We start from the raw sequence: 144,179 nt of genomic DNA, 5'->3' as shown, positions 1-144,179 counted from the left end.
GTATAAAATTGAAAAGATTAATAGACATTTGCTGCAAACCATGCAGTTCAAGGCACAAGTCAGACTAAGTAGTAGTTAAAAGGCATGAGGATTAAGGACTTACAACAGCGGCTTTGACTGGTATAGTCATGCCCTTCTTCTTGCTGGTGTGACAGTCCTTGAAGATTTCCGCAACATTTGGTTCAGGTACTTTTTGGTCCTTGTGGGATTTCCTCTGCATTTCGAACAAGTCAATATAGATCTGATAATATGGTACAGCGAAAAGAGTGAAACAACAGCTAATTACAAGAGCCTCGCAGTGTGCAATATAGCTACGAGATCCTGTCGTCTGTTGGAATTTCACTTTCGTACGGTTGGCCTTGTTATTTGAACAGTTCACCTACAAGAAGATAGATTTGTGTGGCACATGCATAAATAGGACTTCAACATGTGATCTGATCACATATATATATAATGTACCTGATACTTCGGATGAGACCAGTGTTTAACAAGGCCCCTCCAGTCTTCTTCCGATATATTTTCTACTGGAGATGTTTGGGGAAGTTCACTGTTAGCCTTGCCTTCAAAGTGAGTTTTCCTCAAGTTATACCGATACTGTCACAGAGCAAACTTAAAAACATGGGTGCAAGCTTGTCTGGTTGCATCATCTTGGCTATCCAACTTGAACCTCATCTATTGAAAATTATGGGAGTCTCATTATCAGCAACCTAAAAAGTATGGGACAGAGCAAGATGATACTAGTTTCCATACATAACCATACTTATAGATAAATGGTCGAGAAAGGTGTTGAACTGGGTTTCGTCTTTGTCATTCCTATACTGAATCCATGTTGGGAGGATACGTACATGACACCTAACGGCAACCGCTGCCTCTGATACTAACTTGGCTGACTCTGTAGCATCACATGGCCTTTTTAAACCTGCCTCAAAACGGATCTCAATTCTTCCTCCTCTAGATTTAGTTAATCTATCGAGCATTATCCCTGATGTTTGTTTCCTCTTGCGCCTAGGTGCTAGTCCAACAACGAACATAGGAAGTGTTAGTGTACATCAAACTGTGAGACTACATATAAAGAAGCATGCAACTGTAACTTGACTCCAGCAACTACCTTCTTGCTATTGAAGCTCACAAGGTTCATCTGATATTGCCAACTCGTCTTGTGTCAAGAGTGCTTGGGAAGTAGTGTCAGGTGGCAAGGGAGCCTGGGAACGTGCTGCTAGCTCAGTAGACGCACGAGTAAGTCGTGTAGCTGGTAGTACTGTGGTAGGTGTTGCAAGAACTAGGGCTGTCTCTGCTTGTTTGGTGGCAGCTATTTGTTTTTGTTTGGCTTTTTTGCAACTCGTGTAGCATGGGATGCCGTGTTTGTAGAATTTTCCACTGGACTTTGACCTTCTATTGCACCATCAGTACCAGCAGAATCTGCAGGATTCATCCGCTTCTCATTCCCTGCCATTCTGTGTTTCTTCCTCTTTCTCTGTGCCATGTTAAGTCAAGCCGACAAGAAAAACGAATAACAATTTAGTTCTTCAGAACAAATTGATGTGTGATGTAGACGAGCTGAACTTTGATGTTAGACAACCACATGATAGGAGGATGTAATATGTATGAAAAACAAGACAGAAGAGATAACCAGAACTATGATGTGTAAACTAAGAAGAAGACATTTCACCAAATTAGAAGCAATGCAATGGAAGGTAGACACCATATGAAATATGCTACAAATATCGCTCTGCCAAGTTAACCGTGTCTCATCATAAATGGCGTTTAAACAAATGTGAAGCAGTACAAGAAATAAATCATATGCAAGATGCAAACAACATCACACTACCATGTTAGAGGTCTCTCGTCATTAGTGCCATTGCATGTTCACAGCATTGCATATTCATAGCTTATGATGTGTAAACTAAGGAGAAGGCATTTCAACAAATTAGAAGCAATGAAAGCTAGACACCATATGAAAGATTCAACGAATATCACTCTACCAAGTTAAAACTGTCTCGTCATAAGTGCCATTTCAACAAATTAATAGTACAAGCTAGAAAAGAATGTGAGATGTACCCTATATCACACTCCGAAGTCAAACATGTCTTATGATAAGTGATTGTTGCAGGTTACACAATAGTAGTAATTTGATGTAAGAACATGGTGTGATAGATAGATATTGTATGTTCTAGAAACAGGAACATGTTTCTTATTCAAGTATAATGTGTAAAGTAAGCATATGGAATTCAACAAAATTAGAAGCAATACAAGCTAGACATCACACATAATATGCAACCACATATAATAGTGCCAAGTTAGAGGGAGCACCGGTGATGTTGCACTAGGGGAGACGTGCTCATCACAAACACAGCTTTGTTGAGTGTCTATGCATGTGTTGTCTTGGAAATCTTCTTGGGGGTGTAGAGGAGTGGAAACTGTAGAGGCCCTCCGTTCGGAAGGAGCACCTTTATCCGATGCCTTGCTAACTTCCTTCCGCTTTATTGATTTTGAATTGCCAAGTAAAACCGACAAGAAAAAGCAATAAAATTCTCTCTTCAGAACTCATTCATGCGTGATACTGACAATCACTACTTTGATGTAAGGCAAACACATGATACCAGGATGGAATATGTACGAAAAACAGGATGGCATGGCATGTTCACAACTGTTTGTGTAAACTAAGCAGAAACCATTCCAGCAAATAAGAAGCAATGCAAGCTAGACACCACATGAAAGATGCAATCAATATGACTCTGCCAAGTTAAAAGTGTCCCATCATAAATGGAATTTCAACAAATTAGAAGCAGCGCATGCTATAAATCATATGAAAGATGCAACTAATATCGCACTACATATACTAAAGGTGTCTCGTCATATTGATTGATGTGGGATACAAAAAAACAATAGTTTTATATAAGGACATGCTTAATAGACAGATGTACTATGTACTAAATACAGGAAGGCACGTCACATTAACAGGTATCATGTATAAGCTAAGCAGACTAGCACATGCAGTTTAACCAGATTGGAAGAATTACAATCTAGACACCATATGCAACATGCAACCACATATCACGTTGCCAAGTTAGAGCAAGCACCTACGATGCTAGTGCAGGGGAAATGATGTAATCAGCTATAGAGCTACGTTCACTATCTTCATCTAGCATTTCTGTTTCTTGAGAATCATGTCGGGAGGTTGGCGCTGCATTCTTTAAATGAGGAGTAGTCCCCTTGCCTGCCTGCCTCGTCATAAGTGATTGATGAGGGATACACAAGAACATTAGTTTGATGTAAGAACATGGTTAATACACAGATGTACTAGTATGTACCAAAAACAGAAAGGCATGTCATATTCAAAGGTATAATGTGTAAGCTAAGCAGATGCAATTTAACCAAATTGGAAGCAATACAAGCCAGACATCCGACTAGAGTGGTGAGCATGATCATCTAGGACCAGAGAGCCTGGTGGGAGGTGGGCTGCTTTGCCACCATCGCAGCTTTTTAGCTGGCTTCCAGGTGATGCCTATCTTTGCTGGGCTTGTCACTGGCTCGGCCAGTGCCCTGACTAGCTATTTGTCTTCTGGTGCTCACGGGATGGTGGTTCATGTAAAAAAATATCTTTCCTTATCTTACTGACTTCGGTCTTTCGGATACAAGCTAGACACCATATGGAACATGTGCAACCACATATGACACCGCGAAGTTAAAGCAAGCACCTGGGATGGTGGTTCATTGCGAGCGAGGTCATCAACTCCAGAGCTACGTTTACCGTCTCCATCTGCTGACACTGCACCCTTTATAGCATTGTAACGTGTCTTGCCTACCCGCATACGAAGCTGGAGCGACTTCTCTCTTTTCTTTTCTGCTTCTCTCAAGGCAGAGTCTGAAATACCCTTGCATAAAAACACAATAGTGATAGTATGGGTGAAGTGTGTGCAGAACTAGTGCACTGTAAAAGTAGCAGATAGCATGTGGCTGAAAAATAAATGTCAGGAGACATATGATAGCTCTACAACATTGCATGGTAAACAAAATTAGATTCTACTCCATATGATTTTGTAATATATGAGCACAGGAAATGCAGGTACTCCTCCAGCACACCACCACATGTGGTCATATCTAAGATAACAGTCGACTGCAAATAAATAGGTCAGTCGATTTTTTTAATGAACCGTTCGATCTATAAGGAACAGGCAGATGGCCTTCGTCTACCTCCCGCTAGTCACTGTTGACGATCTTTCTCGAACCGCCAGCGACCACCGGCCCAGACCCCTGCCACCGCCGCCCCGCCCTCCCATCGACCTCACACCACTGCCGTGCTTGGCAGCGCCCCCAGGCCATCCCTTTAATCCCGGCCGACCTCCAGATCGGGCGCCAGTAGCTCTAGGCTGCACACGCCCCTAGGATAAACACGAAGGCGCTGCTTCCCCGGCGTAATAAGCGTACTAGCGCCTGTTACGCCGGGGAATGCTTCCGTTAATTGGGAATCAACTGGCCAGAAATTGAAATTCAGGGGGGCGGCGGACCTCTAGCTAAGGTGAAATAGTATATGAGGAGAAACCTTGTGCATTGCGAGTTACTAGGAACATCTACTATCAAGAAGAAGCGGTCAACTAGTGTCTTCTGTGGGATGAATACCGTGCAAGCAGAGACGTAAGATTTGCATGAATAAGGGAAGAGGAGTACCTTTTTCTGTTGCCGGTGTGGTCACCTCCACATGTCGCGCCGATCTTCTTCTTTTTATCGGGGAAACCAATGTTCTGGAGGGTGCAGGCTTGGACGAACCCATGGCCAAATTGTTGACTGTGTTGCCGTGGCCGTATGTCGGCGGAGGGGAAGGAGATCCGAGGCGGCAAAGTACGGCATAGCAGGAACATCTCCGGTGCGGTGGAGGGTGGCGAAGTTGGAGTGGCAGCGGTGAGGCGCAGGACGGCGTTGTTGAACTGGCTTGGGTACGGACGGCTCGGCCTCGGCTTCAACTACTAGCCGTGGAGGGCGTTGCGGTTGAGGTTGCGGTGGACGACGACGTCGGGGTATCATCTCCGACGTGATGGAGGAGGGCGGCGGTTGATGGGTGGGATGGGATGGCGGACGGAGGACGCCGGGGTTTCACGGCTGGTGGAGAGGTAGTTTTGGCACCCATGGAGTACGAATGGGGAATCGGACGGGTGGGGGGAACCATGTTTCGGTCTGGGACACGCTTGTTTTTGGCTTTTTTGAACAGAAGATGGGACGCACTTGTTTGAAATTTGGGGAAAGTACAAACTTTACCCCCCTCTTAAATTTCAGACCTACTACGGGTCGGGGGTAGGATGGTAATCCCAGGTGTCCCAAATAGTGGGCGGGAGCGATTTCGGCCGCGCGCATGTGTGCTTAGGCGGCCATTGTGTATGAATGTTTTTCGGAGGCGGTTGCGTGGCGTCTAGATGAAGCTACAAACCTACCCCGGTTTAGACCTCTGGACGTCGGGCCACGGGTCGGAGTTATTAGAAAAGTAATTTCCTTGTACTACCAAACATTGGTCTCACGCGGTTTCGGGTGAGTAGAGGCTCTTTTGGCGCTTCGTTCGAAATTTTGAAACACAAGCATTCACGTTTAGAGTACTATTGAACTATGAGGATTGACCTAAATAGACAACGTTATATTTGATCTTGTATGTTTGAAAACCTCATTAAATAATCCGCTTCTTTTTGAAATTTTGACACTTGAAAATCCTATAACTACGATTATTTTGGAATGGAGCTAAATTTGAATCTATTTTGTACACGACTACATATGCTATTATGTACAAAATCAGAGCAAAGATTGGTGCCCCCATAATTTAGGTATGGTTTACAAATGCCATGATATCAAATTCTCAAATAATTGAATGGACTTCATGTTGAATTCGATTTTTTAAACCACCTTAAGTTGAATTCAAATGTATGCTAGTTTATAGGTAGCTATTTATAATGTCCATTGTGTAACTTTCGTATGTATAATGTGCTTTACACACACAACATGAATTATACTCACGTTTATATTTGATTGCTAAAGCGATGCATTGTCTGGAGTTCAAAATACTAACTATGTGGATCAATTGTGTCGAATAATAACATAGACATGCTCAAATTCGATAGAATCTAGATGTCTGATGGATCAATGACCGCTCCTTATGCGAATTGCAAATATCATGATCCCATCCTAATATTTGGATACAATTTATATCTTTAATCAATGTGTAGAGCAGTCTTTTACGTGTAGTTTCACTCTCCATTGGTGGTCTCTCACACATGCTCACACTCTCTCTCCCGAGGTGTCTTTCTCGCACACATGCTCTAGATATAACCCTCCCTCCCTCTCGTAACCATTTACAACTGTTTTCACTAACCTTTATCACAAGCACTCGTCCTCTCACAAAAATACACACACACAATCCTCATCGACCCTTTCTATATACATGGACCTGCCTACGTGTCTCATGTACGCACATTATCTTTACACCTGTCTCTCACACATTGTCTCACACCTCTCTTCCTAATCGACGAGTATGATTCTAGCAGAGCATTCTGTAGGATGCCCCTTAAAGTTAGGTTGGATGAATAGTAATATAAGAGATAAAGGGGTTACCTTAGTCCGAGAACCTAGGGTTACAAATCCTAGCCGGCTTTGTCAGTGGACACAGAGTCCTTCACAATTCTACAATCTTTGTCTTGTACGACTAGTCATCCATGGGTCGTCCTAAATGCGTCACGGGCCGACCAATGTGGTGCAGGACGGAACCGAACGAAGGGCCTCACCTCGACCCACTGGACCTCACGAGGTGACACACCCTCTGCCCCCACGTCTCATTATCTTCTCACACCCACACATACCAACACAAACACCACACACATAGAAAATTTCTCCTGGTGCCTCTATTCCCTCCCCCTTGCATATACACACTCAAGGGAATGGAATCTCTTGTCGTGACGTCATATTCGTCTCTCTCTCTCTCTAGATCACTCTCATTTCTCGTGCTATCTCTCCCACCCCCCCACCCCCCCGTCGGCCCATGTATCCATGCCTCTCTCGAATACGTAATACACACACATACCTCTCTAGGCCCCGCCAAATGCATCAACTACACATTCACACATGTTACATCACGTTCCCCATTGATCTAAAAAGCCCTCTCTTCACGTTTATTTCGCATACAACAATCCTTATGAATAAAGTGTGGCCAAAAAATTATTTTAGAGTTTCTACATATATACAACATTACAAAGTTATATGGAGGAGTACGAACGCTAGTTTGCATGGCATGGTGCCCACAATGATATTTATTCCGCACTGTGAATTTGTATATTTTTATACCATATATACAAAGTTAGTCATAATAAAGAGAAAAAAAGAGCATCTCTCTCTCCATCGCATACCCCCCCTGTACGCCCCTTTCACGTATGCACACAAAACTATCTCCAGGTCCTCTAAAAGTAAGCCCCCAGAAAATTCACGCATGTTTCATCTTTCTCTCGCAATATATGCAATGACGATCATTATATTTGAAGCGAAAGCACGATACGTACATTGGACTTCAAAATCCATTCATTACGGTCACCATTTATGTTTAGTGGTTATTATACAGTCACGGGCTCACTGTACAACTCTGTATTTGCTCATGACATGACTAGTTGACCAGTTAAACGCTCCACGTGGCACCTCTAGTGTTGCATCACATTATCTCACTACCATCGTGCCCACCTGTCGACTTGTATCTACTCTACATCTACACTCTTATAAAATACATGAAATACACTCTTATAAAAAGCAGAGTTGGTGATGATGGTGTGCCTGCCATCCTGCAATATAGGTCGTCCGATTTATATCTGACGGATAGGAAAGAAACTATGGCGATTTTGCAAAAAGGTACCCACACACCTCTCCACATTTGCAAATAAGGCCTTCCCTCGTTCATCCTTTTCTCTCATAAGATAAACAAGTCATACAAATCCATCTTGATGTTACGTGCAACGCACGGGCATCTTGCTAGTAAGAATGGAAACAAACGACAAAAAAAACATTTGGACGGTGGTTCGAAGTCATGACCGCGGGCACACCGGACAAGGTGGCCATGTATTGGTATGTTGAGTCGTCTGTTTTAACACACAGGAGCTGGTGTGGTGCTTATACACACACGCACACATGCACACGAACTGCATCCACGCAACACTCACACAAACGCATGCACACATGCACGCACGCAACACTCACATGTATACACGCAGCCACGCACGCACACAACACTCACACGCACACACGCACGCATGCATGCACACACCAGTACACCACACGACCAACACACACTCTCACGCTCAAGTGCTCAACCTACACGTGCATGCGCACACATCAGGCCCTGACAGACACATACACAACCAGGTGATTCCCGCACACGGGTTGGAGCCTTGTCGCGCCTGCGTAAATTTGTGTTTATCTGACCTTTTCCCTATGCAAACTGACAAGTGGGACCCACAAGGAACATGGTCAATTTAACTAGTCAACATGGCGCCACGCAGACTATTTGGCGATCAACAGAGTGCAATCTGATGCTGAACTGTGAGCAAGTGACCGTATAATAACCGCAAAATGTATATAGTGATCGTAATCAGCTTATTCTGAAGTTCGGTGACCGTATTATGCTTTTCTCTCTGTAGGCCCTCCAAAACTACATCTCTACACGTTCTCGCATGTTACATCTAACAACTATGCAATACAACACTACTACTACACTCTAACACAATAAATCATATGTGTTTTTAGTTTTACTAGATATCATATTGTTACTTATAATTATTCAGTTTGCATACATTAAAATTGCCTTTGAAATGTATGGCCAGTATCATCTACTGCGCGGGAAAAATCCCGCCCTTTCCTGTTTAATCGGGTTTGTATCGATGGATCGTGCGAAACAGCAAAACTATAGTACTATACAGTACAAGTGACAGTTCACTGGGCCGTCGTGCCGTCTACTCCTCCGTCGTAAGAGTGGAGCGCTCGCTTTCATAAATCTTCTAGTCCCTTCCGCCGACATGTGGGACATCAAGATACTGGGTCCACGTGCCATACCGGAATACAGTGTAGAGCAGCCGGGGTGAAGCACCCCAGTCATGGCGCCGACGTAGTAATGAGCAATGAGGCGTCAAATCACAAAGCTGCACCTTTCCCGCAGTTAAGTTGGAGGGACAAAGTAATAATGCTAAAAAAAGAAGTTGGAGGGACGAAGCAACCATCATTTCACTCGTTGCTGAATCCGCTTCTCCCTCATCTTCTTCAACTTAACCACGTGTTGCTTCTGCCGTTGTTCTGCCTCATGTGGGACGCGGATCGGCTTGGTAAAGCACTGGCACGTGGGACCGCATGTTAGCAAACCGCCAGGACAACGTCCTCTGAAAATAAGAAGCCTAATCCTAGACTTACAAAGGGCTACGTAGCTGCTACATATACTTTCCATCTAATCTATATATGCCCCCCTGATTTTCAGGTGGGGTGGGCCTAATCCTCTCCTTTAATCTAATCAAATAGTCGCACATCACATCAGTTCGTAACTTTACGTAAACCATTACGTGAATGTAGCATTGCTCAAATAAGAAACCTCCCCGCCATCCGTGCGGCAAAACCACCTCCTTTTTACTAATCTTGATTCTATAATTTTTTAGATCAATATAATTGAGATTTGTATAGATAGCACACAGGAGCAAAACCAAGTGGTACGGTTAAGGGCATCCACAATGTGTAGCCAAATGTGAAAATAGCTTTTGGCATCATGGGAACCATTGTGGACGGTGTTGCCAAAGCCAAAAAGATGGAATCGAAGCTCCCTGATTGATTGATTAAAGGAATAGAAAAATGCAATGTCTCTCCTCTTTCTCCCATGCTTGGACGCATGTAGTACAGTATAGAGCACAGATTCTACTCCCATGCCCCTTCTATCACAAATCACAAAGCAGTGAGGCATCAAATCACAAAAGCACGGACGAAGCAACCATCATTTCACTCTTCGCTGACTCCGCTTCTCCATCGTCTTCTTCGAGAAACCATCTCACCCCACTAGTACACCTAGTAGTACTAGTAAAGGACTTCCTGGATGCAAATAAGGCGGTTGTCTCGGCTTGCAGGCGGCACTTGCGAACGACTTACCGTGGTCTCCCTCAATGGTGTTCTCCGTCGAACGCACTTCGCCAAACCACAGGAAAAAAAGATATCGTCGACGTCACCGCAATGGGAAAGGAAGTCAAATATAGTTACTACCTCCATTTTTTTTGTACACAAGGCTAGTATATCAAAATTACAATTTGCAAAGGGCCACTAACACTAATCGAGGAAAAATTGATGGGGTTAGCAACCAAGGACATTAATATCCCCTACATGCATGCGGAAGTGAGAAGGTTGGTTTGCATGGCGCTGCATTAATCAAGCGATGAGGAGTGAGATGGTTAGCTCTTTGGTCTTTGGAGAAAAAAATACGCATTAATTGACACGTGAAACGAGGATTTGTATCGATTAAATCCCGCGAAGGAAAACCCCGCCTTTCTTTTTTAACACTAGTACTCTTAGTACATACGTACTTATCCTGTTTGGGTCTAGGCCTTGCATTGCCAAACTTCGCCACACATTTTTGCCAAGCTTGCCTAAAGTTTTCAAAATGAGAAGGAGGTACACTAGTGCATGGCTTTCGCGGTTGCACCGCACCCTCACACGGTCGCTCCTGCACGCCACAGTCGCACCGCACCCTCACACAGTCGCTCCTGCACCGCAAACCCAACCAAGGGAACGAACCCTCACTGACACGTGCTGTCGCATGTGAACAAACCAAACTCAACCATCCAATCGCTGACACATAATTTTCATTCATAGAGTATGTTTAACCAATTGCATGTTGGGGAGTATCCGTACGGCCCGTGCGATGGTCTGTTGGGGAAGAAGAAGAGGTGAGGAAGAAGGAAAGAAGGGTTAGGAGACGTAGGATATTCATCCAACCGCCTGAAATGGTAGACTGACCCAAGTCAGGCGACTTGCATAACAAATATATGTTTTTACATAGCAAAAGATCCATAAAAACAATAACATAAAGAAAAACTATCACTGCTCGCGGAAAGAGACAGCCTCGTTGCCTTTGGCTGCCGGCGCGAACCAGCCGTCGCTGCCGACGTGTGTCTCTGCACCGTGGTTGTCCTCGGCCTCCAGCTACTCGTTCAGGCGAAGCGTGCGGGCGCTCTGCACGGACGAGAGCACAACCCGGTTCAAGTCGAGGGCGTCCGGTTCCGCCTATAGGAGGGCCTCGATGGCAGCGGCATCCGCGCGCTCCGCGTCAAGTCGAGCCTTCGCCGCCTGGTTCAAGTCCAGGATGTCCGGTTCCGCCTGCAGGAGGGCGTCGATGAGAGCGACATTCGCGCGCTCTGCGTCGAGTCGAGCCTCTGCCACCCGGTTCATGTCCAGCACGTCCGGTTCCGCCTGTAGGAGGGCCTCGATGGCAGCGGCATCCACGCGCTCCGCCTTAAGTTGAGCCTCCGCCGCCCGGTTCACATCCACGACATCTGGTTCCGCCTGCAGGAGAGCCTCGATGGCAGAGGCATGCGGGCGCTCCACTTCGAGTTGAGCCTCTGCCTCCCGGTCCTCCTTTAGTATCGCCATGTTGAACCGCTGGTCCGCCTGCACCATGGGGGACTCGGACGCCGGCACGAAGTCGACGTCCATCCTCACATACCCATCAGGGGACTTCTGCGCCGCGACCTCGCCATGAACATTGGATTGGCTTCCTCCTCCTCGTAGCTTGGCTCTAGAGAACTCGGGGATTGGCCCGCCGCAAAGCGAGCTTGGGAACGGAGGTATGTGGCGCCGACCGCCGCCACGATTTCTGTGCGGCGCTCCGGCGTCAGCATCTTGTAGTAAGTGATCTTGCGGCGCACCATGGCTTTCCGGTGAACTAGGGGATGCTTGATGCGGGCTAGGGGATCGAAAGGTGGGGGAATGGGCTAGAGATTTGGTGTGGTTTTAGGGCAGTGGCTGGCGTAGGCTGAGCAGCGAAGGTTCTGGTGTGAATAGTGGTTCCGGTGACGACCGGTCAATCGGTTTTGGCTGTACATCGCTCTTGTCGCGTTCGCGTTGCAGCCCGGCATGCTAGACCCTCCACGTCGCTCACCGAATGGAACGCACTTCGTCTTGCATTTTCTCTCGCTTGTGGGACCACAGTTGAGAGCAAACTGACGTCCCTCCCCCTCCCCCGCCTGCGTCATTTATTATACCACCACTCCCTCTGTTTTATGCATAGTAAATAAAAACAGAGGGAGTATAATACGGATGAGGATCCCCTGACGTGGCCGAACCCATTGAGTAACTGACATGCGGGGCCTAGCAAGCATGGGGTCCGCCAGTAAGTGACCGAAAGGGAGGGTAAGGCAGGGATACCTACGTCAGAGGATCCACTTCCAGTATTGTCGTGGATTTGTCACGGCAGATGTCCTTAGTGTCAGGACTTAGTCGCGAGGCCAACGCATCTATGTGGTAGCTTGAGAGGGGTTGAGTGGGACGAGAGAGGCAGGGCGGATCAACACGCAAGACAAGGATTTAGACAGCTTCGGGCCCCGGGAAACATCATCCGGTAATAACCCTACATGCTGTTTGAGGCTAGGTCTCATTATCATCACGAGGGAGTCGCCGTAAACCGGCTCTCCTCTTTGTGTCTAGCCCTAAGACTGTTTCTTCTTTTTTCTCCCCTCTTTGGGGAGCCCTGCCCCTCCTTATATATGTTGAAGGGGCGGTTTACATGTGGAGTCCTATTAGGATTAGGACTAGTCTATCTCTAATACGAACCGGATACAAGTCCTGGTCTTAACTCCTTGTAAGGTAAATATTCATCATGCCTTTCTCCTTAAACCGGCCCACCATAGTATGAACCGGCCTTCATGACCCGCCCGTTGGGCCACCAGGTCTTGTCGCTCCTCGCACCCACCTACCGGGTTACCAATGAGTCGTGAACCGCCAGCTCCAAACGGGTCGCCCGGTGAATCGCCAAGTGCCAGCGGGGTCTTCAGATAAACCGCCAAATCCGGCCGGGTTAAACCTCCGGCCGGTTTACGCCACGGGGTATATCCCCGACATTAGCCCCCAAGTTTAGCTTGGATTTTATCCATGGTAAACTTATGCTGATCGTCCTTAAGTCCTTGTCATTTCCTCCTTCTAGAAAATCCGGGTTAATAACCAGCTTCATACTCAAATTGCTGATGTTGTTTTCTTATAGAAAAAATATTGTGAAGAATAATCCACTTGAGTCGGCTTCCAAAGCGCCGGTTTAAGAAATATTGGTCTTTTAAATACTCATCTGATATTCAACCGGTTTGAAGATGTAAAAACTTGCCGGTTTAACATTACCAAAATGGCCGGGTTATAAAACTGATGATTCCGGATTATGACCGTTTATAGACGTCGGGTTATGATTGTTGATGATGTCGGGTTGCAGCCACAGGGTCGTAATGATTAATTGGTGACACCGGGTCAATCTGGTTTGCTCAAAACTGAGAATTTGAAAATATTTCTCCTTATATGCATATTACCTGTAGCCCCCAAGTCTTGAGCAGAACAAAGTGATGGTTTAAGACTTGCTTCAATATGAATACTGCCTCGGATGAAGAAATCCATGTTGTTCATCCCAGTCACGAATAAAAACTGAACACTCCATATTATGTAGCCCCCAAGTGTCGGGTTGTCATGCTTGCAGCAACCTGGGACTTGTAATTGCCTGATGCTCAAAAAACTTCAACCAGTGTAGCCCCCAAGGGTCGGGTCATTATGCAATAATGAGCAGGGACTTTTGAAAATATGATCATATAGAATGTAACAGCAACGTGTAACCCTCAAGGGCCGGCTCAATAAGATAATATTGAGCTGGGACTTTATATATACTTCAATGAAAATAACATCTTATAATGTAGCTTCCATCGTAGGGCTTGAACCCACGTCCACAAGGTTAAGAGCTTTGTGTTTTACCAACCAAGCAATGAACCCTTTAATATAATGGATTAAGTCTTGTATACCTTGAATGTTTGACAGGAGCAATTGGTAGCCCCCAAGGGCCGGCTCATTATGATATGATGAGTCGGGTCTTCAATAAAATGAGCAAAAAATGACTTTGCATTAGCCCCCAAGTGCCGGGTCGTAAGCCTGCAGCGACTCGGGACTATTCCTTCAATTGTAGAATAAACCATATCCTTTGATAAAATAATATCCAGTGCGCTAAAGCGACTTTGAAAACCTCAATAATATCGGTTATTAATAAAAATCCAGCCATGTTGGCTATTCAAGATAATATAATCCGGTATGAAAACCATATTCATTCAATATCATAATGAAAATTCAGCCAAGTTTGGCTATTTGAATAATATAACCCAATGATTTATAAGTGCATGATTCCAATGTCGCAATCCAAATATACACTGGTGACTTATATTCAAAAGCCAGGCCGGTTTAATAAACGCCGACGATTTATAATCATGCTTTATTCAACCTGTTTCTGCATACAACAAGTTTAAAGTGTCCTGGCGGTTTACCGCCGGACGGGTCATAATGCCCAACATATAACCTGGGTTTATAACCAAGGCTGCACTTAAGAACAATCAAATATGAAATATATCATACCTGTGACATTGAATCACCTCGCTGGTTTACCAACTTTCTGTAGTAAGGGTGATAATCCCAATCTTGAGTACTGATAACTCCTTCCATATTGTGTCGGTTTATGATAAAACCACATCGGGTTATGATAGACACCGGATTATCCATATATAATACTGGCGACATGTAGTCGAACCAGACCGGATTAATAATCGCCGGATTATAATTGGTCATGTACTGACAATTTGTAATTGAAAGTCAAGCCGGGTTAATGAACGCTGGTTTACCCTATAATAGGATGATAATAGAAAATCAAACCGGGCAGATGGCCCCCGGATTAGGACTTGACCGTGTTCCGTCAATTTGTAATTGATATTTGAACCGGATTAAAACGTTGTCGGTTTAAAAAACGCAACAAAAATCAAATAACAGTTATGAAAAAAATATGGAAGCAAAGGCAATGATAAAAACCGTTTGCAAAAATATGCTATACTGAGCTGATCAGATGGTATTACCATGGTTGGACAGGACCAAGCCCCCAATAGGAGTGACAATGATTCAAGTCAGCCAGGTCCCCAAATGATTCGTGGCATATATGCCAGATCAAGAGGCGTGGCAATGGTTCGGGTTCGACCAAGCCCCCAAGTGATTTTGTGGCCTTAGGCCGACCAAGAGGCGTGACTGGTTCAGACTTGACCATGTCCCCAAGTGATCTGGTGGCTGTCGCCTATCAAAAGGTGTCGCGTTGGTTCGGACACGACCAAGGCCCCCAGTGATGTATAAAAAGAAAATGTCAAGGGGTAAACCGGAGTCCGCTTTAAAAACAGAGCCACTCCATGTAACCACGCATGATAAGAAAGACAGAGACCCCGCTTTATGAAGCAGAAGCCCCCATGTGATCAATAATATGTTAGGCCAATAAGGCAGGATACCCATGTTTGAATCGCGCATCATGGCAGCAGGTCCTCTTCGGTAATTTTTAACTTTTTTGCAAGAGATAAATTCTTCTTGAACCGGGATCTTGAACCGGATAGTGAGAGCTTCAAAGCTTTGTGGGAGAACAGACGTCCCTTAAATAGGATTGCAAACCGGAATCTTCATTTTTAGCCGGAAATTTTCTGACGGCCTTTCAACTCGAACTTGCGAGAAATTAATTCCTTTTTGAACCGGACATTGTTAAACCGGAGCTGAGAGCTTCAAAGATTCGTGCGAGACAAATTTCCCTTGAACCGGATTGTAAACCTGATATTTAAGAGCTTCAGTGAGACTGACTTCCCTTGAACCGGATTGTAAACCGGAATCCTTTCTGATGATCCGGAACTTCTTCATTGAGCCGGGATTTTGTAACTGTCATATACTTTCTAAGCCGGAAATTTTCTGACGGCCTTCAAATAATAGTAGCCTCCGGGACCGGGTTATCTTTCCCTCCATCGTCCCGGGGTTCTTAAATTTGCTGAAACCGGCAAGATATGCTGAGTCATGTCATTGTAGCCCCCGAGTCTCAAAGGTGACTCGAGGAGTTGGCTTGAGACTCTCCATATGTGACCGTGATGTAAACCGGCATAAGTTGTATATCATTGGTGTTGATAGCACGATGTGAATCCACAGAGGGTTGAGGTGACTGCGGCGGGTTGTAAATGATCCCGTATGAGCCGTGTCAGCAACTCGGCCAATGGTTCCTTCCAACTAGTGATTTGAAGTTAACCAAACTGTAGTGGCGGCGACTTGTGCACCTGCCCATCAAACCACCCAGTGCAGACGGCGGTTGATAGTATATGATAATTTGCCTCCATTTTGTTGAAAGAAAATTGGGCTACCCAAGCTGTGACTTGCGCATACCCAATAAACAGCTCATGCAAACAGGTGCGGCCCGGTATGTCAATGTAGACCAGGCCATGAGAGACGGACAGCAAGGACGACCGCATCATCAGTGGCGGCTTCGACAGATGAGTCGGCCGCGGCATTGTAAACCGGCATGGACGGGGAAATCGGTACTGGTGTTATAAACCGGCACGGATGGGCAAGTTAACCGCGTCGTTTTGATGTAGTGAACAATTGTCCTGCATCAACAATATTGCAGACCAAGACAAAGATAAACTGCTCTTTGATAATAATATGTGCCAATAAAAGATAATTTAGATGGATATCACCTGATGTGCGAGGCCGGAAATAATCCGCCATGAAGTTGATGATCGCTAGGTGAAGTTGAAGTCACTCACGGGTGAAACGGCCACATCATGGTAAACTGATGCGGACGGGTGAGTCGGCCACGGCGTTGTAAGCTGACGTGGACACGTGAACCAGCCGCGAGGATTGACGGGCGAGTCGTCCATGGCGTTGTAAGGCAGCACGGGCGCATAAGTCGATCGCAAGTGTTGTAAGCCGGCATGGACGAGCGAATCAGCCGTAGGTGCGGACGGACGTAAACCGAATAGCAGGGGCAGCGATTTGCACGCGTATCCGTCAAGCAACCTGATACCTTTGTAACGAATAATGGTCCTGCAAACAAATATCACATACCAGAGTAATTGTTCTCAAACAATTTAATATGCACTGATAAAATACATAAAAGGATAGCACCTGATTTATTTGAGCAGACGTGACACGTCTGCCAGAATTTGTCCAGGATGTCTTTGCTGGCCGTACTGTGATTTGAACCTTTGAACAGAGTAAAGTACTAATACTACTGCTTGGCCTTGTGTAACAGTACATGGTCTCCACGTAATTAGGCTCTTGTTCATCCAAAGCCTAGAAATCATCCAAAACCTAGAAATCATGGCCTCTGCAACTGGGAACTGGCAGCAACATCCATAAACTCAAATCGCCTTGGCTCCTGCTTGTAGATCGACTCGGTCTTGAACTATTGCTCAAAGGAGAGGTGACATGGCGGCTCTAAGGCACAAGCGCGACGGTGACGGTGACTCGGCGCGGCCGAAGCATCAGTCAGGGCGGCTCGCAGTGGAGACAAGCGGCGGCAGCCTGCCATTGCAGCGAGGCCATGCAGTGAGGGCGGTTCAGGTCGGATGTGAGGCAGAGACAGCCGGCGGCTCGGGGCGATGTGTAGCAGTGACATGGGTGGCTGCCCTTTTGTTGTAGCGGTTTGTAGAAGATGGTGACCCACGAGCAGCAGCAAAGGCGGGCAGCCGGTTTGACGCAGCCTGGCGGGGCCGGCGCGAGGCGAATCAGAGGCGGGTGCGCGGACGGAACTGGCATGGAGGAGCAGCAAAGCGACGCGAGGTCTGCACGGGGCAGCTCAGAGACCGAGTCTGGCTTCTTTCTTCTCTGATTCCGATGGAATTGTACCCTTTTCCTTTTAGAACCAGGACTCGATCAACACGGACAGCAGATTGTTGATCGCTCTGGACACCGCAGAGAAAATAAAAAACACTCTTTATCCATGATCTAGTAGGTGCCTTTGCGGCTGTAGATGTAGTAGTATAATGTAGCACTCAATTAGTACTAGTCTCGGTCACGTACTAGTGCAAGTACTAGTTGATTCCTTGGATTTTTGCAGCTAGATTAAACAATCATTACCAGCCTTCATCCGTACTGATGTGGACGCAAAGCGGGGCAGCAATCTGACACGGATACTGTAGTACGTGTACTTGTAGTAGAAAAAACTCATGTCAAACCCGGGATTTGCGGCCACTTCTTAAAACCAATGCGTCCATCTGATTACTTGGTGACATCGAATCAGATTTTTGTCCGGTCTCATCTGTAGTGAACAAAGCGATATGTGCTCGGATTCAACTGGTCGCCGTGCAATGCGTGAGGCGCCGCACACAAACCCTAACAACTCTATGGATCTTGTATCTGCTGGCTCCAAAAGTTTAACCATAATTCTGATCTCCCAACAATAAATTTGCGGACTCTGTCCATGGTCGTCCGGATTAATCATGAACCTCTCGATCCCTGAGAAAGATCCCTCCAAGAACTCAACACCACCGTGCGCGAGCCCCACGATGGGCGCCAACTGTCGTGGATTTGTCACGGCAGATGTCCTTAGTGTCAGGACTTAGTCGCGAGGCCAACGCATCTATGTGGAAGCTTGAGAGGGGTTGAGTGGGACGAGAGACGCAGGGCGGATCAACACGCAAGACAAGGATTTAGACAGCTTCGGGCCCCGGGAAACATCATCCGGTAATAGCCCTACATGCTGTTTGAGGCTAGGTGTCATTATCATCACGAGGGAGTCGTCGTAAACCGGCTCTCCTCTTTGTGTCTAGCCCTAAGATTGTTTCTTCTTTTTTCTCCCCTCTTTGGGGAGCCCTGCCCCTCCTTATATATGTTGAAGGGGCGGTTTACATGTGGAGTCCTATTAGGATTAGGACTAGTCTATCTCTAATACGAACCGGATACAAGTCCTGATCTTAACTCCTTGTAAGGTAAATATTCGTCATGCCTTTCTTCTTAAACCGTCCACCATAGTATGAACCGGCCTTCATGACCCGCCCGTTGGGCCACCAGGTCTTGTCGCTCCTCGCACCCACCTGCCGGGTTACAAATGAGTCGTGAACCGCCAGGTCCAAACGGGTCGCCCGGTGAATCGCCAAGTGCCAGCGGGGTCTTCAGATAAACCGCCAAATCCGGCCGGGTTAAACCTCCGGCCGGTTTACGCCGCGGGGTATATCCCCGACAACTATACTACTTTGACCATATGTTAGAGTAATAATATATGACATGCAACTTACACAAATGTTAGAGTAATAATATATGACGTGCAACTTACACAAAGCATACAGGGTCTAATGCATTTTTCGAGGCTAACTTTGACCAAATGTTAGAGTAATAATATATGACATGCAACTTACACAAAGCATACGGTCAAATTCGTATGTGAAAGGAGTTTCCAATGATATAATTTATACATTATACATCTCATGTACTATTAATCTTGTCAATAGTCAAATTGGAAACCATCTCGAGTACAAATCTAGGAGTACGTATGAATCTAACAATATTGATTGGGCGTTGTTGAATGTTGATACATTTTTTTATCAAAGTAGAGATACTTTGACTACACATAAAACTTATATGTAAACTAGAAAGGATAGGAGGGAGTATATTGTACGTTCAAAAACGAAACGGATAATGCATACCCTTTATATATGATTTGCGGATGTTATGATCACCGGTTCAAAATTTTGAATCCGCCTTAGGTATCACGTGCCCCCACTCGTTCCCTCTCGATTTCATCTCGGGGTCCGGAGATCTATTGAAAGAGGACTAGGGTGGGTACATGCGAATGATACTCGGCGGAATGTTCAAATGAGGCATGCGAGAGGATGGACTCGACTGGAGGGCGACATGATCGATGGAGAAGAGGGTTGGAGAGGAATGAGAAATAAGCAAACGCCACATGATTATACTTGAATGGCTCAAATAAACAATAAGTTGTCTCGCTTGGCCTACATAGTGAAAGGCCTAATGCGCAACACAGAGCACTAACGCTCGAATATGGCCGGGAAAACAGGGAAACCGACATGTGGGGCACACCCGTCGAGACAACATAGCGCAGACTAGTCCAATGGAGGAGCTGGCCCATGACCTCCTCGCCACCGACAACCGTTCATGTGGGTCGTTGGGGCCAACAATGGGGTGCAGCTCCAGCACCACCTCTGGACACGACGACCATGGTGAGCGAGATGCTCATATCGTCGCTAGACACGGTCGGTTTCAGTGTGCCGAGGGTGGCGTTAGTGCTGTGGCACGACCAACGGTATGTTTGGTTTGTGCCCAAGGTTGCCCCATCAAAGCATTGGGTAGCCAAAATTTTGGTTGAGGTATTGGTTGCCCATGATTTGGCCGACATTGGCAAGAAAAATGAACTAGAGTTGGCTAGACTTCATTGGCATGCCAAAGAAATGGCAACCATCCAAACAAAGACCAATCTTTGGGTCATGACCAAAGTTTTTGTTGAGGTATTGGTTGCCCATGATTTGGCCGACATTAGCAAGAAAAATGAACTAGAGTTGGCTAGAGTTCATTGGCATGCCAAAAAAATGGCAACCATCCAAACAAAGACCAATCTTTGGGTCATGACCAAAATTTTGGTAAGGTGCACTTTGGCCACAATCCAAACACACCCCAACACCCGGCTCGTTGAGGATGCACGGGGCGCCGCGACGCGTCCATGGAGTGGTGTAGCGCGGCCAACTGCATCCTCTGGACCTGAGACCATGTCGGGTTGTCTTGCTTTTTCAATGAGATGCAGGGATCGCATGTGAGCAAAGGGCATCTCCAACGTTGCCACGACCGCAGCTGACTACCCTGGCACACGAAAACCCTCGTCCCTCGCGCCGTCCCGTGGTGCGTTCCTAGCCGGCGCCAACTGCCCGCATTCATGTCGTCCGTTCGTATGTCGTCATTAAGACGCTCGGTGCCCGAGAAACCAACTTCGGCGACTTAATGACGCACCCGGACGCTTGGCCTCACCGGAATGCGCTACTTAAAGCGGCAACGCCCAGCTAACCTCCACACCATAGCGCATCGTCCTCCTACTTGGCACCACATCCGCCATGACCGCAAGTGTGAACGCTCAGCGGGAGAGCTTGTCTTCGAGGATGAAGCTCGAGGTCGCCGCCCTCGCTCAAGCCACCTCTCGCGACGCAATAGTGGTGTAGCCAGACGAGGACGCGACCGCACAAGCGGTGGCCACGCTAGCGACCGATGATGGGAGCACCGTCAGCCACGCGTCCTACTTGCCGTCGTCCAACATCCGGCACCGCCGAGGTCGGGGACTCCTCCGAGGATGAGTAGGGCATGGGAGCCGGCAGGGCATGGTGTGTGTAACATCCCAAATTTTCAATTTGGAATGTTATACATAGATCATCATTGCATATCATAATTTTGTTGCATTGTTGGCTCGATCCTAGAAATTTCATGCAACTCAAGGACCCACGGAGAGAGTTGGGGATTTCGTTATTTTCTTGTTTGAGTTTTCTCAAATTTTGAAAATAGGATCATTTGATTTTATTTATTTTATCTTCAATTATTTCTACTACCAAAAATTCAGAGAGGGAATAAAATGACTTTCCCAAAATAAAGAAATAATGAAGATTTAATAAAAAAATCAAATAAGATTTATTTTGGAGTTTTTCGCCTTTTATTTGAATTTAGGAAAAATGCGCGTTTTTAAAAAATTCATTTAGGCCCCAAATAAATGTTCATCTTGTCCGGCTTGATTTTAGAAGCCGGGGAAATTTTATTTCGGGATTTTTGGAGTCCGTTTAGTATTTCTTTTTATTTTTCTTCTGCGCGGAATTATTAAAAAAACGTGAACCGCCTCTCGGCCGTGCCCGAGCCGGACTCCGCTCAGGGGGCACTATATAAAGCGCCACCCCGGCGCCCCCAGGCCCAAGTTGCCGCCGCCAGCCCAAATCGCCACCGCGCCCAAACCCTAACCCTAAACGCCGCCGCTGCCAGATCCGCCGCCGCCGGACTCTGCCGCCGCCGCCGGAGCGTCGCCGGACTTCGCCGCCGCAGCCGCCGAGGTTTTACGCCGCCTCGATTCGCGTGTCTCCAGGTTTTTTTATAAAAACCGAACGGTTTTTCTTTGGTTCTTTTGGTTTTTTGTTAGATCGGTTTTTATTTTTTCGGTTTAGTTAATTAACGAGCGTTCGCTCGTTCATTTGTTTTAACGAATGTATTCGTCAGATTAGTTTAGTTAATGAACCTTCGTTCGTTAACCCATTCGTCGTTTTTCTTTTTCTCGGATTTAATCCGCGATTTTTCTGATCGCGATTCCTGATCCGATTTTCGTTTTAGTTTAACTTTTCGCTCGTTTATCGGAATCAGGTGACTCAAGCGCCTGGGGTTTCGTATCGAAACCCTCTTTCCGAATAATCAACTTAAACAAGTTTTTGCTTCTGTAAAATTTCACTTAGATCCAGATTAGTAGAACGAAGCTGTTTTCTTTCGCCGTTTGACTTTCGTTGCTTTGTTCGATTTGAATCTTTTTGCAAACTGGAGTTCTTAAGTTGAACATTCTGGTTAGATCGTTTATTCAAGTTTTACCTGTGCATTAGATGAGTACTTATTGTATGCTTGTTGTTTGTCTGCGATAGAATACCCGGAGTGCGCCGCCTGTTACTTCGAGTCTCTAGGTTTCGCGGATCATCAGCAAGGCAAGTAACACTTTGATCATACCTTTTCTACCACCCAGTTTTTATGCATTAGATCTATCCTCAAACATTGCATGATTAGGATTTAATTAAATTGTGGGATGGGAAGTAGTTGAGGTAGTACCTATTACCTGTTTTATTATCAAACCTTTGGGAGTTACTTCTACGTTTGCTTATTATGCCATGCTATGCTAGTAGACGTGGATTGGGTGAGTGTATCCATGAAAGATGTGAGATTGTTAATCAATGGTTTATTTAAGGTGGCAACTTAAACACACATCTGGGTGGATTGAGGCACCTGGTTTCTATCAGGACTTGCCTATATTTCTTCGGACCACCACCCAGGCTCAAAGGGATCATGAGATTTATTCAAACTAGAAACTTACTTGTGCAGTCACAAGCCATTATGGGCTCTGGCATAGTTGACTAAGGTGTGCGAACTCTTACGAGTAGACTAGCAGATGTAGGGGAAAGTAGGTGTACCGGTCTACCCACATGTAAGGTGCTAGTGCTTCCGAAAGACTATGTCTCGGTCATCCGTTTCTCAAACACCATGAAGTGCGAGGAATCAAACGGAGGTGGTCGAGTCTTGTGGGGAAAAGTGCGCAAACCTCTGCAGAGTGTATAAACTAATCATGATTAGCCGTGTCCGCGGTTATGGACTCTTGAGTATCTAGAACTTGGATATCATGTGAATCTCATCATGTTACTCTAATTTAATGTTGTTGGGTTTTAATGAGTACTTTTAATTGGGATTGAGAATGCTGTCAACCATTCTCAATGTTTAACAACCACCATGATAGTTAAATAAATTTATTCCTTTGCAGTAGGGAAAAATTGGCATTATGCAAAACTGTAACCATAGAGCTTTTCCACCAGCCAAGTATGCATATAGTATAGCTTAATCCATTGTTATCCTCTATGTGTTACATTGCCAGCATATTCCATGTGCTGACCCGTTTTCGGGCTGCAACGTTTCATGTTGCAGACTTTTCAGACGACGAGTAAAGATGCTTTTAGGTCGTGGTTCTATACTCAGTGATGCCGTTGGAGTTGATGGACTCGCTTATCTTCCAAGACTTCCGCTGTTATCGTTTTTAGATGGCCTTAAGCCATATTAATTTCAATAAGTTCTCTCTTGAGACATTCGATGTAATAAGTGTGTGATTGCTACTCTGTTATCAATCCTCCAAGTACTGTGTGGTGTCAGCATTACTGATCCAGGGATGACACTGAGCACAGAGATCAGACTGTTTGAGGTCTGGTCGCTACAAGGTAGTATCAGAGCACACGCTGACTGTAGGACACGGCCACTAAGCTTAAACCCTAGATCACTACTCTTTCTTCTCATTTCTGACTCCTCATCTTTTCTATTCTTTAGGATGGCGGATGCAAGGATCAAGTTCACACAACCAGATGAGAACTCACCTTTTGGATATCACTTGAAGGAAGCCACTAGATACCTGAACATAGGTGTGCCAAGTTTCACCGGGACTTTCAATGCCACTTTACCCGAAGAGGAGCGCTGGAGGATTCAAGTCTACATTCCAGGAAGGACATTTGCACCAGCCACTGAGTCAATAGAGTTTACCTTTGATGTACCAACATGGAGCCTAGGAAAGAGCATGGCAGCTCACATCGCCATGGGACGGATTGGAGAAGTTTACAAAGAAGACCTCAAGGATACTATCTACCAGATTTGTGGGCGCCGAGATGAGCATTGGGAGATGATCACCACCAGGAAGGACAGATCAATCGCAGCTTATATTCAGGAGTTAAACCAACACATTCGACGCCAGGAAAATCAGATGTGCGCAGATATGGAGGATCTGCAGAAGGCTATGACCAAGATCAAGGAGCTAGAAGAAGAACTCAAGGCTACACGTAAAGACTATATGGAAGAAATCGTCGCTCTAGTAAGACAGAACGGTGGCCTTAAGGAGAATATTGGAGTATTCATGGGAGGATCAGCACCCAGAGGAGAAGAGGATGAACCTACTTGTCCAGATAACTATATCATCATCACGACACCGACTCGGACCCCGGCGACAGCGATGATGACTATGTTGATAAAGCTGGAGCAGATATCATGGAGTCTTCATCGGAGCAGTTTTTCTAGTTGACCACCATAACAGTAGTAGAATTTTCCACCATTTAATTAGTTTTAGTCCAAGCACTTTTGTAACGATAGTTAGACCATTGTATGCCCTTGTTTGATTGATTGGAATGATATTGTGTGTTTTTGTTTCATGTGCATATGGGTAGTGTTTTCTCACTAGACCTCATTCTATTCTAAACTCTCATCTCCCCTTTAAACCCTCAGATGCCTCCGAGACGTGACCCCGAGTTTGTTTTCCCGCCAGAGATCACTCAGTTGATTCAGCAGCAGAACACCTTGATTCAAACATTGGTACAAAACCAGGGCAACAACAACAACAACCCACCACCACCACCACCTGTTGACCATCTGGCACGTTTCTTAAGGTTGAATCCGCCGGTGTTTTCCAGTAGCACCAAGCCGATAGTAGCATATGATTGGCTCCATAAGATAGGGAGGGAGTTGACTACAGTAGGATGCACAGATGGAGAAAAGGTGAAGTTTGCCTCACATCAGCTTGACGGACCCGCAGCAGCATGGTGGGAGAATTTCATAGCCACCTACCCTGTAGACACTGTCACATGGAATCAGTTTCAGCAAGCTTTTCGTACTGCCCATGTTTCAGCATGAGCTATGGCCATGAAGAAGCGTGAGTTTCGCAACTTACGCCAAGGAGGACGGATAGTTGGCCAGTATGTGGATGATTTCAGTAAGCTAGCACGTTATGCCCCAGATGACGTTGCTACGGATGCAGCCAAGCAGGAGAAGTTTCTAGAAGGACTGGATGATGAGATGAGCATACAGTTGATGGTAGCCACTTTCAATAACTACCAGGAGTTAGTAGATTGTGCTCTTATGATTGAGGGGAAGCAGTAGCAGATTGATAATCATAAGAGGAAGTATGGACAGGGGAAGTACAATTCTGGAGCTCAGCAGAAACCACGCTTTACCCCAAAGTCAGGAGGACATTTTCAGCATACTCATGGAGGAGGCAGCTCGCACAATCATAATGGCACAAAGAATGGAAACGGGAATGTAGGAAGCAATGGACAAAGATGCACCAATCCGTCAACACCATCCAAGGCAAACCTGAGCCATATCACTTGTTATAAGTGTCGTAAGACTGGGCATTATGCAAATGATTGCCCAGAAGCCCAAAATGGAAATGGCAATGGAAGCTCAGGAAAGAAGCCGAACCCTTTCAACAGGGGGCAAGTGAACCACGTTACCGTGGAGGAGGTTGAAGCTCAGCCAGATGCAGTAATAGGTATGTTTTTGGTTAAGGCATTTACTGCAGTTGTTCTTTTCGATACTGGTGCATCGCATTCATACATATCAAGGGGATTTGTGGATAAGTTTAGCCTGCCCACTAAGACGCTTAAGACACCTATGCTAGTGAGTTCACCGGGAGCTGAGTTTATGGTCAGTCAAGGATGCTTTCAGGTGCCATTAAGTATAGGAAGGCATGTTTTCCCAACGGATTTAATTATATTGGAATCCCAAGGTTTGGATGTAATTCTTGGCATGGATTGGCTGTCGATGTATGGAGGAAACATTGATTGCGCCAGCGGGACAATTTTGCTTACAACACCAGAAGGAATAAGAATCAAGTATGTATCACAGCATGAGCCGAGGAGAGCACATGTAAATTCCTTATCAGGAGTTGTGCAGGAGGAAGTACCGGTGGTAAAGGATTTCCCCGATGTATTTCCAGAAGAGTTGCCAGGCATGCCACTGGATAGAGACATTGAGTTCTTAATTGAACTACTTCCAGGCACGAGGCCGATATCCAAGAGACCGTACAGTATGCCAACCCAAGAATTGGAGGAAATTAAGAAGCAAATTAAGGAGCTGTTGGACAAAGGTTTTATTCGCCCAAGTTCTTTGCCTTGGGGATCGCCAGTACTTCTGGTGGAGAAGAAGGATGGATCATTAAGAATGGTTGTTGATTATCGCGGATTGAATGAAGTAACAATCAAGAACAAGTAGCCACTACCAATGATCAATGATCTGTTTGATCGGTTGCAACGAGCTAAGGTGTTTTCCAAGATCGATTTGCGATCAGGATACCATCAGTTGAAGATTCGGGAGCAGGATATACCGAAGACGGCTTTGACCACCAGGTACGGGCTGTATGAGTATACCGTTATGTCATTTGGTCTGACTAACGCCCCAGCCTATTTTATGAACATGATGAACAAGGTGTTTATGGAGTTTTTGGATAATTCGTCGTGGTGTTCATTGATGATATTTTTGTGTACTCGAAGAATGAAGAGGAACATAAGGAACACTTGTGTATGGTACTCGAGAAGCTCAGAGAACATCAGCTATACGCCAAGTTCAGCAAGTGTGAGTTTTGGCTGGAGGAAGTTGGATTTCTCGGACATGTTATATCCGGAGAAGGTATCGCAGTAGACCCCACTAAAGTTGTCACTGTGACAAATTGGGAAGCACCAAGAACAATTGGAGAAATCCGGAGTTTCCTTGGACTCCCAGGATACTACCGGAGATTCATTGAAAATTTCTCGAAGATTGTGAAGCCTATGACAGAGTTGTTGAAGAAGGATACTAAGTTAATTTGGATTGAGGAGTGTGAGGCTAGCTTCCAGGAATTGAAGAAATGTTTGGTTAGCTCACCAGTATTAATTCTGCCAGATCAGACTAAGGATTATGAAGTGTATTGCGACACTTCACGTCGAGGACTTGGAGCAGTGCTTATGCAGGAGGGAAGAGTTGTTTTGTATGCTTCACGATAGCTTAAGCCTCATGAGTTGAATTATGCTACTCATGATTTGGAGTTAGCAGCCGTAGTGCACGCACTGAAAACATGGAGACATTTTCTCATAGGAAATCATTATGAGGTGTACACGGATCACAAGAGTTTGAAGTACATCTTCACGTAGAAGGAGTTAAATCTCAGGCAGAGGAGATGGTTGGAGCTTATTAAGGATTATGATATGAGATTGCATTATCACCCCGGGAAGGCTAATGTTGTAGCAGACGCGTTGAGCCGTAAGAGCCACGTCAATACACTAATGACGGGAGAAATACCCAAGGAGTTAGCCGAGGATCTTCATGAACTATGTTTGGAGATAGTGCCGAGGGGCTATGTAGCAGCAATGGAGATTCAGTCTACGTTGATGGATAAAATCAGAGAAGCTCAAAAGACAGGTAAGGAAATGTCACGCAGAGATGGCTGATATACCACTGAGAGATACAGTGCCTCTGGAAGCGATTCAGTTGAAAGATGATTTGACTTATGAAGAGAAACCAGTTAAGATTCTGGAATATGCCAGCCGAGTTACCCGCAGTAAGGTTATCAAGTTTTGCAAGGTTCAGTGGAGCCACCACACCGAGGAGGAAGCCACCTGGGAGCGAGAGGAAGATCTGCTCAAGGACCACCCTCACCTATTTGCTAGCCAACCTGAATCTCGAGGGCGAGATTCATCTTAAGGGGGGTAGGTTTGTAACATCCCAAATTTTCAATTTGGAATGTTATACATAGATCATCATTGCATATCATAATTTTGTTGCATTGTTGGCTCGATCCTAGAAATTCCACGCAACTCAAGGACCCACGGAGAGAGTTGGGGATTTCGTTATTTTCTTGTTTGAGTTTTCTCAAATTTTGAAAATAGGATCATTTGATTTTATTTATTTTATCTTCAATTATTTCTACTACCAAAAATTCAGAGAGGGAATAAAATGACTTTCCCAAAATAAATAAATAATGAAGATTTAATAAAAAAATCAAATAAGATTTATTTTGGAGTTTTTCGCCTTTTATTTGAATTTAGGAAAAATGCGCGTTTTTCAAAAATGCATTTAGGCCCCAAATAAATGTTCATCTTGTTCGGCTTGATTTTAGAAGCCGGGGAAAATTTATTTCGGGATTTTTGGAGTCGTTTAGTATTTCTTTTTATTTTTCTTCTGTGTGGAATTATTAAAAAAAACGCGAACCGCCTCTGGGCCATGCCCGAGCGGGACTCCGCTCGGGGGGCACTATATAAAGTGCCACCCCGGCGCCCCCAGGCCCAAGTCGCCGCCGCCGCCAGCCCAAGTCGCCACCGCGCCCAAACCCTAACCCTAAATGCCGCCGCCGCCAGATCCGCCGCCGCCACCGCCGCCGCCGACGGACTCCGTCGCCGCCGAGGTTCGCCGCCGCCTCGATTCGCGTGTCGTCGGTTTTTTTATAAAAACCGAGCGGTTTTTCTGCGGTTTTTATAAAAATCGAGCGGTTTTTTATAAAAACCGAGCGGTTTTTTTTATTATTCATGCTAGAATTGTATTAACCGGAAACATAATACATGTGTGAATACATAGACAAACATAGTGTCACTAGTATGCCTCTACTTGACTAGCTCGTTTATCAAAGATGGTTATGTTTCCTAGCCATGGACAAAAGAGTTGTCATTTGATTAACGGGGTCACATCATTGGGAAAATGATGTGATTGACTTGACCCATTCCGTTAGCTTAGCACTTGATCGTTTAGTATGTTGCTATTGCTTTCTTCATGACTTATACATGTTCCTGTAACTATGAGATTATGCAACTCCTGTTTACCGGAGGAACACTTTGGGTGCTACCAAACGTTACAACGTAACTGGGTGATTATAAAGGAGTACTACAGGTGTCTCCAAAGGTACATGTTGGGTTGGCGTATTTCGAGATTAGGTTTTGTCACTCCGATTGTCGGAGAGGTGTCTCTGGGCCCTCTCGGTAATGCACATCACTATAAGCCTTGCAAGCAATGTGACCAATGAGTTGGTTACGGGATGATGCATTACGTAACGAGTAAAGAGACTTGCCGGTAACGAGATTGAACTAGGTATTGGATACCGACTATCAAATCTCGGGCAAGTAACATACCGATGACAAAGGGAACAACGTATGTTGTTATGCGGTTTGACCGATAAAGATCTTCGTAGAATATGTGGGAGCCAATATGGGCATCCAAGTCCCGCTATTGGTTATTGACCGGAAACAAGTTCTAGGTCATGTCTACATAGTTCTCGAACCCGTAGGGTCCGCACGCTTAACGTTTCATTGACGATATAGTATTATATGAGTTATGTATGTTGGTAACCGAATGTTGTTCGGAGTCACGGATAAGATCATGGACATGACGAGGAACTCCGGAATGGTCCGGAGATAAAGTTTTATATATGGGATAATAGTGTTTGATCTCCGGAAGAGTTCCGGAATTCACCGGAAGGGGTTCCGGATGTTTCCCGAAATGTTTGGGAACGAGAACACGTTATTTGGGCCAAAGGGGAAAGCCCACAAGGTTTTTGGAAAGCGCAAAAGGAAGTTTTGCGGAGTCCAGGGGCCAGACGCCAGGGTCCCTGGCGTCTGGGTCCAGACGCTGGGAACCCTGGCGTCTGGCCCTGGAGTCCGAGAAGGACTCTTGCCTTTCGGTTGAAACCGACTTTGTGGAGGCTTTTACTCCAAGTTTTGACCCCAAGGCTCAACATATAAATAGAGGGGCAGGGCTAGCACCAAAGACACATCAAGAAACACCAAGCCGTGTGCCGGCAACCCCGTCCCCTCTAGTTTATCCTCCGTCATAGTTTCCGTAGTGCTTAGGCGAAGCCCTGCGGAGATTGTTCTTCACCAACACCGTCACCACGCCGTCGTGCTGCCGGAACTCATCTACTACTTCGCCCATCTTGCTGGATCGAGAAGGCGAGGACGTCATCGAGCTGAACTTGTGCAGAACTCGGAGGTGCCGTGCGTTCGGTACTTGGATCGGTCGGATCGTGAAGACGTACGACTACATCAACCGCGTTGATTAACGCTTCCGCTTAGCGATCTTCAAGGGTATGAAGATACACTCCCCCTCTCGTTGCTATGCATCACCATGATCTTGTGTATGCGTAGAATTTTTTTTTTTTGAAATTACTACGTTCCCCAACAGTGGCATCCGAGCCAGGTTTTATGCGTAGATGTCATATGCACGAGTAGAACACAAGTGAGTTGTGGGTGATACAAGTCATACTGCTTACCAGCATGTCATACTTTGGTTCGGCGGTATTGTGAGATGAAGCGGCCTGGACCGACATTACGCGTACGCTTACGCGAGACTGGTTTCACCGTTACGAGCACTCGTGCTTAAAGGTGGCTGGCGGGTGTCTGTCTCTCTCACTTTAGCTAAATCGAGTGTGGCTACGCCCGGTCCTTGTGAATGTTAAAACAGCACTAACTTGACGAACTATCATTGTGGTTTTAATGCGTAGGTAAAAACGGTTCTTGCTAAGCCCGTAGCAGCCACGTAAAATTTGCAACAACAAAGTAGAGGACGTCTAACTTGTTTTTGCGGGGCATGTTGTGATGTGATATGGTCAAGACGTGATGCTATATTTTATTGTATGAGATGATCATGTTTTGTAACCGAAGTTATCGGCAACTGGCAGGAGTCATATGGTTGCCGCTTTATTGTATGAAATGCAAACACTCTGTAATTGCTTTACTTTATCACTAAGCGGTAGCGATAGTCGTAGAAGCAATAGATGGCGTAACGATAATGATGCTACGATGGAGATCAAGGTGTCATGCCGGTGATGATGGTGATCACGACGGTGCTTCGGAGATGGAGATCACAAGCACAAGATGATGATGGCCATATCATATCACTTATATTGATTGCATGTGATGTTTATCCTTTATGCATCTTATCTTGCTTTGATTGACGGTAGCATTTTAAGATGATCTCTCACTAATAATTATCAAGAAGTGTTCTCCCTGAGTATGCACCGTTGCGAAAGTTTTTCGTGCTGAGACACCACGTGATGATCGGGTGTGATAGGCTCTACGTTCAAATACAACGGGTGCAAAACAGTTGCACACGCGGAATACTCAGGTTAAACTTGACGAGCCTAGCATATACAGATATGGCCTCGGAACACGGAGACGGAAAGGTCGAACGTGAATCATATAGTAGATATGATCAACATAGTGATGTTCACCATTGAAACTACTCCATCTCACGTGATGATCGGACATGGTTTAGTTGATTTGGATCACGTAATCACTTAGATGACTAGAAAGATGTCTATCTAAGTGGGAGTTCTTTAGTAATATGATTAATTGAACTTTAAATTATCATGAACTTAGTCTTGGTAGTATTTTGCAAATTATGTTGCAGATCAATAGCTTGTGTTGTTGCTTTCATATGTTTATTTTGATATGTTCCTAGAGAAAATTGTGTTGAAAGATGTTAGTAGCAATGATGCGAATTGGATCCGTGATCTGAGGTTTATCCTCATTGCTGCACAGAAGAATTATGTCCTTGATGCACCGCTAGGTGACAGACCTATTGCAGGAGCAAATGCAGACGTTATGAACATTTGGCTAGCTCAATATGATGACTACTTGATAGTTTTGTGCACCATGCTTTATGCCTTAGAATCAGGACTTCAAACACGTTTTGAACGTCATGGACCATATGAGATGTTCCAGGAGTTGAAGTTAATATTTCAAGCAAATACCCGAGTTGAGAGATATGAAGTCTCCAACAAGTTCTATGGCTAAAAGATGGAGGAGAATCGCTCAACTAGTGAGCATGTGCTCAGATTGTCTGGGTACTACAATCGCTTGAATCAAGTGGGAGTTAATCTTCCAGATAAAATAGTGATTGACAGAATTCTCTAGTCACCATCACCAAGTTAGTAGAACTTCGTGATGAACTATAATATGCAAGGGATGACGAAAGTGACTCCCAAGCTCTTCGTGATGTTGAAATCGACGAAGGTAGAAATCAAGAAAAAGCATCAAGTCTTGATGATTGACAAGACCGCTAGTTTCAAGAGAAGGGCAAAGGGAAAGAAAGGGAACTTTAAGTGGAAAGACAAGCAAGTTGTCACTCCTGCGAAGAAGCCCAAAGCTGGACCATAGCCTAAAACTGAGTGCTTACACTGCAAAGGAAATAGTCACTGGAAGCGGAAATGCCCTAAATATTTGGTGGATAAGAAGGATGGCAGTTAACAAGGGTATATTTGATATACAGGTTATTGATATGTGCCTTACTAGTGTTTATAGTAACCCCTGAGTATTTGATACTTGTTTCGTTGCTAAGATTAGTAACTCGAAACAGGAGTTATGTAATAAACAGAGACTAGTTGAGGGGAAGTGACGATGAGTGTTGGAAATAGTTCCAAGATTGATATGATCATCATCACACACTCCCTATATTTTCAAGATTAGTGTTAAACCTAAATAAATGTTATTTAGCATTTGCGTTGAGCATGAATATGATTTGATCATGTTTATTGCGATACAGTTATTCATTTGAAGTTAAAGAATAATTGTTATTTTGTTTACAAGAATAAGACCTTCGATGGTTATACACCCAATGAAAATAGTTTGTTGGATCTCGATCGTAGTGATACACATATTCATAATATTGATGCCAAAAGATGCAAAGTTAATAATGATAGTGCAACTTATTTGTGGCACTGCCGTTTGGGTCATATCGGTGTAAAGCGCGTGAAGAAACTCCATAAAGATGGATTTTCGGAATCACTTGGTTATGAATCATTTGATGCTTGCGAACCGTGCCTTTTGGGCAAGATGACTAAAAACTCCGTTCTCCGGAACAATGGAACGAGCTACTGACTTATTGGAAATAATACATACCGATGTATGCGATCCAATGAGTGTTGATGCTCGTGGCAAGTATCGTTATTTTCTGACCTTCACAGATGATTTGAGCAGATATGGGTATATCTACTTGATGAAACATAAGTCTGAAATAGTTGAAAGGTTCAAAGAATTTCAGAGTGAAGTGGAAAAATCATCGTAACAAGAAAATAAAGTTTCTGCGATCTGATCGCGGAGACGAATATTTGAGTTACGAGTTTGGTCTTCAATTAAAACAATGTGGAATAGTTTCACAGCTCACGCCACCTGGAACACCACAACGTTATGGTGTGTCCGAACATTGTAACCGCACTTTATTGGATATGGTGCGATCTATGATGTCTCTTACTGATTTACCACTATTGTTTTGGGGTTATGTATTAGAGACAGCTGCATTCACGTTAAAAGGGCACCATCTAAATCCGTTGAGACAACACCATATGAACTATGGTTTAGCAGTAAACCTAAGCTTTCGTTTCTTAAAGTTTGGAGTTGCAATGCTTATATGAAAAAGGTTTTCAACCTGATAAGCTGGAACCCAAATCGGAGAAGTGTGTCTTCATAGAATACCCAAAGGAAACTGTTGGGTACTCCTTCTATCACAGATCCGAAGGCAAAACATTCGTTGCTAAGAATGGATCCTTTCTAGAGAAGGAGTTTCTCTCGAAAGAAGTGAGTGGGAGGAAAGTAGAACTTGATGAGGTAACTGTACCTGCTCCCTTATTGGAAAGTAGTTCATCACAGAAATCTGTTCCTGTGACTACTACACCAATTAGTGAGGAAGTTAATGATGATGATCATAAAACTTCAGATTAAGTTACTACAGAACCTCGTAGGTCTTCCAGAGTAAGATCCGCACCAGAGTGGTACGGTAATCCTATTCTGGAAGTTATGTTACTAGACCATGACGAACCTACGAACTATGAAGAAGCGATGGTGAGCCCAGATTCCGCAAAATGGCTAGAGGCCATGAAATCTGAGATGGGATCCATGTATGAGAACAAAGTATGGACTTTGGTTGACTTGCCCGATGATCGGCAAGCCATTGAGAATAAATGGATCTTTAAGAAGAAGACTGACGCTGATGGTAATGTAACTGTCTATAAAGCTCGACTTGTTGCAAAAGGTTTTCGACAAGTTCAAGGGGTTGACTACGATGAGACTTTCTCACCCATAGCGATGCTTAAGTCTGTCCGAATCATGTTAGCAATTGCCGCATTTTATGATTATGAAATTTGGCAAATGGATGTCAAAACTGCATTCTTGAATGGATTTCTGGAAGAAGAGTTGTATATGATGCAACCAGAAGGTTTTGTTGATCCAAAAGGTGCTAACAAAGTATGCAAGCTCCAGCGATCCATCTATGGACTGGTGCAAGCATCTCAGAGTTGGAATAAATGCTTTGATAGTGTGATCAAAGCATATGGTTTTATACAGACTTTTGGAGAAGCCTGTATTTACAAGAAAGTGATTGGGAGCTCTGTAGCATTTCTAATATTATATGTGGATGACATATTGTTGATTGGAAATGATATAGAAATTCTGGATAGCATGAAAGGATACTTGAATAAGAGTTTTTCAAAGCAAGACCTCGGTGAAGCTGCTTACACATTGAGCATCAATATCTATATAGATAGATCAAGACGCTTGATAAGATTTTTTTCAATGAGTACATACCTTGATAAATTTTTGAAATAGTTCAAAATGGAACAGTCAAAGAAGGAGTTCTTGCCTATGTTGCAAGGTGTGAAGTTGAGTAAGACTCAAGACCCGACCATGGCAGAAAATAGAAAGAGAATGAAAAGTCATTCCCTATGCCTCAGTCATAGGTTCTATAAAGTATGCTATGCTGTGTACCATACCTATTGTATACCTTGCTCTGTATTTGACAAGGGAGTACAATAGTGATCTAAGAGTAGATCACTGGACATTGGTCAAGAATATCCTTAGTGAGGACTAAAGAAATATTTCTCGATTATGGAGGTGATAAAAGAGCCCGTCGTAAAGAGTTACATCAGTGAAAGCTTTTACACCGATCCAGATGACTCTAAGTCTCAATCTGGATACATATTGAAAGTGGGAGCAATTAGCTAGAGTAGCTCCGTGCGGAGCATTGTAGACATAGAATATTTTGCAAAATACATACGGCTCTTAATATGACAGACCCGTTGACTAAGCTTCTCTCACGAGCAAAACATGATCATACCTTAGTACTCTTTTGGGTGTTAATCACATAGCGATGTGAACTAGATTATTGACTCTAGTAAACCCTTTGGGTGTTGATCACATGATGATGTGAACTATGGGTATTAATCACATGCAGATGTGAATATTGGTGTTAAATCACATAGCGATGTGAACTAGATTATTGACTCTAGTGCAAGTGGGAGACTGAAGGAAATATGCCCTAGAGGCAATAATAAAGTTATTATGTATTTCCTTATTTCATGATAAATGTTTATTATTCATGCTAGAATTGTATTAACCGGAAACATAATACATGTGTGAATACATAGACAAACATAGTGTCACTAGTATGCCTCTACTTGACTAGCTCGTTTATCAAAGATGGTTATTTTCCTAGCCATGGACACAAGAGTTGTCATTTGATTAACGGGGTCACATCATTGGGAGAATGATGTGATTGACTTGACCCATTCCGTTAGCTTAGCACTTGATCGTTTAGTATGTTGCTATTGCTTTCTTCATGACTTATACATGTTCCTGTAACTATGAGATTATGCAACTCCCATTTACCGGAGGAACACTTTGGGTGCTACCAAACGTCACAACGTAACTGGGTGATTATAAAGGAGTACTACAGGTGTCTCCAAAGGTACATGTTGGGTTGGCGTATTTCGAGATTAGGTTTTGTCACTCCGATTGTCGGAGAGGTGTCTCTGGGCCCTCTCGGTAATGCACATCACTATAAGCCTTGCAAGCAATGTGACCAATGAGTTGGTTACGGGATGATGCATTACGTAATGAGTAAAGAGACTTGCCGGTAACGAGATTGAACTAGGTATTGGATACCGACGATCAAATCTCGGTCAAGTAACATACTGATGACAAAGGGAACAACGTATGTTGTTATGCGGTTTGACCAATAAAGATCTTCGTAGAATATGTGGGAGCCAATATGGGCATCCAGGTCCCGCTATTGGTTATTGACCGGAAACAAGTTCTAGGTCATGTCTACATAGTTCTCGAACCCGTAGGGTCCGCACGCTTAATGTTTCGTTGACGATATAGTATTATATGAGTTATGTATGTTGGTAACCGAATGTTGTTCGGAGTCACGGATAAGATCATGGACATGACGAGGAACTCCAGAATGGTCCGAAGATAAAGTTTGATATATGGGATAATAGTGTTTGATCTCCGGAAGAGTTCCGGAATTCACCGGAAGGGGTTCCGGATGTTCCCGAAATGTTTGGGAATGAGAACACGTTATTTGGGCCAAAGGGGAAAGCCCACAAGGTTTTTGGAAAGCGCAAAAGGAAGTTTTGCGGAGTCCACGGGCCAGACGCCAGGGTCCCTGGCGTCTGGGTCCAGACGCCGGGAACCCTGGCGTCTGGCCCTGGAGTCCGAGAAGGACTCTTGCCTTTTGGGTGAAACCGACTTTGTGGAGGCTTTTACTCCAAGTTTCGACCCCAAGGCTCAACATATAAATAGAGGGGCAGGGCTAGCACCAAAGACACATCAAGAAACACCAAGCCGTGTGCCGGCAACCCCGTCCCCTCTAGTTTATCCTCCGTCATAGTTTCCGTAGTGCTTAGGCGAAGCCCTGCGGAGATTGTTCTTCACCAACACCGTCACCACGCCGTCGTGCTGCCAGAACTCATCTACTACTTCGCCCGTCTTGCTGGATCGAGAAGGCGAGGACGTCATCGAGCTGAACGTGTGCAGAACTCGGAGGTGCCGTGCGTTCGGTACTTGGATCGGTCGGATCGTGAAGACGTATGACTACATCAACCGCGTTGATTAACGCTTCCGCTTAGTGATCTTCAAGGTATGAAGATACACTCCCCCTCTCGTTGCTATGCATCACCATGATCTTGTGTGTGCGTAGGATTTTTTTTTTTGAAATTACTACGTTCCCCAACAACAGCGTCATCGTCGTGTTCATGGGGAGGCAACGGAATGCATCATGTTCAAGGGGAGGCAACGAAATGTGTCGTATTCATCGGGAGGAAACAGAACGCGTGGGAGCCAACCGGTTGGGTCGGAAAGGAATGCGTGGTCGTGTTCATCGGGAGGGCTTGGACAGAACAGGCGATGGAAACGAGGCCTGGCATACCACACAACAGAGGAAACGGACCTCCTACGTTCGGAACGGGGTCCTGTTGATCGGGAGGGGTCTGGCGTACCTCAAAATGGAGGAAACGGACCTCCTACAGTCAAAACGGGGGTCCTGTTGATCGGGAGGGGTGTGGTATACCGCAAAACGGAGGAAACGGAGATCCTACGATCGAAACGGGGGTCCTATTGATCGGGAGGGGTGTGGCGTACCGCAAAACGGACGAAACGGACTTGTGTTGGAGCGCTACGGTCGAAATGGGGGTCCTATTCATCGGGAGGGTTGTGGCGTACCGCAAAACGGGACTCCACGGGATACTGTTCATCTCCACTGTCGACCTCCTCCAGCCTCCACGGCTACTGTTCATCTCCACCGTCGACCTCCTCCAACCTCCACCTGTGATTGTTCATCCACGGGCTCCTGTTCATCCAGCCTCCACCGTGCGCTACTCCACCGGCTACTGTTCAACCACCCCTCTCCACGGGCTCCTGTTCAACCACCCCTCCACGGGCTACTGTTCATCCACCCCTCCACCGTCTACTGTTCATCCAGCCCTCTACTGTTCATCCAGCCCTCCACGGGGTCGTCCTGTTCATCCAGCCCTCCACGGGGTCCTGTATCCAGCCCCAACCGGCTCAATCGATCGGGGTCCTGTTCATCCAGAGGCAACGCCACGGGTCCTATTCATCCACTCCCACCACTCACTGTTCATCCAACCCCCCCCCCGCAACGCTCACTGTTCATCCAGAGAGGCAGCATCGATCGGTTTCAGTTAGCAGCAATAGCGAAGGAATCGCTCGATCGGGTTCAGTTAACAGTCATCGATCGATCGCTTGGGTTCAGTAACGCGTAGCGTGTAGTGCAATCGCTCGGGTTCAGTTAGAGCCCAACGCCTCGCTCGGGTTCAGTTAGAGCCAATGCCTCGCACACACGCGCGTACCTTACGAGAGAAACGCGCATCACTCGGCTCCCGACCTCCCATCGTAACCGGGAACACCCCGAAATTTTCCTCCCCCTCGCTTCTACCATGGTTTTTTCCATCATGGACGGCCCAAAGAATGTCATGCAGCTGCGTCTCCGGCCCGCCCAGTACGAAAAGCCCATTTTCTGTCATGATTTTTTTCATAGAAGTAGGATCCCACCACATCTATGATGATACCGGGTTTTGTCACAATTATCGTCATAGAAGTGTCATATGTATGACAGAAAAAAAAATGTTCGGCCCAAAATGTCACGGATCTCTATTTTTTTTTGTAGTGATGATTGATCCCCTGTACTTGTGGGTCATCAGTAAGTCTGTGGTAAACTACTCATGCATGATCGTAAGGGCGGCAAGGTTGATGTAGAGCCCCTCCGTGTTGAATTCCCCCTCCAGCTGAGGCCTCCAGATGGGATCTCACGAGAACAAAAACTTGCCGGGTGGGGAGCGGTCGACGAGTGGATAGTGGCGGCGGCGGACGTTAGGGTTTCGGTGTCGGCATCTAGCTTAAATAGTAGGGCTAGGGCACTATGCGGCCCGCTGGAGTGGCGACACGTGGCGCCATAGATCCGATGGAGAAGACGAGCTTTGGACCGCCGGGTTTCGGAGTGTTTTCATGTGGGACCCGGCCATCATCCTAACATGGCATACATGCACGGTCGTGCCTGGCCTTGTCATATCCACCCCAAATATGAGTTGGATATGAGGGGTGTTGGTCAGCCCAGTCGTTTGAGTCCGGTTTGAGGGCCTGGGTGGGCTGAGTTTTTTTATCGATTAGTGACCAAGCGGCCCAGCCAGCCGTTTGAGGGAAGTTTGAGGTGTCCAGGTATAGATGCCCAAACAGCTCAATACTTACTCAAAACCGTGCTCGTTTTCCATAGTATGACTGTAAATGGACGCACAATTCAATTCATCCCGAATGATAAACGGAAGACGTTATCTCTGGCCGTCCAAATCAATAGCAAATAACCGAACGCCATTGCCGCATGCAGCTTCCTCTACATCCACCCCATTGGAGATGGCACGCCAGGTCAACGTCAACTTCTTTCCCACCTCGCATGCAATGAATTATCTTCAAATATCACCATCGTTATTAGTAAGGTACCCCCTCCGATCAAAAAAAATGTCGCCCCTTTGAATTAGGATTACAATCTCGAAATAGGATTTCGCCCCACTTTATATATAAAGCAACCAACCAGTCCGTATACCGATTAGCATCACATTGACATAAAAAGTCTACTGGGGACATAGCACAAGCATGCCCAAAAAACAGAAGAGAAAAGCATAAAAAATACCACAAAGTGGCCATCACATCAAAGGACCGTCAGAGAGGCTAGTCGATGTGCCAAGTCGTGTAGCGCATCTAGCATCCGCCCCAATCACACACGGCCCCGTTGCCTAGCCAAAAGGTGCCAGTGTTGCAAGAACGCAAGAAATTTAAAGAAAAAAGTCAGAGCCCCGTCACAGAAGGACCTTCTCGATCATCATCTTCTCACACGTCGTCCAAAGCGTTCATGCTAACATAGCAAAATCAGCCAAAAGAGGTGCCTTTTCATGCTAACATAGCAAGATCGGTGGCCTCTCACTCATGTCCGCGGGTCCGAGGGCCTTCCAAGCTCCAAAGCAACTGAGCTTCCATGTAAGAGAAGAAGTTGTGGGTCCCTATTTTTGGAACCCCACACACTATTTTCTGATTAGAGGAAGTACCTTCACTCTGCTAATATGATGTCCAGTCAAAGAGGCACCCTAAGAATCATGATTAGTAGGTACCTTCAGTCCCATAGAAGCTATATAAAAGTGTGACCTTGTCAAAAAGCAACTATGGAAACAAGATAACTTTTGTTTGAGTTGAGCCCCCATATCTCATTTGGACAACTAGCACTATTATCAAGCTATACATGCCACATTTCTATCCTTAGAAGCACTATAAGAAGTGGGTTTATCCTATCCTATCCACACTCATTATGCTTATGCTCTGATGAAAAAAGCTTTCGCCCCCTTTTATATATAAAGCAAACCACCATAGCCACAAGGTCCAACAAGAGTTCACACCGCACATACCCGCACACAAGGTAGCACAACACAAAGTACGAGAGGGTTCTGCTGAGGGCACAACTCAACAAGCCCTGGAAATAAAACAAAGATGATAGCACCGCAAGCGAGGAAGCTAATACGGCTCTGGTGGTGGAGGAGGAAGCAGCGGCGCCAAGCAAAGAGCCATCTCGCGAGGTCAGCAATGATGATGTTGATGGCGTCCCAGTTCTGGGGGCGGCTAAGCGGCTGCAAAAGCTGCAAATAGCCACACATTTTGAACACTGCCTCAGTAGCACGTCGAAGAGGCACACACTAGATCACAAACTTATTTCGAACCGTCCAAAGTGTCCATACTTCTGCTCTTAAGCCACATATTCATCATCAGCCATCTGTCATGTGGGTTCCCTACTTTTTTACCAAGTCGACACCCATCTCATGGCACCGATCATTCTATCAAGACTTAGATGATCTACTGTGTTATTGGCATCATACACATGATCTGCAACTCTTGAATTATGACATAAGATACTTAGGGGAGAGGAAGGGTACGAATGCTGCAGGGAGAGGCGAAGAAGGCATCGGAATATTGCTGAAATCGGCATCTAGTAATCATTCTCCACAAAGAGGAATCCGACGCAACTACTTTTTGAACTGTTCGTCAGGCCTATGGGCATATATTCTAAAAATTAGTGATGTCTTATAGCGTGCTAATTGGTGTCATTGTGGAAGTTTCACTCAATCAAAAAACCAGTAGATTGTTCAAACATAGGAGAATAATGTTTTACTTTCTGCAGGCTTTTCCTGGGCTATCGCATATCATTGAAGTTCTATTCAGATAAAATTCTTTTCTGGATGGGCCTTTTAACAAATGCTAGGGACGGGATCCTAGTCGCAAGAAAGGTTCAACCACACGTCTACCACCACACTCTCATAGCCACACAATCGTTCGGATGTATAGATTCCAAGGGAACAACTTTTATTTAACATCATGTTTATGATATAACAATTACCCAAACTTATGTTCAAAAAAACCTTTTAGTGTGTACTCATTGTGTTTGTATCCTCTTGATGCTTCATTTTGAGTTAATAAAATTCAACCTTTGCCAAAAAAGTTGGGTGAGAGCATCTTTAACGGATTCCCCCAACCACTCCACTTAAAAAAATCAAAAGGTCAAAACCCATTTGCCTACTCCAATGGTTCCCCTAAACCACCCCAATACAAAAAAAGGGAACACCAAGAAACAACCCCACACACGTTGTACATGGAGGGTTCCTCGAGGGGTCCCATATCCCACGTTATTTTTCGCAGGCTCAAGTTTCAGCATCATCCGCCTACTCTTACCACCATCACTCATGACCGGCGCCTCCTCCACTCCTCCTCTCGCAATGCGATGCGACCTCCTCTCATTGTGTCGCCGCCCCTCTCCGGGCCCCATCACTCGTTCTGACGCTGTGGGTGGGGCCACCACTAGTATCGTTGTCCTCGTTGCCGCCTCAATGCCGGATCCGGTTGTCATAACAGCCTGTGTCCCAGCCTCACCATGTGCAACACCCCTCCTCACCTTGCACGCCACCACTTTCTCTCTATCTATTAACTCCACCATGGCGCCTCCTCCTCCTTACCGACTTGCTGTCTAGCAAGGTGTTTGACAACATTGTCAACAAGTGTTTCTTATGATTCTTTACGATCAATGTGAACTGCAAATTGACATGTTTCATGTTTTTTGTGTAGATGAATTGTCTGGTGGATTATTCTTTTTTACCTATGTGAATATTATTTGGTTGGTTTGGACCTTACATTTTGTTTAAATTTGAATTAAATTCCAAAAATCGACGATTTCCAACATTCTGCAATTGTATGCGATGGAATATTTGAACTATTATCATGTCAAATATGAGTTCTAATGGTTGGCGGGGGAGGAGTCTGGAGGGGGAGGTGAGTTTGGAGAGGTGCAAAAAAAAGAGCTTTTAGGGGATGACTCATTAGGGAAACTGCTGGAGATGCTGTAGTTGAGTAAAGAAGGGTGAAACGTAGGTGTGCTAGCATGACACACTTCCTAGGAAAGTATTCTTTGACAATTTCAATGGTAGTAGAATTAGCTTTAATTCCTATGAGCTCTCTCCACACCTTTCCTCTAACCTAGCCACCTCCACCTCCACCGCTCCAACTCCCACCTACGTCGCTCCAGAGGATGTTGTGGTCGGATTATAGTCACTTATTTGTCAAATTATTAATAACTTGGTTACCATATTACTGAACATCATTCTCCACTGATATAAGACTTGCATGATTGTTTTCTTTTTGTGATATGGTACCATCATTTTCTTGTTGATAAAACTCGAAAATTCAGTTTCTAGCTCCACATAACATTGTAATGCCTAAAATATGTAAATTATTGTGCAATGACCATACATCATTATCATGCCAACTGTTCGTTATTGATATGACAGTTACAATACTATAATTTGGCAACAGGCGGCGACAAGAAAAATTCGTCAAACATGACAAACATAGGATCTTGTTTTGAAGTCCTCGCCATTGGTGAAGACATATTACTAATTGGATTAATGGTTTGTAAGATAAATAATTTTAAAAAATCATTTTGCAGTTAACATACGCATACATGTGTTATCTCTATAGAGGCGCATCCTCCAAATATATTTTGGGACCAATGGTTTAGCAAGAGCTCTACTAAAAAGATCAACATTGCGAATAAAATTACTTCTTTTGGTGGTAGTCGACAAGACACATGTTACCATCAAAGTTGAATCTTTATCCAGCAATCATGATGTATGAAGTTCAAATGGGATGCAAAATTTAAGCAACTTGAGCAAATGTTTGCACCTTTCCAAATCTGCACACCTCAGGACAGTGATCACTTTGAAGCGTGTCACGTGGGAGATTCTCATGAGCACGGACATATGTACCTTTTCCGAATGTGCATACCATATCTCAGGTGCAAATATCTACTTCTGTATGTTGTTCATGTGATAGCTACATAAGCTTGTTTCTTCTTGCAAGTCTCTCTTATAAAATACTACTACCAATTGATGTCAGCGTTCATAGGGTGGATTGGGACCGCGGCATGTGCAAAGTTAGTTATGTGATATCCGTTAGAAACAAGTAGTTCAGTTGTATGGCATATATTGGCGTGAGGATGAATGTGTGACACATAGGCTAGAATATAACTTTTTCTGATAAACACTACATTCCCAACAGCCAAGTTGGTTGCGAAAACAGCTTCCATCAACAAACAGCCGGTCGGGACAGAGTATTGATGGCGTGAAGGGAGTGGGCAGCGACAGCAGCGGCAGCAGGGAGTGGGCGGCGACAGCGGGGAGCAGGCCGGTGTGGGGGCACTTGTGGAGAGGTAGGACGACGCGGGGGCGGTGGTGGAGAAGCAAGATGGTGTGAAGCAGTGCCCCTCCATGGTCGACAGGAGCTTCCGGCACCGGTTGAGCCAGGTCTTCGCCGGGATCTGCCCGATGCCCAGGACAACGACGAAGCCAGAGTTCTTGGTGACGGGGTGGGGACGGAGCACCTTGGCGGAGGAGAGGGTTCGAGCTCATGGGGGGTTGGCGATGAGGGGCGGCGGGAGGGTTTGAGGATGACGACACGGTGGAGCGGCCGACAGGAGAGAACAGTGAGTGTCGCGATGTTGGGGCCGACACGAGTGGTGGCTCGTGGTGGGGGAATTAGGGATTTCAGGGTACCGGGAGGGAAAGAGCAGTGAGGTTCGCGGGCTGGGCCAAATTTAACGCTAAAAACTTTCCTTTGCGCGCGCTTGGCCCTTTTAGCCACAGGCGGTCGGTCGGCGTTATTTGCCGACCCACAGTTTGATGGGTACATGAGAATTCCCGACCGACCGCTCGATGGCAAATGTGCATGCATTCTCGACCGATAATTTGTTAGTGTACGAAGGTTTTCCCAACCAATAGTCTGACGAGAGTTTTCCCAACTAATCAATGGTTGGTAATAGACATCTTTTACAACACACATCAGTAGGGAATATTGTACCGTGGTGTAGTGAAAGGACATTTCATTGAATTGATATATCGAGGTGATACAACTGCATCCAAAGAACGTCTGGCCAAAACTTCCGTACTAAGTAGAGATACTGCTTATGCATCCAAAATCCTTAAACCCAGTTTCTGTTTTATGAGAGTCCACCACATCTACGTATGGATTCAGTAATCTAGTCCACCACATCCAAGGAGTTGCTGGGATTTATGACTTTATTAGTTAAACATGCTGGAATTTATGACTTTATTAGTTAAACATGAGTTATTTATTTGGCTAATATTAATAGCCATCATACCTTCCTTGTGTTATAGTTTTCCTTTGCAACCTGTTTTATATCAAACACCCGAAAATTACTGGTCAATAGTTTATGTTCTAACCTTGAATCTCGAATACCACAGGAGTTGCTACCATGCTTCTTTGTGTATTTGGAATACGACTAAAGCTGGAGCCACTTGAAACGAGTTGTAAGAGGAGCATCTATGGAAGGAAAGTATGGAACTTTTGAATGACGCAGACTATTGAGGAAATTCTACTTAATCTAGTTGATGCATCTCGAGCTTACAAGGTAATTTCACATTACATGTATACTACAACACTACATAGTTTTTTTGAGCGAATTGGACGGGATTTCTCCGGAGTGATTTAAAAAAAATCAAATTACAAAGTATGGTACCTGAGAGGGAGAAGGAAAAGACATGATGCACCTGAGAGGTAGCTGACCTATAAAAACTTAAGAAGACAAAACTGCGTACGTGTTGACGTGTATGTTCACAACACTGTTCATGTCAATATATCATCTTTTTTTTGTTCATGTTAGTATGTCATCTTTATTATTGAGTAGAATCATGAACAGTTTCCCTAAATTATATGGTCGTTTTGGCCTGTAAAAAGCTTAATCAAATTTACCACAGTATATATATCACCAGAATATTTTGGGCTTACGGTAATACAGTACTAAAAGAGGTGTCTCTAAATTTTGGTGTGATGTATGCCTACTTGTCAAATGTGTAAAACATCTAGCAGAAGTGCGTTAGGCTCGCTTTTCCACAGCTTTATGTGGCGATATTATCACAAATCACTGCATTTCCAAGCTAACCCGTAATCGAATTAATTTTACTTACTTCAGTTTTTATTTACTTTCATCTCAGGTTAACAACAGCCGAATGCAACTCGTAGCTAGAGGAAGATATGTGTAGATCCATACATATGTTCTGCATTTTTTTATACTTCATAGAATTTACAGTGAAAATCAAATTATTTTGGCAAAATTAATTAATACTCCATCCATCCCAAAATTCTTGTTTTAAATTTGTCTACAAACAGATGTATCTGGATACGTTTTAGTGTTATATACATCCGTATCTAGATAAATTTAAGACAAGAATTTTGGGACGGATGGAGTATTGAAGAGAAGCCACTGAAACATGTATATGAAAATCGAGATACAATGGAAATGTGTACATAATTGTAAATAGCATAAAACTACTACTTTACAGGCTAGAGTTTCATAAAACTACTGGTTTTTTATTTTTTTCGGATAACTACCAAGTGGGTGGTCGACTGTTTAAAAAAACCCAAAATCTTCGTTGTTAAATAATTAAATAGGTTTATGACAGGTCGGGCCCGCACCTAAACGATCCGTCTATTTGACCGTTTGTTTGACCGTTAACTGACATGTGGGTCTCACATGTCAGTGTCTGCAAACTTTTCAAAAATGCCATCAGGCCCTTGCAAACTTTTCAAAAACGCAATCAGGTCCTTATAGACTTTTGAAAAAAGCAATCGGGTCCCTCCCGTGGCCGTGCGCTAGCAGCGGCCATGTGGGTCGCCGGCCAGCAGCCATGGAGCTCCCTTCCGTCGCGGGCGGAGAGTGTGCTCCCTTCCGTCGCCACCAGCAGCCATGGCGCCGCCGTGGAGCTCCCTTCTGCACGGGCGCCAGGGGCAGCACCGCTCACTGGCGATGGCCGTTGCGGCTGGGCACAGAAGGCGGGCTTGCGGGTTTGGGAAGTGCAGGCCAGGAAGCTCGTGAGGCAGGAGCTCGAGCTCGAGCTTGAGCCTAGTCATGACGGCCGGCCTCGGGAGCTCGGACCCAAGCGTTGACCACAACTACGGAGGGGATTCAAGCTTGGAAAGGAGGGCGCGTGGCTGGAGCACCGGAGCAACCCCAGGAGCACGTCTCTTCCCAGCCCGGCATCAGCGCCGCCACCGACGCCATGGACGCGGAGCACGGTTGCCTCGTAGGCAGCTCGTGCAGGAGCACCCCGAACTCGCTTCTGCCTCCCGACACCGACGGTGAGGAGAAGAGGTTCCAGGGAGAGGGGGCAGTAGTGGAGGCGGAGGAGCGGTCGGCCGACGCCGACGAGGTGGAAGGAGGGGCGACCCGCACTGGTGGAAGGAGCGATGGCCGACACTCTATCGATCTCCTGGGGAAGAAGAGAGGCAGGAGGAGTGAAGAGAATGGGGAAGAGAGCTGACATCACTAGTAGAAAATAGGGCTTTCGTTCGGGCCAGGTAAGCCCATTAGTCCCGGTTCAGTCATGAACTGGGACCCATGGGCCCATTGGTCCTGGTTCGTGAGGCCAGGGGGTCTGCCGGGCCTCGTGGGGGCATTGGTCCCGGTTCGTCTGGCCGCTGTTGTCCCGGTTGGTGGGACGAACCGGGACCAATGGGCCTCGCTCCTGGCCCACCACCATTGGTCCCGGTTGGTGGCCTGAGCCGGGACCAAAGGGTGGTCTTTAGTACCGGTCAAGCCACGAACCGGGACCAAGAAACCAGCCAGGGGAGAGGGCTTATGTGTGTAAAACATTAAAAGCAAATAGAATTTTCATAAAATAAATGAAAAACGCAAAAAAGAAAAGAAAATAATAAGTAGAAACAAAATAAAATAAATAAGTAGAAACTGAAAAAACTTTAATAAATAAGTAGAAACAAACTAAACTCTAATAAAGTAAAATAAATAAACTATAATAAAATAATAAAAATAGCAACAGTAAGTAAAAAAATAAAAAAATAAAGCAAAAAAGAAAGAATTTCCATAAAATAAATAAAAAAGCAAAAAAGAAAATAAAATAAATAAGTAGAAACAAAATAAATTTTAATAAATAAGTAAAAACAAAATAAACTTTTATAAAACCTCTAGTATTATTGAAACTAAAATTATATTAAATTTATGCAACTAAAATTATCAAAGTATTTTCTATTCAAAACATTAAAAGAAAAAAGAATTTTCATAAAGAAATTTTTTGTTAGAAACTTTAATAGCAAAAAGAATTTTCATAAAGAATTTTTTTTGTTAGAAACTATAATAACAAAATATGTTTTTGAATATAATGATAAAACACAGTAATATTAAATAGCAGGAAAAATAATCACTCAAAAATCTATTTTTATAGTAAAACTATTCAAAAACTAGTGATTCACACAAATTTCCAAAAATTCAAATTTTAACTATTCAAATTAGAAAAAAAAATGGCACTAACTGAAAGTTTATAATTTTTATTACCTAAAAGCAAAAAGAATCATTGAAAAACTAGTACGTATTTTGCTGTAAGTAGAAACAAAATAAAATAAATAAAGCAAAAAAGAAAACAAAAAAATTAAAAAAGTGCCACCTAAAGGGCCACCACGGCTTGAATATGACTAGAAACCCAACAATGGGCCAGGATCCAGGCCCGCAGTAGGCCCAGTAGGCCCACATGCACACACAGACAGATTAGACCCGAAAGCCTGCAGTTGAGAGGAGCTCGAGAGGGTTGGCGCAACAGCGCTTATAAACCACTCTCGAGCTCTCTCAACTAGCGAGGTGGGACTAAATTTTGGCTGCGACACGCGCAACACAGGTCCTTTGGTCCCGGTTGGTGGCATCAACCGGGACTAAAGGGCGGCATTGGTCCCGGCTGGTGCCACGAACCGGTACCAATGCCCCTCCTTTAGTCCCAGTTGGTGCCAGCAACCGGGACCAAAGGCCTCTGCTTCCCGCCCTTTGGGCTGCTGAAAAAAGACCTTTGGTCCCGGTTGGTGGCACGAACCGGGACCAAAGGAGGGTATTCGTCCCGGTTGATGCCACCAACCGGGACCAAAGGTTCTACTATATAAGCCCACACTTAGAAAATTTGGCAGTTTCATCGCCAATTGCCTCCTGGCGACTCCGAGCTCATCGACGCCGCCAGGTTGCCCTGACGCCGTCTGCCGCCCCTGTTGTCACCCCCGACCGCGCCATCGCCGTCGCTCGTGCCTCGTCATCGCCGTCTCCGTCGCTGTCGCCGACGTCGTCCCCGAGCCCGCGCGCCCCTGCCCCCGCCCCCGAGCGCGCCTTCGCATCCGCCGTCCCCGAGCCTTCCTTGTCGCCGATGCCACCTCGCCGTGAGGGCCATCCCGATCCCTGCTCCTCCTTCCTGTATTGGTCGCCATCGCCGCCGCGCCGCCGCCCCTGCCCTTCGATGCCGCCGCGCGCCGCCCTTGCCCTACGCTGGCGCCGCGCGTAGCCCCGCCGCGCGCCGCCCCTGCCCTGCATTTTTATTTCATAGCATTTTTCATAAATGTATTTTTTTTATATGTGTGTGTATGTGTATATATGTGTGTACATGTTCATAGCATTTTTTTCATAAATGTATTTTTTTGTCAATTTATGTATATGCTCATATATATGTGCATATTTGTAAAACAATTGTGTATGTATAGGCAAATTTATGTATATATATGTTTTTATGCATATTTTTTCTCAATTTATGTATATGTTCATAATTAGAAGAAAAAAAGGAGTGGAAAAAGAAGGTTAGTGCATTTTAGGTTAGTGTGGAGGAAAAAGTAAAATAAGGAAAATGAAGAAAAGAGGAAGAAGGAAGAAGGAAGAAGAAGAAGAAAAATAAGGAGTGGAAAAAGGAAAATAAGAAGAGGAAGAAGGAGAAGAAGAAAGGAGAAGAAGAGGAGAGGAAGAAGAGGAGAAATAAATAAGAAGGGAAAAAAAGAAGAAGAAAAAAGAGGAGAAGAAGAAAGGAATAGAGGAGAAGAAGAAAAAAATAGAAGAAATGAATAATTCTATTTTTTTCTCCTCAGAAAGGAATAGAGGAGAAGAAGAAGAAGAAATAGAAGAAAGGAATAATTCTATATTTTTTTCTCCTCTATTCCTTTCTTCTTCTCCTCTTTTTTTTCTTCTTATTTTTTCTTCAAACTTCTCTATTCCTTTCTTCTTCTCCTCTTTTTTCTTCTTCGATATATTTTCCTCTTCTTACATGAGGGGGGGTCCATATACCCCCTCCCCGATAACTTCGACATGAGAGGGGGCGTCGCCGAGGGTTCGAGGAGTGAGGGTCGATGTATTTATGTCGTCGTTGTCGATATACCCCCTCATTTACCTAGTTAAAAGAGCATTGTCGTCGAGGCCACCCCGACCCTTTAAGCGTTGCCGAGGCCACCCCAAACCCTAGAGAAGCGTCGATGCCATTAATTAATATAATTCCTTGTTGTGAATAGCTATAGCTAGGTCTACGTTTGTCACTAATATATCCATCTGTCATGTTTGTATAATAATTGCAATGTTGTAATATTTGCAGAAACTATGGAGCACGGCCGAGACGAGGAAGCAGAACGGGTGTTGGGGGACATAATCGCAGCCGGAGCTGATGTCATGTCGTATCTCAACGAACCCGATGGTTTGGAAGGAGAGGCTGAAGAAGCAGGCTATGGTTATTGAACAACGGAGGAGGAAGGACATGATTATGATGGCTCCGGTGACCGAATGTTGGTGCAAGAAGGAGACCATGATGACGGCTCCGGTGACCGAACAGAGCGGTCAGGTGTGTCTATATATATATATATATATATATATATATATATATATATATAAAGCCTGTGCTGACTAGCTAATTGATGCATTCATTGTTTTGGTATCTACACATATTAACTCTCGTCTTTCTTCTTATTTATAGCCCTCTGGATCGAGCACAACTTTGGTAAAGAGACAAGGCCCGAAGAAAAAGTTGCGCTCAGATAAAAGGTTCACGATCACAGCAATCGCGCGCGATGGCCAACCGATTGAACCCCTCCGGACCAAGGACACATTTACTCCTCAGTGCGGGGTTCTTGTTAGGGACATGATCCCGATCAGCATCGAGCTATGGAATCAACCTAAGGATGAAGAGCTTCACGTTTCTTTTGTCGAAGATAGATAGAAAGAGGGTCTTTGGAAAGCGATGAAGGTAAATTTCACCCTACGAGAAGAGGAGGATCCGTAGAATCCAGTTATGGAGCCAATGATCAAGTCCTTTGAGTTCAAGAAGATGGTAGATCTATTTAGGTTATGGAAGAATGAGTTGAAAGCAAAGTTTGTCGACAAAAAAAAGACACCAAAATTCGTCGACCGATTTGAGAAGCTCAGAGATCAATGGGACACATTTGTGGCCAACAAGACATCAGAGAGGAGTAAGAAGATGTCAGCGATAAACAAGATAAATGTTGCGAAGAAGGAGCATCACCATCGCACGGGGTCAGGTGGCTACCTCAAAGCCCGACCGTTGTGGGCCAAGGCTGAGAATGACCTGCTTGATAAAGGGGTCGAACCAGACACATTGAACTGGCCAGACCGTTGCCGGACTTGGTTCTTCGGGGTTGGCGGAACCTTGGCCCTGTATCAGGGAAGTGCGTTTGGACGAGGGAGCAACTGCGAATACCCCTCACGAAGCTTCAGGACTATATTAACGCAGCGCAGGAAGGGACGTTCATTCCAGACAGAGAGAAGGACAAGCTCACAATGGCCCTCGGGAATCCTGAGCACCCTGGACGGACACGAGGCACTCCAGGCTCTGTTTTGTGGAAGGCTAGGTTTCCGGACGCAGGCGGTTATGCCAAGAGAGGAGGAGGAAAGTGGAGCAGAGCAAACTGCAGGAGCTGCACGCAAGGGTACAGAAGCTAGAGGAACGAGATGCAGTTCGAAGCAAGCGACCTGCCGAAGCTACCCCGCCATCTCAGCAGAGAAGCAACGTGGCTTCCACCGAGCTGCTTCAGCTGGAGCCTCTCTTCACGGCTCTTACTAGCTACCCCGTGCATGCTATCACGGAATCTCAACATTGCCACCTTATGACGCAATGGCAGAACTACAAAGTCAAGGCGGCTATCGGCTCTGTTCGACCTCCTGAACCCGGCACAACTTTTCACTGTTTTCCAATTCCAGAAGGATATGCTAGGGTGACGGTGGAAGAAATAACGGAGGGATTTGAGGAGCTCATGCTTGACCACCCTACCGGTGAAGGGGAGACTGGGCTGGGTTCTTCTTTGAAGACTCCATGCCTATGGCGGAAGGAGCTCACAAATCTTACGAACTGGACGCCTCCGCCTCCTCCTCCTCCTCCGGCGAGTCGGGGCACTCCGCCTCCTCCTCCGCTTGCTCCTTCGGCAAGTGATCGGGACACTCCACCTCCTTCTTCGGCGTGTGGCGGCACTCCGCCTCTGCCGGCGCGCCCGACAACCAGCCCCCTCCTTCTCCGCCTCGTCAGCAAGGGCGGAAGAGACCCGCCGCCGCTCTGGCTACTCCGGCGCGTCGCGGTCCTTCTCCTCTGCCTCGTAAGCAACTAAAGAAGAAATCCACAACTGCTCGGCCTGCTCCGGCGTCTAGCAATACAGGCAGGAGGCAATACAGATTCGGTCCATCTCTCAAGACTCCAGAGAAGTTACCATACGAGATGACCGAACAGGAAAACGAGGAGATCTGTCAAGTCCAAGTGAAGGACTACTTCGCAACGCAAAGAGCTAAGAGACATCCACCTCCAGAGGAGAAGATAGATCCGGTGAAAGCGAAGCGCACTTTGGATGCCCTGCAGCGACCACCACCGTCTCCGCCGCAAACCAACTATGAGCGCATTACTAAAAAGACATATAAGGAAGTGAAGTGGTCGGGAAGTACTTGCAGTGACAAAAGGTTACAAGAACGAGGAACTGGGAAAAAAATTCCCCAGCTCGGCGAACAAGTGAACCAATCGTGCCCCCGCTCAAGGTGTCTAGCGATATCGTTGCTAATCATCCGGGGGTCTTGCCCGATACCAATCCTGGAGATTACGACGGTGCACATTTTGATATAATGGAGGTGGACAAATTCAAATACGAGTACGAGAAGTCTCTCATCAAAGATGCAACTACTCTAACAACGGTGATGCGAAGATTCCATGATTGGTACATGGAAACCTGCAGAAAGCAGTCAGCTGGGAAGAAAATCGATACTTTGATGCTGAAAGTTAAAGAGGATCAACACGACCTCATTGGAATTGAGGAGTTGTCTGTTCCATTTGAGGAGTTCTTCCAGTTTTTCAATCTAAAGGCCCTCGACAAATTAACGGTCACTTGCTACTGTCTGTAAGTACTACTTCTGTCATTAAGTCTCTATATATAGCTCAGCTCTTTCATTGCATGTATATATAATTATTCTCACTATATTATGCAGATTGAAGATCATCGAATGCAGAAAAGCTGAAATTTATGATTTTGGGTTCATTAACATAAATCTCATAGATGAATTTACGGTTAAATTTCATGCCAAAGAAACCAAGGACAACTTGCTACGATCGTTGGTAATAAATCAAAACAAAGATACAATAATCTTTCCTTACAACTTCAAGTGAGTGTTACTGTCTTGTACATATTCGATTTCCCTTAATTATTACTCGAGGTTATAATAATTAATGTAATTGATGAGTTATGCATGCGTGCGCAGCTTCCACTATATTCTCCTAGAGATTAAGTTTGAGCAGGGACTAGTTAACGTCTTAGACTCGAGACGAAAAGATCCCAAGGAATATGCAGCCACATATAAAATGCTCGAGAAGTAAATTGAATCGATCATTATCGCACCATATCGGCAACTTTGTTCATTTCATGATATCAAGTAATTGTTTTCTTTGTCTGGCAGGATTTGGAAAGTATTCACCGCACAAGTTTCGGGACTGCCGCGGGATCTACGATGGAAATACCCGAAAGTAAGTACTACTACCTAGCTAGTTCCGCACATCACCCGTTGATTCTAGGTACTTTCAGCAATGCCATTTACAATGCTTCATTATCAGTTTGATTGACCTCTATTTCTCGTAAAGTGCTTGTGGCAGGAACCCGGAAATAATTAATGTGGGTACTACGTCTATGAGTTCATCTACAACGCGACAGCCAAGAATAGGTGGGGCTACTCTAAAAGACAATATGAAGTGCGTAAGCAAAAATATTCACAAGTTTATTTTATTACCATCATTTCTGTTTAGTTTCGTTCATATATATGTATTGACCCCCTTATTCAAATTAGATGTGGGAGATGCGGAATGAACTCCTACCACAAGATCGCATGCGAGCAATTCAAGAGGAATTGGATGGATACTTTCTTAACCATGTCATCAATAAAGCCAAAGAATACCACCATGCATGTGGAAGTTGAGTTCATATGTTAGGGTATTGTAAGAGATCTTACACATTGTATATATATATATAGGACAACACTATTCTAATCCTGGGATTAGAATATTTATTTGGATCACAACCAACCCTATATAAGGTACGCTAGAGGTTCCTGAGATCCGAAAATGCCACCGAACAAAAAAAGAAAAAAATCCCCACCTTACCTCCCCATGCCCCCACTCCCTCCTCGATCCAGCCACCATCCCCACGCCCCCACTCCCTCTCTAACCAGCCAGCCACCATCGCCGGCGCCGGCCAGCCGCGGGATACGGCCACCGCGCAGCCGCCGCGCCGCCCCCGCCCTGAGAACCGGCCGCCGCGTCGCTGCCGCTGCTTCCCTCCCAGGATTGCGCCGCTGCTCCCGTCATCGTCCATGGATCATGCCACCGCCTTCCCTCCCCGGATCCCGCCTCCAAGCGCGCCTCTATTGGCCCTGCAACCAACCGTGTCGCTGCCAGGCTCGCCTCCAATCGCGCCGTCATCGGGGCCCGACCTGCAACCGCGCCGCCGCCGAGGCCCGACCTCCAATCGCGCCGCCGATGGCCCCCGACAACCAACCATGTTGCTGCTGTGATCCTACCTCCATTCACACTGCCGCCAGGCCCTAACAACAAAACAGCGGCCCTCCGGCAAACCACCACTTTCCCACCTGCACCGTACGCCCTCCGCCTCCGCAACCAGTCCCGCTCATCTCCCGACTAACCACCGCCTCCCCATCCTCCGGCCTCGACCTGCATATTCGGGTGGTCTCGACCTGCAGCTGCAGGAGGTCTCGACCTGCAGTTGGTGCCACCAATTATAGTCGGCTCTGGTTTTTTGGCTTCTCAAAAATGAACTTGAGGGCAGTTTTAAATATGTAATGGATGAATTCGTTTGAGGCTTTGAGCAGCGTTGAACTGCATGTTGACGAGCGGTATGCAGGTTCATCCTCTTCTTTTGTTATGGACCTGGCGGTGCACATTACCATAGTGAGTAGATGGTTTCAAATTTTAAAGGTTAGTGTCACTTTGATGGAGCATTCGGGCTTCAGAATGAAAAGTGCATGCCTTTTTTTCTTTGAAAAATGCAAGCTTTGCCACCCTTTTTATGATGCTTATGGCCTGTGCATAGTCTATCACGTCAAACTAGGAGCAAGGAACACCTATCTTTAAAATATATTTTGTCCAATGCAGTATGCCACACTAATACAATGCAGTATTTGAACTTCGGTCAACTTCCTACAATGCATATGCCACTGCTTTCTTCAAGTATTTCTTGTTAGACGCCGCATATTGATTCAGTTCAGAATCTCTACTATCATGTTACAGTGATGCATTTCATTGTCTTTAAAATTCACTGACAGTGCCCTATGCTAAAACACAGACTTCCCATGATGCTAAGGTGGACTTGAATGAGAGGAAGATTTTCTATATAAACATTTGAGGGGTGACAGTTTAGATAATGCTAGAATGCCCTATACTGACTGAACCTTGCTGTTGTTGGGATGCTATTCAGCATGGGATGTGATTTCCCTTGAGATGTAGTGTAGCCATATATATGCGTCTGCCGCTGTTGGATTTATTGCTCAGATGGTCGCTCAAGCTCAATACTGATTAGTACTTCCCCTCGATGTCTCATTTTTTTCTACATGCTCTGTAGGTCATCAAGTAAGAAAAAAAGTATGCCTCTAAGCTTCCTGTGTTTATGCCACAAAAGAATAGTATGGTGCTTCATTTTGCCTTGATTTTTGTGAATCCACACTCTGCACAATGTTTCTCTTCTCTGATTCAATCAAAGTAAAAATATTTTGTTGCAGACAAAAATGCATGTACTAGCATACTCGAACTTCATAGATGCCCATTTTGTTTTGGCTGAAAAGACACACTGCTTTTTCATCATGGAGAATATGCATGTGTTTCGTTTAGTATACATTGAGAATGTTCATTTGTTTTTCAGTTTGCTCCAGTAATCCTAATTTTTTAGGGTGTAATCCTAATATTTTCAATTTGACTTGTATGTATAATTGAGAAAGTTAAGTGTTGTTTCATTTAGTTCGCTCACCTATTTCTCTGTATACATTGAGAGAGTTAATATAGTTTCATTTAGCTCTCACACAGCCATGCACATCATTTCTTTTTCAGGCAAGAGGAAAAGGTGATGCTATCCCAGTCTAGCCCCGCGGCTGTAGGAAGGTCAAGCCCATCGTGAGCTGCAGTCCACAGCTCCTACATCCTGCCCCACCTGCCCTTTGCAGTGCCCCGACACACCGCGTGTAGATGCCATTTCACCGCCATTTAAATTTCCAACACTATTCGCAGCTCCAGCATGTAGTTCACCATGATGCTCCTGGAGGTTCAAATTTTTTGTGTTGTTGCATTTGACCCTGATGCATTTTCTTTCTTTTGATGTGCCATTTGATGCATAGTTATCACTGGATGCCCATAACATGTGCCGTGTAGGGTGTTTGTGTTAGAAATCCTGAGAGATTTGTTCGCGTATTTTGTGGTGATGGATAGAGATATTCATTCTTCATTTATGTAGAAGTTTACATTTAAATAATTTAGTGGTTCAGTGTTTATCAAAAGCTGCTCTTTTGTTTGTACTTCTCAAAGGAGGGATCGGAAATGCACTCTGGTCTTTTGTTTGTGTGATTTGGCCTCTAAATTATACAAGCTGATGATGAACTTCATTTACATCTCTGAGTGTTTTCTAAGCACATGCATTAGCAGCCAGAGCCAGAGTGTTCTCGTGTGTTTTTTTTGTTGCCACGTATAGGCAGCTTCTCTCTGTTCTTGTGGCACAAACGCCTAGCTGAAGAGAAATTCAAAGAAGCTCGATCCATTCTCGTTTCTTGCCCCACCCGATTAGCTTCAATGCAAATTTATGTATATCTCGTTGCATGAAAAGGTGCTTGTGCAAGATACATGTGTCGCTGTGTGCGGAAGTTCTCATTTTGGATGCCATACCATGCACGAAATGTTTGCTCATGTGCTAGTGCCATGGAAAAGTTGGAGCTTTTTTGAGTTGTCCTTTGTGTAATACTATTACACTGAAGTTCAAATTAAAAAAAGGATCATTTCAAAATTATAAAAAAGTTTTCCCCGTTTCTAAAAAAGCCTATAGGTTCAGATTAAAAAGACGAATAAGTTCAATGCTTATTACAAACCCAAAGAAGGTCAAATAAAAAAAGCATCTCAAACAATTTTATAAAAAAGGATTTTCTCAAAATAAACCTGGAAGTTCAAATTTAAAAATGGAGCGGCTCGATGTCTATCAAAAAGTTGGATTTTTTTTTCATTACTAAAAGAAATAAAACCAGGAAGTCCAAATTAAAAAGAAGGAGAAGTTCGATAATTATAGAAAACTCAGATTTTCCTCGTTATTAAAGAATGGAAACAAGAAGTTCAAAAATTAAATAACAAGAAGTTCAACTTTTAAAAATAGAGCGCTTCAAAATTCATAAAAAAGGATTAAGAAATTCTGGTTAAAATTCATAAAAAATCAGATATTTTCACGTAACCGAGAAAAGTTCAGATTGATAACTGCGAGAAGTTCACGTACTACACGGTGTGCATTTTGTAATAAAAAAGAACCAAAAAAGCAAACGATGAAAGTTTTGTTGCTACAAGTTCAAGTGCTCAGCCCGAGAAAATTCAAAAATTCGTCTGAGAGAGGTTGAACAAAAAAACGTGACAGAAGTTCAAGGTGAAAAGAGCGGGAAGTTTAACTACCACATGGAATGCGTTTCACATAAGAATATAAGAATAGAAAACAAAAGGCTTAAAAGGTTTGTTGCAAGAAGTTCAAGTGCTCTGTCCGGGGAAGTTCAAATTTTTTTGTGAGAGAGGTTCACCTTGTATTTCCATGTTCGAGTTTTTTCGTATAAAAATTGAATACAATTCTTTACTCAAAATATAAAAAGGTGAAGTTCAAATTGAAATAACAGAGAAGTTCGGAGTTTATTAAAACATAGGATTTACCTGTTCAAAAAATAAAAAACACAACACCATTTTTTGCACTTTTAAAAACAACTCATAAACGAAAAAACTAGTTGCTAGAAGTTCAAGTGCTCGGCGAGGAAAAGTTGAAAAATTCTTTTGAGAGAGGTTCACCGTGTATTTAGATGTCCAAAATACATAAAAATATGTTATTTTTTGTGTTTTAAAATAATTCTCTCAAACCAGAGAGAAGTTCAAAGTGATAACAACCAGAAGTTCACGTACTACATGGTGTGTATTTCATATAAGAAAAAGTACAAAAAAGTGAAACAGGGTGAAGTTCAAACAGAGATGCCCCAGAAGTTCAACTACTTCACATAGTGCAAAAAACACCACATAAAAATCAGCACGTCAAAAACAAAGTGAAGTTTGAACAGACACGTCCTAGAAGCTCAACTACTTCACGCAGTGCAAAAAACAACACGTTAAAAATAGTATGAAGTTCGAACAGACATGCACGAGAAGTTCAACTACTTCACGAAGTGTATTTCCATTCGGGATGAAGGCAGAAATCATGATCTCGTCATTTTCTAATTTACTTCAAAACAGTAGGAAATCATTTTTGTAAGTTCAAGTCCTCGGTCTAAGAAATTTAAAAAATTTATTGTGAGAGAGGTTTGTACAAAAGAAATATCATATGTGTGACATTGATGAATGTATGAGAAATTTACAAATGAAAATTCGTCACGGAAGTTCAACGTGAAAACAACTGGAAGTTCAACTACTACACTGAATGAATTTCAGATGAAAAACTTTTAATACTGTTGCGAGTATGAAAAAATGATCAACATGGGAAAGTTGTCTACAACAGCTTTCCATCGGTATATCACTTGCTCAATTCCGGTGAGTGTTCCGGTGCGTGGATGGAGAGCTACAGGCAAAAAAAGTAAGTGAAAAACAGAGTGAAGTTCAGGTACACGCACCAAGAAGTTCAGGTACTTCACGCGATGCATTTTTCGTAAATCTGTTTCGCGGTAGAGGCAGAACGAATGATCCCGCCGTTTTCAAAATTACTTGAAAACGGCTAGGAATCAGAGAAAACTGTCAACATGAAAAAGTTTTGCATTTTCCGTAGCTTTTTAGCGGTATATTATTGGCGCCATTCCGATAACATTCTTAGAAAATACGGCGAAAATATGTTTTTCGCCATTTTCGAAACCTACTTAAAACCGTAAAGAATTGGGAGAAATAATGCACACCAAAACTTTTCGCATTTGTTCAAGCTTTCCAACGCCATATCATTTGCTGCATTCGGACGCACGGTTAAAAAATTAGCTCGAAAATACAAACTCGGTAGGACTTGGACCATTTTCTAAGTTACTCTTAAACCATTCAAAATTAGCAAAAAAACTTTCAAGATGAAAAAGTAGCGCATTTTCATAAGATTTCCAACGCCATATCATATGCCTCCATTGGATTAGCCGTTTAGAAATGACATCGAAAAAATGAACTCAGCTGTTCGGTTTACAAAATTTTACGTTTTTTCAAATTACTCTTTAACCATAGAGAATTAGAAAAAACTTTTAACATGTGGAAGGAGCAGTTTTGCAGCAGCTTTCCAAAGCCATATTATATGCCTCATTCCGATAAACGGTTTAGAAACGCGATCGAAATTACGATTCACGTTTTTTGTGTGAAGAAAAAACGGTTTTAAAAACTGCTCTTAAACCGCTTACATTTTGCGAAAAATTTAACTTGGGTCATGATACTCGTGTCCTTAGCTTTCCAACGGTATATAGCAGGCCCTATTTGGGCAATGTTGCGGGAAGTTCAACCTAGCACAGGGGGAAGTTCAGGTCGAACAACTCAGGCAGTAAAATCGCAAAAAGCACGAGTTCTTCACGACCCGAGTGCAAAATCCGCCTATGAGCGAGATTCCTATCTAAAACGAGTATTTAGTTGCTAAACGGTTTAGAAATGTGATCGAAAATACGATCCACGTTTTTTGTATGAAGAAGAAACGGTTTTCAAAATTCCGATAAAGGTCGGGTTCATACAGAGGGAAGTTCAGGCCCGTGTACAAACAAAAATACGTCACAGAAGTTCAACGTGAAAATAGCATGAAGTTCAACTACTACGCTTAATGAATTTCAGATGAAAAACTTTCAAAATCGTCGCGAGTATGAAAAAATGATCAACACGGGAAAGTTGCGTGTTTACAGCAGCTTTCCATCGGTATATCACCCGCTCAATTCCCGTGAGTGGGATGGAGAGCTACGAGCAGTGGATGAAGATCTACGAGCAAAAACATCACGTGAAAAACAGAGTGAAGTTCAAGTACACGCACCGAGAAATTCAGGTTCTTCACACGGTGCATTTTTGAAGAATCTGTTTCGCGATAGAGGCAGAACGAATGATCCCGCCGTTTTCGGAATTACTTGAAAACGGCTAGGAATCAGAGAAAACAATCAACATGAAAAAGTTTTGCATTTTCCGTAGCTTTTCAACAGTATATTATTTGCCCAATTCCGATAAAGTTCGTAGAAATTACGGCGAAAATACATTTTTCGCCATTTTTGAAACTGACTTGAAACTGTAAAGAATTGGGAGAAACAATACATACCAAAAAGTTTCGCATTCGTTCAAGCTTTCCAACACCATATCATTTGCTGCATTCGGACGCGTGTTTAAAAAATTAGCTCGAAAATACGAACTCGGTAGGACTTGGACCATTTTCTAAATTACTCTTAAACCATTCAAAATTAGAAAAAAACTTTCAAGATGAAAAAGTAGCGCATTTTCATAAGCTTTCCAACGCCATAGCATATGCCTCCATTAGATTAGTTGTTTAGAAATGACATCGAAAAAATGAACTCAGCTGTTCGGTTTACGAAATTTTACGTTTTTTCAAATTACTCTAACCATAGGGAATTAGAAAAAACTTTTAACATGTGGAAGGAGCGGTTTTGCAGCAGCTTTCCAACGCCATATTATATGCCTCATTCTGATAAACGGTTTAGAAATGCGATCGAAAATACTATTCACGTTTTTGTGCGAAGAAAAAACGGTTTTTAAAACTGGTGTTAAACCGCTTATATTTTGCCAAAAATTTAAGTTGGGTCATGATATTGGTGTCCATAGCTTTCCAAGGATATATAGCAAGCCCTATTTGGGCAATGTTGCGGGAAGTTTAACCGAGTTTACAGAGAAGGTCAGGCGCGTTACTCAGGCAGTTCAGGTTGTGATCAAAATATTATTCTGATCCCGTGAGCAGAATAGTGTTTATGTATATATATATAGGGTCGGTCTATTATGATAACACCCTTAAGAGTCTTATTCTGCACCTCACTTTCTTATTCTGCTAACAGCACCAAGCTGACCGTAGCTACAAACAAACCCGAAAAACAACTCAACCGAGTTGCTGGCGCTAGAAAAAAACACATTATCCTCCCCCAATCCTCTCTCTCTCCCATGAATTCCCCCTCGGCCCCTCCCAGCCCGCAACCTCCCCCGTGCCGCCGCCCCAATGCCTCCCCCGCACCGCCGCCTCACTGCCTCCCCCACGCCGCCAAGCCGTCACCTTCGCTCGCGCCGTCGCCCCACCTACTTCCCCCACGCCGTCGCCCCACCTCCTTCCCCTACGCAGCCGTGGCGCCATCGCCCCGATGTGCTTCGGCCGCATACCACGCCACTGTGAAAGGGCACCAGTGGGGGCAGTGCTACACAGTGGTCCAAGCTCGGGTGGATGGGTGCTGGATCCGTTCGCCCCCGGCCATGAACGCTGCAATTTGGCCGGCAGTGGATTCTCCCTCTCCCCATACTCCTGTCCGGATCCGCCCACTCCAAGTTGTGGCACTGTTCCTCGGTGCCGCGGCGTGTGTCAGAGGCCCGCTCCTGGGGCGGCGACTGGAGGGAAGGAGCGTAGGTGGGCATGCGGCATCGACACAAATCGGAGGAGTGGAGGTGCTGCACCTGTAGCTACGGCCAGATCCATAGCAGGTAAGACAAAGTAGATGGACACCCTCTACCCCCTTCTCCACTTGACCCTTCTGGATCCAGCCGGCCCCGTGCCCTCGGGAGGAGGCAAGAAGGGATCCTGTCGCGCTGGCGCCTGGCTCGCCGGAGGAGGAGGTCGGGAATGGGGGGCTCAGGTGGTGCAGCTCATGTCCGTGCTGCCCATCCCTCCCCATCTACCATGTTGGTGGCTGCATCATGCAGCGCCGTCGTGCTCTATCTTCGATGTTGCCGTGCAGTCCGCGCGATGTGATTGTGCAGCTCGCCAGCATCTCTGGTCCTCCCCAGTACCCCTCTCATCCCCGCCCCCTTGGTCGTCGGATCCAGAGCTGCTACAAAGCAGCAGCAGTTCCCGAAGACCCTTGTTGCAATTCGCCAGCATGGTGATGTGTTTCGCTTCACGTGCGTTCTTGTTCACGGGTCACATTTACATCAAAAAAAGCTAGCGGTTCACTGTATCTTTTTTGAACATGCAATGCTGTGGGGGGTTGCAGTTTTTTGCATTTTTCAGATTTTGCTTGCAGTCCCATGGGCACACGGGTGCAGTGCTGTGGGGGGTGGACATGCAGTGCGTCGGCGACCGACTTGCATTTCACCGAAAAAATTAGGATTTATTTTTAAAGTCCCATGTCATTGTAATTTGTATGTGTTTGTGCTGTGGATTCGCCATGTCTCGTAGCCCAGAAATGTATAGAAGAAAACAACAGTACTTTATTTGAAGTGCAGCTCACTTGTTTGATCGCCGCAGTGATCTTCTCCCTCCCAGCAGTCCACTATGTTGCCAAGTGCAGAAAATTTAGAAGATTTTTTTTGAAAAAGGTTGATTTTTGTATGCAGCTTGCCCTGTTGTTGGGAGAAAATGGAAAACCCACGAGGAAGCCCTTGTTTTGTAAAGAGCACTTCACTTGTGATGATTTTGTTTAGGAAAGAAGTTCATTTCGAATTGTGTTGTGGTTCATTTCCCTCGACCATGTGGTTCGCTTATTCACACGTGCACAACTCGCCAATGTGGAAACCCAAAATGAAAAATTGTAGAGAAACGGCAAAAAAAGTAATGTCGTCCACTTGACCATTTGATGAAGTGCGGTTTTTTCAAATGAAGCAGTGCGGTCGATTGTGTGCAAAGAAAAAAATGTGTGTACACCTCTTAGAAGACATTGCAATGCGGTTTGCCCTCGAATACAATCACTTTGTCGATGAAAAAAAATATGAAAAAAGGCAATAAAAAGTCATGAGGTTCACTTTAAGTTTACGTCCGACAGAAGGGAATAATGAAGTATGTTTGACCGTCTCATGCAGTGCATTTTTCAGACTGAAGCAGTGTGTTCTATCGTTCATAAAAAATGACAACAAAAATCTCACAAAAGCTCATCTGAGAAAATTTACGCCCGACAAGAAAATCATGAAGTTCGCTTGACTCTTTGATGTAGTGCGTTTTTCCGTCTAAAAGCAGTGCGGTTTTCTTCCTCGTCTTCAAAAATTTATGTCCCATCAAAAAGGAACCATGCAGTTCTCTTGCCCGTCTAATGCAGTGCGGCATTTTGTCCGATGCAGTGCGGTTTTCAGTCGGATGAAGTACGCACGTCGATTTGGGTGTCGCGAAAAACAGAGTGTCCGCATTTCGGTAAATTTAAAACTGCTCTTAAACTGTAAAGAATTAGAGAGAGTGTTCTACATGAAAAAGTTGCGCCTCGTCAATACCTTTCCAAGGGCGTATAGTTTTTATCATTCCGAGCAGCGGTTTGTAAAAAAATCGCGAAAAACAGCAGCTGCCACTCGTCGTCCGCCACACGATTTTCAAAACTAACTTAAAACCGTAAGGAATATCAAAAACATTGCAACATATGAAAGTTGCACCTCGTCCATAGCTTTTCAACGATATATTACACGCCTCGTTTTGACAAACGGTTAAAAAACTGGAGCGAAAACAGTACCGAAAAAATGATTTTTTTTTGAAAAACAGAATTCCGCGATTTAGTAAATTTAAAACTGCTCTTAAACCGTAAGGAATTAGAGAGAAATTTATATATGAAAAAGATGCACCTCGACGATATCTATCTAACGGCGTACAATTTGCTTCATTCCGACAAGCGTTCTGATCAGTTCGGGCCTATATAGGAGCTGCGGAGGTTTTCCCGAACTTCTCTGCACGCGGAGAAAAAGCCCACAACCGTCCAACCCCACCTCCCCATGCCTCTCACTCTCCCCTGATCCCCATCTTCGTCGCTGTCAACTGCCCGAGAGCTCTGCCGCCTCCATCTGCCCCAGGGCCCTGCCGCTGCTACCTGCCCCAGCGCCCCGCCGCCCACCCCTGAGCCGATGCACCTCCGTTGCCACCCACCCCGTCCCCGCCGCGCTTCCATCCGTCGTCCCCCGATCCCCGTCCGCGACAGCGCCTCCCTCCACTCGATCCACGGCTCCGTCCCCCTAGATCCATGATGGCTCCATCCCCTGGATCCACGGCGGCGGTGGCCTCCCGTCCCCTGGATACACGTCGGAGGCAACCTCTTGTGCTTCCAAACGCAGCGACGCCCTCCCTCCCACACGCTGCTGGCAAAGTACCGGCCGTCAACCTGACGCGCGCCGGCGTCCAACCATCATTGCTGCCGTCCCAGCTGTACAGCGCCCACATCCCACTCTTCCCCTACTCGATGGGCCAAGCCGTCACCTGCCGGGTCAGGTACCCCTGCCGCTACTTCTCACCTTCCAATGACAGGTGCCGCACCAGGACATGTAGGCTACTGAAGGTGCAGCAACATCTGCATTCCTTCTTGCGGCTATTTTCTCTGACTTTTTGCTACTATGAACACCCACAGAGGAAGAGAAGTAACTCTGAATCTGAAGTTCTACCTGAAACTGAACTTCTACCTCTTCGCTAAGTCGGAGTCCTTCATCGCTTGCACTACTTGCTTCTAGCATCTTGTCCATGGAGTCAAAGCGCTGCCTGGAGTGCCATCTTGGTTTTGGATGGGGCTCCGTCGCGACCAAGCTTCTCCCTGTACTCTGCACTTGTTCACCACCGCGGTTGCCCTGCGTCCTCACAACTTCTGCGGCCAGTCCACCAACGCGCTACCAGTGCGCCCTGAGCAAAGCATGGGGTTTGTGCTAATGCGTCTATTCGTGCATGGGTGTGTGCGTGCGTGCTAGCATTTGTGTGTGCTCTGGGTTTGTTGCTTGCATGCTGTGATGTATAAGTATAGATTTTGTCTGAAGTTCATGTTGTGAACCCAACTAAGTTTGAACAAAAAAGATCAGATCATTACTGCTTCGAATTTGCTCCTGTACTAGAAATATCACTTCCATGTTGTTATACTATGTCCACTTATGTATTGTTTCTAAATGGCTTTTTCTCTGAAGTTCAGTAGTACCTTTGGGTGCAAAAAAGTTGATTCGGTTTCATGGGTTCCTTAAAAAAGAATGGGAAAAAGAAGTTTCCTTCTCTAGAATTCATGACTGCTCTGAAGTGTTAATTCTTCTTGTGTGCTTCTACTGAGGCTTGTGCTTCATGGATAGAGATATAGAGACATCAAGGAAATTGTTCATGTTTCCTTTCTGTCTATGTACTTCAGAGACACTTTGTGAGAAAAAAGGTGAGTGATGTACTCTTTTGAGAGATACAAAGTGCTTTGGGCTCCAATCTTTTTCTACACAAAATTATACGTTTGTGTCTCACCAATGTAGCCGGCAACAGATGCTTTGTACAAAACAACTTTGGTTTCATGTGAGAAGTTCAACTATAAAATAAACACACATTCACATATAGTAAAATTAGTGCAAATAAAAAATTTAGTGAGCCATGTATTGTTTATATTTTTCTAAAACAAAAATTAAAATAACAGAGATGTTTGATGTTGTAACAATATATTTTTCTAAATTCTCAAAAGAAACCCAAGAAGGTCAAAATGAAATAACGGAGTCGTTCAACTTTTTTAATAAGAAAACAAAATTTCCTCATTTCTAAAAAACAAGAAGTTCAACTTTTAATAATAGAGCGCTTCAAACTTTCATAAAAAAGATTTAAGAAATAAAACCAGGAAGTCCATATTAAAAAGGTGGAGAAGTTCGATGATTATAGAAAACTCAGATTTTCCTCGTAATTAAAGAATGGAAACAAGAAGTTCAAAAATAAAAAACAAGAAGTTCAACTTTTGAAAATATAACGCATCAAAATTTCATAAAAAAGGATTAAGAAATAAACCATGAAGTCCATAATAAAAAGATGGAGAAGTTCGATAATTATATAAAACTTGGATTTTCCTCGTAATTAAAGAATGGAAATAAGAAGTTCAAAAATAAAATAACTTCTAAAAAATTTGTTGCTAGAAGTTCAAGTGCTTTGTCCGGGGAAGTTCAAAAAATTCTTGTGAGAGAGGTTGAACAAAAATACATGACAGAAGTTCAAGATGAAAATAGCGTGAAGTTCAACTACTACACGAAATGCGTTTCAGATAAGAAAATAAGAATAGAAAACAAAAAGCTTAAAAGATTTTATTGCTAGAAGTTCACCATGCTACTCCCGGTGAAGTTCGAGATCTCTAGTGTGAGACGTCCGACCTTCAGTTACATGTAAAAAACAGGCAAAAAAGACGTTGTTTACGCATTCAAAAATATATTTTGAACCGTTGCGAGTATGAAAAACTCATCAACACAAAAAAGTTGCGTGTTTTTAATAGCTTTCCATCGGTATATCATTTTCTCAATTACGGTAAGTGGTTTGACAATTACGGGCGAAAAACATCACGTCAAAAAACAGATTGAAGTTCAAACAGACATGCTCCAGAAGTTCAACTACTTCACGCAGTGCATTTCCGTTCACGATGAACGCAGAAATCATAATCTCGCCATTTTCTAATTTACCTCGAAACGACGGTAATATCATTTGTGTAAGTTCAAGCCCTTGGTCGGAGAAAGTTAAAAAAAATTATTGTGTGAGACGTTTGTACAAAAGGAATATTATTTGTGTAACATTTACGAATGGATGAGAAAATTACAAACAAAAACACGTCCCAGAAATTCAACGTGAAAACAACAGGAAGTTCAACTACTATGCTAAATGAATTTCAGATGAAAAACTTTCAAAATCGTCGCGAGTATGAAAAATGATCAACACAGGAAAGTTGCGTGTTACAGCACCTTTCCGTCGGTATATCACCCGCTCAATTCCCGTGAGTGGGATGGAGAGCTACAAGCAGTGGATGAATATCTACGAGCAAAAAAATCACGTGAAAAACAGAGTGAAGTTCAGGTACACGCACCGAGAAGTTCAGGTTCTTCACGCGGTGCATTTTCGAAGAATCTGTTTCGCAATAGAGGCAGAACGAATGATCCCGCCATTTTCGGAATTACTTGAACAAGGCTAGGAATCAGAGAAAACCATCAACATGAAAAGGTTTCGCATTTTACGTAGCTTTTCAACGGTATATTATTTGCCCAATTACGATAAAGTTCGTATAGATTACGGTGAAAATACGTATTTGGCCATTTTCGAAACTGATTTTTAAAACCGTAAAGAATTGGGAGAAACAATACATACCAAAAAGTTTCGCATTTCTTCAGGCTTTCCAATGCCATATCATTTGCTGCATTTGAACGCACGGTTAAAAAATTAGCTCGAAAATACGAACTCGGTAGGACTTGGACCATTTTCTAAATTACTCTTAAACCATTCAAAATTAGAAAAAAAAACTTTCAAGATGAAAAAGTAGCGCATTTTCATAATCTTTTCAACTCCATATCATATGCCTCCAGTGGATTAGCTGTTTAGAAATGACATCGAAAAAACAAATTCAGCTGTTCGGTTTATGAAATTTTACGTTTTTCCAAATTACTCTTTAACCATAGGGAATTTGAAAAAACTTTCAACATATGGAAGGAGCGGTTTTTCAGCAGATTTCCAACGCCATATTATATGCCTCATTCCGATAAACAGTTTAGAAATGCGATCGAAATTATGATTCACGTTTTTTGTGTGAAGAAAAAATGGTTTTCAAAACTGCTCTTAAACCGCTTACTTTTTGCGAAAATTTTAACTTGGGTCATGATACTCATGTCCATAGCTTTCCAACGGTATATCGCAAGCCCCGTTTGGGCAATGTTGGCGGAAGTTCAACCGAGTTCACGGGGAAGGTTAGGCGCGTTACCCAGGCAGTAAAATCGCAAAAAACGTGAGTTCTTCATGACCCGAGTGCAAAATCCGCCTATGAGCGAGATTCCTATCTAAAACAAGTATTTAGTTGCTAAAGTGTTTAGAAATGCGATCAAAAATATGATCCACATTTTGTGTATGAAGAAAAAATGGTTTTCAAAATTCCGATAAAGGTCGGGTTCGTACAGAGGGAAGTTTAGGCGTGTGTACAAACAAAAATACGTCACAGAAGTTCAACGTGAAAATAGCATGAAGTTCAACTACTACGCTGAATGAATTTCAGATGAAAAACATTCAAAATCGTTGCGAGTATGAAAAAATGATCAACACGGGAAAGTTGCATGTTTACATCAGCTCTCCATCGGTATATCACCCGCTCAATTCTCATGAGTGGGATGGAGAGCTACAGGCAGTGGATGAACATCTACGAGCAAAAAAATCACGTGAAAAACAGAGTGAAGTTCAGGTACACGCACTGAGAAGTTCAGGTTCTTCACGCGGTGCATTTTCGAAGAATCTGTTTCGCGGTAGAGGCAGAACGAATGATCCCGCCGTTTTCGGAATTACTTGAAAAGGGCTAGGAATCAAAGAAAAACCATCAACATGAAAAAGTTTTGCATTTTCCGTAGCTTTTCAACGGTATATTATTTGCCCAATTCTGATAAAGTTCGTAGAAATTACGGTGAAAATACGTTTTTCGCCATTTTCGAAACTGACTTAAAACCGTAAAAAATTGGGAGAAACAATACATACCAAAAAGTTTCGCATTTGTTCAAGCTTTCCAATGCCATATCATTTGCTGCATTCGGACGCACGGTTAAAAAATTAGCTCGAAAATACGAACTCGGTAGGACTTGGACCATTTTCTAAATTACTCTTAAACCATTCAAAATTAGAAAAAAACTTTCAAGATGAAAAAGTAGCGCATTTTCATAAGCTTTCCAATGCCATATCATATGCCTCCATTGGATTAGCCGTTTAGAAATGACATCAAAAAACGAACTCAGCTGTTCGGTTTACAAAATTTTACATTTTTTCAAATTACTCTTTAACCGTAGGGAATTAGAAAAAACTTTCAACATGTGGAAGGAGCGGTTTTGCAGCATCTTTCTAATGCCATATTATATGCCTCATTCTGATAAACGGTTTAAAATGCGATCGAAAATACGATTCACGTTTTTTGTGCGAAGAAAAAACGGTTTTTAAAACTGCTCTTAAACCGCTTATATTTTGCCAAAAAATTAAGTTGGGTCATGATATTGGTGTCCATAGCTTTCCAACGATATATAGCAAGCCCTATTTGGGCAATGTTGCGGGAAGTTCAACCTAGTTCACAGAGAAGGTCAGACGCATTACTCAGGCAGTTCAGGTTGTGATCAGAATATTATTCTGACCCCGTGATCAGAATAGTATATATATATATATATATATATATATATATATATATATATATATAGTGACACTATTCTAATCCTGGGATTAGAATAGCTATTTGGATCACGGTCAGCCCTATAAGGGCCCGACGGGATGTTCCCGAACTCCCAAACCAGGCAGCGACAAACAACAACAACAACAACAAAAACACCCCACCTCCCCCGATCCAGATCCCCACCTTCCTCCCGCACCTCTCCCGATCCAGATGCCCCACCACCCGCCCGAGATCGATGCCTACCACCCGCCCTAGATTGATTCACCGCCCGCCCCCCTCCCCAACCGGCGCCGCCGGCCCCATGCCGTCCACACCTCATCCCAACTGACGTCGCCACCATCGCGCCGCCCGCACCCGGCCCCAACCCGCCCCGCCGCAATCGGTGCCGCCACCCCCGCGCTGCCCCAACCGGCACCGCCGAGGCCTAGCAACCTCAGGCACCGCCGGTCACCTCCCCTCCTCCCCAATGGCCGGCACGTGACCCTTCTCCGCCACGGCCGGCGAGCCTCGTCCAAGCAGCACCCTCTGATCCAGCTGCCGCAGGGCCCCGGGTTCCCCATGTGCTGCCGCCGGGCCATGGATCCACGGGCGCCGCCGCAGGGTCCTGGATCCCAAGTGCCACCGCCGATCCCTCGATACCATCTGCCGCCGCTCATCCAGCGCCATGCAGAGGCTCCTCGTCTCGAGCTCTAGGCGGCCGGCGACCTACCTCCCACGTCGTGTCAAGACTCCTCTTCCCGCGCAGTGCCGCACACAATCAAGAATAAATAAATGTCCTCTTCCTTTCCTCATTCTGTGTATAGTGCTGGTACTATTCTATTTTTGATGAATCATTGTATTTTGATTGATTTCTGTTATATCGTGTGTTCTGAAGTTCATGTTCTCTATATTGCGAAACTCAGAATATTGTAACTTAGAAAAGTTTAGAAAGGTCTTTCTGGTTCCTGAAAGTTCATACATTCTGTTCATGGAAAAAATCGTGTAGTGCTTCAAAATGAGGTTCCTGGAAGTTCATACATACTGATCAAGAAGAATCACGTGGTGTTTGAAAAAAAAATTGATCACCTAGAAAATTTCAATTCTAGAAACTCAAATTTAATAAATTGAGAAGTTTGAATTATCAAGAAATAAAAAAACGTCACCTTGAAAATTTTAATTCTGGAAGTTCAAATTTAATAAATTGAGAAGTTTGAATAAAATATTGTGGGTGGACAAAAAAATTCTCGTAGATTATCCCGTTAATAAAAAACAGATAAATCATATCACAAACTGGGCGTTCAATATTTATAACGAAAAAAGTATATTTCACGTTGAAAATACAGTAGAAGCTTAAATTAAAATAATAGAGCAATTTGAAAAAACTTAAAAACAAATTTTCTCCATTTCATGCAAAAAACTAGAAATTTATATAATGAAGAAAACCTAGGATTAAGAAGCTCAAAAAACAAAAACAAAAAACAATGCCATTTTCGGCATTTTTCCCCAATACTAAAGATCGAGGACTGTTTATCAGAAGTTGAGAAAACCTAGGAAGTTCAACTACAAATACGCATGCCATTTTCAAAAATTCTTGTGAGAGAGGTTGAGCAAAAATACATGACATAAGTTCAATGTGAAAACGGTGGGAAGTTCAACTACTACACAAAATGCATTTCAGATAGGAATATAAGAATAGAAAACAAAAATCTTAAAAGGTTTGTTGCAAGAAATTCACGTGCTTCACCCGGTGAAGTTCGAGATCTCTGGTGTGAGACGTCCGACCTTTAGTTACATGTAAAAAACAGGCAAAAAAGACGTTGTTTTACGCATTCAAAAATATATTTTGAACCGTTGCGAGTATGAAAAACTCATCAACACAAAAAAGTTGTGTGTTTTTAATAGCTTTCCATCGGTATATCATATGCTCAATTACGGTAAGTGGTTTGAGAATTACGAGTGAAAAACATCACGTTAAAAAACAGACTGAAGTTCAAACAGACATGCTCCAGAAGTTCAACTACTTCACGCAGTGCATTTCCGTTCACGATGAACACAGAAATCATGATCTCGCCATTTTCTAATTTACCTCGAAACGACGGTAATATCATTTGTGTAAGTTCAAGTCCTTGGTCGGAGAAAGTTAAAAAAATTATTGTGAGAGACGTTTGTACAAAAGGAATATTATTTGTGTAACACTTACGAATGGATGAGAAAATTACAAACAAAAATACGTCCCAGAAGTTCAACGTGAAAACAGCAGGAAGTTCAACTACTACGCTAAATGAATGTCAGATGAAAAACTTTCAAAATCGTCGCGAGTATGAAAAAATGATCAACACGGGAAAGTTGCATGTTTACAACAGTTTTCCATCGGTATATCACCCGCTCAATTCCCGTGAGTGGGATGGAGAGCTACGAGCAGTGGATGTAGATCTGCGAGCAAAAAAATCACGTGAAAAACAGAGTGAAGTTCAGGTACACGCACCGAGAAGTTCAGGTTCTTCACGCGGTGCATTTTCGAAGAATCTGTTTCGCGATAGAGGTAGAACGAATGATCCCGCCGTTTTCGGAATTACTTGAAAACGGCAAGGACTCAGAGAAAACCATCAACATGAAAAAGTTTCGCATTTTCCGTAGCTTTTCAACGGTATATTACTTGCCCAATTCCGATAAAGTTTGTAGAAATTACGGCAAAAATACATTTTCCGCCATTTTCGAAACTGACTTAAAATCGTAAAGAATTGGGAGAAACAATACATACCAAAAAGTTTCGCATTTGTTCAAGCTTTCCAACGCCATATCATTTGCTGCATTCGGACGCACGGTTAAAAAATTAGCTCAAAAATACTCACTCGGTAGGACTTGGACCATTTTCTAAATTACTATTAAACCATTCAAAATTAGAAAAAACTTTCAAGATGAAAAAGTAGCTTATTTTCATAATCTTTCCAACGCCATATCATATGCCTCCATTGGATTAGCCGTTTAGAAAACACATCGAAAAAACGAACTCAGTTGTTCAGTTTACGAAATTTTACGTTTTTCCAAATTACTCTTTAACCATAGGGAATTAGAAAAAACTTTCAACATGTGGAAGGAGCGGTTTTGCAGCAGCTTTCCAACGTCATATTATATGCCTCATTCTGACAAACAATTTAGAAATGCGATCGAAATTACGATTCACGTTTTTGTGTGAAGAAAAAACGGTTTTCAAAACTGCTCTTAAACCGCTTACATTTTATGAAAAATTTAACTTGGGTCATGATACTCGTGTACGTAGCTTTCCAACGGTATATAGCAAGCCCTATTTGGGCATTGTTGCAGGAAGTTCAATCTAGCACATGGGGAAGTTCAGGTCGAACAACTCAGGCAGTAAAATCGCGAAAAATGCGAGTTCTTCACAACCCGAGTGCAAAATCCGCCTATGAGCGAGATTCCTATCTAAAACGAGTATTTAGTTGCTAAAAATCGTTTGAAGATTACACTTACATCACATGGAACACGACTAACCAGAAAAACTCGCGGTAGAAGGCACGGTTGCGAAGATAGCCCGAAGGTCGGGTTCGTACAGAGAGAAGTTCGGCCGCGTTACTCAGGCAGTTCAAGCCGGTACAGTCGGTAAGATAAACGAAAACTTGTTGTTCGACCAATCTCTCGGAGAAGGAGAGGTCGATCACTTCTCTCTATACATGTTCATGACGATCTTCTGTACTTAATAGTTTCCTTCATTTGCTTACTAGCTAGCTAGCGTGTCGAGTCCTTTCTATATGTAGCGTCGACCAAGCACGGAGATAAGAGAGGATACTTCTCTCTATTAGCTAGCTAACACAATATATGAAACCCCTAAATTAACACTACAAAACCCCCCAACACCCCCCCCCCCTCAGAAAAAAACAAAAAACCCAACCCCTGAAATGATGACGCGTAGAAGCCTTTTGGTCCCGGTTGGTGGCACCAACCGGGACAAAAGGCCCCCCTGCCTGGGCAAGCGGCAACGGCCACGTGGAGCCCCATCTGTCCCGGTTCCTAGGCAAATCGGGACTAAAGGGACAGGGCTTTAGTAAAAACCCTTTAGTCCCGGTTCGGAAACCGGGACAAATAGCCCTCAAATTGGGACGAATGGGGGTTTTTCTACTAGTGCATGTCGACCCCACATGTCAGTTAACGGTCAAACAGACAGTCAAACAATCGGTTTTCTTACATGCAGGTCCCAATTGTCATTATCAGGATCAATTGTAAAGATGTTTTGGGTTTTCTGAAACAGCCGACTACCCACTTGATAATTATCTGGAAAAAATTAAAAACCAGTAGTTTTCTGAAACTCTAGACTATAAAGTAGTAGTTTTATGCTATTTACTCACATACTCCCTCCGTCCCATAATATAAGAACGTTTTTGGCACTACATTATTATGGGACAGAGGGAGTAATTCATTAGATTAGGAGTGGATATTGTTTTTATAGTTATCAGTTATATAGCATTGTCCGATACAGAGTCCCTCGAGTCCCTCCACTTTTGTCGTGTAGGTTCGAGATTTGGATCAGATCTAGCTGCCCCACTTGAGCAGAGTCTGACCCTAATAAGTACTGTAATTCCAATCCGTGATAGGAAACAAACCTTGCACCATAACAGTACCATGTTAGATCGATCTGTCCATCGTATAGTTTCTACAAACGGAACTAGGTTAGCTCTGCATCCGATTTGTGTGCCATTCCAAAAGGAACAGACAAGTTTTCAGGGTGGATATGGATTTTATACATCACTTGTCCATCACCTGGAATCTGAGCCATGAGACCAACAAACTTATGGAAGGGGAGATGAAGCTACTCTGCTATCATTTCTGACCAAAAGGGCGCATGTTCTGTTCCTTTTTAATCCTCCTGAACCAGAGAAAACATATCTCCACTACTACCCTATATTTAGAGAAATATAATATATCTCCCCTAGCTCCTCCTAATAAGCTGGGTGCATTTTCACCCTTTTCCAAGAGAGGTACCCCTGGTTAAATACGATAAAGAAAATTTGCAAGAAAGACAATTTTGTTCCATCTATGCTGTGTTGCATACGAGAATCTGCACATATCTTGTCCTTGGTAGTAGTTCGAGTGATACATGCAAATAGTGCTATACAGCGTGCATACACTGTATTAACACCTCCTAACACAGTGTATTATACTACAATAGCGGTATACAAGTCCAGTATTCCATCATTGGTAGATTCTGATAAAAACAAACCTTTGAAAATATCTGCCTCAGAGGGTAGGGTGACAAGGGAACAATGCTAATAGTTCTTTCTTTTGAAAATCTTTGTTGAGGTACAGATAATTCATGGCAATGGTCTACAACTGATGGTGCACATTGTTTGTTCCTAATGTCTACAACAGACATTCAATCAGTGTACGTTTGCTTTCTAAGAAAGGAGGACATCAATGTACGATGAAATTCCCAGCTCTGCGGCTTTTTGTACTGCTATAAATATTCTTCAAGTGGAGGTTTCAAGGTATACCACTCAGCAAGGATCTGTGTACATTTTTCAAATACTGTATCAAGTATATATGTTTGAATGTTTGATCTATGATGAGTTTTTTTAGAAAAGAAGGATGACCCCCGGCCTCTGCATCTGGAAGATGCATACGACCATTTTATTAATTATTCTCGAGGACCTTACAAAGTAGTACAACAATATGTCTGAATCCGCCATCTTGGCAACATCTGCCGCTACTCCTATCCAAATGATGAAGGGGGTGCAAGCTGGGCCAAATACTCAGAACTCTCACCTAAGCCTAACATCTAAAGCCGGAGGCCCCGACCGAGCCACATACCGGGTCCGACGCACTCACATGTGTCGTCGTCGCCATCTTCCACTAGTCCATCTTCAGAGCAGATTGAGGTGCCAACCTTGGCAGGTTCCTCCGCCATCGACACCACCATGACGCCAAACGACGACCACCATCTACACTAGTCCATCTCCAAGCAGAAGGAGCGCAACCACAGGACGAAGGCCGGCGGAGAATAGGCGAAACGCCGCACACATTGCCGCCGCCAAACACCTCACACGCACCGCAAAGTGCCCACCATGCTTCCGGGAACCCCAGGCGACGCCTTCAAGAAGGAGCACGACGAGGGTACGACGCCGTCGCCCGCAGGGGAACTAGAACTTTCGCCCAAAGGAAGATCACAGTGAAGGACGGGAGAGGATCTCGACAAGGCCTCCAAGAAGGGGACCGACGCCCCAGCAAAGGCGCCGCCATTGTCGTGGCCTCTGCCGACGGCCAAGGGTTTCCCCCAGTCCCGCCCCCATCCCATCCACCCGGCCAAAGCCTGGCGAGGGGAGCGCACGCAGCCGGAGAAGGCGTTGGACTTCATCGAAGCAGGCACACACCGGGTGACGGAGCACCCCGACCTACTGTAGTTGACATCCACCGAGACCTCGCCGCCCGCACGGCCGAAGTCGCGGACCACCAGCACCCACGGCCATCGCCCGCCGAAGAGGCAACGCCATCCACACCGCCCGAGGCTGCCGCCCCGGCATCCACCCACCACACACATCCCGTCAAAACATGGAGAACAACCCACACCGCCCCCACCAGGGAGCACCACACCGCGAACACCCGAGCCAGGCAGGACGAGGCAAGGCCACGCCGGCCAGATCCGGGCGGATCCGGCGAACCCCGGCCCACCAGCCGCCAGATCGGAGTATTGCCCCGATCCCAGGGCCAAGGCGGCCGGATCTGACGGGCGGAGCCGTCCCCGGCGACCAGGCGCGGGACGACAACGCCGATGGCAGCCGCTGTAGAGGGCCGGCCTCGACGGTCACTAGGGAGCAGGGGAAGCGGGCGGCGGCGGCGCCCGATGCGGGGTGGGGTGGAGGGCTCTTCAGAGGTCGAGGCGGGTGCGCGGGAAAGCCCCCGCCGCCGCCTACCGCCGCCCAGGCAAGCCCGACGACGGCTGCCGGCGGCGGCGGGGGAGGAGGAGAAGGGCAGGCCGGGGACCGGCGGCACCTAAGGTTTCGCCCGCGAGTCGCCCGAGAGCGGACGACGCGGGGGACCGAGAGCTGGAGCGACTTGGAGTTTTCACTTGAAGTTTAAGAGTCCAGGCAAGAGGTACCAACCCATTTGGGCATCATTCAAAAAACACATTTCTAGTGATAGGTAGTGATAATATATATATATAATAATTTTATGTCCCCCTTAAAGCTTCAACGGTCCAAAGAAGAATTACCATGCCATTTTTGCATGGTCAGCATGTGCTTTAGGTATATTTAGCCTACGGTAATTACTAATCATAGTAGTCATTAGCCCGCTTAAAGTACAAATAGTCTCAGTGAAGATAGGGTGACAAAAAGAGATGAAAGGGGTCTCCCCCTCCTCCGGCAGACCCGAGGAGGCGATGCAGATTCTCCTAGGCATTTCATTTCGTACAATGAAAATATGAAATGAAACCTCTCCTCTCCTTTCTTCTTTCATTCTTTCTTCTTGTGGCTCCTATGCAAGCTTGTCGCTGATTTGCCCACTGGTACTGCTGCTAACACCTCCAATCCACCCCCACCATTCCCAAGCATTATTCTCCAGCTAGCCTCTCCTCCCACTATATAAGTTGGACCATTGCCACACACTCTTGTTGCATATAAACACAAGCCAAGCCCGGTGATCTAGCACCGTGTGATAGTACTAGTAGTAGTAGTAACAGTAGCCATTGCAATCCACCTTAGCTTTCCTTCTTGTTGAGAAGCCACAGCTAGCCCAGTCAAGCATGAGTTCATCGTGGACATTCAAGCAGAACGAGGTGTTCGAGAAGGCGCTGTCCACGTATGACAAGGACACGCCAGACAGATGGCAGAACGTGGCGCGGGCGGTTGGCGACGGCAAGTCGGTGGAGGATGTGATGAGGCACTATGAGCGGCTGGTAAAAGACGTGGACGAGATTCATACAAACGGTGCGGGCGGCAGCCGCAACAGCACCAAAGGGCGGTTCCAGCCGCGGTAGCAGCAGCGATGGGCAGAGGTAGTAAGTAGTCTGTCCGAAACTCATGGTTCTATCCAACATTTACCACTGTTCCATCCATGCACATTCATCATCACCGCCCTCTACTACTCATGTGGTGTGTGCAAAGGGAAAGGGCGGTGTTCCTTTCGCCGGCCTGGCTAGCTTTCTGCGTGCAGTCACTTGCGCTGGATGCTTTTATATTCCTTCACTAATATGCATGGTCTCTTACTGCTCCCTTGGGCATGGACTTCTCTGTTCCCTTCTTACTCTGCATGTCTTGCAAAGGCTATATTTGGTTATCTCTTGACTGAATTTTGTTTGTAATTTATGTGGTTTTGCAAATGTAGTAGCATTGGCTTCTTTACCATTCTTGAGAAGCAAATTTTAGCATGATTAATCCATGCATGAACATATTTTTGTTCATTCCTTCATTTACACCGAGCATAGCCAACCATGCGCTTTGCTTTTTCACTTACGTATCATTGGGGAGATGTCGCTTATAATTCAGGACTTCTAGGTTCAGGAGATCAAGTTTTATAGTAATCCTATTGTAAGCTAATTACTACAGAAAAACATGGCATGCTTGCTTAACTAATTGCAAGCTAAACAGATCTCTATGTCCCATTTTACTTATAGGATGAACTACCTGATTAAAACCATATAGTACATGCTCGTACGTGCTAGCATTTGCTTTGTCTGAACAATATGATCTTCTTATCGCGATATCATTGTGTTATCGTCCTTGGAGCTTGTTTTGCCTAAGCAAGGCATGAACTGCTCATTCAAACCTTGAGGTGTATTTCTAGGAGCCCTTTCTGATAAATATTAGCCAATATGGTTAAACCTTTACTGAGAGCAACTTGCTTAGAGCATCAATTGTAATTGAAATTCAGTAAAACTTGTCATAAACGAAATCATTGGTTTCTGAAAGCAACATGCAAAATACCTAGGTCTTAGATTTTTTTGACTTTTTATCATCTTGTTTTGTTGTGAAATCTCTGAGGTTTATCAAACAATGATTCAATCATGTACCTTAAATGAACACGATAATTTTTGTTCGCCCATGACCTGATCGCACTTTGTGTCACTGAGAAGAAAAAACAAAATGGTGTTGCTCAAAGATGTTCCATGTATGTTATTGGTCATATACACAGGCGCAGCTGTACTATAGTTAATTGCTGTCAGGTTTATGTTTATCACAGTTAATTTCAGTTGGCTCTTCAGGTAAGCACAGAGTTAATTTTATGGATTTACCAGTAAAACCTATAAAAACGATGAAAAAAGGACAGCATTAGAATATATCCTACACTCCATCTGATAACTAACCTCAAAAGCAGCGCGTCTTTGTTAGGGTTCTAGGCTTAATGTTTTAACCACAGCATACCCTTAATTGGCAAAAAAAAAAGCGTAAACGGGATGCTAATTTGTCCGGAATACCAAAAAAGTGTACTAGTAAGCAGGTAGCTAGAGCATGCTTTTGCTCAAGATTTGCACATAAAGCTTGTTGTCCTTTCGACGAGCATAGAGTGCCCCCCCCCCCCCCCCCCCCCCCTTCCTCTCCTCTTAACAGTTGACGTTTTGTTCTCTCCTTTCGCATATGGACGTACAGGACAAATTCCAATCTTAGGTTTCTTCCTCTTGCCCCACTAGACTAGAATAGATCCGTTTCCAAATTAATGTCCTTGACTGGAAAAGACCTTTGTTTCTGTCGGCATCTCTCTCTCCCCCTGCCTTTACAGGGAACATTCAGACTTGTTATACTGTGAGCCAAGCATTTCTATTTCGTTTGTGAATTTCATTTTCAGCTATTAAATCCATGCCTATGAAGCTAGACTAACCCTCAGTTTATTCTCTCCTTTTTCCAGGCCATGGTACCTCAAGACCCAGTGATGGCTGGGCTGGTGCAGGAAGGACTTAAACAGCCCTCGAGCACAGCTAGCCTCCTCCCTTTCCAGCCTGAAACCACTACTACACTACTAGATACATATGACCCCATGGTGATGGTGATCCGGTCATGTAGCTAAAGTAGCCATAGCTAGCGCTCCCTCTCCGATGATGATGACGACGACGAGAAAGAAAGTCCAGGACATAATCAAGCCCCGCATCGGAGCTGTATCTTTCGTATATTTTGTACCCATTGTCTACGTGTATATGACCCACCACGAGCCCTGTCCCCGGCTATGGGTGTAGTGGTCTGTCTCCCTGTCGATTCTGTTATCTGATATATATTGCCTAATGGAAATTCTGCTATACGGATTATTTGAGTTAATTGCATAAAACCACCACATTTCGGGCTTCTTCTGCAGAAAACCACCTGGTCCCTATCATTTGCAAAAATCACCACACATTCAGTAAACTTTTTGCAAAAACAAAAAGCACTGATCAGGTGATTTACCCCGTTTAATCACTTTCTGACAAGTGGGACCGAAATGTAAGGAGCTGATTTGGCAACATATTAACGCACACACCCCTACATCTAAAAGAAAAACGCAATCAGGCCGTCCCCTTGTGGATAACCTCGAGCAGTCCAAACACCCCAAAGCCCTTCACCACCGGCGCGCTGCTGTCCGGTCGGCGCCGCTCCTCCATTGTTAGACACACCATTCCCATCGCCGGAGACCACTGCCAGCGCCGCCGCGCCCGTCTTCTTACTCGTGACGACAAAGAAGTGGCAAGAGGAGCGCCTCCATACTCGCGGCCGCGGGGCGCGCTCGCTCCACCAGCCCTGCCATCTGCCGGAAGCAGCGCAAGTGCGGCTGCTGCTCGGGCCCTTGAAGGCCGGCGGCGCACCCAGGCCCTGTCGTGGCCACGCCTCGGCCATCTGTCGGGGACGCCCAGGCCCTGCCGTGGCCGCTCCTCGGCCATCTCTCGGGGACGCCTAGGCCGCTCGACGCCCAGGAGCGTGCTGCCGGCTCCAGGGGAGCAGAGGAGAGGTGCGCCACCACCCTGTCGCCTCCTCTTCGTGGATCCAGGAGCTCACCGCCGCCCAGACCGAGCTCCGATGGCCGCCACTCCCTGGATCGACGTTGTGGCCCGCGCTAGAGGACCAAGTGGCGCGGCTCGAGAGCATGTGGAGGCTCGTGGCGACAGTGCGCCGCTAGCCCTCGCGCTCGCGAAGACGGCCAGCGCTTGCGGGGACATCTCCTGCGCCGTCACGCGTCTCGCCGGCCGGTGTACCCCCCTGTTGCTGCGCGCGAGGAAGGAGATGCCCTCTGTGGGGGAGGGGAGGGGCTTGATTGCTTTTTCTTTTAAGATCCAGGGAGGTATGCGCCAATTTGTTGCCAAATCAGCTCCTTACATTCCGGCCCCACTTGTGCGGAAAGTGGTTAAATGGGCTAAATCACCCGATCAGTGTTTTTTGCAAAAAGTTTACTGAATGCGCAATGAGTTTTGCAAATGATTAGGGACCAGGTGGTTTTCTGCAGATGAAGCCTGAAATATGGTGGTTTTATGCAATTAACTCCGGATTATTTATCGGTTTTGCTAAAGCATATTTATATTTAGATGTGCTCTAAGTATTGTACATTTAAGTTCAATGCCATTGATTTTAATTACATGAAGATTCGTGTGAGTGTTTTAATTTCTTTTCCTTTTTTATATTCGATTGAGTCACTTAGATGTGCAATAATTAGGGCACGTCTACAAATGCCCTAGAGTGTCAACTTCTGTCCTGACCTTTTGATTTTGAACTCGCGCGGCCCCGCTCTCTTTTATCACGATGAGTCCCAGAGATAGAAGTAGCGCTACATAAACCTTCACGGTTTTGCTACATAGCAGTCACCTGGAAAAAAAATATCCTTCAGAAAAATCTGCAACCATCTATTCCTAGAACTGGAGGATACCCCGCACGTTGTTGCGGAAATTGATTGATGAAAATTTGGGTTAATAACATGTGAACCAAAATTAAAAATGGATATGACTTATTATATTTGGTTATGTATAGTTGTAAAATATCTCTACTATCTAGAAAACGTAACGTTCCCTCTCCCCTCTTACGTCTCACCCCTTTGTCCATCCCTACCACTACGATATCCCTCATCCTTCCATCGATTTTTCTTCCCCCTGAACCAGTTTTCCTCCTCTCCTGTTTTTTCATCTAGGCAGACAAACCCAATAATTCTTTGGTAACACAATCAATTCATGGATGGCAATCAATCTCTCCTTTGTAATGCATAAGACAATCAATCTCTTCTATGGTAACGCAATAAACACGCGGCCATTAAATATTCACGGACAATAAACCAGGAGGCAATCAATTCATGCATGGTCGCCGATCAAAACAATCTCGATACCGTCCACCTCCTCCAAGATTTGATTACTTTTTTACCTTGCCCACTCCTTCCATCTACCTCTCTCTCCCGTCTCACCGGCGACGTCGTGTCCCCCCAGCAAACACATATTCCCTCCGTCGTATCGCTTCTTCTCTTGTGTCAGCACGTTGTAGATCCAGCGACAGCCGGGATAGTATCGGCAGCGGGCCTAGGTGACATTGGAGCACAGCGATGCCTTCATTTCCAGTGTGAGAATCTCATCTTTTATGCCTCTCACTCTGCTACTTTGGTGCCTAGGGTTTGAAGATTTTTGGGATGCCCTCCTTAATTACCTCTGCATGTTAGAATAAGTTGTAAAGAGTGTGGAGGTAGTTTAAACTTGTAATCTTCTCTTATCTCTTCTTCTGTTATTCCTCTCTTTAATCAACCGGGCATCGATCTATCTCTTCTCTCGATCGATGCCTTCCTTGTAAGCCACGGCATACTCTTTATATAATACAATGCGGCCCGAGCAAAGGGTTCTACGCTTCCTCAATAACTTTACATGGTAATAGAGCCTCTTCCTCGACAGATCAGGAAAGATCGCATCTAGCTACCCCTTCGACCGAGAGAGATGTCCACCACCTCCGCCGCCATGACGGCCAGCACCGTTGGTGCGCTCACCACCTCATCATCCTCCGCCTTTGCCTCCTCCTCCACCTCCACCTCCACCCACACCTCCCTCCTTAGATCGCCACCCCAAGAGAAGCTCACGAGGGGTAACTTCCTGCTTTGGAAGGCCATCGTGTTGCCCCAGATCAAGGGCGCACAGATGGAGCACCACCTCGACGCGCAGAGCCCGCCACCGCCGGCCACGATCACCATCAACAAGGACGGCAAGGACGAACAGGTCTTCAACCTCGCACGATCCCTCTGGTATGCGCAACAGCAGCAGCTTCAAGGATTCTTGATGGGATCCCTATCCCGTGAGATCCTGGCACAGGTCGCGACGCTCTCGACGCTGGCCGAAGTGTGGCATGCTATCCACGCCATGTTTGTTGCCCAAAGCCAAGCTCAAGCAATCAACACCCGCATCGAGCTCACGAACCTTCAAAAAGGTAATATGACAATGGCTGAATATCTTGGCAAAATAAAGAGTCTCACAGATGAAGTAGCCTACACCGCCGCCGCGCTCTCCGATCCGGAGATCGTGTCCAAGATCCTTGCCGTCCTCGACATGGACTACAACCCTGTGGTCTCGGCTCTTGCTGCGCGGGTGGAACCCATCACGGTTCAGGAGCTGTATAGCCAGCTCTTGAGCTTCGACGCTCGCCTTAGTCTTCTCCACGGCACCAACGTTCGACAGTCATCTGCCAACTCTGTCTCCCGTGGCCGTGGCCGTGGGCGCGGTCACCAGGGGCAACGAGGCGGCGGGCGCAGGCATGGCAACAGCAGCGACTACACCAACAACAGCAGCAGCGGCGGTTACAACACCGGCAGCAATAGCGGCTACAACAACAACATGGCAGGGGGTGGTGGCTTCCACGCCAACAACAGCCGTCGCCCCTCTTCCTCACGTTCTCGTCCCCGGTGTCAGCTCTTCAAGAAGGCGGGCCATGAAGTCATGGAGTGTTGGCACATGTACGATGAGAACTTTGTGCCTGACTCTCGCCATGTTGCTGCTGCTATGCGTGAACAAGGAGGAGAAGGAGTTTGGTACGTTGACTCTGGTGCAACGGACCATGTCACAACTGAACTAGAACAACTCGCTTTCCCTGAACAGTACCATGGCGGTGATCAGATTCATACCGCAAGCGGTGGAGGTATGGATATCCAGCACATTGGTCAAGCTTTTATTAATTCCCCTACACTTAAACGTGATCTAGTGTTAAAAGATGTACTTCATGTTCCTCAAGCCGACAAAAACCTTGCATCCATGTCTCGTTTATCCAATGATAATAACATCTTCTTTGAAACTCACCCTCGTTACTTTTTTATAAAGGATCGGGCAACGAGGGAACTCCTACATCACGGTAGATGCATTGGAGGTCTCTACCCCATCACATCTGAAGAACTTAGTCGCAAGCATCGTCAAGTCTTCTCCGTCATCAAGCCCTCTTTGGCAAGGTGGCATCAACGATTAGGGCATCCGTCTTCGATCATTGTTAAACAAGTAGTCAATAAAGGCAATCTCTCGTTGTCACATAGTCCCATTAGTGAGTCCGTTTGTGAGGCATGTCAATGTGCCAAGAGTCACCAACTACCTTATCCCAAGTCCAATAGTGTATCTCATGCTCCTTTAGAGCTTATTTTCAGTGATGTATGGGGTCATGCAAGAGACTCCTTTGGCAGAAAGAAATACTATGTTAGTTTCATTGATGACTTTAGCAAGTTTACCTGGATCTATTTACTTAAACACAAATCTGAAGTTTTCTCTGTGTTTCAAGATTTTCAAAAACTTGTTGAACGACACTTTGACAAGAAAATCTTGACAGTCCAAAGTGACTGGGGAGGGGAGTATGAAAAACTCAACTCTTTCTTCTGTAGCATAGGCATTGAACATCATGTGTCTTGTCCTCATCCTCACCAACAAAAACAGCTCCGCTGAGCAGAAACATCGCCACATTGTTGAAGTTGGTTTATCTCTCCTTGCCCATGCATCTATGCCTCTCAAGTACTGGGATGAAGCATTCATTACTGCCAGATATCTCATAAATCGTCTCCCTAGTAAAGTCATTGGCAACATCACTCCATTGGAGCGGTTATATCGTCAAAAACCTGATTACAACTCTCTCAAAAAATTTGGGTGTGCTTGCTATCCCAATCTCCGTCCTTATAATCGTCATAAACTTGAGCTTCGTTCTACTCAATGTGTCTTTATTGGCTATAGCAATCTTCATAAAGGATACAAATGCCTAGAAGTTGCAACTGGACGGATTTATATTTCTCGAGATGTCATTTTTGATGAAACTCTCTTTCCATTTGCTAAACTTCATCCAAACGCTGGAGCCCTTCTTCGTACTGAGATAACACTGCTCCTAGATCACGGGGGTGAATTAAATAAAACTGACAATGTGCAAAATTCTGTTGATACAAATGGTTCTGATGATGGTTGTGCAAGGTTGGGGCATCATTTTATGTGTGCAGAACAGGACAAAGTTGGTGCAGAAAATGAAGCTGATTCACCTGGTGGCAGCGGCGCGTGATCTGGTGTTGATTTGCGCGTTAGCACTGTCCCTGTCGTCACGCGATCCGATGCAGATTGACATGCAGCCAATCAGGCGCACGCCAGCACGGGCCCGTCTCGGTCTGACGCGGCTGTGACCGACAGCCTCCACCCGGTGGAACCCACCACTCCACGCGCCAGCCCACGCGCGGGCGAAACCATGTCTCCACGCACGCCGCACGAGCCGGGAGTCCGCGGATCGAGCCAACCGTCGCTGACTGCGGGGCGCCCGCGGGGTCTGCGCGCGAATCGCCCTCGGATCACGGGTCGGGCCCCTCTGCAGATCCTGTGCATGAATCTGCCTTGGATCCGGAGCTGGGATCGTCTGTGCAGGATTCCACAGCATCAGCTGCACCAGGATCTTCTACGCCTACAGCACCAGCGGCTTCTCGACGACATACTCGCTCACAGTCAGGCATTACCACAGCAAAAGAATACATTGATGGTACGGTCAGGAATGATACAGTGAAACGTGCTTTTCTTAGTAATATTGGTGAACCAACAAATTTGCATGATGCTCTTGCTCACAAAAATTGGAAAGAAGCTATGGATCATGAATATGATGCACTTATGAAAAATAAAACATGGCATTTAGTACCACCAAGGCAGGGTCACAATGTTATTGATTGTAAATGGGTGTACAAGATAAAGAGAAAATCTGATGAAAGCATAGACAGATACAAGGCTAGACTAGTTGCTAAAGGTTTCAAACAGAGGTTTGGTATTGATTATGAAGATACATTTAGTCCCGTTGTTAAGTCTGCTACTATTCGGCTTGTACTGTCTATTGCTGTTTCTAGAGGATGGAGCTTACGCCAGCTAGATGTTCAGAACGCGTTTCTTCATGGTGTTCTTGAGGAAAAAGTGTTCATGCGGCAACCACCAGAATATGAGGACCGAAGTGTACCACACTATGTCTATAAGTTGGATAAAGCTTTGTATGGTTTGAAACAAGCTCCAAGAGCTTGGTATTCAAGGTTGAATATGCAACTACAGCAACTTGGGTTTACACCATCAAAAGCAGATACCTCGTTGTTCTTTTATCATAGAGATAATATCACTATTTTTGTACTTGTCTATGTTGATGATATAATTGTGGCTAGTTCCAGTGCACATGCTACCACTTGTCTGCTTAAAGATCTGAAGTTGGAGTTTGCTCTCAAGGACTTGGGTGACCTACACTATTTTCTTAGTATAGAAGTTAATCAGATAAAAAATGGTATACTTCTTACACAGGAAAAGTACACCACTGACATACTCAAGAGAGTGGGATTGGAAAATTGTAAACTTGTGAGTACACCAATCTCAACTTCAGAAAAACTTACAGTTGAAAGTGAAGAGGTGCTTGGACCAGAAGATGCAACAAAGTACAGGAGTGTTGTTGGTGCTCTGCAATATTTGACTCTTACTCGTCCTGACATTTCTTATTCTGTTAATAAGGTATGTCAATATTTGCATGCACCTAGAACAACTCATTGGACTGCAGTAAAAAGGATTTTGAGGTATCTTAAATATTCATAAGGTCTTGGACTTTAGATTACCAAGTCATTATCTATGCTTGTTACTGCATACTCTGATGCAGACTGGGCAGGGTGTGCTGATGAGAGAAGGTCCACAGGTGGTTTTGCTGTATTTCTGGGAACAAATCTTGTGTCATAGAGTGCAAGAAAACAGGCAACTGTCTCTAGATCAAGTACAGAGGCTGAGTATAAAGCACTGGCTAATGCTACAGCCGAGGTAATGTGGATACAGACTTTGCTATATGAGCTTGGGATCAAGGCTCCACAAGCTGCAAGATTATGGTGTGATAATATTGGTGCAACCTATCTCTCAGCTAATCCTGTTTTCCATGCACGAACCAAACATATTGAAGTTGATTTTCACTTTGTCAGAGAAAGAGTAGCTCGAAAGCTACTTGATATTCGTTTTATACCAACTGGTGATCAACTTGCTGATGGCTTCACAAAACCTCTTACTACAGGAAGATTGAATGAGTTCAAGAACAATCTTAACCTTGGTAAAGTTTATTCGGTTCAGATTGAAGGGGAATGTTAGAATAAGTTGTAAAGAGTTAGGAGGTAGTTTAAACTTGTAATCTTCTCTTATCTCTTCTTCTGTTATTCCTCTCTGTAATCAAGCGGGCATCGATCTATCTCCTCTCTCGATCGATGCCTTCCTTGTAAGCCACGGCATACTCTCTATATAATACAATGCGGCCCGAGCAAAGGGTTCTACGCTTCCTTAATAACTTTACACTGCGATGGTTACCTCGTCAGTAGCATCTTCTTCTTGCCGTCGTGGGTTGGTGGAGCACCTCCCATAGTACGATTAGTTAAGCCACACTCTAAAAAATTTGGCCACACACCCGGTTATTAAGTGTGCATGTTTGTATTTTTTAGAGTGCGACCTATTAGTTGATTCTTCATTTTTATGTTCTTCAAGTACTCTGTAGCAAAAAAAATAGTGACATGTCATTCTAATGATCGATCAGTTTATCTCCACGTGCACTAATTAGTTTCGTACTCATACAACCATGCATCCATATCTATACCTTGTGCAATCTCCATGACGACAACACAATGCCATGGTCGTGCCATTATATCCATCAAAAACTGAGAGAGCACACGGAGGTATAGAAGGGAGAGAGATATTTTCACGGTTGTAACTAAGAGAGAGAGATTTTCATGGGCGAGAAATACTTCCACAGGAGAGAGAGAGAGATTTTCACAGGTGTACCTAAGAGAGAGGGAGAGATAGATTTTCATGGGAAAGAGAGAGAGAGTGTGTGTGTGTGTTTAACGGGAGTAATTGAGAGCGAGACATTTTTCATGGTAGGGATTAATTTTCGGATTTTTTATGGGAGAAATCGGTGGAGAAATATTTACGTACGAGATAAAGAAGAATTTAGTTTTGATTATTTCTTGACTAGGCTTCAGAAGTATATAATGAAATGGTGTGCACTGTTAGGAGTATAAACGTAGAGATAAGGAAAGATAAAGATAAACTTAGTTTAAACACATAATATCTTGCCTTATACTCCAAACCTCTACCCCTCATGTACTTCTATATATACCCCATACGAGGGTCAGTTACATACAACACAATATTCATCCATCCTACAATTTTTACATGGTATTAGAGCTGTTAGTCTCACGACGCCGATCCTAGAACCTCCCACCACCTTCGTAGTGCGCCGCCCTCGGGGAGATTAATCTTCTCTCCCCGGGGGCGCGGCACCCGATTGATCAAAAGATCACATCGGTTCCGTAGATTAGATCAGTTTCATAAAACAAACAGGTCAATTCCAATTTTCTGTATTCAGTTAGATTCATTTCTTTTTCCAATAGCCAGATAAATTCGCATTAGATTGATCTTATCTGATGAAGAAAAAACCCAGTAGATCCATGCGGCGGCGACGCCGCCATCCTACCTCGACAGACGACACATCTCCGAGCCCTACATTGAGCCGTCCAAGAACTACATCGAGCGCCCGAGTCTTCCTCGATCCGATCCCGCGAGCTTGATCCAGAATCGTGTGGCTTCTAGACGACACAACGTCGTACTGCTCCGCGTGCATGATCGAGCCAGAGCCAGAGACACCGGAGACCCGGCTTCAATCAGCGACCCCGCGCGGCGGCACGGACTCCATCCATCTCAGGCGCAGGCAACGTAGATCGCATCAGCACGAGTCAACGACACCAGGCGCTAAGCGAAGAAGAGGCGACCCGGCCAAAGTGGCTAAGATCACGCCCCTCCCGATCACGGGAGGGCGGACTCTCGCACGGGACTCTCCTGGCCGACACCTGCGGAACGCAGCTCTACATGTCTGCAGCTCTATCGACCCGACGACTCGGTCGACCTCCAATGGCGGCCTCGCACGCACACGCCCGTGAAGCAGCAGCCACTCCTGCGGAAATTTACTCCAACGCAGGATAGGTGTAGCTCATGCGGTCGCATCGGAACAGGAGCTGGCCAGGAATCTACTCCATCAACATACACGGCCTTCAGCCAATGCATGCAAGCTTCACCGAGCCGCTGTGTCTCGGATTCGGATCACGGGAGAGCACTTCGCCGGCATCAGCCACCAACGCACCGACCGACCTACATCGAGCTGCTGCAGCGCTCGAGCTACATCGACTCTCCATCGCCAGCCGAGCCATCGCCCAGAAAATTAGATCATCACAGGTACGAGCCAGCGACCGGACGCACATGGACACTCTGTCACCCTCGCCCGCACCAAGCGATCTACACCAAGCTGTACGAATACATCACGAAAGAAAATCTTCGTCGAGCACATACATATGAAGTGACCACGACAAGCATCGTCCACACGCCATGCAGATGTGGAACGAGGTGCAATCATCATCGTCTTCTTCAGGAAGTCACGACATCGACACTTCGTCGCCATGGAGGGACGCCTTCAACGCGGCGCATCATCGTCGACACGCCGCTGCAACCCATCGCCGACACTTCATCGCCAAGGTCTTTATCAATATGGCCCTCATCAACATCTTCGTCAACACACCGCTGCTACCTTGTTCACAAGATGGACACCTAGCGTCCTCTGACAGAATTTTCTGCAAGACGCGACCACGACGACGGCAATGACCGCGTCACGATGACGGCATCGACCGCGTCATCCACGACGACACGACTGCATCAACACGGCGTCACTACAGTGACGGCCCTACACGACCGCATGGTTTTGGCAAAACCGATGTGTGCTTGATGGGCTTCCTCCAGTCTTGGCAAAACCGGTGGACTCATCACCGATGGCACCCTCTGACAACCGCAAGGTGCATCGTTCCACGTCTGCAGCTCCGTCATAGTGCATTTTTTTTGCGCCTGCGGCTTTGTGCGGTTTCATCATCCATGATGACCACACCCTCGACCACGGCTACATCGACATCGACACACACGACCACGTCTACAGCAACACATCGGCGACAACTCCAGTCAACAGTGTCCGCGTCGTCAACCAGCATCCACGCTACTCCCGCTGTGACTGCGGGAGGGAATAGAGGAGAGACAAGGGAGGCACCAGAAGGGGACGCAGTCACCGCCCCAGGTGTCGACCCATCAGAGACGTAGTGATGATGGCCCAGCGGAGAAGACGGCGGAAGCACAAGACTTCAAATTCAGTCGTAATCATCCGCTTCACTCCCGCTACGACCGAGGGAGAATATTAGAAGTATAAACGTAGAGATAAGGAGAGATAGAGATAAACTTAGTTTAAACACATAATATCTTGCCTTATACTCCAAACCTCTACCCCTCATATACTTCTATATATACCCCATACGAGGGTCTGTTACATACAACACAATATTCATCCATCCTACAATTTCTCCATGCACTCGTTGTACCTTGAATACGAAAGTTACAAATATTGATTTAGATCTGCATCACATAATGTAATTATCGAAGAACTGGATTATTTATGTACAGAAATGGTTGTTGTAATAATATTTTTATATTGCTGTTTCTTGGATTTTGTTATAGCTATATACAAGGACATTTTGATATGATAATTCACTATCTTTTTTATAGATATTCATATATAATATTTTAAAGAAAGGGTGATTAACATATGGAATTAAATGAATATAGCTGAGAACAAATGATTTTCTGCCTCAACGATTTGTTGATAGTGCTATGGTAGCGGTTTCCTTTATGCTATGATAGTTTTTGCCGCCACGATAGTGTTTTAACCATGTATCCCCATTGCAACGCACGGGTAATTTTCTAGTTTATTTAAATAAGTAGAATAATCGAATGAAAAACATTTTCCCATGCATGGTTCGATGTTGTTGTGGATTTTTTTTATGCATGATTGCATGTTGAGGTGGCCCTTATCCTATTCATAATTGTATGATGAAATGACATACTTGTATGTTAGGATAAATAAGTTAGTGGGAGTGACTCTCTTAGGTATATAGAATTCCCTATACTACGCTCCATACGACGTAATGTCGCTGAAATAGGGATGCCCGAGGGAGCGACGGAGTGGCCTGGCCCATTAGCTAGCGAACCAGTTTTGCAAACCTTCAAGAAAGCTCCAGAACCGGCTTTTTTCATGTTGGTTTCTTTTGCTGGTTTCTCTTTCCTTTCTTTTTTTTATTTTTTCTGTTTATTTTTTTATAAATTCACAATTTAGAAATATTATTCATGTTTTCAAAAAAGTATTTTTCAAAAAATGTTCAAAATTTCCAGAAAATGACATTTTTTAGATTTTCTAAAATTTAACTTTCGGATTTCTCAAAAAATGTTCGGCATTTTGGAGAATGTTTTTGGATTTGAAAAATTGCTCGGGTTTCAAAATTGTTTACTTTTTCAGAGAATGTTTGGAATTTCGAAACTTGTTTGCGTTTTTTCAAAAAATGTTGGCATTTTAGAAATGTGTTCTTGTTCGAATTAAAAAATCACTTTTCCAATGAATATTTGGAAATTTATAATTTTCAAAATAAGTCCCAATTACAAAAAAGTCCAGAAATAGAAAAACCAACTAAAAACGGTATTACATCTTTTGAGGGTTAAAAAATTGGTGCTACAGAACAGTCCATACTGTGTCAATCACTACCGTTTATGCTAAAATGGGCCAGCCCAATCATAGCTACCAATCCGTTTGTTGATGCAGTACGCGTCATGGACCCTAGCGGACCCTTATTGCGTCGAACTGTCGGGGGTTCGCACAGGGGGAAATCGATCGATCGATCCGCTTGGGCCGGCCCATTTTAATCGTTTCAGTGATCCTGGTTTTGCGAACCTTCTAGAGGTTTCTGGCCGGTTTTTTCCGGGTTTGGGAACCTTCTAGAAGGTTCCTGAACAGGTTTCTCTTTTTTTTACGTTTTTATCTTTTTTTATTTTTTACTGTTTCTTTTTTATTTTATTTTTGTTTTTCCCTGTCCCTATTTATTTTGTTCGATACTTTCAAATATTTGTTCGGAATTCAAAAAATGTTCTTTTTTATTCAAAATTTGTTCAGAACTTTCAGAAAATTTTCATGTTTCAAAAATATTGAGGAATTTCCAAAAATGTTCTTGTTTTCGAAATTTTGTTCCCAAGTTCAAAAAATGCCCGTGTTTCAAAAAGTTCAAAATTTTCAAAAAATGTTCCCGTTTTCAAAATATAGTCAGGAATTTTAAATTATGTTCTCGTTTTCAAAATTTGTTCACAATTTTTCTGAAAAATGTTCGTGGCTTCAACATTTTATTTGCAATATCAAAAAATGTTCACATGTTTCAAATTTTGTTCGCATTTCTAGAAAACATAGAAATATGAATTTTTTACGCATTTTTTAGAATTTTCATAAATATATGTTCTGAATTTGAAAAAGGTTATTGTTTCCATTTTTTGGTCCAATTTTTTTTCGTGATCTCAGAAAATATTCAGGAATTAAAAAAATTGTTTGCATTTTTTTATACGTTCATTTTTTCATAAAATGTTCAGTTTTTAAAGAAATGTTTGTATTTATTAAACTGTTTGTGATTTGCTCAAATTATTCCTGTTTTTTGAAAAAAAAATAGGAATTACAAGAATGGTTCACTTCTCGGAAGAAGTTTAGAATACAAAAAAAAATCCGGCATTTCAAAACTGTTCGCAATTTCAAGGAATGTCCCTAAAATGTATTTCCTAATCTCAACCCCCGTTGTGTGTTATTATAGGATCTTGCGCGTATCGTGACCAGCAGCAGTTGTTTGTTGGATTGGCTAATAGGTCATGGCTAGTAGCCTGCGTCTGGCGAGGTCTCTGGATCAAATTCTGCAAGTCGTGGATTTTTTTTTCATTTTGCTGTGTCGATAGGAAACAGCAATCGCACGTCGGTGGGCCGGCCCAGGCAGAGGGCTGCTTGTGCGACCCCCTGGCATTCTGCCGCAGAATGCGGTAAATAGGATGTCCCACGCGTCATATAGGATATTCCTACTATTTTCGTTTTTAGTCGATACGGGATGGGCTTCAGCCCGTTTGTTTAAAACAAGTGAGCCATGCCTTAGTAAGCACGACAGCAGTCCTTTTGTTTCATGTTGACCCGCTGCGCATTGGCCCGTCTCATGTTGTGTTAAATATAAACGAGAGGCTGGTTGAGCTATATCACCGGGAGGAACTTATGTGCAGCAGCGTGCACGCAGTGAATGGCTTTCATCTGGAGATAAAAACACGAATTTTTTTCACCTTCGAGCTAGTCTGCGTAGAAAGAAAAATATGATTAAAGCTCTTGAGAATTCAATAGGTGTGTTGGTGGATAATCCGGAGGAGCTAAGGGCTATGACTAATGCTTTCTATCAAGACCTTTACACATCCAGTGTGTAGAGGGTCTAGACGAGGTTCTTGCTAACGTTCCCTATAAAGTAACAGCCACCATGAACGCTGCTTTATGTGCGCCATACACTAAGGAGGAGGTTAAGAATGCATTGTTCCAAATGTTTCCAACTAAAGCGCCAGGGCGGGATGGGTTCCCGGCCTAGTTTTATCAGAAGCACTGGGATGTGTGTGGGGATGATGTGTACAATATTGTGCTCAAGATTGTTTGAGGGGAGGAGAGCCCAGAATGTATAAATGACACTATCCTTGTCCTAATACCAAAGGTGACTAACCCTACTTTGCTCTCACAATTCAGACCTATCAGTTTATGCAACGTGCTTTATAAGATAGCCTCGAAGGTGATAGCAAACAGATTAAAAAAAATACTCCCAGATATTATCTCCAGGGAACAGTCTGCTTTTATCCCTGAAAGGTTGATTACAGATAATATAATTTGTGCTTATGAATGTCTACACTTCATGAAGAGAAACAAGTCAAAGAACAATAGCTTTTGTGCTCTTAAGTTGGATATGATGAAAGCCTACGATAGGCTGGAGTGGGATTATCTTAGGGCCATTATGAGAAAGTTGGAATTCGCCCAGGTATGGATTAATATAGTGATGGCTATGGTCTCATCTGTTTCTTTCTCAGTGCTCTTTAATGGTGAGAAGCTTGAAAGTTTTCATCCATCCAGAGGAATCCGGCAGGGAGATCCTATCTCCCCTTACCTTTTCTTGATTGCAGCAAAGGGCCTTTCGTGCCTCCTGAAATCCAATTCTCGGTCATCATTGTTGGAAGGTATTAAGGTGGCGCCCACAGCTCTGCCAGTGAATCACCTTTTATTTGTTGATGATAGCATGTTGCTTTTGAAGGCTAGTGTGGAGGGTGCAGAAGAGGTTTCAAACCTACTGGACAGATATTGTGTGGCTTCGGGGCAGAAAATTAATAATGCAAAATCGTCCATTTTCTTTAGCAAAGGGTGCCCACACATAGTAAGAGAAGGGGTGAAAACCAAACTACAAGTACAGAATGAATCGCTGAGTGATCGATATTTGGGGATGCCAACTGAGGTTGGTCATTCTAAAAATGGGGCTTTTAAATATTTAAGGGACAGAGTGTGGGAGAAGGTTAAAGGTTGGATGGGTAAGCTTTTGTCTGCTACTGGCAAGGAGATTCTGATAAAATCAGCAGCTCAAGCAATCCCTGTTTTTTTGATGTCTTGCTTCAGGCTCCCAAGAGGTCTTTGTTGAAGAGTTTCATCCATCATACGTCAGAGGGAAGCAAGAGAGGGAGACGCAAACTAGCATGGGTTGCATGGGATGTCATGACTAGGCCAATGCATATGGGCGGTCTTGGTTTCAGGGATCTAGAGATCTTTAATCTAGCCCTCTTAGCAAGGCAATCGTGGAGGCTAATGACTGAACCAGATTCATTAAGTGCGGGCATTCTGAAAGCTGTCTATTTCCCTAACTGTTCATTTCTTGATACTGAATCGGGAACTCATCCCTCACAAGTATGGAGAGCGATCATGGATGGGAGAGACATTATGGCGCAGGGAATTATAAGCAGGATAGGAGATGGTGAAACCACTAACATTTGGGACCATAACTGGATCCCGCGGGCAAGCTACAAAAGACCTATTACCTCTCTAGTGCAGGATCCTCCACAAAGACTAACTAAGTTAATTGAGCAGTCCACGGCAGACATGGAAAGAGGAAGTTGTTCGCTCGGTTTTCACACTTTTTGACGCTGAAGCAATCCTCAAAATACCACTTTGCACAAGAAAGATTGATGACTTCTAGGCTTGGTATGAGGAGCCGCGAGGTTTCTTCTCAGTTGGCTCGGCATATCGGATGTTAATCCGAACAAAGTATAATAGAGAGGGCTGGCTGGAGGGGCGTGAGAGTTCATCGCATGTGGAGGCAGAAATCAAGAAGTGGAAATCACTGTGGAGAGTTCAAGTTGTTGGGGAACGTTGCAGAAAATTAAAAATTTTCCTACGGTTTCACCAAGATCCATCTATGAGTTCATCTAAGCAACGAGTCATGGGAGAGAGATTGCATCTACATACCACTTTGTAGATTGCATGCGGAAGCGTTCAAGAGGACGATGATGATGGAGTCGTACTCGCCGTGATTCAAATCACCGATGACCAAGTGCTGAACGGACAGCACCTCCGCGTTCAACACACGTACGGAACGGACGACGTCTCCTCCTTCTTGATCCAGCAAGGGGGAAGGAGAGGTTGATGATGATCCAGCAGCACAACGGCGTGGTTGTGGATGCAGCAGAACTCCGGCAGGGCTTCGCCAAGCTGCTGTGGGAGGACGACGAGGTGTAGCAGGGGGAGGGAGGCGCCAATGCACAGGGTGCGGCTGCCCTCCCCCCTGCCCTCCTTTATATAGGCCCCCAGGGGGGGGAGCCGACCCTGGGAGATGCAATCTCCCAAGGGGGGCGGCGGCCAGGGGGGTGGAGTGCCCCCCAAGGCAAGTGGTGCGCCCCCCCCCCCACCTAGGGTTTCCAACCCTAGGCGCAGGGGGCCCAAGGGGGGGGGCACACCAGCCTACTAGGGGCTGGTTCCCCTCCCACTTCAGCCCACGGGGCCCTCCAGGATAGGTGGCCCCATCCGGTGGACCCCCGGACCCTTCCGGTGGTCCCGTTACAATACCGGGTGACCCCGAAACTTTCCCGATGGCCGAAACAGCACTTCCTATATATAATTCTTTACCTCCGGACCATTCCGGAACTTCTCGTGACGTCCGGGATCTCATCCGGGACTCCGAACAACATTCGGTTTGCTGCATACTCATATTCATACAACCCTAGCATCACCGAACCTTAAGTGTGTAGACCCTACGGGTTCGGGAGACATGCAGACATGACCGAGACGGCTCTCCGGTCAATAACCAACAGCGGGATCTAGATACCCATGTTGGCTCCCACATACTCCTCGATGATCTCATTGGATGAACCACGATGTCGAGGATTCAAGCAACCCCGTATACTATTCCTTTTGTCAGTCGGTATGTTACTTGCCCGAGACTCGATCGTCGGTATCCCAATACCTTGTTCAGTCTCGTTATCGGCAAGTCACTTTACTCGTACCGTAATGCATGATCCCATGACTAGACACTTGGTCACTTTGAGCTCATTATGATGATGCACTACCGAGTGGGCCCTGTGGTACCTCTCCGTAATACGGAGTGACAAATCCCAGTCTCGATCCGTGTCAACCCAACAGACACTTTCGGAGATACCTGTAGTGCACCTTTATAGTCACCCAGTTACGTTGTGACGTTTGGTACACCCAAAGCACTCCTACGGTATCCGGGAGTTACACGATCTCATGGTCTAAGGAAGAGATACTTGACATTGGAAAAGCTCTAGCAAAACGAACTACACGATCTTGTGCTATGCTTAGGATTGGGTCTTGTCCATCACATCATTCTCCTAATGATGTGATCCCGTTGTCAACGACATCTAATGTCCATAGTCAGGAAACCATGACTATCTGTTGACCAACGAGCTAGTCAACTAGAGGCTTACTAGGGACGTATTTGGTCTAAGTATTCACACGTGTATTACGATTTCCGGATAATACAATTATAGCATGAATAAAAGACAATCATCATGAACAAGGAAATATAATAATAATCCTTTTATTATTGCCTCTAGGGCATATTTCCAACAGTCTCCCACTTGCACTAGAGTCAATAATCTAGTTATATTGTGATGAATTGAACACCCATAGAGTTCTGGTGTTGATCATGTTTTGCTCGCGGAAGAGGTTTAGTCAACGGATCTGCTACATTCAGATCCGTATGTACTTTGCAAATATCTATGTCTCCATCTTGAACATTTTCACGGATGGAGTTGAAACGACGCTTGATGTGCCTGGTCTTCTTGTGAAACCTGGGCTCCTTGGCAAGGGCAATAGCTCCAGTGTTGTCACAAAAGAGTTTGATCGGCCCCGACGCATTGGGTATGACTCCTAGGTCGATGATGAACTCCTTCACCCAAATTGCTTCATGCGCTGCCTCCAAGGCTGCCATGTACTCCGCTTCACGTGTAGATCCCGCCACGACGCTCTGCTTGCAGCTGCACCAGCTTACTGCTCCACCATTCAACATATACACATATCCGGTCTGTGACTTAGAGTCATCCAGATCTGCATAAACCCAAACGCTTTGATCATCTCATCAAAGCGAATGTTCCAACTCCGAGATGCTTGCACCAGCCCATAAATGGATCGTTGGAGCTTGCATACTTTGTTAGCATTCTTAGGATCGATAAAACCTTCTGGCTGCATCATATACAGCTCTTCCTTAAGATAACCGTTAAGGAATGCCGTTTTGACGTCCATCTGCCATATCTCATAATGATAGTATGCGGCAATTGCTAACATGATTCGGACGGACTTAAGCTTCGCTACAGGAGAGAAAGTCTCATCGTAGTAAATTCCTTGAACTTGCCGATAACCCTTAGCGACAAGTCGAGCTTTATAGATGCTGACATTACAATCCGCGTCCGTCTTCTTCTTAAAGATCCATTTGTTTTCTATCGCTCGCCGATCATCGGGCAAGTCAGTCAAAGTCCATACTTTGTTTTCATACATAGATTCTATCTCGGATTGCATGGCTTCAAGCCATTTATTGGAATCTGGGCCCGCCATCGCTTCTTCATAGTTCGAAGGTTCACCATTGTCTAACAACATGATTTCCAGGACAGGGTTGCCATACCACTCTGGTGTGGAACGTGTCCTTGTGGACCTACGAAGTTCAGTAGCAACTTGATCTGAAGTACCTTGATCATCATCATTTATTTCCTCTCCAGTCGGTGTAGGCACCACAGGAACATTTTCCTGAGCTGCACTACTTTCCGGTTCAAGAGGTAGTACTTCATCGAGTTCTACTTTCCTCCCACTTACTCCTTTCGAGAGAAACTCTTTTTCTAGAAAGGATCCGTTCTTGGCAACAAAGATCTTGCCCTCGGATCTTAAGTAGAAGGTATACCCAATGGTTTCCTTAGGGTATCCTATGAAGACGCATTTTTCCGACTTGGGTTCGAGCTTTTCAGGTTGTAATTTCTTGACATAAGCATCGCATCCCCAAACTTTTAGAAACAACAGCTTAGGTTTCTTCCAAACCATAATTCATACGGTGTCGTCTCAACGGATTTAGACGATGCCCTATTTAAAGTGAATGTAGCTGTCTCTAGAGCGTATCCCCAAAATGATAGCGGTAAATCGGTAAGAGACATCATAGATTGCACCATATCCAATAGAGTGCGATTACGACGTTCGGACACACCGTTACGCTGAGGTGTTCCAGGCAGCGTGAGTTGTGAAACGATTCCACATTTTCTTAAGTGCGTACCAAATTCGTGACTTAAATATTCTCCTCCATGATCTGATCGTAGGAACTTTATCTTTCGGTCACGTTGATTCTCTACCTCATTCTGAAATTCCTTGAACTTTTCAAAGGTCTCAGACTTGTGTTTCATCAAGTAGACATACCCATATCTACTCAAGTCATCAGTGAGAGTGAGAACATAACGATATCCTTCGCGAGCCTCAACGCTCATTGGACCACACACATCAGTATGTATGATTTCCAATAAGTTGGTTGCTCGCTCCATTGTTCCGGAGAATGGAGTCTTGGTCATTTTGCCCATGAGGCATGGTTCGCATGTGTCAAATGATTCATAATCGAGGGACTCTAAAAGTCCATCAGCATGGAGCTTCTTCATGCGCTTGACACCAATGTGACCAAGGCGGCAGTGCCACAAGTATGTGGGACTATCGTTATCAACTTTACATCTTTTGGTATTCACACTATGAATATGTGTAACATTATGTTCGAGATTCATTAAGAATAAACCATTGACCATCGGGGCATGACCATAAAACATATCTCACATATAAATAGAACAACCATTATTCTCGGATTTAAATGAGTAGCCATCTCATATTAAACAAGATCCAGATACAATGTTCATGCTCAAACTTGGCACTAAATAACAATTATTGAGGTTCATAACTAATCCCGTGGGTAAATGTAGAGGTAGCGTGCCGACGGCGATCACATCGACCTTGGAACCATTCCCGACACACATCGTCACCTCGTCCTTTTCCAGTCTCCGCTTATTCCGCAGCTCCTGCTGTGAGTTACAAATATGAGCAACGGCACCGGTATCAAATACCCAGGAGTTACTACGAGTACCGGTAAGGTACACATCAATTACATGTATATCAAATATACCTTTAGTGTTGCCGGCCTTCTTGTCCGCTAAGTATTTGGGGCAGTTCCGCTTCCAGTGACCGTTCCCTTTGCAATAAAAGCACTCAGTCTCAGGCTTGGGTCCATTCTTTGACTTCTTCCCGGTAACTGGCTTACCGGGCGCGGCAACATCTTTGCCGTCCTTCTTGAAGTTCTTCTTACCCTTGCCCTTCTTAAACTTAGTGGTCTTATTGACCATCAACACTTGATGCTCTTTCTTGATTTCAACCTCTGCTGACTTCAGCATTGAAAATACTTCAGGAATGGTCTTCATCATCCCCTGCATATTGTAGTTCAACACAAAGCTCTTGTAGCTTGGTAGGAGCGATTGAAGGATTCTGTCAATGACCGCCTCGCCCGGGAGGTTGATCTCCAGCTGGGACAGGCGGTTGTGCAACCCATACATTTTGAGTATGTGCTCACTGACAGAACTGTTTTCCTCCATCTTACAACTATAGAACTTGCCGGAGACTTCATATCTCTCGACCCGGGCATGAGCTTGAAAAACCATTTTCAGCTCCTCGAACATCTCATATGCTCCGTGTCGCTCAAAACGCTTTTGGAGCCCCGGTTCTAAGCTGTAAAGCATGCCGCACTGAACGAGGGAGTAATCATCAGCACGTGACTGCCAAGTGTTCATAACATCTTGGTTCTCCGGGATGGGTGCTTCACCTAGCGGTGCATCTAGGACATAACCTTTCTTGGCTGCTATGAGGATGATCCTCAGGTTCCGGACCCAGTCCGAATAGTTGCTGCCATCATCTTTCAGCTTGGTTTTCTCTAGGAATGCGTTGAAGTTCATGTTGACATGAGCATTGGCCATTTGATCTACAAGACATATTTTGCAAATACTTTAGACTAAGTTCATGATAATTAAGTTCATCTAATCAAATTATTTAATGAACTCCCACTCAGATTGACATCCCTCTAGTCATCTAAGTGTTACACGATCCGAGTCGACTAGGCCGTGTCCGATCATCACGTGAGACGGACTAGTCATCATCGGTGAACATCTCCATGTTGATCGTATCTTCCATACGACTCATGTTCGACCTTTCGGTCTCTTGTGTTCCGAGGCCATGTCTGTACATGCTAGGCTCGTCAAGTTAACCCTAAGTGTTTCTGCATGTGTAAAACTGTCTTACACCCGTTGTATGTGAACGTAAGGATCTATCACACCCGATCATCACGTGGTGCTTCGAAACGACGAACTTTAGCAACGGCGCACAGTTAGGGGGAACACTTTCTTGAAATTATTATAAGGGATCATCTTATTTACTACCGTCGTTCTAAGTAAACAAGATGCATAAACATAATAAACATCACATGCAATTATATAATAGTGACATGATATGGCCAATATCATATAGCTCCTTTGATCTCCATCTTCGGGGCTCCATGATCATCTTCGTCACTGGCATGACACCATGATCTCCATCATCATGATCTCCATCATCGTGTCTTCATGAAGTTGTCACGCCAACGACTACTTCTACTTCTATGGCTAACGCGTTTAGCAATAAAGTAAAGTAATTTACATGGCGTTCTTCAATGACACGCAGGTCATACAAAAATAAAGACAACTCCTATGGCTCCTGCCGGTTGTCATACTCATCGACATGCAAGTCGTGATTCCTATTACATGAACATGATCTCATACATCACAATATATCATTCATCATTCATCACAACTTCTGGCCATATCACATCACATGACAATTGCTGCAAAAACAAGTTAGACGTCCTCTAATTGTTGTTGCATCTTTTACGTGGCTGCAATTGGGTTCTAGCAAGAACGTTTTCTTACCTACGAATAACCACAACGTGATTTTGTCAACTTCTATTTACCCTTCATAAGGACCCTTTTCATCTAATCCGCTCCAACTAAAGTAGGAGAGACAGACACCCGCTAGCCACCTTATGCAACTAGTGCATGTCAGTCGGTGGAACCTGTCTCACGTAAGCGTACGTGTAAGGTCGGTCCGGGCCGCTTCATCCCACAATACCGCTAAAGCAAGAAAAGACTAGTAGCGGCAAGCAAGTTGACAAGATCTACGCCCACAACAAAATTGTGTTCTACTCGTGCAATAGAGAACTACGCATAGACCTAGCTCATGATGCCACTGTTGGGGAACGTTGCAGAAAATTAAAATTTTTCCTACGGTTTCACCAAGATCCATTTATGAGTTCATCTAAGCAACGAGTCATGGGAGAGAGATTGCATCTACATACCACTTTGTAGATTGCGTGCGGAAGCGTTCAAGAGGACGGTGATGATGGAGTCGTACTCGCCGTGATTCAAATCACCGATGACCAAGTGCTGAACGGACAGCACCTCCGCGTTCAACACACGAACGGACGACGTCTCCTCCTTCTTGATCCAGCAAGGGGGAAGGAGAGGTTGATGATGATCCAGCAGCACAACGGCGTGGTTATGGATGCAGCAGAACTCCGGCAGGGCTTCGCCAAGCTGCTGCGGGAGGAGGACGAGGTGTAGTAGGGGGAGGGAGGCGCCAATGCACAGGGTGCGGCTGCCCTCCCCCCTGCCCTCCTTTATATAGGCCCCCAGGGGGGGCGCCGGCCCTGGGAGATGCAATCTCCCAAGGGGGGCGGCGGCCAGGGGGGTGGAGTGCCCCCCAAGGCAAGTGGTGCGCCCCCCCCCCACCTAGGGTTTCCAACCCTAGGCGCAGGGGGCCCAAGGGGGGGCGCACCAGCCCACTAGGGGCTGGTTCCCCTCCCACTTCAGCCCACGGGGCCCTCCGGGATAGGTGGCCCCACCCGGTGGACCCCCGGGACCCATCCGGTGGTCCCGATACAATACCGGGTGACCCCGAAACTTTCCCGATGGCCGAAACAACACTTCCTATATATAATTCTTTACCTCCAGACCATTCCGGAACTTCTCGTGACATCCGGGATCTCATCCAGGACTCCGAACAACATTCGGTTTGCTGCATACTCATATTCATACAACCCTAGCGTCACTGAACCTTAAGTGTGTAGACCCTACGGGTTCGGGAGACATGCAGACATGATCGAGACGGCTCTCCGGTCAATAACCAACAGCGGGATCTGGATACCCATGTTGGCTCCCACATACTCCTCGATGATCTCATCGGATGAACCACGATGTCGAGGATTCAAGCAACCCCGTATACTATTCCTTTTGTCAGTCGGTATGTTACTTGCCCGAGACTCGATCGTCGGTATCCCAATACCTTGTTCAGTCTCGTTACCGGCAAGTCACTTTACTCATACCGTAATGCATGATCCCGTGACCAGACACTTGGTCACTTTGAGCTCATTATGATGATGCACTACCGAGTGGGCCCAGTGATACCTCTCCGTAATACGGAGTGACAAATCCCAGTCTCGATCCGTGTCAACCCAACAGACACTTTCGGAGATACCTGTAGTGCACCTTTATAGTCACCCAGTTACGCTGTGACATTTGGTACACCCAAAGCACTCCTACGGTATCCGGGAGTTACAGATCTCATGGTCTAAGGAAGAGATACTTGACATTGGAAAAGCTCTAGCAAAACGAACTACACGATCTTGTGCTATGCTTAGGATTGGGTCTTGTCCATCACATCATTCTCCTAATGATGTGATCCCGTTGTCAACGACATCTAATGTCCATAGTCAGGAAACCATGACTATCTGTTGACCAACGAACTAGTCAACTAGAGGCTTACTAGGGACGTATTTGGTCTAAGTATTCCCACGTGTATTACGATTTCCGGATAATACAATTATAGCATGAATAAAAGACAATCATCATGAACAAGGAAATATAATAACAATCCTTTTATTATTGCCTTTAGGGCATATTTCCAACAGTCTCCCACTTGCACTAGAGTCAATAATCTAGTTACATTGTGATGAATCGAACACCCATAGAGTTCTGGTGTTGATCATGTTTTGCTCGCGGAAGAGGTTTAGTTAATGGATCTGCTACATTCTGATCCGTATGTACTTTGCAAATATCTATGTCTCCATCTTGAACATTTTCACAGATGGAGTTGAAACGACGCTTGATGTGCCTGGTCTTCTTGTGAAACCTAGGCTCCTTGGCAAGGGCAATAGCTCCAGTGTTGTCACAGAAGAGTTTGATCGGCCCCGACGCATTGGGTATGACTCCTAGGTCGATGATGAACTCCTTCACCCAAATTGCTTCATGCGCTGCCTCCGAGGCTGCCATGTAATCCGCTTCACATGTAGATCCCGCCACGACGCTCTGCTTGCAGCTGCACCGGCTTACTGCTCCACCATTCAACATATACACGTATCCGGTATGTGACTTAGAGTCATCCAGATCTGTGTCGAAGCTAGCGTCGACGTAACCCTTTACGACGAGCTCTTCGTCACCTCCATAAACGAGAAACATGTCCTTTGTCCTTTTCAGGTACTTCAGGATATTCTTGACCGCTGTCCAGTGTTCCTTGCCGGGATTACTTTGGTACCTTCCTACCAAACTTACAGCAAGGTTTACATCAGGTCTGGTACACAGCACGGCATACATAATAGATCCTACCGCTGAGGCATAGGGGATGACACTCATCTCTTCTTTATCTTTTGCCGTGGTCGGGCATTGAGCCGAGCTCAATCTCACACCTTGCAGTACATGCAAGAACCCTTTCTTGGACTGATCCATTTTGAACTTCTTCAAAATCTTATCAAGGTATGTGCTTTGTGAAAGACCTATGAGGCGTCTCGATCTATCCCTATAGATCTTGATGCCTAATATGTAAGCAGCTTCTCCAAGGTCCTTCATTGAAAAACACTTATTCAAGTAGGCCTTAATGCTGTCCAAGAATTCTATATCATTTCCCATCAAAAGTATGTCATCTACATATAATATGAGAAATGCTACTTTGCTATGAACAGAGCTTTATCATCCAAGGAATTTGTGAGGCTGGTGGTTACTTTATGGGCCATTTGGGGCGCACGGAGGAAGGCCATTCATGAGGATATCTTCAAAATCCTGGCACATAACTTCTTATCTGACGGAGTTGAAGGCTGTATCAAACAAATCTGAGGTGGGAAGTAGGGTAGAGCAGCGGCGCACGGGGTGGATTGGACCTCCTGATCATCATGCTAAGTTGAATGTCGATGTCGCTGTCATTAAGGGATTGATACGTCTCCAACGTATCTATAATTTTTGATTGCTCCATGCTACTTTATCTACTGTTTTGGACTATATTGGGCTTTATTTTCCACTTTTATATTATTTTTGGGACTAACCTATTAACCGGAGGCCCAGCCCAGAATTGTTGTTTTTTTTGCCTATTTCAGTATTTCGAAGAAACAAAATATCAAACGGAGTCCAAACGGAATAAAACCTTCGGGAACGTGATTTTCTCACCAAACGTGATCCAGGAGACTTGGACCCTGCTCCAAGGAACAACCATGGAGGTCACAAGGGTGGGGGGCGCCCCCCTGCCTCCTGGGCCCCCTGTTGCTCCACCGATGTACTCCTTTCTCCTATATATACCTACGTACCTCTGTCAGATCAAATACGGAGCCAAAAACCTAATTCCACCGCCGCAACTTTCTGTATCCACGAGATCCCATCTTGGGGCCTGTTCCGGAGCTCCACCGGAGGGGGCATCTACCACGGAGGGCTTCTACATCAACACCATAGCCTCTTCGATGAAGTGTGAGTAGTTTACTTCAGACCTTCGGGTCCATAGCTAGTAGCTAGATGGCTTCTTCTCTCTTTTTTGATCTCAATACAATGTTCTCCCCCTCTCTCGTGGAGATCTATTCGATGTAATCTTCTTTTTGCGGTGTGTTTGTTGAGACCGATGAATTGTGGGTTTATGATCCAGCTTATCTATGAATAATATTTGATTCTTCTCTGAATTCTTTTATGTATGATTGAGTTATCTTTGCAAGTCTCTTCGAATTATCCGTTTGGTTTGGCCAACTAGATTGGTAGTTCTTGCAATGGGAGAAGTGTTTAGCTTTGGGTTCAATCTTGCGGTGTCCTTACCCAGTGACAGAAAGGGTTGCAAGGCACGTATTGTATTGTTGCCATCGAGGATAACAAGATGGGGTTTTTATCATATTGCATGAATTTATCCCTCTACATCATGTCATCTTGCTTAAGGCGTTACTCTGTTTTTAACTTAATACTCTAGATGCATGCTGGATAGCGGTCGATGAGTGGAGTAATAGTAGTAGATGCAGAATCGTTTCGATCTACTTGTCTTGGACGTGATGCCTATATACATGATCATACCTAGATAACCTCATAATTATTCGCTTTTCTATCAATTGCTCAACAGTAATTTGTTCACCCACCGTAGAATACTTATGCTCTTGAGAGAAGCCACTAGTGAAACCTATGGCCCCCGGGTCTATTCTCATCATATCAATCTCCATTACTTTATTACTTGCTTTGTTTTTACTTTGCCTTTTACTTTTCACTTTGCATCTCTATATCAAAAATACCAAAAATATTATTTATCATCTCTATCAGATCTCACCCTCGTAAGTGACCGTGAAGGGATTGACAACCCCTAATCGCGTTGGTTGCGAGTAGCTATCGTTTTGTGTAGGTACGAGGGACTCGTGCGTGATCTCCTACTGGATTGATACCTTGGTTCTCAAAAACTGAGGGAAATACTTACGCTACTTTACTGCATCATCCTTTCCTCTTCGGGGAAATCCAACGCAGTGCTCAAGAGGTAGCAAGAAGAATTTCTGGCGCCGTTGCCGGGGAGTTTGCGCAAAAGTCAACCATACCAAGTACCCATCACAATCCCTATCTCTCGCATTACATTATTTGCCTCTCGTTTTCCTCTCCCCCACTTCACCCTTGCCGTTTTATTCGCCCTCTCTTTCCCAATCTCCTCCTCTCTTTCTCTTTCGCCTTTTTTCGTTTGCCTTTTTGTTGCTTGTGTGTTGGATTACTTGTTGCCATGGCGCAAGATAATACCAAATTGTGTGATTTCTCGAATACCAATAATAATGATTTCCTTAGTACTCCGATTGCTCCTCTTAATAATGATGAGTCTTGTGAAATCAATACCGCTTTGCTGAATCTTGTTATGAAAGATCAATTCGCCGGCCTTCCTAGTGAAGATGCCGCTACTCATCTAAACAATTTTGTTGATTTGTGTGATATGCAAAAGAAGAAAGATACGGATAACAATATTGTCAAATTGAAGTTATTTCCGTTTTCACTTAGAGATCGTGCTAAAATTTGGTTTTCGTCTTTGCCTAAAAATAGTATTGATTCTTGGAACAAGTGCAAAGATGCTTTTATCTCTAAGTATTTTCCTCCCGCTAAGATCATCACTCTTAGGAACGATATTATGAATTTTAAACAACTTGATCATGAGCATGTTGCCCAATCTTGGGAAAGAATGAAATTGATGCTTCGCAATTGCCCTACTCATGGTTTGAATTTATGGATGATCATACAAAATTTTTATGCCGGATTAAATTTTGCTTCTAGAAATCTTTTAGATTCGGCCGCGGGAGGCACGTTTATGGAAATTACGTTAGGAGATGCTACAAAATTGCTTGACAATATTATGGCTAATTATTCTCAATGGCATACCGAAAGATCTTCTAGTAAAAAAGTGCATGCTATAGAAGAAATCAATGTTTTGAGTGAAAAGATGGATGAACTTATGAAGATGTTTGCTACTAAAAATACTTCTCTTGATCCCAATGATATGCCTTTATCTACTTTGATTGAGAATAATAATGAATCTATGGATGTGAATTTTGTTGGTAGGAATAGTTTTGGAAATAACGCGTATAGAGGGAATTTTAATCCTAGGCCTTATCCTAGTAATCCTTCTAATAATTATGGAAATTCCTACAACAACTCTTATGGAAATTTTAATAAGATGCCCTCTGAATTTGAGAGTAGTGTTAAAGAGTTTATGAATTCACAAAAGAATTTTAATGCTTTGCTTGAAGAGAAATTGCTTAAAGTTGATGATTTGGCTAGGAACGTTGATAGAATTTCTCTTGAAATTGATTCTTTAAAGCTTAGATCTATTCCTCCTAAGCATGATATCAATGAGTCTCTCAAAGCTATGAGAATTTCCATTGATGAGTGCAAGGAAAGAACCGCTAGGATGCGTGCTTCCAAAGATGCCTTTATTAAAGCGTGTTCTTCCGATTCCTATGAAAATCAAGATGAAGATCTAAAAGTTATTGATGTGTCCCCTATTAAATCTTTGTTTTGCAATATGAATCTTGATGAAACTGAATATGATCTTCCTTTACCTAGAAGGCGTTCTAAGAATTCGGAGTTTCTAGATCTTGATGATGAAATTGATGAAAGTGGGATTGAAAGAAATAAAAATCTTGATGTTGCTAAACCCACTATTTTGGATCTCAAGGAATTTAATTATGAAAATTTCTCTTTGATTGGTTGTATTTCCTTGTTGCAATCCGTGCTAGATTCTCCTCATGCTTATAGTCAAAATAAGGCCTTTACCGAACACATTGTTGATGCCTTGATGCAATCTTATGAAGAAAAACTTGAGTTGAAAGTTTCTATCCCTAGAAAACTCTATGATGAGTGGGAACCTACTATTAAAATTAAAATTAAAGATTATGAGTTTCATGCCTTGTGTGATTTGGGTGCTAGTGTCTCCACTATTCCCAAAACTTTGTGTGATTTGCTAGATTTCCGTGACTTTGAAGATTGCTCTCTAAACTTGCATCTTGCGGATTCCACTATTAAAAAGCCTATGGGAAGAATTAATGATGTTCTTATTGTTGCAAATAGGAATTATGTGCCCGTAGATTTTATCGTTCTTGATATAGATTGCAATCCTTCATGTCCTATTATTCTTGGTAGACCTTTCCTTAGAACGATTGGTGCGATTATTGATATGAAGGAAGGGAATATTAGATTCCAATTTCCCTTGAGAAAGGGTATGGAACACTTCCCTAGAAAGAAAATAAAATTACCATATGAATCTATCATGAGAGCCACTTATGGATTGCCTACCAAAGATGGCAAAACCTAGATCTATCCTTGTTTTTATGCCTAGCTAAGGGCGTTAAACGATAGCGCTTGTTGGGAGGCAACCCAATTTTATTTTGTGTTTTTTGTTTTTGCTTCTGTTTAGGAATAAATAATCCATCTACTTTCTGTTTAGATGTGGTTTTATGTTTTAATTAGTGTTTGTGCCAAGTAGAACCTATAGGATAAGCTATGATGATAGTTGATTTGATTCTGCTGAAAAACAGAAACTTTGCGCTCACGAGAAAAAAATTCAATAAATCACAGAAACGTGCTTTTGCATTGATTATTTTTTCTGCTGATCAATAAACAAATTTTCCAGTACGTCCTATTTTGGTAGAATTTTTAGAGTTCCATAAGTTTGCGTTAGTTACAGATTGCTACAGACTGTTCTGTTTTTGACAGATTCTGTTTTTCGTGTGTTGTTTGCTTATTTCAATGCATCTATGGCTAATAAATTAGTTTATAAACCATAAGGAAGTTGGAATACAGTAGGTTTAACACCAATATAAATAAAGAATGAGTTCATTACAGTACCTTAAAGTAGTCTTTTGTTTTCTTTCACTAACGGAGCTCACGAGATTTCTATTGAGTTTTGTGTTGTGAAGTTTTCAAGTTTTGGGTGAATTCTTTTGATGGATTATGGAACAAAGAGTGGCAAGAGCCTAAGCTTGGGGATGCCCATGGCACCCCCAAGATAATCCAAGGACACCAAAAAGTCAAAGCTTGGGGATGCCCCGGAAGGCATCCCCTCTTTCGTCTACTTCCATCGGTAATTTACTTGGAGCTATATTTTTATTCACCACATGTTATGTGTTTTGCTTGGAGCGTCTTGTATTATTTGCGTCTTTGCTTGTTAGTTTACCACAATCATCCTTGCTGTACACACCTTTTGAGAGAGCCATACATGATTTAGAATTTGCTAGAATACTCTATGTGCTTCACTTATATCTTTTGAGCTTGATAGTTTTGCTCATAGTGCTTCACTTAAACCTTTTGAGCGTAATAATTTTTGCTCTAGTGCTTCACTTAGATCTTTTAGAGCACGGTGGTGGATTTGTTTTAAAGAAACTATTGATCTCTCATGCTTCACTTAGATTATTTTGAGAGTTGTTAATAGCATGGTAATTTGCTTAAAGATAATATACTTGGTATTCAAGATTTGTGAAACTTTCTTTTGAGTGCGTTGAATACTAAGATAAGTTTGATGCTTGATAATTGTTTTGAGATATGGAGGTGATAATATCAAAGCAATGCTAGTTGGGGTGATTATGAATTTAAAGAATGCTTGTGTTGAAGTTTGTGATTCCCGTAGCATGCACGTATGGTGAACCGCTTTGTGATGAAGTCGTAGCATAATTTTATTTATTGATTGTCTTCCTTATGAGTGGCAGTCGGGGACGAGCGATGGTCTTTTCCTACCAATCTACCCCCCTAGGAGTATGCGTTTAGTGCTTTGGTTTTTGATGACTTCTAAATTTTTGCAATAAGTGCATGAGTTCTTTTGATTAATGTTGAGTCCATGGATTATACGCACTCTCACCCTTCCACCATTGCTAGCCTCTCTAATACCGCGCACTTTTTCGCCGGTATCATACACCCACCATATACCTTCCTCAAAACAGCCACCATACCTACCTATCATGGCATTTCCATAGCCATTCCGAGATATATTGCCATGCAACTTTCCACCGTTCCGTTCATATGGCACATATTACTTTTGTCATATTGCTTTTTGCATGAACATGTAGTTGACATTGTATTTGTGGCAAGGCCACCTTCATAATTTTCATACATGTCGCTCATGATTCATTGCATATCCCGGTACACCGCCGGAGGCATTCATATAGAGTCATATTTTGTTCTAAGTATCGAGTTGTAATTGTTGAGTTGTAAGAAAAATAAAAGTGTGATGATCATCATTATTAGAGCATTGTCCCAGTGAGGAAAGGATGATGGAGACTATGATTCCCCCATAAGTCGGGATGAGACTCCGGACTGAAAAAAAAGAGTGGCCATAAAAAAAGAGAAAAGGCCCAAATAAAAAAATATGAGAGAAAAAGAGAGAAGGGACAATGCTACTATCCTTTTTCCACACTTGTGCTTCAAAGTAGCACCATGATCTTCATGATAGAGAGTCTCATATGTTGTCACTTTCATATACTAGTGGGAATTTTTCATTATAGAACTTGGCTTGTATATTCCAATGATGGGCTTCCTCAAAAGTGCCCTAGGTCTTCGTGAGCAAGCAAGTTGGATGCACACCCACTTAGTTTCTTTTGTTGAGCTTTCATATACTTATAGCTCTAGTGCATCCGTTGCATGGCAATCCCTACTCACTCACATTGATATCTATTGATGGGCATCTCCATAGCCCGTTGATACGCCTAGTTGATGTGAGACTATCTTCTCCTTTTTGTCTTCTCCACAACCACCATTCTATTCCACCTATAGTGCTATGTCCATGGCTCACGCTCATGTATTGCGTGAAAGTTGAAAAAGTTTGAGATTACTAAAGTATGAAACAATTGCTTGGCTCGTCATCGGGGTTGTGCATGATTAAATACTTTGTGTGATGAAGATAGAGCTTAGCCAGACTATATGATTTTGTAGGGATAACTTTCTTTAACCATGCTATTTTGAGAAGACATGATTGCTTTAATTTGTATGCTTGAAGTATTATTACCTTTATGTTAATATGAACTTTTGTCTTGAATCTTTCGGATCTGAATATTCATGCCACAATTAAGAAGATTCACATTGAAATTATGCCAAAGTATCACTCCACATCAAAAATTCTTTTTTATCATTTACCTACTCAAGGACGAGCAGGAATTAAGCTTGGGGATGCTTGATACGTCTCCAACGTATCTATAATTTTTGATTGCTCCATGCTACTTTATCTACTGTTTTGGACTATATTGGGCTTTATTTTCCACTTTTATATTTTTTTGGGACTAACCTATTAACCGGAGGCCCAGCCCAGAATTGCTGTTTTTTGCCTATTTCAGTATTTCGAAGAAACAGAATATCAAACGGAGTCCAAACGGAATAAAACCTTCGGGAACGTGATTTTCTCACTGAACGTGATCCAGGAGACTTGGACCCTGCTCCAAGGAACATCCGTGGAGGTCACGAGGGTGGGGGGCGCCCCACCCCCCTGGGCACGCCCCCTGCCTCGTGGGCCCCCTGTTGCTCCACCGACGTACTCCTTCCTCCTATATATACCTACGTACCCCCGTCAGATCAAATACGGAGCCAAAAACCTAATTCCACCGCCGCAACTTTCTGTATCCACGAGATCCCATCTTGGGGCCTGTTCCGGAGCTCCGCCGGAGAGGGCATCTACCACGGAGGGCTTCTACATCAACACCATAGCCTCTCCGATGAAGTGTGAGTAGTTTACTTCAGACCTTCGGGTCCATAGCTAGTAGCTAGATGGCTTCTTCTCTCTTTTTGGATCTCAATACAATGTTCTCCCCCTCTCTTGTGGAGATCTATTCGATGTAATCTTCTTTTTGCGGTGTGTTTGTTGAGACCGATGAATTGTGGGTTTATGATCCAGCTTATCTATGAATAATATTTGATTCTTCTCTGAATTCTTTTATGTATGATTGAGTTATCTTTGCAAGTCTCTTCGAATTATCCGTTTGGTTTGGCCAACTAGATTGGTAGTTCTTGCAATGGGAGAAGTGTTTAGCTTTGGGTTCAATCTTGCGGTGTCCTTACCCAGTGACAGAAAGGGTTGCAAGGCACGTATTGTATTGTTGCCATCGAGGATAACAAGATGGGGTTTTTATCATATTGCATGAATTTATCCCTCTACATCATGTCATCTTGCTTAAGGCGTTACTCTGTTTTTAACTTAATACTCTAGATGCATGCTGGATAGCGGTCGATGAGTGGAGTAATAGTAGTAGATGCAGAATCGTTTCGATCTACTTGTCTTGGACGTGATGCCTATATACATGATCATACCTAGATAACCTCATAATTATTCGCTTTTCTATCAATTTCTCAACAGTAATTTGTTTACCCACCGTAGAATACTTATGCTCTTGAGAGAAGCCACTAGTGAAACCTATGGCCCCTGGGTCTATTTTCATCATATCAATCTCCATTACTTTATTACTTGCTTTGTTTTTACTTTGCCTTTTACTTTTCACCTTGCATCTCTATATCAAAAATACCAAAAAAATATTATTTATCATCTCTATCAGATCTCACCCTCGTAAGTGACCATGAAGGGATTGACAACCCCTAATCGCGTTGGTTGTGAGTAGCTATCGTTTTGTGTAGGTACGAGGGACTCGTGTGTGATCTCCTACTGGATTGATACCTTGGTTCTCAAAAACTGAGGGAAATACTTATGCTACTTTACTGCATCATCCTTTCCTCTTCGGGGAAATCCAATGCAGTGCTCAAGAGGTAGCAGGGACGCGGAGGAGCGGTTGGAGTGGTCTGCCGAAATGAGCAGGGAATGTTTCTTGGAGCCTCGGCGATAGTTTTTAACAGCATTGATGATCCGGCGACACTGGAGGCTCTGGCCATTCGAGAGGGGCTGACTCTGGCAGAAGACTTGAACCTACATCAACTACAACTTCCTTCCGACTACGAAGGATTGGTAAGAGACGTGAGACGTGGAACTGGTGCATTGTTTGGGGAAATCATCAATAAATACAGTTAAATTTATTGTCTTTTAACTCTTGTAATATAGTCCACGAGGGTAGGAGCTCAAATGTTGAGGCTCACAATCTAGCGAAGCATGCTTTGAGTTTAGGGTTTGGTTTCCATGTTTGGTTTGGCCAACGCAATGGTATTCATTTCATCCATGTGAACATTATGGAGGTTTGAATAAAGCTTCGCGAGATTGTCTCGAAAAAATAATCCTTTTGTTTTTTTAGCAGAATGATTGTTGTAGCTTTGACCGCTCTCCCTTTTCATTTTTTGTAAAATTCCTTTTTCATTTTTCTAGCAAATGCAATGGTGATATTAAGGTTTCGTGTTCATTTTGATTTGTTTCCGCTGTCGAGATGATTCGTGTTTTTATAGTGTGCTACTATATATTTTTTGCTTTGTGTGTTAGTATTTTTTTCTTGAGTGTCTGCACGAGATCCCAAGTGATTCTTGTGTGCACCGATCTTTTTTCTCTCTTTGTGAGTCCCTATTTTGTGTGTGTGTGTGTGTGTGTGTGAGAGAGAGAGAGAGATGATGATGATGATGGAGTATCCACCACCTATATAGGATGCACTTCATTTTTGGAGTGTTAATGGAAAGTTAATCTCTAATATTCTTGTTTTGTTTAACATGTATGTTTTGTGTAATTTATGTGCAAATCATATTAGTGTCTAGAAGAAGTTACATTGTTAAATGTTTGTCTATTGTGGAAAAGTGCAAGTTCTATGGAATATGTGTGTAAGTTTTTTCCATAATTTATTTTAAGTTTCCTTCTTCTTTAGGGTAATACTAATATATTATTTTTTCCTTTAGACTTGTGGGAAATCGCTAGTTCTCTAAAATAACAATATGGCATCACAAGTTTGCAAGTTATATAAAAACGTTGCGCATGGCAATATCTGCTTTCCTCTATGAATGACCTATATATTTATTTTATGTTGTGTCAGCACTTTCCTAGCTATAGCACCAACTCTGAGATAGAAGTCATCATTCTTAGTTTAACTTGCATTATCTCTAAGTAACATTAGGTGACGCATGAATGTGATGCTTTATACTAAATCATAATATCTAGTCACTGCCTGGACTTCTATGGTGTCTTCCATTTATGTTTTGCTTCACAAAAAAGACTAGCGGGATACCATGTTGTCATATTGCATCATGTTCATTTTGATCATGTTGGTGTTTGAGATGATTTATTATAACTTGCAAGTTGAATGATATCTTATCATGAGAGAAAATAGTTGTTAAGCTTTCGTTATGGTTGCGGGTATTCTCATAAGATAGGTTTTAAGTGATCATGGACTAAATTTCGGTGCATATACCTAACAAAAGTATTTGTAAAAGTTTTCTTTGTTAGTTTGTCAACTCAATTGCTTGAGGACAAGAAATAATCTAAGCTTGGGGGAGCTGATATGCCTCAAACGTATCTACTTTATCATGCACTTTTGCTATGTTTTTGCTCTCTAACTTTTATAATTTGAATAATACTAATTCGGACTGACGCTCTTTCCAGCAAGTTTTCCATGCACTGGTACGCGTCGGTGCTATACAAACAGTTTTTAACCCCTTTCCGCGACGGCATTTGGAACCGTCGCCAAGTGAGTGTGGGAGATAGTGGGCTCCTTCCAACACGACCCAGAAACCGTCAGGGATAGGCCCTCCTGACACACAGGCTGAGGCAAAATGAGCTCGTGTTCGATCGGGCGAGGCATCGAAACCTAATTGTTTTCGTTCATATGCACATCCCACACGGTGAATCCCAGAAAAATATTTTCGTTTGTATGTATATCACACACAGCCAATCCAAGGAGTACGTTTCCCTTCTTATGTACATCCCACACAATTAATCCAGGGAAAACGTTTTTGTTCATATGTACTTCCCACACAGTCAATCAAAGAAAAACGTTTCCGTTTGTATGTACATCCCACATAGTCAATCCAGGGAAAACGTTTTCGTTCATATGTACATATCACACAGGTTTACGTGTAGGCTCGTGTGTGATAGGTGTAACTATCACACACGCTCTGCCTTGATTAATCGTTTGCTTTTATCAACTACATCACACATAATTTGATGAAAAAAACTGTGTGGCATTAGGCTATCCATCACAAGCGATTTGACTTCTAGAACCATTTGCAAAGTTCCATGACTCATTTAGCAGGTTTATTAGTTTACAATTAATAATTCCAGTATTACGCAAATTCACATTTCATATCGAACAGTTGTTTGCCAATTTCATATCAGGCACATAGATATATTTTAACATTACAGTCGATAGCTACCGGAAAATAGCATAGTACATCATATAGATAGTTCAACTTCATAAGAACAATATTAGAACAATATATTTATTTCCCTAATCGAGATCATCTAGGCTCGCCTTATCCACCTCTGCTTTCAGTTTAGTAAGAACCTATTTTGCACTGGCCAGCTGGGAAAGTGCCTCCCCCTTCACCAACACCATCTTAGCAAAGTCTGATTTAAAAAGTCTGAGCTCATTCTCCACCTTCCTCTTTTTATCCCACATCTTATAATATTCTTCAGCGTTGACAACACTTTCTCTAAGCCTACCTCTGTTCTCTTCCCGATACATGCTCCAGAGCTTTGCTAGGCACATCTTCAAAGACTGTGGCCACTCTTGATTAACCCACTCCAAGTAAGAACACTTACGTTCATCCTATAATATTTAAAACTAGATCAGTAACAATTGTAGGGCAAATGGGTTTATAGCAACATAGAAAATCACCAATACTTATTTTGAAAAACTGAAGAAACGGGTTAATTATGACATATCCTCTCAAAAAGATCAATGTGCAAATGAATTAATTGCTACCGAGACAACAGCCAAATTCTGAAACATCAGAAGCTATAATTAACTACAACAACGCTACAAGTTCTTACTCATGTACTATAAATAACAAATTGATCATTTTAAGAGGAAGGTAAATATAACTACAATAGCATAGTGACAGTGTTTGGATGACAGCAAATTGATACTAACAGGTGTGTACATGCACAAATTTAGGAACATAAAACTAATAGCACTAAGGCTGTCCACTATGTATGCCAAAGCCGGTGTAAATACAACTATTGCTACATCTCGCATCAGTGCCCTGCATTGGCGAGCCGATGCAGCGGAAAAAAATCAGGGAACGGAACTCCGAAGCACCTAGTTGCTCCGACGCCCAGTTCTTTCATGCCATAAAGATTTAGTATTTTTACTGCTTGGCTGCTCGGATGTGTGGGCAAGTTGGCTCCACAAACTGCTGAAGTGGTGCCAAATAATTTTCTAATGGTACCGCTAATGAGATGGCAACATTTTTAGATAGTAGGTACAAACCGTGACACTGTCTTGGGATGCGTTTGGTTGAAGGTGTGGTATGAATGGGTGGGGACCGTGACAGTGTCTGAATCACATCTAACAAATGATTTGTAACAATGAAAGAGGGTCTAACCTTCTCTTCACATGCCAGAAACTTCCTCCCACCGTCCACAGATTCAAATGCAACTAGCTTCACACATGGAGATTGATGGTGACAACGAGTAGACAGATCTTCAGCCACCCCGCTCCATTCGTTACAACTGATGGTCCTAGGGAACTACAAGAGGAAGAAATGACTCAAATCGACCGCTGGGTAAAAATCCTTCATTCCAAGTCATAGCCCGATAGAGAGAAGAGAAGCATACCCGGGTGGTGAAGGAGTCGTGGGAGGAGGAGGAACCACTGGAGAGGTCTTTGAAGAAGACCATGGCGACCCCGACGGTAGGATGCGAGATGGCGAGAGTGAGGAAGCGGCTATAGCTTAGGAAGGAAGGATGGATGGGGGAAACAGGGGAATATGACTTGTGGTCAGGGAGAAAAGGGGATGGGGAAGGAAGGAGGGTAGATATTTTGGTGGTTGGCCAAAAAATTTGAAATGTGGAGGGAAACTTTGAGCGTGGTGCCGCCGGACACCATTCACTTTGAATGATAGTGTGCATTGAAAATGATTCTTTTACTTAACACGCATGGGATGAGTTTGATAATTCAAATTTTGGTGGAAATTTCCCCGGGTATGTCATTGCATAATTTAACATCGCTTGCTAATTTGAGCACACAAAAGAGCGTACAACACATAGACCAGACTTACTGAATCGAGCAATTTTAGTAATTAAACAGAGCCGCTTCACCTAAACATTGCTCTAACAAAAGACCAGCATTAAAAACAAAGCCTAAGTACAAATAATTTTAACAAATCCACCGCCGCGCAACTCCTCCTCCTGGCGCTCCTCGATCTCCGCCGCCTCCTGCATCTCTAGCTCCCGCTCGACGACCTCATGGGGAAGCAGGTGCTCCATGGCCACTGCCGCCTTTTCAGACGTGGGTTCCATGCTAGATTCCAAGGCGGCCTGGAATATCTTGGCGTGGATGGCCTCAACCCGGGCCACGGCGACATTGGTGGCACGGAGGATAGCTTGAGCGCTCTTGGTGTTTGCAGTCGTCGTTGCAGCAGCAGCTATAGCCGTCTCGGTTGCTGTAGCTGCCCTGTCGGCTGCCGTAGACGCCCTCTCAGCAGAAGCGGCCGCGCTCAATGCGGATGCAGCAGCACTCTCGGTGTAGGCGACCGCGCTCTCGGTGCAGGCGGTGCGCTTGGGGGGAGGTGGGGGGGGGGACGCGGCCATCGTATGGGCCTTCACGAAACGTTTCCACGGCATCATCTTTGCAAGAAGGGGTGCGGGAGTGGGTGTCGGTGTCAACATCGGCGGATCTCGGGTAGGGGGTCCCAAACTGTGCGTCTAAGGCTAATGGTAACAGGAGGCGGGGAACACAATGTTTACCCAGGTTCGGGCCCTCTCTATGAGGTAATACCCTACTTCCTGCTTGATTGATCTTGATGATATGAGTATTACAAGAGTTGAGCTACCACGAGATCGTAGAGGCTAAACACTAGAAGCTAGCCTATGATTATGATTTTTGTTGTCCTACGGACTAATCCCTCCGGTTTATATAGACAAAGGAGGGGCCTAGGGTTACACACAGTCGGTTAGAGAGAAGGAAATCTACATATCCGAATCGACAAGCTTGCCTTCCACGCAAAGGAGAGTCCCACCCGGACACGGGACGAAGTCTTCAATCTTGTATCTTCATAGTCCAACAGTCCGGCATAAGCATATAGTCCGGTTGTCTGAGGACCCCCTAATCCAGGACTCCCTCAGTAGCCCCTTAACCAGGCTTCAATGACGATGAGTCCGGCGCGCAGATTGTCTTCGGCATTGCAAGGCAGGTTCCTTCTTTGAATACTCCAAAGTAGATCTTGAACGCAAGAATCGTGTCCGGCTCTGCAAAACGAATTCCACATACCACCGTAGAGAGTATAACATTCCACGAGTCTATTCTACTGACAGCTTCCCCATAGCGTGACATCACACCGCGGCCCGGTTATTATTCGAACCGTTTCTCAACCTGCTACTACACATCTTGCGAGGTAGTTTTTATTGGCACGTCTTGTCGAAGTAGAGATCGTGTCCCCTTATCACGGTATTCTCATCAATATGGGTGTGGGTAACCCAACCGCGCCATCAACACAACGCTTGGGGAATAAGCGAGTTTCCAGGGCAAGTGGGGAGGCGCAGTATCCCTGCAGCCTTTATAAGGAGATAAGGACTCCCCATTTTCACCCACGCCTTCTTCTTCCTCTGCTCATCCATTCTCGAGCTCAAGCGCCCAAGCTCTCACCTTCTCCGCAAAATCATTCCGAACATGTCCGGAGCGGGAGGCAAGTGGATGGCCTCCTCCGTCACGAAGGAGGACATCAATAAGCTTCGGGAGGCCGCATACTTGTCCGCAGACATCGCGCATCGGCTTCCGGCCGAGGGGCAGATCATCCCTACCCCGAAGCACCAGGAAAGGGTAGTATTCCTCTCCCATTTCGTCTGCGGGCTGGGATTTCCCCTTCACCCATTCATCCGCGGACTAATGTTCTACTATGGGCTGGACTTCCATGATCTGGCCCCCAACTCCATTCTCAAGATCTCGGCGTTTATCATCATGTGCGAGGCCTTTCTCCGCATCACACCTCACTTCGGCCTATGGCTGAAGAACTTCAGTGTGAAGCCAAAGGTGGTGAGCAGCCAAGAAGCGGAGTGTACTCTTTTGTGGAGACCGTGAACGGGTGGCAATCGGGGTGGTTTTACATCACCGAGCCGTGCGACGCCAACTGGGCAGCGACCCCTGAATTCCGATCCGGCGTCCCCATGCGGCTCACCTCCTGGAAAGAGAAGGGCGCAGTCTGGGGCTCAGTGGAAGAACTAACCGGACTTCAGACGTGCGTCAAAAATATGATGAGCAAGAAAATCAAGCTGGTCAACGTGGTCCAGGTTATGCTCTTCCGTCGGATTCTTCCGTGCCAGAGACGGACTTACAATCTGTGGGAGTTCGACCCGGCCGTACACTAGACGCTGCGAGAGCTCTTCGACATGACACACGAAGACATCTGGAAGGTGCTGTTCAAGGCCAACGAGGTACCACCACCCACAACTGAAGATCGTGGGCTCAGCGCAAGACGCCAAGCCAATCCGGTAAGTTTTCATGTTCGCAAGATATGTCTTTTACTAGCATATCCGAGGGAGGAACCTAAGCCTCCATGCCAATATTTAGGCCTGGGTAACGGTAGCAGAGCAGATTAACTGTTTGGCTCCACTTCCTGAAGACCCAGAATCGCCTCTTCTAACGAAGATGCTGTTTCAGCGCCCTATGAGGTGTCGGAGAAGAAGGCTAAGAAGACGGCCGCGGGGACCAGAGACGGTCTTCGGCGCAAGGTGGTATCGGACACGACGTCCGAAGACACCAAGTCACAATCCTCCTCCGAAGACGAGGAGGAGGAAGAGGAAATCCACCCCCCCCCTATTGGGGGGAGAAAGAAGAGGAAGGCCACCCCACAGGGGAAGGCCAAGGTGTCCAAGAAGGGGAAAACCTTCCTTCTGAACCATTCCACCGCGGCCACCTACAGCAGCGAGGAGTGGGAACCCAGGGTCAAGCCCCTGGCCAAGTCGTAAGTATCCGAACACAATAGTATTTTGCGGTACATTTGCTTTACCGCTTCTTATCGTGCCAGATCTGTGCTTGAAGTCCGGACAAGTCCAACATCGAGATATCCTCCTATTCAGAGGGGTCACTGGACCCGTTGGCGATGACCAGCGAGTCTCTTCTGACAACCTCCTCCCCCAAGGCCACGGACAACACCGAGGTGTTCTCCCGAAGGATACTAGGCCAAGGGGAGACAGTTCCGAAGACGCCTTCAGGCGAAACCCCGGTCGCCGGACACGTGGGGAGAAAGACCCCCACAGACTCCAATAATGGGGGCCGCAGCCAGTTTGGCCCCCAGCCGGATACGGCTCCAGAAACCCGAGTGGTTCCGGATTCAGGCAGGAAGGCTCTTCCTAAAGGGGGCGAGCCGCCTGTACCGATGACCTTTGTCCATCCAGAGGCATCAGACAGTTTGTTGGAAATGCTTCACGACGCTTCCATTGATGAAGAACACCATACTCTTATGAGTACGGTGATTGAGAAAGTTCGGTCCGCCAAAAGCGGATTGACCGAAGCCTACGCTAGCCTTCTAACAGGCTTTGAGGTAAGTAATAAAATTATGAGAAAATATCACAGTGTAGACAGTAGCCTGATGTCTACTACACAACCTTCTTCTTGTAGACGTTGTTGGGCCTGCAAGTGCACAGGTTTGTAGGACAGTAGCAAATTTCCCTCAAGTGGATGACCTAAGGTTTATCAATCCGTAGGAGGCGTAGGATGAAGATGGTCTCTGTCAAACAACCCTGCAACCAAATAACAAAGAGTCTCTTGTGTCCCCAACACAACCAATACAATGGTAAATTGTATAGGTGCACTAATTCGGCGAAGAGATGAAGATACAAGTGCAAAATAGATAGTAGATATAGGTTTTTGTAATCTGAAATAATAAAAACAGCAAGGTAATAAGTGGTAAAAGTGAGTGTAAACGGTACTGCAATGATAGGAAACAAGGCCTAGGGTTCATACTTTCACTAGTGCAAGTTCTCTCAACAATAATAACATAGATAGATCATATAACAAGCCATCAACATGCAACAAAGAGTCACTCCAAAGCCACTAATAGCGGAGAACAAACGTAGAGATTATGGTAGGGTACGAAACCACCTCAAAGTTATCCTTTCTGTTCTATCTATTCAAGAGTTTGTAGTAAAATAACATAAAGCTATTCTTTCCGCTCATTGCATCATAGAGTTCATACTAGAATAACACCTTAAGACACAAATCAACTAAAACCCTAATGTCACCTAGATACTCCATTGTCACCTCAAGTATCTGTGGGCATGATTATACGATAGGCGTCACACAATCTAAGATTCATCCAACCAACATAAAAGTAATTCAAAGAGTGCCCCAAAGCTACTACCGGAGAGTCAAGAACGTGTGCCAACCCCTATGCATAGGTTCCCAATGTCACGAAACCCGCAAGTTGATCACCAAAACGTACATCAAGTGGATCACAAGACATACATCAAGTGTTCTCATAAAAGACTCAATCCGATAAGATAACTTCAAAGGGGAAACTCAATTCATCACAAGAGAGTAGAGGAGGAGAAACATCATAAGATCCAACTACAATAGCAAAGCTCGGGATACATCAAGATCGTGCCATAGAGGGAACATGAGAGAGAACACGAGAGAGAGATCAAACACATAGCTACTGGTACATACCCTCAGCCCCGAGGGTGAACTACTCCCTCCTCGTCATGGGTAGCACCGGGATGATGAAGATGGCCTCCGGTGATGGGATCCCCCTCCGACAGGGTGCCGGAACAGGGTCCCAATTGGTTTTTGGTGGCTACAGAGGCTTGCGGCGGCGGAACACTCGATCTAGGTTCTGTTCTGGAAGTTTTGGGGTACGTAGGTATATATGGGTGCAGGAAGTACGTCGGTGGAGTTATGGGGGTCCCTCCCACCCTCGTGAGCACCTCCCGTATCTCTTGACATGCACTCCAAGTCCATCGGGTGGCTTTCCTTCCAAAAATAACTTCTCCAGTTCATTTTGTTCCGTTTTGACTCCGTCTGATATTCCTTTTCCTCGAAACACTGAAATAGGCATAAAACAACAATCTGGGCTGGGCCTCCGGCTAATAGGTTAGTCCCAAAAATAATATAAAAGTGGAAAATAAAGCCCATAATCATTCAAAACACATAGTAATATAGCATGAATGCTTCATAAATTATAGATACGTTGGAGACGTATCAGCATCCCCAAGCTTAATTCCTACTCTTCCTCGAGTAGGTAAATGATAAAAGAAAGAATTTATGAAGTGTGAATGCTAGAGGTGCATAAGTTTGATCAAAGATAATTTCAATCACCTTTTCTATCATGATAATATGTCATAGGAGTAGTTCATCTCATAAAACTTTTTTAGTAACAAGCAATTCGCATGTTAAAGCATAGACCATAAAGTTTCTTGAAGACTAGCAAACTTCATTCTTAGTCATCAAAACAATTGCAATTCATCTTATTTTCAGGAATAGCAAACTCCACATACTCAACTATCATATAGTCTTCTACAATTGCTAACACTCACGCAATACTTGTGGTTTTGAAGTTTTAATCAAACACAGAGAAAGATTGGGGCTTATAATGTTGCCTCCAAATGTATTCACCTTTGGGTGATGTCAACAATAATAGTTCATGCTAACGTACATCCAATTGGATATATATATCAGGATCACCCCACCACGAAGTGCTTGCCAAAGGATAAAATGAAAAAGGGAAAGGTGAAGATCACCTTGACTCTTGCATAAAGTAAAATTTAGGCCCTTCGCAGAGGGAAGCAGGGATTTGCAGAGGTGCCAGAGCTCGATTTTGAAATAGAGATAAATAATTTTGAGAGGTATGATCTCATTGTCAACATAGCAACCAAGAGTTCCCAATATCTTCCATACTACATACATTATAGGTGGTTCCCAAACAGAATGGTAAAAGTTTATACTCCCCCAACCACCAACAAGCATCAATCCATGGCTTGCTCGAAACAACAAGTGCCTCCAACTAACATCAAACCTGGGGGAGTTTTGTTTAATTATTTTGATTTGATTTTGATCTTTTTGATCATGGGACTGGGCATCCCGGTTACCGCCACTTTCTCATGAATGAGGAGCAGAGTCCACTCTTGAGAATAACCCACCTAGCATGGAAGACACTGACAGCCCCTAGTTGCTACATGAACAATTCGGGCATACAAAACAGATTATAATTTGAAGGTTTAGAGTTTGGCACATGCAAATTTACTTGGAACGGCAGGTAAATACCGCATATAGGTAGGTATGGTGGACACTCATGGCAAAAACTGGGTTTAAGGATATTTGGAAGCACAAGTAGTATCTCTACTTGGTGCTAGGAATTTTTGGCTAGCATGAGGGGGAAAGGCAAGCTCAACATGTTTGAATGATCCATGACAATATACTTTAACTGAGATGCGAGAAAACATAACCCATTACGTTGTCTTTCTTGTCCAACATCAACTCTTTAGCATGTCATACTTAATGAGTGCTCACAATTATAAAAGATGTCTATGATAATATATTTATATGTGAAATCTCTCTTCCTTCAATATTCTTTCATGAATTGTTCAAATGACTAATACAATGCTTGCTAACCGTCAATAAATTTACAACCTCTACTTCTTAGATGTGAAGTCATTACTCCCCATGGAATAAGCAAATGAGGCAAAAATAATTTCAGATTTATGACAATCAATTCATTCAACAATTTACTCATAGGATATAAGTGAAGCACACGAGTAAATGAAAAACTACTCCAAAAAGATATAAGCGAAGACCAATGAGTAGCAAAATAATTATGCAACTATGCAAGGACTCTCTCTCATAATTTTTTTTCAGATCTTGGTATTGTATTCAAGCAGCAAGAAAATCAAAATAAAATGACATTGCATGGACAGCACAACTCATGTGAAGAAGCAAAAACTTAGGCTCAACCGATACTAACCGATGATTGTTGAAGAAGAAAGGTGGGATGCCTACCGGGGCATCCCCAAGCTTAGATGCTTGAGACTTCTTGAAATATTATCTTGGGGTGCCTTGGGCATCCCCAAGCTTGAACTTTTTTGTCTCCTTAATTCCTCTCATATCATGGTTTCTCTTCTTTTTATCAAAAGCTTCATTCACAACAAACTCAACAAGAACTCACGAGATAGGTTAGTATAAACCAATGCAAAACCTTATCATCTTCTACTGTAACAAATCACTAACATTATTAATCAAAATTTAATACTAAATGCCTCTGCATATTTAATACTCCTATCCTCAAATAGAATCATTAAACTAGCAAACATATGCAAACAATACAAACATAACAGCAATCTGCCAAAACAGTACAGTCTGTAAAGAATGCAAGAGTAACAATACTTCCCTGACTCCAAAAATTATGAACTAAAATTCCCACTGTAATAAATTTATCAGATCTTAATATGAAAAAAGATTCAACGTTATACCATGCTCTGGCTTTTCTAGGGAACTTTTGCAACAGCGGTAAACTTTCTGTTTTCAAACAGCAACATGCAAACTAGCAAAATAAGCATGGCAAAGGCTATCCTTGACTTTTTTTTATTGAAATTAATTAAAGATGCAAAACATTATTCTAACTAACAGCAAGCAAAAACTAGCAAAATAAAATGACGCTCCAAGCAAAACACATATCATGTGGTGAATAAAAATATAGCTCCAAGTAAAGTTATCGATAAACGAAGACAAAAGAGGGGATGCCTTCCGGGGCATCCCCAAGCTTAGGCTCTTGGTTGTCCTTGAATATTACCTTGGGGTGCCTTGGGCATCCCCAAGCTTAGGCTCTTACCACTCCTTATTCCATAGTCCATCGAATCTTTACCCAAAACTTGAAAACTTCAACCATACAAAACTCAACACAAAACTCGTAAGCTCCGTTAGTATAAGAAAATAAAACAACCACTTAGGTACTGTAATGAACTCATTCTAAGTTCATATTGGTGTAATATCTACTGTATTATAACATCTCTATGGTTCATACCACTTAATACTAGCCATAGATGCATCAAAATAAGCAAACAACACAATGAAAACAGAATCTGTCAAAAACAGAACAGTCTGTAGTAATATGTATCCAACGTATACCTATCAAACCCCAACAATTATGAAATAAATTGATGGACCTGCGAAATTTGTCTATTAATCATCTGCAAAAAGAATCAACCTAAAATCACTCTCCAGTAAAAAAATGGCGGCCATTCTCGTGAGCGCAAAGGTTTCTGTTTTCTACAGCATGATCACATAAACTTCACCCAAGTCTTCCCAAAGGTTCTACTTGGCACTTTATTGAAAAAAAAGCTATAAAACATGATTACTACAATAGCATAATCATGTGGACACACAAAAACAGTAAGGGTAAATATTGGGTTGTCTCCCAACAAGCGCTTTTCTTTAATGCCTTTTTAGCTAGGCATGATGATGACAATGATGCTCACATAAAAGATAAGAATTGAAACATAACAGGAGCATCATGAAGCATATGACTAGCACATTTAAGTCTAACCCACTTCCTATGCATAGGGATTTTGTGAGCAAACAACTTATGGAAACAATAATCAACACGCATAGGAAGGTAAAACAAGCATAAATTCAAAACTTGAAGCACATAGAGAGGAAACTTGACATTATTGCAATTCCTACAAGCATATGTTCCGCTCTCATAAAATTTTTCAGTAGCATCATGAATGAATTCAACAATATAACCAGCACCTAAAGCATTCTTTTCATGATCTACAAGCATAGAAAGTTTACTACTCTCCACATAAGCAAAATTCTTCTCATCAATAGTAGTGGGAGCAAACTCAACAAAATAACTATCATGAGATTGAAAATTAAGATCAAGATGACACGTTTCATGGTTATAATTATTCTTTAAAGCATATGTGTCATCACAATAATCATCATAGATAGGAGGCATGCTTTCATCATAGTAAATTTTCTCATCAAAGTTTGGGGGACAAAAAATATCATCTTCATCAAAAATAGCTTCCCCAAGCTTGTGGCTTTGCATATCATTAGCATCATGGATATTCAAGGAATTCATACTAACAACATTGCAATCATGCTCATCATTCACATATTTCATGCCAAGTATTCTATGTAATTCTTCTTCTAGCACTTGAGCACAATTATCCTTTCCATCATACTCACGAAAGATATTAAAAAGGTGAAGCGTGTGAGACAAACTCAACTCCATTTTTTTGTAATTTTCTTTTATAAACTAAACTAGTGCTAAAACAAGAAACAAAAAGATTGATTGCAAGATCTAAAGATATACCTTCAAGCACTCACCTCGCCAGAAAAGAGCTTAGTGACGGAGTGTGAGTACCCTTTACCTAGCCTCCCCGGCAACGACGCCAGAAAAGAGCTTGATGTCTACTACACAACCTTCTTCTTGTAGACGTTGTTGGGCCTGCAAGTGCACAGATTTGTAGGACAGTAGCAAATTTCCCTCAAGTGGATGACCTAAGGTTTATCAATCCGTAGGAGGCGCAGGATGAAGATGGTCTCTCTCAAACAACCCTGCAACCAAATAACAAAGAGTATCTTGTGTCCCCAACACACCCAATACAATGGTAAATTGTATAGGTGCACTAGTTCGGCGAAGAGATGAAGATACAAGTGCAAAATAGATAGTAGATATAGGTTTTTGTAATCTGAAATAATAAAAACAGCAAGGTAACAATTGGTAAAAGTGAGCGTAAACGGTATTGCAATGATAGGAAACAAGGCCTAGGGTTCATACTTTCACTAGTGACAGTTAACTCAACAATAATAACATAGATAGATCATGTAACAAGCCCTCAACATGCAACAAACAGTCACTCCAAAGCCACTAATAGCGGAGAACAAATGTAGAGATTATGGTAGGGTACGAAACCACCTCAAAGTTATCCTTCCTGTTCTATCTATTCAAGAGTTCGTAGTAAAATAACATAAAGCTATTATTTCAGCTCAATCCATCATAGAGTTCATACTAGAATAACACCTTAAGACACAAATCAACGAAAACCCTAATGTCACCTAGATACTCCATTGTCACCTCAAGTATCCGTGGGCATGATTATACGATAGGCGTCACACAATCTCAGATTCATCCAACCAACATAAAAGTACTTCAAAGAGTGCCCCAAAGCTACTACCGGAGAGTCAAGAACGTGTGCCAACCCCTATGCATAGGTTCCCAATGTCACGAAACCCACAAGTTGATCACCAAAACATACATCAAGTGGATCGCAAGACATACATCAAGTGTTCTCATAAAAGACTCAATCCGATAAGATAACTTCAAAGGGGAAACTCAATTCATCACAAGAGAGTAGAGGGGGAGAAACATCATAAGATCCAACTACAATAGCAAAGCTTAGGAAACATCAAGATCATGCCATAGAGGGAACACGAGAGAGAACACGAGAGAGATCAAACACATAGCTACTGGTACATACCCTCATCCCCAAGGGTGAACTACTCCCTCCTCGTCATGGATAGCGCCGGGATGATGAAGATGGCCTCCGGTGATGGGATCCCCCCTCCGGAAGGGTGCCGGAACAGGGTCCCGGTTGGTTTTTGGTGGCTATAGAGGCTTCCGGCGGCGGAACTCCCGATCTAGGTTCTATTCTGGAAGTTTTTGGGTACATAGGTATATATGGGTGCAGGAAGTATGTCGGTGGAGCTACGGGGGTCCCACGAGGCAGGGGGGCGTGCCCAGGGGGCGCCCCCCACCATCGTGAGCACCTCCCGTATCTCCTGACGTGCACTCCAAGTCCATCGGGTGGCTTTCCTTCCAAAAATAACTTCTCCAGTTGATTTCGTTCCGTTTTGACTCCGTCTGATATTCCTTTTCCTCGAAACACTGAAATAGGCATAAAACATGAATCTGGGCTGGGCCTCCGGTTAATAGGTTAGTCCCAAAAATAATATAAAAGTGGAAAATAAAGCCCATAATCATTCAAAACACATAGTAATATAGCATGAATGCTTCATAAATTATAGATACATTGGAGACGTATCATAGCCCCTGATGCTCTGTTTCGTGTTCGGAAGGAAAAGCCGAACAAAGGATCAAATAATGTTCGCAGGAGTCTAACAAAAGATGTCTTATGTGAATAAGCAGGCGTCGCTGCTGGCCGCTGCCGCTCGTACTGCGGAGGTCTCTGGACTAAAGCAGGACCTGGAGCAGACCGAGGGAGAGCTCGGCCTCATGAAGAGGCATCTCGAGGAAAGTCAAGGTACACAATACCTCATCTATATATTTATAAAGTATAGATGGTTTTTACTTGATAGAAGTGTCATGAACTTTTATAGGGGCCACGACCGAAGTGGCGGCCTGAAGAAGGCGCTGGCGGAAGTCGAAGACAAAGCGTCCAAGGAACACACCGAGCGCGAGAAGCAAGAGGCCCGGGTCAACGAGGTCCATCAAGAGCTCCAGGATTTCGTCTAGAAATACGAGTCCTTGGAGCGTGACTCTAAGACTCAAGAGTCCGAGCTTGCTAAGGCCCTCCAGAGCGCATAAGGCGCCAAGGCCAAAGCCCAGAAGGCCCTCCAGGAGATCCAGATGGCCAAGAAGATTGCGGTGGGTAAGGCATTCATTATGCAAAGCAAGCATGTGAGGGAGACATTCCTTTTACTTACCCGAATTTGGAGTTCTCCAGGAGCATTTGCGGATATGCTGCACAACATATTTGATGCCGCGGAGTTCTACCGAGCCGAACAAGGGAGCTCAATGGAGAAGCTATTCTAGTCTCAATATATTGGGACGGAACATCCGATGCCCTTTAGCAACCAGCTGAAGCAACTGGTCGACCTGCACAAGGCAGCCGAACTGGCCATGAAGGACCTCATAGTCCGGCTGTGGCCTGCCGAGCCAATGCCCAGCAGCTACTTCGGTCTCGTGAAGCGGCTCATGAGTGCCTGCCCCCGACCGGAGGTCATAAAGCGGTCGGTTTGCATTGAAGGTGCGTGGATGGCCTTCGCCCGTGCAAAAGTGCACTCGGCGAAGATGGATGCTGAAAAACTGATGACCGAGGGGCCACCGAAGGGCAAGGAGCACCGCCAACCCGAAAAATATTATGACAGCGTCCTGAAGGGCTCCCGCCTTGTGGCGGAGCAATGTACAAAGGATGTAATCTTTGAATGAATACATTCATTTTATCTGTAATATGAAACAAGTTCATTTGCACAATACAATGCTTGTTGATTTAAAATTTTACCTCCTGTGCGGCCGTTTCCAAAATCTAAGAGTTAGCAAATCGTCGGCTTCTGTCCCCCATGTAACTAGCACAGGGGTGTTCGGGATAAATCTAAACACTCTTTATCCAAGTTTTTGGTCCTTTAAGGAGGTGTTTAGCGCAACGAACAAGGCAATCGGACTTATAAAGCTTTATTGCCCTCACTTAGCCATAGAAGTTCTATAATTTTATATTTTGGCATAGCCCCTGGTATTCGAAAGGCCGAACTTGGGGTGCTATAGACTCCTAAACCAGACAAAGACCGATTCCTCCCATAAAGCAGAAAAAATCTTTAAGGATTTGAGACCTCTCGAACAGCGACCAGCTCTCGTCGCATCATGACAGTCAGTTTTCGGCTTTCTCTACTAAGGTGCTCGTCCGAAAGAACTGGGACACAATCGTAGTAGTTCTCCTTGTGCCACCCTAGCCGATATAGCAGAACGTAGGGTGGCAAAACACGGGAGCCGGGCAAACCCAACTATTGACCCAAGACATGATTCAGAGCTGATGCATATAGTGCTATAACTTCGGGGTGCCGCACTATCGAAAGTATTCGGACTTTATTGCAGTGTTATGGGGTACCGAAGCCCCTGGCGAACTGAACGTACCAGAATGTACAGGTGCACTTTGTGATAAATAAACAGTCAAGGAAAAAAGAAATGAAGTAATAAGCTGACGTTGTACATTAGTTTCCATCGTTTATTTGAGTGATATGTCAAGGAGTATGTATACAAGTAGTGCGATAAGCAAATAGGAATATTTGACATGTCCAAACCAAGAGCGAGTTGAGTGTAGGTATGTAAAACAGGTATAGCGGTCGTTATCAGAGACCACCTGGGGATTCCCTTGTACGTTAAAGCTCCTTGACTCCTTAGTGTTTCTGTCCCGTGATGGGTGTGATAATCAGGTTATCGGAAGAGCCTCGAGAAGGGAGGGACCTGAAAGAAATAAAAAAGGTGAAGGTATGCGGATCCTGGGGCGGTTGAGCCGCACTGTGGACCACGGTCTAGCCGTGCCTCCATCTAAGCCCATGGTATTTTAAGTGCGTAATTATATACGCGCGGCACAAATTCCACCGCTTGGCTGGGACTAAGACGGAGGCCGAATTGCTAGACGAGCTCTGGACGGGCCGGACGATCCTGTTGCAGAGTACTCCGGACTCGCTTGACGGTGTCCGGGGGCTTTATCACTGAATTGGAGGTCTGCCTAAGGAGGCTGCTCTGTACTTCTGCTGCAAGGGCCACAGTGTGCTCTTCCGTATGGAGAGAGTGCTCTGTATTTCCATTGACTGTTATAACACCACGGGGTCCGGGCATCTTGAGCTTGAGGTATGCGTTGTGTGGCACCGCATTGAATCGAGCAAATGCGATTCGTCCTAGCAGTGCATGATAACCACTGCGGAAGGGGACGATATCGAAGATTAACTCCTCGCTTCGAAAGTTGTCCGGGGATCCGAAGACCACTTCCAGTGTGATTGAGCCTGTACAACAGGCCTCTACACCTAGTATGAAACCTTTGAAGGTGGTTTTGGTGGGTTTGATCCTTGAGGGATCGACACCCATTTTACACATTGTATCCTGATAAAGCAGGTTCAGGCTACTGCCACCATCCATAAGCAGGTTCAGGTGGAATTCGTCGATGATGGGGTCAAGGACTAGTGCGACTGAGCCGCCGTGACGGATACTGGTCGGATGATCCCTGCTATCAAAAGTGATCGGGCAGGAAGACCATGGGTTGAACTTTGGGGCGACTGGCTCCATCGCGTAGACGTCCCTTAGTGCACGCTTCCGCTCCCGCTTGGGAATATGCGTGGCGTATATCATATTTACCATTTTCACTTGGGGAGGAAATTTCTTGTGTCCTCCTGTGTTCGGCGGCCGGGGCTCCTCGTCGTCATCATATGTGACCCATTTTCCTTGTTTTCAGCATTTAGCTTGCCGGCCTGTTAAAATACCCAACATTCTCTGTTGGTGTGGTTGGCTGGTTTATCGGGGGTGCCGTGGATTTGACATGAGCGATCGAGTATGCGGTTCAGACTGGACGGGCCCGGATTGTTTCTTTTGAATGGCTTTTTCCCTTGAGCGGATTTGGAGCCACTGAATCCGGCATTGACGGCCGTGTCTTTGGTGTTATCGCCATTATTGCGACGCTTATGTCTGTTGTGTCAGGGCTTGTCGTTGCTATCACTGGTGTCTGAGGTGCCAAGTTTTCTTGATGTGTTGTTGCTACGAGCCAACCAGCTATCCTCGCCCACACAAAATCGGGTCATGAGTGTCGTGAGGGCTGCCATGGACTTCGGCTTCTCTTGGCCGAGGTGTCGGGCAAGCCACTTCTCACGGATGTTATGCTTAAAGGCCGCTAGGGCTTTGGCATCCAGACAGTCGACAATTTGATTCTTTTTAGTTAAGAACCGAGTCCAGAATTTCCTGGCTGACTCTCCGGGCTGTTGGGTTATGTGACTTAAGTCGTCAGCATCCGGTGGTTGCACATAAGTGCCCTGGAAGTTGTCAAGGCATGCGTCTTCCAGGTTCTCCCAACTGCCAATGGAATTTGCCGGCAGGCTATTCAGCCAATGCCGAGCTGGTCCTTTGGGTTTTAGTGGGAGGTACTTGATGGCATGTAGTCATCGCCACGGGCCATGTGAATGTGGAGAAGGAAATCTTCGATCCACACCGCGGGGTCTGTTGTCCCATCATATGTTAAACCCTTCTGGGAAATCATGTTCCATTACTTCGTTAGTGAAGCATAGGGGGTGGGCGGCGCCTCTGTGTCGGGCTACATCGCGACGTAGTTCGGATGAATCTGGTCTCCTGTATTCGGCTCGAACTGACTTGTATTTATTATATCCGACATGGCGATTGTCGTCACGCGTTAGGGCGCGCCCCCGCGATCCGTAGATTGATCTTCACTGTCCTGCTTTGTTTTCCAATTCGTCTTGCAGGTCATGCTGTAGCCACGGGTCTTAGTGTTTTTAGTTGTTCGGCAATGTGGTGCGGGCTGGTGCTCGGGCTGATACGCCGCTTTGTCTCGGCCACGAGGTGGTCGGTCAGCCGCATCCTGCACTGGTAGTATAGGCTCTAGTGCCTCATCCTCGAATTGAGGTAACAACCTGCTCCTCGGGTAGCTTTTGTTTGGGCGCTCGAGTCCGTATTCCTCGGCTGCCAGGACTTCAGTCCATCTATCAGCGAGCAGATCTTGATCAGCTTGAAGCTGCTGCTGTTTTTTCTTCAGGCTCTTTGCAGTGGCTATAAGCCAGCGCTTGAAGCGCTCCTGCTCGAGGGGATCCTCAGGCACGGTAAATTCTTTGTCGTCGAGGCTCACCTCGTCTTCGGAGAGGGGCATGTCATCCTCCGAATCTTCATCCATTGCCTATTCATCGGGGCTAGCTTGCCAGTTCTCCCGTCCGGCCTGCTAGAAGCTTGGCTCGTGGGATTGTTTTCGTCTTTGGCATCATCCGGAGTGCTATTGTCTCTGGTGCCGGTATGGCTATTTTTGCTATGGTGGGGTTTAGAGCGGCGCCGCTGACGTCAGTGCTTAGGTTGCTTCTCCAGAGGTTCACCCTCCGTTGCAAACTTTTGATCCTTGCCATTGTTTTCTTTGGGCGTATCTGCTACGTCTTGGGCTTGCGTTGATTTTCCTTGAAGAGGAAAGGGTGATGCAACAATAGTAGCGTAAGTATTTCCCTCCGTTTTTGAGAACCAAGGTATCAATCCAGTAGGAGGCTCCTCAAAAGTCCCACGCACCTACACAAACAAACAAAGAACTCGCAACCAACGCAATAAAGGGGTTGTCAATCCCTTCACGGCCACTTGCGAAAGTGAGATCTGATAGAGATAGTATGATAAGATAAATATATTTTTGGTATTTTATAATATAGATTGGAAAAGTAAAGATGCAAATAAAAGTAGATTGAAAGCTTATATGATAAAAGATAGACCCGGGGCCATAGGTTTAACTAGTGGCTTCTCTCAAGATAGCATAAGTATTACGGTGGGTGAACAAATTACTGTCGAGCAATTGATAGAAAAGCGAATAATTATGAGGTTATCTAGGCATGATCATGTATATAGGCATCACGTCCGTGACAAGTAGACCGACTCCTGCCTGGATCTACTACTATTACTCCACACATTGACCGCTATCCAGCATGCATCTAGAGTATTAAGTTCATAAGAACAGAGTAATGCATTAAGAAAGATGACATGATGTAGAGGGATAAACTCATGCAAAATGATATAAACCCCATCTTTTTATCCTTGATGGCAACAATACAATACGTGCCTTGCTGCCCCTGCTGTCACTGGGAAAGGACACCGCAAGATTGAACCCAAAGCTAAGCACTTCTCCCATTGCAAGAAAGATCAATCTAGTAGGCCAAACCAAACTGATAATTCAAAGAGACTTGCAAATATAACTCAATCATACATAAAAGAATTCAGAGGAGATTCAAATATTTCTCATAGATAAACTTGATCATAAACCCATAATTCATCGGATCTTGATAAAAACACCACAAAAAGAGTTACATCAAATAGATCTCCACAAGAGAGGGGGAGAAATGGTATGGAGATCCAAAAAGAGAGAAGAAGCCATCTAGCTAATAACTATGGACCCGAAGGTCTGTGGTAAACTACTCACAACTCATCGGAGGGGCTATGGTGTTGATGTAGAAGCCCTCCACGGTCGATTCCCCCTCCGGTGGAGCGCTGGCGAAGGCTCCAAGATGGGATCTCGCGGATATAGAAGGTTACGGTGGTGGAAATTGTTTTGCGTTGGCTCCCTGGATGTTTTCGGGGTAAATGGGTATATATAGGAGGAAGAAGTATGTCGGTGGCCGCCCGAGGGGCCCACGAGACAGGGGGCGCCCTACAGGGGTGGGCGCGCCCTCCACCCTCGTGGCCGCCTCGGCTGCTTCTTGGCTTGCACTCCAAGTCCTCCGGATCACGTTTATTCCAAAAATCACGCTCTCGAAGGTTTCATTCCATTTGGACTCCATTTGACATTCCTTTTCTTCGAAACACTAAAATAGGCAAAAAAAATAGCAATACGGGCTTGGCCTCCGGTTAGTAGGTTAGTCCCAAAAATGATATAAATGTGTAAAATAAAGCCCATAAACATCAAAACGGGTAATATAATAGCATGGAACAATCAAAAATTATAGATACGTTGGAGACGTATCAAGCATCCCCAAGCTTAATTCCTGCTCGTCCTCGAGTAGGTAAATGATAAAAACAAAATTTTTGATGTGGAATGCTACCTAGCATAATTCTCAATGTAATTTTCTTTATTGTGACATGATTGTTGAGATCCAAATGATTCAAGATAAAAGCTTATAAAACATACAAATAATTATACTTCGAAGCATACTAACAAATAATCATGTCCTATCAAAATAGCATAGCCAAAGAAAGCTTATCCCTACAAAATCATATAGTTAGGCCATGCTTCATTTTCATTACACAAAATACTCCCATCATGTACAACCCCGATGACGAGCCGAGCAATTGGTTCATACTTTTTAACGCGCTTCAGCTTTTTCAACTCTTACGCAATACATGAGCGCAAGCCATGGACATTGCACTATGGTGGTATATGGTGGTGGTTGTTAGGACAAAAAGGGAGAAGATAGTCTCACATCAACTAGGCATATCAACGGGCTATGGAGATACCCATTAATAGATATCAATGTGAGTGAGTAGGGATTGCCATACACCGGATGCACTAGAGCTATAAATGTATGAAAGCTCAACAAAAGAAACTAAGTGGGTGTGCATCCAACTTGCTTGCTCACGAAGACCTAGGGCATTTTGAGGAAGCCCATCATTGGAATATACAAGCCAAGTTCTATAATGAAAAATTCCCACTAGTATATGAAAGTGACAACATAGGAGACTCTCTATCATGAAGATCATGGTGCTATTTTTGAAGCACAAGTGTGGAAAAAAGATAGTAACATTGTCCCTTCTCTCTTTTTCTCTCATTAGTTTTTTTTCTTTTCTCTTTTTTTTCTTTCTTATTTTTTTTCTTTGGCCTTTCTTTTTTTTCTTTTTGGCCTTTCTCTTTTTTTCTTTTTTTTTTTTTTTTTAAAGTCTGAAGTCTCATCCCGACTTGTGGGGGAATCATAGTCTTCATCATCCTTTCCTCACTGGGACAATGCTCTAATAATGAATATCATCACACTTTTATTGATTTACAACTCAAGAATTACAACTCAAAGCTAGAACAAGATATGACTCTATATGAATGCCTCAGGCGGTGTACTGGGATATGCAATGAATCAAGAGCGACATGTATGAAAATTATGAAGGTGGCCTTGCCACAAATACGATGTCAACTACATGATCATGCAAAGAGCAATATGACAATGATGATGCGTGTCATAATAACGGAATGGTGGAAAGTTGCATGGCAATATATCTCGGAATGGCTATGGAAATGCCATAATAGGTAGGTATGGTGACTGTTTTGAGGAAGGTAAATAATGGGCACATGATACCGGCGGAAGTTGCGCGGTATAATAGAAGCTAGCTAAGTGGAAGGGTGAGTGTGCGTATATCCATGGACTCACATTAGTCATAAAGAACTCATATACTTATTGCAAAAGTCTACTTAGCCCTCGAAGCAAAGTACTACTACGCATGCCCCTAGAGGGATAGATTGGTAGGAAAAGACCATCGCTCGTCCCCGACTGCCACTCATAAGAAAGACAATCAAAAGAGCACTTCATGCAACAAATTTGTCACCACAACTTTTACCATACGTGCATGCTACGGGACTTGCCAACTTCAACACAAGTATTTCTAAATTTTATAATTACCCACTAGCATGACTCAAATATTACCACCTTTATATCTCAAAACAATTATCAAGCATTAAATTGATCCTAGTGTTTAATGAACTTTCTATGATAGTTTTTATTATACCCAAATTGGATGCTCATCATTCTAGGACCAAATTCATAACCATAGAAAATACCATGTTCTAAGAGACTCTCAAAATAATATAAGTGAAGCATGAGAGACTAATAATTTCTACAAAATTAAGCCACCACCGTGCTCTAAAAGATATAAGTGAAGCACTAGAGCAAAAACTATCTAGCTTAAAAGATATAAGTGAAGCACATAGAGTATTCTAATAAATTCTAATCAAGTGGGCTTCGCCCAAAAGGTGTGTACAGCAAGGATGATTGTGGTAAACTAAAAAGCAAATACTAATATCATACACGACGCTCCAAGCAAAACACATATCATGTGGCGAATAAAAATATAGCTCCAAGTAAAGTTACCAATGAACGAAGACGAAAGAGGGGATGCCTTCCGGGGGCATCCCCAAGCTTAGGCTTTTGTCTACTCTTGAATATCTTGGGGTGCCATGGGCATCCCCAAGCTTAGGCTTTTGCCACTCCTTATTCCATAGTCCATCAAATCTTTACCCAAAACTTGAAAACTTCACAACACAAAACTCAACAAGAAATCTCATAAGCTCCGTTAGTGAAAGAAAGCAAAACCACCACATAAGGTACTGTAATGAACTCATTCTTTATTTATATTGGTGTTAAACCTACTGTATTTCAAGTTCTCTATGGTTCATACCCTTACATACTAGCCAGAACAGTCTGTAGTAATCTGTAACTAACGCAAACTTCTGGAACTATAAAAATCCTACCAAAATAGGAAGTCCTGGACAATTTGTCTATTGATCTACATCAAAAATAATCAATGCAAAATCACGTTTCTGTGATTTATTGATTTTTTTCTCGTGAGCGCAAAGTTTCTGTTTTTCAGCAGAATCAAATTAACTATCATCATAGGTTATCCTATAAGTTCTACTTGGCACAAACACTAATTAAAACATGAAAACACATCTAAACAGAAGGTAGATGCAAAATTTATTAAATAACAGCAAGGAAAAATATTGGGTTGTCTCCCAACAAGCGCTTTTCTTTAAAGCCTTTTTAGCTAGGCATTGAGATTTCAATGATGCTTACATGAAAGACAAGAATTGAAGCACAAAGAGAGCATCATAAAACATGTGACAAAACACACTTAAGTCTAACATACTTACTATGCATAGGCATTTTGTAAGCAAAAAAATTATCAAGACAAGCAAAAACTAGCATATGCAAGGCAGAACAAAGAGATGATAGCAATCTCAACATGAAGAGAGGTAATTTAGTAACATGAAAATTTCTACAACCATATTTTCCTCTCTAATAATAATTATATGTAGCATCATAAGAAAATTCAACAAAATAGCTATCACATAAAATATTTTCAACATGATCCACATGCATGCGAAGTTGACACTCTTCCAAAATAGTGGGATTAACATTAACTAAAGTCATGACCTCTCAAAACCAACTTTTATCAAAAATACCATAAGATTGAACATTCTCCAAATATGTGGGATCTAAAGTTGACACTCTTCCAAGCCCACTTTCAATATTATTGCAAACACTATTATCAATCTCATATTCATCATGGGGCTTAAATAAATTTTCAAGATCATAAGAAGAATCACCCCAATCATGATTATTGCAACAAGTAATAGACATAGAAAAACTAGCATCCCCAAGCTTAGGGTTTTGCATATTATTAGCACAATTGACATCAAGAGAATTTATAGTAAAATCATTGCAATCATGCTTTTTATTCAAGGAGTTATCGTGAATCTCTTCATAAATTTCTTCATCGTAATTTCCAGATTCACAAATTTTGAGCAAAGTTTCATAAAGATAATCTAGTGCACAAAACTCACTAGAAATTGGTTCATCATAACTGGATCTCTTAAAAAGATTAGCAAGTGGATGAGGATCCATAGATCTTAGGTTCTCTGTTTAGGAATAAATAAACAACTATTCCAACCAAACGGGCAAACGACCAAAGTAAGACATCAAAGCAAAAAGACGAACAGAAGAAGGGCGAATAAAATGGCAAGGGTGAACTGGGGAAGAGGAAAACGAGAGGCAAATGTCAAATAATGTAAATGCGAGGGAGATGATTTTGTGATGGGTACTTGGTATGTCTTGACTTGAGTGAAGATCTCCCCAGCAACGGCGCCAGAAATCCTTCTTGCTACATCTTGAGCTTGTGTTGGTTTTCCTTGAAGAGGAAAGGGTGATGCGGCAATAGTAGCGTAAGTATTTACCTCGGTTTCTGAGAACCAAGGTATCAATCCAGTAGGAGGCTCCTCAAAAGTCCCACGCACCTACACAAACAAACAAAGAACTCGCAACCAACGCAATAAAGGGGTTGTCAATCCCTTCACGGCCACTTGCGAAAGTGAGATCTGATAGAGATAGTATGATAAGATAAATATACTTTCGGTATTTTATAATATAGATTGGAAAAGTAAAGATGCAAATAAAAGTAGATTGAAAGCTTATATGATAAAAGATAGACCCAGGGGCCATAGGTTTCACTAGTGGTTTCTCTCAAGATAGCATAAGTATTACGGTGGGTGAACAAATTACTATCGAGCAATTGATAGAAAAGCGAATAATTATGAGATTATCTAGGCATGATCATGTATATAGGCATCACATCCACGACAAGTAGACTGACTCCTGCCTGCATCTGCTACTATTACTCCACACATCGACCGTTATCCAGCATGCATATAGAGTATTAAGTTCATAAGAACAGAGTAACGCATTAAGAAAGATGACATGATGTAGAGGGATAAACTCATGCAATATGATATAAACCCCATCTTTTTATCCTCGATGGCAACAATACCATACGTGCCTTGCTGCCCCTACTATCTATGGGAAAGGACACTGTAAGATTGAACCCAAAGCTGAGCACTTCTCCCATTGCAAGAAAGATCAATCTAGTAGGCCAAACCAAACTGATAATTCGAAGAGACTTGCTAAGATAACTCAATCATACATAAAATAATTCAGAGGAGATTCAAATATTTCTCATAGATAAACTTGATCATAAACCCACAATTCATCGGATCTTGACAAACACACTGCAAAAACAGTTACATCAAATAGATCTCCACAAGAGAGGGGCAGAACATGGTATTGAGATCCAAAAAGAGAGAAGAAGCCATCTAGCTAATAACTATGGACCCGAAGGTCTGTGGTAAACTACTCACAACTCATCGGAGGGGCTATGGTGTTGATGTAGAAGACCTCCGTGGTCGATTCCCCCTCCAGCGGAGCGCCGACGAAGCCTCCAAGGTGGGATCTCGCGGATACAGAAGGTTACGGTGGTGGAAATTGTTTTGCGTTGGCTCCTTGGATGTTTTCGGGGTACATGGGTATATATAGGAGGAAGAAGTACGTCGGTGGCCGCCCGAGGGGCCCACGAGACAGGGGGCGCGCCCTATAGGGGTGGGCGCACCCTCCACCCTCGTGGCCGCCTCGGCTGCTTCTTGGCTTGCACTCCAAGTCCTCTAGATCACGTTTGTTCCAAAAATCACGCTCCCGAAGGTTTCATTCCATTTGGACTCTGTTTGATATTCCTTTTCTTCAAAACACTGAAATAGGCAAAAAACAGCAATACGAGCTGGGCCTCCGGTTAGTAGGTTAGTCCCAAAAATGATATAAATGTGTAAAATAAAGCCCATAAACATCCAAAACGGGTAATATAATAGCATGGAACAATAAAAAATTATAGATAAGTTGGAGGCATATCAGTATCCACCATATATATGTCAGATGATGAGGTTGTCGTCCAGCGCCCTATGGGCGGTGGTTCCTGTTCTTCTCCAGCATCATCGTCCATACCGTCAATGTCTTAGGAGTCGAAATCAAGCATGTCGGTTAAGTCGTCGATAGTGGCTATTAAGTGGGTGGTGGGTGGGCAACGAATTCCTTCGTTGTCCGCTTCCCACTCAAGCCGGACTTAGTTCGGCCGAGAGTCCTTTGACAGGGAGAGAGACTTTAATGAATTGAGCATGTCGCCCAAGGGCGAGTGCTGAAAGATATCCGTGGAGCTAAACTCCATGATCGGCGCCCAGTTAGGTACGATGGGCATGGATGTACAAGGTTTGGAGCCTATGGCCGGACACAAGTCCGAGGATCCGATGACACAGACCTCCTTGGAAGTGAGATTGGTGTTCGGCTCTATCGCTGCTGAGTGTGCAGCCTCCGTGGTAGGGTCCATCCACCCATCCTCGGATGGCACGATCTGCTCCGGATTTAAAGCCGGGGCAGCTGTAGGTGTGATTTCTTGATCGCCGTTCGATGGCAGATCTAAGTCATGCTCATTGCAGCTGTAGGGCGCACCTGTCATGGGCTCGAATTTGTCGAAGATCAAGTCTCTGCGGATGTCGGTAGTGTAGTTCAGGCTTCCAAACCTGACTTGATGGCTAGGGGCGTAACTATCGATCTGCTCCAGATGGCCAAGCGAGTTGGCCCGTAGTGCGAAACCGCCGAATACAAAGATCTGTCCGGGAAGGAAAACCTCACCTTGGATCGCATCGTTGTAGACGATTGAAGGAGCCATCAAGCCTTATGGTGACAACACAGTGGAACTCTCAATGAAAGCACCAATGTCGGTGTCAAAACCGGCGGATCTCGGGTAGGGGGTCCCGAACTGTGAGTCTAAGGCTAATGGTAACAGGAGGCGGTGGACACAATGTTTACCCAGGTTCGGGCCCTCTTTATGGAGGTAATACCCTACTTCCTGCTTGATTGATCTTGATGATATGAGTATTACAAGAGTTGATATACCACGAGATCATAGAGGCTAAACCCTAGAAGCTAGCCTATGATTATGATTGTTGTTGTCCTACAAACTAATCCCTCCGGTTTATATAGACACTGGAGGGGGCTAGGGTTACACAGAGTCGGTTACAGAGAAGGAAATCTACATATCTGAATCACCAAGCTTGCCTTCCACGCAAAGGAGAGTCCCACCCGGACACGGGACGAAGTCTTCAATCTTGTATCTTCATAGTCCAACAGTCTGGCATAAGCATATAGTCCGGCTATCCAAGGACCCCCTAACCCAGGACTCCCTTAGTGGGGATTGAGATTCGTGGAATCGGGGGTTGCGGACACTGGAGCAGACGAGCTGGCAAAGCTTAAGGAGGAAGACTCAAATAGACCTAGAAATTTTCATCGCAAAAGATTTCTACAAAACAATAGTGTGTGATGTTGTAGATATTGTTTATTAGATGTGAAAGTCGAATTTGGAGTAAAGTGGCAACAAATGGTGTTTTCAATTTATGAGAAAATTTGTAGTACTAATACAACTGTCATGTCAAATTTTGGAAAATTGCAGGGGTCATTTGACCTTTTAATACATTTAAGTGATTTTGTAGCCATTTAATGACCATAATTGAAATTTGAATTACATGTACATGCAACAGCTAACCATAATAGTTTGAAAAGTCATATTTTGTGTACTTGTGTGCGATTTAATTCCATGTGCAGTAAATTGGAAGGAATTTTCAAACATATTGGTCTAACGGCTATGACATAATTAAGCATGGAGTGCCATGGCATTTAAATTCCAAAAAAAATAAAAAAGATCATAAACACATGAAACCTTGGTTGATGTAATGTCATGCCACCAAGATGATGTGGTAAAATTTTTTGGCATGTTTGACGAAAGTTTGGACTCACACCCCTCACAAAACCGGAGCAACTCACTAGAAGGCTCGTGGTTCCAAGAGGGAACAATGCATGTTCAATGATGAACGGGAGATAGCTTCCTCTTACGGCCTTCAAATTTTTTCTACGTGTAATGTGCACTAATACAACTGTCATGTGAAAATTTGGAAAATTTCAAGAGTCGGTTGACCTTTTGAAGACATTTAAGTGATTTTGTAGCCATTTAATGACCATAATTCAACTTAGAACTACATGTACATGTAACGGCTAACCATAACGGTTTGAAAGATCATATTTGTGTACTTGTGTGTGAGTTAATTCCATGTGCAGCAAATTAAAAGGAATTTTTAAACATATTATTCTCACAGCATGGACACACGCATGGAGTGCCATGGCATTTTAATTCCAGAAAATTAAAAAATGATCAGAAAAACATGAAACTTTGCTTGATGTAATGTCATGCCACCAAGATGATATGGTAAAAAATTGTCCTATTAGATGAAAGTTTGGACACACACACCCCGCACAAACCGGAGCAACTCACTAGAAAGCTCGTGGTTCCGACAGGGAACAATGCATGTTTGATGACGAACGGAAGATAGCTTCCTCTTACGGCCTTCAAAATATTTTCAACGTGTAACGTGCACTAATACAACTATCATGTGAAAATTTGGAAAATTTCAGGGGTCATTTGACGTTTTGAAGACATTTAAGTGATTTTCTAGCCATTTAATAACCGTAATTCAAATTAGAACTACATGTACATGCAATGGCTAACCATAACGGTTTGAAAAATCATATTTGTGTACTTGTGTGGTAGTTAATTCCATGTGCAGTAAATTAGAAGGAATTTTTAAACATAATGGTCTTACGGCATGGACACATGCATGGAGTGTCATGGCATTTTAATTCCAAAAAATAAAAAATGATCGGAAAAACATGAAACCTTGCTTGATGTAATGTCATGCCACCAAGATGATGTGGTAAAAAAATTGGCCTATTTGACGAAAGTTTGGACACATACCCCTCACAAACCAGAGCAACTCACTAGAAGGCTCGTGGTTCCGAGAGGGAACAATGCATGTTTGATGACAAACGGGAGATAGCTTCCTCTTACGGCCTTCTAAATTTTTCTACGTGTAACGTGCACTAATACAACTATCATGTGAAAATTTGGAAAATTTCAAGGGTCATTTGATCTTTGACAACATTTAAGTGATTTTCTAGCCATTTAATGATAGTAATTCAAATTTGAACTACATCTACATGCAACGACTAACTATAACAATTTGAAAAATCATATTTGTGTACTTGTGTGCGAGTTAATTCCATGTGCAGTAAATTAGAAGGAATTTTCAAACATATTGGTCTCACAGCATGGACACATTCATGGAGTGCCATGGCATTTTAATTCCAGAAAATTAAAAAAGATCGGAAAAACATGAAACCTTGCTTGATGTAATGTCATGCCACCAAGATGATGTGGTAAAAAAATTGGACTTTGACGAAATTTTGGACACACACACACCCTCACAAACCGGAGCAACTCACTAGAATGCTCATGGTTCCGAGAGGGAGCAATGTATGTTTGATGAAAAACGGGAGATAGTTTCCTCTTACGGCCTTTAAAAATTTTCTACGTGTAACATGCACTAATACAACTGTCATGTGAAAATTTGGAAAATTCCAAGGGTCATTTGACCTTTTGAAGACATTTAAGTGATTTTCTAGACATTCAATGACCGTAATTCAAATTTGAACTACATCTATATGCAACGGCTAACCATAACGGTTTGAAAAATCATATTTATGTACTTGTGTGTGAGTTAATTCCATGTGCAGTAAAT

The sequence above is a fragment of the Triticum aestivum genome, chromosome 7B, assembly GCF_018294505.1.
Source record: "Triticum aestivum cultivar Chinese Spring chromosome 7B, IWGSC CS RefSeq v2.1, whole genome shotgun sequence".
Lineage (NCBI taxonomy): Eukaryota > Viridiplantae > Streptophyta > Magnoliopsida > Poales > Poaceae > Triticum > Triticum aestivum.
The sequence above is the reverse complement of the archived record's forward strand: the minus strand, read 5'-3'. Positions refer to the sequence as shown.